The sequence below is a fragment of the Ostrea edulis genome, chromosome 5 (genome assembly GCF_947568905.1).
Source record: "Ostrea edulis chromosome 5, xbOstEdul1.1, whole genome shotgun sequence".
In the NCBI taxonomy this organism is placed as follows: Eukaryota; Metazoa; Mollusca; class Bivalvia; order Ostreida; family Ostreidae; genus Ostrea; species Ostrea edulis.
The window spans coordinates 12,771,357-12,915,535 of NC_079168.1; the positions used below are offsets into that span (position 1 = coordinate 12,771,357).

The 144,179-nt window shown below is 34.8% G+C and overlaps 4 protein-coding genes and 1 long non-coding RNA gene across 9 annotated transcripts in view; 2 read left to right on the plus strand and 3 right to left on the minus strand.

The window, feature by feature from the left end:
• The window catches only part of LOC125652045 (ADAMTS-like protein 4), a 36,442-nt gene extending 28,092 nt beyond the window's left edge, over positions 1–8,350 (plus strand). For 2 of the 4 annotated variants that reach the window (XM_048880944.2, XM_048880942.2), the window contains exons 9-17: positions 1–281; positions 407–539; positions 695–712; positions 2,197–2,404; positions 2,483–2,689; positions 2,882–3,055; positions 3,226–3,411; positions 3,968–4,118; positions 6,912–8,350. The exon at positions 1–281 is cut by the window's left edge and continues 197 nt beyond it. In XM_048880944.2, the coding sequence (XP_048736901.2) occupies positions 1–281; positions 407–539; positions 695–712; positions 2,197–2,404; positions 2,483–2,689; positions 2,882–3,055; positions 3,226–3,411; positions 3,968–4,118; positions 6,912–7,027 (1,474 nt within the window). In that variant the 3' untranslated portion in view covers positions 7,028–8,350. The remainder of the gene's footprint in view (positions 282–406; positions 540–694; positions 713–2,196; positions 2,405–2,482; positions 2,690–2,881; positions 3,056–3,225; positions 3,412–3,967; positions 4,119–6,911) is intronic. The other 2 variants (XM_056166739.1, XM_048880945.2) reach the window with 1 other exon arrangement.
• A 1,654-nt stretch (positions 8,351–10,004) lies between these two features.
• On the minus strand, positions 10,005–60,017 carry LOC125652049 (MAM domain-containing glycosylphosphatidylinositol anchor protein 2-like). Of its 2 annotated transcripts, none has more exons than XM_048880951.2 (6): positions 59,654–60,017; positions 17,774–17,844; positions 17,051–17,243; positions 14,437–14,595; positions 12,594–12,728; positions 10,005–11,010 (listed from the first exon to the last, which is right to left on the minus strand). In XM_048880951.2, the coding sequence occupies exons 1-6, from the start codon at positions 59,715–59,717 to the stop codon at positions 10,628–10,630; spliced, it is 1,005 nt and encodes a 334-aa protein (XP_048736908.2). In that variant the 5' UTR covers positions 59,718–60,017; the 3' UTR covers positions 10,005–10,627. The 2 variants fall into 2 exon arrangements, with proteins under 2 accessions (XP_048736908.2, XP_056022720.1); XM_056166745.1 differs by lacking the exon at positions 59,654–60,017 and adding an exon at positions 27,570–27,723.
• A 4,542-nt stretch (positions 60,018–64,559) lies between these two features.
• Positions 64,560–80,208, minus strand: LOC125652046 (hemicentin-2-like). The gene is made up of 6 exons (XM_048880949.2): positions 79,998–80,208; positions 77,977–78,053; positions 77,552–77,753; positions 77,128–77,280; positions 70,487–70,633; positions 64,560–64,978 (listed from the first exon to the last, which is right to left on the minus strand). The coding sequence occupies exons 1-6, from the start codon at positions 80,071–80,073 to the stop codon at positions 64,593–64,595; spliced, it is 1,041 nt and encodes a 346-aa protein (XP_048736906.2). The 5' UTR covers positions 80,074–80,208; the 3' UTR covers positions 64,560–64,592.
• Positions 80,209–110,630: 30,422 nt separating this feature from the next.
• LOC125651560 (uncharacterized) lies at positions 110,631–124,017 on the minus strand. Its single transcript, XM_056166747.1, has 4 exons — positions 123,726–124,017; positions 123,421–123,491; positions 114,023–114,179; positions 110,631–112,120 (listed from the first exon to the last, which is right to left on the minus strand). The coding sequence occupies exons 1-4, from the start codon at positions 123,781–123,783 to the stop codon at positions 111,753–111,755; spliced, it is 654 nt and encodes a 217-aa protein (XP_056022722.1). The 5' UTR covers positions 123,784–124,017; the 3' UTR covers positions 110,631–111,752.
• A 13,088-nt stretch (positions 124,018–137,105) lies between these two features.
• Positions 137,106–144,179, plus strand: part of LOC130055147 (uncharacterized) — a 7,400-nt gene continuing 326 nt past the window's right edge. The window contains exons 1-2 of the long non-coding RNA XR_008803410.1: positions 137,106–140,711; positions 142,323–144,179. The exon at positions 142,323–144,179 is cut by the window's right edge and continues 326 nt beyond it. This is a non-coding gene — a long non-coding RNA (uncharacterized LOC130055147). The remainder of the gene's footprint in view (positions 140,712–142,322) is intronic.

Here is a 144,179-nt window from a genome sequence, read left to right on the forward strand (position 1 = left end):
GCCGCATCATCGTCATCATCAACGTCATCATGCCCAAACAGACAGTGGATCTCGTGCAATGCCTGGATACACTCAAAGTTTTACTTTCATGGAGAAAAAGAATAGTTCATCACAAACTGGCGCTTTGTCAGAATCGGAGACATTTTATAGATCTCAATCGGACAAACACAGACAGACGATGAAAATAGATCCGTCTGTTGCCAATAACACCATTCCAGGTGCCAATGGTTTACGATGGGAAATTACGGGATATACTCCATGTTCAGCAACCTGTGGTCAAGGTAATCTAATTCAAATAATATAGTTGAATGAAGACTTAGAAAACAGACGTTCAATGAGGAAACCTAGTATTAAGAAAGTTATTACCATTGCTTTACACAAAATTTGATATATTTTGTATTCTAAGGCACAAAAACACCTTTCTTGGAATGCTTTTCCGGAAACACACGTGTAGAGGAAAAGAATTGTTTAATGACAACAAAACCCGTCCTTGGATCGCAACCTTGTGCGTTGAAACCTTGTCCTAAATGGGAAAACCAGTGCGTATATATATGTATAAATCTTTTAGAAACAGATAAAAATACACACAAGAAGTTAAAGTACAGCAAACAATTATTGGTTCCAAGCTGCAGTTCAAACTGGCTGTTTTCGTTGCAAGTCGTTTTTATTTAATTGAATAATACTCAATTTTCAGAATACGTTATGTGACGAGGTTTGTTCAACATAAATCGTATAATGTGGTGCAATATATGCTATCAATATTATGTTATAATCACCGGCATGCCACTAACATATCATCAGTGATTGAACAGGGATTGGTGGGGATACCATTATTAAGTATATTTCATTGAATGTTCTGTACATATACAAAAACATGGAATGTATACTCCAGTCTCAATATAAGAGCTCTTCTATATAGGAGGTGCATTTAGTGAAACTTTGAATGTCTAAGTGGGATAGAGTGGACCTACTGTCAGTGAGGAAGACGATTAAAGATATCAAAAGCGGCTTCTCTTTAAATATGTAACCATAGGATATACAAAATTCTAGCGAAAGAAATATTTACTAAAGGTGAAACATTATATAAATATTGCATGTATTTGAGGGTAACATTGAAAATTTTCACCCCGAGAAAACCATTGTCAACCGAGGCGTAGCCGAGGTTGACAATGGTTTCTCGAGGGGTGAAAATTTCAATGTTACCCTCAAATACATGCAATATTTGTTTTATTATACTGAATGTTATGTAAACTGGAAAGCAGAAAAACTTAGTCTGTTGACATTTGATCAATCACTGTCATGCGATATTTCGTATTTCGATGCGGGTACTCGCGTTTATTACAAACGCTCAAACGACGTCGTCTAGCAATCTACGGCGAACCGTACGCGCATAAATTTGACGCATGTGATAATTTTTTATAATATCACCCGTTGTCAAGTACTGTTACCCGTTGCTAGATACTATCACCCTGGATCGCGTGTTTTCTGTTCTCAGAGGTTAACAATATGTTTTTTCAAATGCTTCTCGACCAATCAGGTTCGAGTATTTTACATGAAAGTATAATAAAAAAATGTCATATTTTCAAGTAATATCCTGTTTTACAAAACAACTTACGACAAAGTCGCAAGTCTTAAATTGTATTACACTGTTATTAGTTTGAATGAAGGAATTAAAATGTTTCTGAAACTTAATTTTCAACATTAATTCTTCACTATTTTACATTGAAGTGAATTATCTTGCAATAAGCGGGATAATCCCAATATGTAATGTTGGTCGTAAGTCGAAAGTTCTTTTGTAAAATGTACCCCTGGATATGATACATATGAGCAACGAATTAACTAACGTGATATCAGAATTCCGTGTACATATTTTATTACTCACTTAATACTTATCATTTACTTAGTTTGTGTATCAGTCGAATTCGGGTGATGAAACTGCGTATGAGAATCTTACTGAGCAGATTCACTAAGTCCCACTCCCGCATGTAACCAAATTGTTTCGTACCTGATTATGTACAAGAGTTTTCCAAAGGGAAATAACTCGGACGTATCTCGAAACCGGGGTACTGGGTTTACACCAAGAATTCGAAATTTTAACCATACTCTGGAAAGGACTGTTTCTGATATTTTATTTCATTTACCCATGTAATTGTGATCACTGAAGAACGACTAACATTTTCTTCTTTTTTTTGATAGTCGATGGCAACCCTCCGATTGGTCAGCATGCAGCGTCACATGTGGTGTGGGACAACAGACTAGAAAACTGATGTGTGTGCACGAGATGTCGCCAAATGTTCTGATATCGGTCGTAGATAACGACTGTTTAGGTTTAGATAGACCAAACACAACTCAACCGTGTAATACCGCGTCATGCTTTAAATGGACTACTGGCAGGTGGACTCAGGTGAGTAACCGTTGAAAAGATTCTGGATTATTTTAAGTGATGATTTGATGAGTTGTAAGTGTATTGTTCTCATTTTAGTGTTCAGTGACATGTGGCCGTGGAAAGCGCATGCGCAGTGTGACGTGTATGTCACAAGATGGTAGACGCGTTCGAAGAGACTTTTGTGATCTTTTAGAAAAACCAAAAGAGAAATCAGTATGTAGTTATGGAGACTGCAGGACAACAACGGTGTCATCTGTTTATGTTAGTATGAAGTCATGGTACACCACGGATTGGAGCAGAGATGTACGTTATCAGCTAGAACTTAAAACAGGATATCATTTTACAGAAAAGTCAAACAAAGCTGCAAGAAAGAGAAATTAAATTACAAATGACTTATTCATAAGTTTTAAAATAAGAACTTCATTTTAAAATCCAAGTTGTGGAGGGTCTTTATACATTGCTTACGCCTAGTAATGGTATAGTTTATATTTCCAGTGTCCAGTTGAATGTGGAGAAGGTAAACAAACAAGAAAGGTTGTGTGCCATGGATCCAATTCAAACACAGACCCCAGAAGAAACTGTCTTCAGCGTGATAAACCAAATACAGAACGTGCGTGTAAATCGAGGCGGACTTGCTACGGCACTTGGTTCTCTGAAGCCTGGGGAAAGGTAAAAAAAGATAATCTTTATACATCTTACCTCTTAACCTTAATCATATCTTGACCCGATTCATGTACTACGTCATACCTGTCCTTAACTATATGCATTGTATGCTGATTGTATATATTATGCCTGTTAGTTTTTACCCGCCTCCACTTGACTGACTTCTTTTCTCGCAGTGTAATGCTACTTGCGGTAACGGCTATCGGAACCGAGATGTTGTTTGCATTAGTAAGACGGGAGGGGGACGATTTACAGTTGTACCCGACTACAGATGTCCAATGCAAGACAAACCTGAAAACACTGAACCGTGCCAGATGGAGAGGATGTGCGGTCCACAGTGGTTTATGTCCACCTGGGGACAGGTAACTACCATATCTATATGAAAATGAGAATATATAAAAGGATAGCTATGTATTTGATTTTGCATTTGATTTATCCAACGAGTTTGGAACTGTGTAAGTATTTGCGAAGATTTGCCCAGCGAATATTATAACATTTCGGCGAATTTGGTAAAACACACACTCACACAATCATAGATGTCGTATTTTTTTCCTAGTGATTACTTTACCATCCTACGTCAGTGATTTAACCTCACACAATGTTACCTCGTGTTTTTACTTGCGCGTTACAATCGGACATACCTTTCAGCCATCAGATGTTGGATAAAGCTATAGTTTATCCAATAGGTGTATACATCACACATAAGAGATATGAATATGTAAATTTGCACTTAACATTCACAGAAACGCTTGAAAATCGCAAACATCTTTTGTGGGGGTTTTTTCTTCTAAATTCAAAGAATGCATAAGGTGACGCTATTCATATTTCAGTTTAAGAGTATCTTTCTTGGCTCGAAAATATGTTCATTATATGTACAAAAAAGGATATCTGATGTTACAATATTTGATTTGTTTCCAGTGTTCTGTAACTTGTGGAAAGGGTAGAAAAACACGTGATGTTCAATGTTTGGATACATTTGGAGTAACTAGCAACAGTTGTAACGTTCGAGAAAAACCATCTGAAGTAGAACTGTGTAAGAAAGGTCCCTGTAGGAGGGAAACAGTCTCAGGTAAGAACTGTGTGAGAAAGGTCCCTGTAGGAGGGAAACAGTCTCAGGTAAGAACTGTGTGAGAAAGGTCCCTGTAGGAGGGAAACAGTCTCAGGTAAGAACTGTGTGAGAAAGGTCCCTGTAGGAGGGAAACAGTCTCAGGTAAGAACTGTGTGAGAAAGGTCCCTGTAGGAGGGAAACAGTCTCAGGTAAGAACTGTGTAAGAAAGGTCCCTGTAGGAGGGAAACAGTCTCAGGTAAGAACTGTGTGAGAAAGGTCCCTGTAGCAGAGAAGCAGTCTCGGGTAAGAACTGATGCAGCGCTGTATAGTAAGTAACCTTCCCTCCAGCCATCTTTACCTAGGAAAACTGGCTATATTGTAGGTCTTCCCTCACGAAAAGCTGATGATTAAAATGGGATTCCCATAAAGTATAACCAGACTGCACTCACAGAAAATATACAATGTGGCCCGGCTAAGTGTATGCAATAATTTGCAATATTTCAGATGACATTGATTATCTCTTAATAAAGTATACACATTCTATTAATCATGAAATCAATCCATTACTGGTTAATTTAGTTCTAGTATACACATGTAACTTTCCGAATATACATTCGTCGATTCAAATGATTGCTGGAAGCTACGCGCACGCGCGCCTTTTGCGATTTCAAACCAGTAGTTTGTATGAATACGTGATGTAAATCTCGGTCTTCATTGTAAGTGTCTTTTTGAACTGCACGCAAAAACGTCACATGTGAACAAATATCCGCTTTGAGCATGCTTTTATCGTGAATTCAGCATTACCACGTGTAGATCGAGTAGCTTAATGGCTTATTATAATAGGTAACGCTATAATGCTTCCAGTGGTAGTTCATTAATAACTAAATAATGAATTGTGCACAAGGTTTGTTAAAGACTATTTTTGAATTTAACGGATTTAGAACGCCCACATGCGAGCGTCATTGCGCATTTTCGTGCATTCTAATTTTACTTTACAGTCGGATTTATCCAGCATTTAAAACAATTTGTTGACAGAAATCTGAAGCAGGAATGGCGTTTTAGTGTATGATTTATGCATAAGTATCTTAATTAAAGACCATTTCAGAGGTGTTTTTTTTTTTAATCAAATACTTCTAAGTAACATTGGATGTGCAGCGGAAATTCAATTTTGCAGGATTCTTACGCGGAATAGCACTTAAGTTTAAATTGAGAATTATTTGGTTGAAAGTAAGAAAATCGTTGTCGGTTAAATTACAATTAAGACAATTAGATCCAATCTAAATTCAGAACACGAGCATGCACGTGTTCGCGTAATTATTTTATGCGTTGTAGTTTTATCTTATACGCAAGTTTAGATTTCTAAGTAATTCGATGAAAAACATTAGAAATTTAGTGTTGTTAAGATAATCGCCGACTATCGAAAAATCGTCGCTGAGGCCGCACACAGAGACAAGAAATTTTTGACATCGATGTCACTGAGTATTCCGTTAATAATTTAGTTAACAGAACCCGTAGAAGGTTTAGTAGTATCAAGGGACGTAACTCCAATTTGTGTAATAAAGATTTGTTAACAACTTTCCATACCCTTGTCCTTGGGCAACCAAGTCGAAAGTTTGGACATTTTTCGAGTCGGGAAAAAGGTGAAGGACCACCGAACAACAGTCGTCAATATTTGCAAATAGTACAAAAAGTCAAATGCGAATTACGGGAAGTTCGAGGTCACATGCCATGAAGTCAATCGCTGAATAAAGTCTTCCCAACAGTATAATACGTTTAACTTTAATTTATGAAGAAAATACTAATCACCAATTTCACATTGAAAAAAAACCCATCATCCTCGTGAAGCTGAAGAGTGTCAATGTATCTGACGGCTAAGAAAACCAAACGCAGATTTCAGTTTGAGCTTTCTGCTGTGGTGAAAAAAATATCAAAGTATCTTCCATACATTATCGGTATCTTGGAATTCCTTTGACTTCTGTCCGTAATGAGTGAATTTTTAATCTGGCTGGAAATATTGTTAAAAGGAGTGAATCAATTAGTGTTGATAAACATTCATCGGGAGTTGGCTATTGTGTATGATTCCGTATTTGTCCAAAGTTTCATTGTAAAACGGTATAAAGGCCTTCAATTTTTATCTATTTATTAGGATATCATTTAATCAGAATGGATATCACGCAGTGTATATGTACTTTATTTAATACAAACGTAAATGGAAGTTCAAACTATCGATTATTTAATCGATTGTATGATACCAATTCAATTCGATAATCGATTGTAACTTTTGTCCGATTTTGCAACACTAATTAAGATACTGTTTAAATACAATTTTATACATTTGTATAATCGTCATTACACACTTACGTTTTTATCCACAGATGTATAGAAATATATGTAACTTGCGATATTCATTGTTAAAAACATCGATTTAAAGCCCGATTGACTTTTCATAAACCTTTATTTCATGTCTAAATCAAAGCTGTGAAGTTGGGGGAGGGGGGGGGGGGTCTTACTATAGGGGAAGTTCTGCAATAATAGCCTTTTCCCCAGGGAAAAACTACAAGATGGCCAGTTTTCCAGGAGAAAAGTTTCTGTGGAGGAAAAGTAAGACTGGGCCGTTGAACAGTGGTTATTATGAGAATTACTTGATAATAAGTAGGTTAGCGAATAATTATTGATCAAGAATATGGATGTTTTTTTAAAAATGGATGGGTTTTTTTTTAAAATAATTCTTTAGATTGTATTGCAAATACAGATGCACTTTTTTATTCAACGTTTCAAATTCTCCAAAGAAAGAATAATGTTTTTCCCTTTCAGATTCCGGGTGTCGGGATCGGTATTCTAAGTGTGATTTGGTGGTGAGAAGAGACTTGTGTGATCACGTGTTTTACATGAACGTTTGTTGTCATTCGTGTTCCCAGTGGAAATCTTGAGCAAGTATTTCACATGTTATCTTTCTGTTGTAATGTCTGTTACATGTACCAAAAATGTCGATTGGGGTATGCTCACTGAATTTAGTATAAATGGAAAAATAGAGCTTGTTAGACCAGTCAATTCATGACACAATGTAAGTGCAATGAGACAGTATTTTTGTGATCAATGGGCTTTTCTCGACAAAATACATATTTTAGAAGGTCCTTGGAAAGCAGATACAGGAAAAGCAAATAGATTTCAGTATCGTATGGAATTTACTTTTCTAAGGGAAGCAACTCTTAAATTTGTACATCGAGAACCAGAAAAGAATCATATGCATATAGATGTAATCATGTTTGTCTCCTAATCGAATACAACCGTATTGTTTGTCCAATTCAAATTCTATTTCATATTTCTTAACATATGAAAATTGTAACTGTTTTCACTAATGATAACCAACGAATATATTTTAGAGAGTTTTATTCTAAAATTGTCCCGGATTTCTTTTTATCCTGTATATTAGATATGTTTTATAATCTGAATGTAAACAAATATAACAAAAGAAGTAAATACTTTCTATTTCATATTTCCCTGCTGGCCATCCCATTTTCAGTTTAAACAAAGACAATTTGGAAAATGAATTGAATATACTCGAACTCATTCATGATACTTTCGTTCAAAGTACATGTAGTTTTAGTAGAATGAAGATTTATACTTTTGTATTCGCGATCGATTATTCATATTTTCTAGATATCAAGGGCATACCTTCACACAAACTTCCTGAGTCACGTCTCTTTATGTTTAAGAATATCTATAGTATGCATCTAAATATAGTGATGATCAACATGTTTTTGAAAATGTTGGCAAATTGTAGTGTTAGGTCGGATTTTAATCTATATGATAAATCTACTGGACTTGTTACACAGTACAATCATATGTTTTGTTCACCACTACCACAAGCACCTGTTGCCGACTTCTAAGTCTCAATAATATCGGTTGCCCACCAAAACCAACGTGTAATTATACGCATACATTTAATTAGTTTTTAAAGTAAGAAAGAGCACGAAGAGAATTGCTTTTCTCTGCGACATAGACATGTAGATATCAGTATTTGATAAACTATATGACTAATAATTCAGCAGCAGTGTTTTAAATACGCATTCAGCTATGTATATTATATGATATATGTTTTCATCTCATTTGATGTTTTGTTTATATTTTTCACATCCCCTGTACATAAACATATGTGATATCATTCTGATCGTTACCCGGACCTTTTTCGGTCAGGGCAACGATGATTTAACATGTTTTATTACTCTGCTATAATAAATTTTGACAACATATTGGGATGTTGATTTTCATGATTTTGTTTTATTACCTTCTTGGAAGAACTTTGTAGGGAAACTGACAAACAAATGCGTGTACTTTCTTTATTGGTTGCCATAATATCGGGGATAACCGGATTTCTCGGAATGTGTTTGCTAATCGGAAATGAGATTCAAGATTAATCGAGAACACTGAGGCTGAGGCTTTTATGACGTAATAAAATGTCTGTATTTTACATGCATTTCCATTTCATAATTATCTTTTAAGATTGAGTATTACTTTCATTTTTGTCCATGACCTCCTCTATTAAGAATTTCATATAATTCACTTACAGTCAATTGTTACTAAATCATTGAATACTCTGATTTCTTCAATTTTCGTGGATTTGCCCTCCCCTATTATACATATTTTTATATATAGTTATGTTCGTGGAGAGATGATGCAAGTTTTTCATCGATGAGTGTAACTTGACGTCTTTGATCATTTCAAAATCTCACAACCTGGTATACTCACAAAAAACCCAACGAAAATTAAGGATCAACGAAAAATTATGAAACCCTATAGTAGACTGATTCATAGATATAGATGTGATGATTTGTCTCCAGAGTATGTTTTCACTTGATGCATATAAAACTATATCAATGTTGGGGCCACTCAAAAGATTGACACCGAGCGTTACATCGCTTATAATATGCTGTTGACAGTTTATTCTGTAAATCAAATCAAGCCAAATCTTGTAGCTTAAGCCAATCCCCTTTTCGTAATGTCAGAATATATTTGAACCACAAGTAATATTTGCATATGGTTTTTAATTCGGTCTCGCAGAAGTAATTTAAGTGCGCTTACCTCTATGATTTGATATGCTATCGTACATGCATTGGATAATATGAGAGATACTGTATAACAGGAAATTTACTCGCGGAGTTAAGTTTCGCTATATTCGCTGAAAATTTCCGCGAATTTAGCATTCAGTAAATTAATCTTTCACACTGATAAGAAATGAATTGAAAGATATTAAGAGTTGTTTTTCCGCGAATTAAACCGTCGCGAGTAGTTGCTAAATGAAAAAATCGCGATTTTTTCCGACCGCGATATTAACCTGCTATACAGTATTGGATCGAAACACAAGAAATGGATTCCAAAACTAGATTTCATTGTCATGGAGCCCCGAGACAAAGTACTAATCTATCATTACCGGTAGTCTGGGTGTACGAACAGAATACCAATCAATATTAGTCAGAATGTACAAACAGAATACCTACATGTATCATCATTAGTCTAGGTGTACAAACAGAATACTTATCATTAGTCTAGGTGTACAAGCAGAATACTTATCATCATTAGTCTAAGTTTACAAACAGATTACCAATCAATATTAGTCTAAGTTTACAAACAGAATACCAATCAATATTAGATGGGTGTACAAACAGATTACCAATCATTATTAGTCTGGGTGTACAAACAGATTACCAATCATTATTAGTCTGGATGTGCAAACCGTTCAGGGGAACTTTCAGAAATTGAGTTCTCATGCGAAATTAATGACGTCATCGTTGTTTTGAAAACATATCAGCGGTCACTTTGATGGTGTTGCTATTGATAACACATATTCTTTGTTACATGATATCCAATAGTTATGAATATAAAATATCAAGCACACAACAACCTGGGTATGGGACATTTTAACAAGTTTATTTCTTTTTCATTCATAAATCTTTTTACTAGTATCGATTTTAGACATCCATCAATTTAGCTATTGCAATAAGATTAAGTTTCTTAACTATGCACTGCATCATCAAATATAAAAATCAATTAATATGTTTTCTGTCATCGATTGGACCCCCGTCAGTATGTGATTTAGTTGGACCTGGAGGAGGACAAAATACTCTTGCCAGTTGTTTGAGATCCCAACATATAACACTAAAGCTCATGCGATATGGCGTCAGTTGAATGACACTGCTCGACGTTGGCATAAAATGATGTTGGGTCGATGTAAATGATTTCTTCTCTTTGGGAGTGAAGGGTTGTCAGACTGTATACTGCAAACTTTCAACGAAAAGTTAGATAGCATAACCCGAAGCTAAAATAACTAAATTAAATTTTATAGTGACTGTGAATATCATGTTTCAAACATTAACTATGTACACTTTTCTTCTATGGAAAAATAATCAACAAATTCACGAATTGCTTTCATTTAGAAGAAAGCCTGCTCGTGAGTTTAACATCTCTGATCTCGAAATTAAAACATTTCTCCATCATCTGAACATCCAGAATGTGCCATCAAACCGAAAGAGTCAAGATTTGGTATTCCTTTTAATAACAATCGTCATTCTGTTTGATCCCATGTCATTCACTGCCTGACAGTGATAGCTGGTGAATGTTTGATCAGTATCCAGCGTGATCACAAGACTGAAGGAGGTTTGTTTTTTACTCTCATCATATTTAGATGTTTCCGTATACACATAGGGATTAGAGACTTCCGATTTCTTAGTTTCATTGGTTACACCAATATACTCGCCTATCAGTGTGTCATGTCTTAACCAAGACACGTTTGCAAGTGGACTTGCATATACATAACATATCAATTCCAACTTTTCTCCGGGTTTCCCTTTTAGGGTTCCGTTATTGGTAATACATCTGTCACGTAGCTTGTTGGTCACACAAATTTCAGGTGAAACTGAAATAAGATATACACATGAAATATTGCTGAAACGAAAGTGTCTATTTTGATATCAAACTTAGATCTCTTGTTACAGGGATACTTGTTCATGAACCCCTTTTGTTCAAGAGTTTGTAACGTGACATTAACAGCAAACTAACAACTCAATTTTATGACAAACGGCATGACTTCAGCTTCTCCACCGTCAACTTCCCATTTTTATGTAGCAATATTCCATTATCACCTTTATTCGGTGTCTCTCAACTGATTCCATACGCGAGAGCACGTTCTACGTGGTACCTAGGAGGAGTAAGCAGCCCCTGTTGACTGGTCATAACAGCCGTGAGCCAGGTAAACGAAGTAATACGTAGTCCAGATCAGAATATAAAGGACGGCATAACAATTGGTGTGAAACACGTCAGACAGCAATCGACCTAACGTCAGATTGTGTTTGTAAATAAAATCATTATAACAAATGAGACTGTTGAAACCCCTGTAACATAAACTTATTTGTCAGTAGCTTGCTTCGATTTAACCTGATCCCATTTCTGGTATGTCCACGAGTGTTAACCCTTCTCTTAACTCTGTATTCTTTCTAAGATTTATGAGATTGATCACTTAACTAAAATTCCAGACGTCTATGTTTGATCCACTGTTAATTTTGTATTTTTGATGGGATGTTTGAGATGATCACTGTTTGGTATCCTCACTTTTCACATACTAGATATATATTACTCTTCATCTAATCTCTGAAGTGATATTTGTACACTGTGATAGAAACCACTTATTAGTGCACTTCTGTTATATTTCAGCAAAATCCGCGAACGTGGTATATGACAGTCTTTTAGTCTTGGGGAAAAATCAAAGGTATCATCTACTTGACCATCATGTAGTTCTAAATGTGTCAGGTTGGTTGGTTGTATATTGTTTACCGTCCTACTCGAGACTTTTTCACTCGTATAGAGACGTTACCATTGCCGGTGAAGGACTGTAACATTTAGGCCTATGATCGGCGCTTTCGGCTTTTGAACAGGGAGGGATCTTTATCGTGCCACACCTCCTGTGACACGGGGCCTCGGTTTTTTGCTGTCTGATCCGAAGGCCCTCCTCATTTAGTCGCCTTTTACGACAAGCAAGTGGTAGTCAGAACCTATTCTAACCCAGATCCCCACGGAATAGATGTGTCATGTAACAGAAATGTTTGTAGGTTATGGTATATGAAATGGCACCAGATTTTCCAGAAAAATAAATGACGGTGTCATAGTCGCCATTTGGGAATTCTGATTTATCCGAGAACGTATTATAACTGACTGTTGTAAATATTACGCTAATGCCCATAAAACTGAAGAGCAACCAAATCCAATAGCAACATATACACCTGATAAGCACCTGATCCAACCTCTGGTATATCCATGAGTCCGTGTTTGCCCAGCTCTTTATTTTGAATTGTTTATGGTAGTTATGAGATTGATCACTGTTCGTTATCTTCGCCTTTCATACAATGTTATAGTGTCGTAAACTTCCACTATGATTTCAAACACATGTTCTCACTTTTCAATCAAAATATTAAGAAATATGTATGATCCTAAAGTTAATCTTACATTTGACGATGAGGGTGATGTTTCTGGTGACCGGTTTGTCCATTCTGTACGAGTTGATTGCCTGGCATTGGAATTTAGTGGCGCACTCACGGGTAACGTTATGTATCCCAAGCATGCTCCCACTTATCCCTAAATCTACAGAAATGTAGTAAAAGTCATCAAACAAATCACGTCAGCAAACACAGGTAGTAAAGGTCATCAAACAAATCACGTCAGCAAACACAGGTAGTAAAAGTCATCAAACAAATCACGTCAGCAAACACAGGTAGTAAAACTCATCAAACAAATAACGTCAGCAAACACAGGTAGTAAAAGTCATCAAACAAATCACGTCAGCAAACACAGGTAGTAAAAGTCATCAAACAAATCACGTCAGCAAACACAGGTAGTAAAGGTCATCAAACAAATCACGTCAGCAAACACAGGTAGTAAAGGTCATCAAACAAATCACGTCAGCAAACACAGGTAGTAAAGGTCATCAAACAAATCACGTCAGTAAACACAGGTAGTAAAAGTCATCAAACAAATAACGTCAGCAAACACAGGTAGTAAAAGTCATCAAACAAATCACGTCAGCAAACACAGGTAGTAAAAGTCATCAAACAAATCACGTCAGCAAACACAGGTAGTAAAGGTCATCAAACAAATCACGTCAGCAAACACAGGTAGTAAAAGTCATCAAACAAATCACGTCAGCAAACACAGGTAGTAAAGGTCATCAAACAAATCACGTCAGCAAACACAGGTAGTAAAGGTCATCAAACAAATAACGTCAGCAAACACAGGTAGTAAAGGTCATCAAACAAATCACGTCAGCAAACACAGGTAGTAAAGGTCATCAAACAAATCACGTCAGCAAACACAGGTAGTAAAAGTCATCAAACAAATCACGTCAGCAAACACAGGTAGTAAAGGTCATCAAACAAATCACGTCAGCAAACACAGGTAGTAAAACTCATCAAACAAATAACGTCAGCAAACACAGGTAGTAAAAGTCATCAAACAAATCACGTCAGCAAACACAGGTAGTAAAAGTCATCAAACAAATCACGTCAGCAAACACAGGTAGTAAAGGTCATCAAACAAATCACGTCAGCAAACACAGGTAGTAAAGGTCATCAAACAAATCACGTCAGCAAACACAGGTAGTAAAGGTCATCAAACAAATCACGTCAGCAAACACAGGTAATAAAGGTCATCAAAAAAATCACGTCAGCAAACACAGGTAGTAAAAGTCATCAAACAAATCACGTCAGCAAACACAGGTAGTAAAGGTCATCAAACAAATCACGTCAGCAAACACAGGTAGTAAAGGTCATCAAACAAATCACGTCAGCAAACACAGGTAGTAAAGGTCATCAAACAAATCACGTCAGCAAACACAGGTAGTAAAGGTCATCAAACAAATCACGTCAGCAAACACAGGTAGTAAAGGTCATCAAACAAATCACGTCAGCAAACACAGGTTTTCTTTTTGTTTTTCTGGTTTAATTGCGTTTACATCAGTTTTTGATCAATATCAATTTTCATTATTTTCTTGATTGTGTCAGAAAAAAATCAAGTGATTAATAAAGCAATATCTTTTTCATAAAAAAGAAAGAGAACGAACTTTTCCACGAAATAGCGTATCTTCAAAACAGTATTGCTTGACAAATCCACGAAATGTAATGTCCATGAAATGAATAAAAAATACAGCAATGCTAAATTATACATACATACATACATACATACATACATACATACATACATACATATATATATATATATATATATATATATATATATATATATATACTTTCTAATATATACTTTCTAATATATACTTTCTAAACTTTGAACGTACATGTCCCTTTCTCTTGCTCTGAACTGGTTCTTTCGAGAGTGTACCAGGATATCTCGGGTTTAGGGTAACCAGTGGCATTACACCACAGCTGAACTGTTTCACCTTCGTTGCTGTGTACCGTGGGTCCACTATACTTACCCTCCCCAATGGTTGCTTCGGCTGTTATGAATTGATAACAGTTTGTGAAAATATATAGTCCTGGTATGAAATTCACATTAACTACAAACCTAATTTTCATTAGAGAATCGGAAGATTGATCACTGTTCGTTATCTTCACCTTTTCTTTTCGCCTGGAAGAATTCGTTCTGCATCAGTGTGTGGCTGATCATACTTACTTCTTGAAACATACTCAATCTCATATATCTCATAAGCAATACAAAATGGAGAGTTGGGCAAACACGGATCCCTGAACACACCAGGGGTGGGATCAGGTGCCTATGAGGAACTTTGCGTGATTGAACTTTGACTCTGACAGAGGTTTTCTCCTTTCGCGAAAACAAAATTATTCACTTTAAATTTTCGCCAGTAAGACTTTGGTTTGGTACTACATGTTGCATGAAAAGTGAAGATAACGAATAGTGATCAATGTCATAAATCCCAAAATTAAGAGTAGGACAAACACGGACCCCTGGATATGCCAGAGGTGGGAACGGGTGCCTAGAAGAAGTAAGCATCCCCTGTCTACTGATTACACCTGCTGTGAGCTCTATCCCTTGATCAGATACACTGAGTAAACCGTAGTCAAAATTATAGTGTCAGGAACGACCAAATCGGTATGAAACACGTCAGACAGCATTTGACCGCTTAGAATCTGCGAAATTCTGACTTCAATTGAAACTGTTCAAAACCCTGTAATATCAACTTATTTGTCAGTAGCTTGATTCTATTTAGAAATTGATCATACGCAGTAGATGTTATTGCGTATCGAATTGGTGATAATGGAATGTTGCTACATAAATATGGGAAGTTGACAATGGAGAACCTGAAGTCATCCCGTTTGGATGAAATATCGTACCTTTAACATTTAAAAGTGCATGGTATTCTCAATGTTCCAGATCATGAATAAGTATAGAGTATTGAATTTTGCATACGTCCTTTGCTATTGCAATTCTTAATAAAATATTTCGAACATGATAATGCTATTGCTAAGATTTTCCTTCCGAACTATAATTAGTTTTGAAATGATATCTATTCTTAATTCCTTCTGCTATTATAGAAGTATAAAAGATTTGTCATTCGGAAACGAAATGCAATCATTAATTGAGCCGTTCCTAGCAAAAACGGCCCTTATCTTACCCTATAATGTTTTTCAATAAACGTCATATTGAAAAAACGTAACGTCAATTTTTGCATACTCGTAAAGAAAAAGGTCATGATTACCAATCACGAGTTGGTTGTCATCTTTGATTGACTGTAATATTTCAACGACAATCAACATTGCTCTAATATTTTGAGGGATGTTCTGTATAGTTCACACTTTAGCACTAATATATTTAAGGCCCCTTTTTGCTAGGAACGGCTTAATTATAAGTAGTTGTTCCTTTCAGCTTGTTGCTAATGTTCAATAATTCTAAACCATGTACTGACAACATAAGACTATTTTCATTCAATCCCGTAGGGATTTGGGTTTGAATAGGTCCTCACTATACCTTGCTTGTCGAAAGAGGCGACTAAATGGGGGCGGTCCTTCGGATGAGACCGTAGCAGGTGTGGCACGATAAAGATCCCTCCCTGCTCAAAGGCCGTAAGCGCCGAGCATAGGCCTAATTTTTGCAGTCCTTCACCGGCAGTGGTGACGTCTCCATATGAGTGAAAAATACGACCAACCAACCAACCGATACATTTGACTATGGAAATTACTTCGATGTCAACGGAAAAGCCACTGGGATTTATGATCAAGTTTAAAAAAAACCTCTTGCAAATCTAAAGTGGGGAAAAAGATATCACATTCTGCTTGTTTGCGAGATCATCAGACGCTATTAGATCTCTTTCAACACATGGCACGCCCGTTCTTAACGGCCAGATTAAAATTTCAAGTGATGTTTGCAAATAGAACACGCTTCATTTTAAATAAAGCTAAGGTCTTTTAAAAGTATAATAGATTTACATGACATTTTTGTTTCCATTTTCTTGTGTGTACCTTATTCTTGGAGATAAAAATTATTTTTTTTAACAAAGTAACTTAATTCACATTGTGTCTTCAATTTGTTGGTTGTATTATGTCCCATATTATCAATTTCCCACTGTATAGAGACGTTACCAGCTGTAGGTGAAAAGCCACAAATTTTAAACCATGCATTGCGCTCCAGATCGTAGCTGTGAGGGTTCTAACGCCTACCGTTCGAGACATGGAAGCTCCGTTTTTAAAAGGTCATACTCAAAAGATCCACAATTCTCACTTCTAAATACCGAGCGTTTGGTAAAGGAACAAATCGCTACCTATCTTGAACGTCTAAGGTTTGACGCGGTGTTATGATCAAGACTTGAACCCAGGGCATCCCCATTACCAAGCAAGTGCGCTAACCACTAGACAAGGTGCTCCAACCAGTTCACATTAAGTTAATGTCATTATCACTATAAAGATAGAAGGCAAAAAGAAATAACAAATTCTCACCTTTCACGTTTAAAGTATAACTTCTAATTTCCTTCCTAGAACCATCGCTGCATGTATACGTTCCATTGTCAGATGACGTCATTTTTGTTATATTCAAGTGATAATCACCTGTACCCTTACAGACAATCGACATGCTGGAGTCAAAACTCTTATTACCAAAGGTTAACATTTCCAGGCCTTTCATCCATCTAGCCTGAAAAATCGTGAAATATAGAGAGAAATAACAAATCATTGACTGGTTAACACGTGTTTATCACTGAGTTTGTTACTCACCTAGTATAGAAATATACTGGGATGTTTTGGTTTTAAACCCAGGTGACATAGTAGGACGGAGTTAGGTGAACTCAGCTATAACTTATGTTACAGGGTCAATATTTCCCTTCATACTACACAAAACTGGGTCGATCTGTGATAGCTTATTATTTGAGGAATATAAGAAAAGGGGAGGGGGCTAGAAAATACGTAAACGCACTCGCAAACAGGCACACGAAACAATTAAGATACATGGGCCATATGATTAAGGATTTAGTCTCAATTGCATCAGAATCATAGATTCAAAATAAAAATGAGCTCATTCTTTTTTAATTGATAATTAAGATGATCATTTTAGGTCACTTCATAAAATGTCGAAAATAGACTATACAGAACAAATGGGAAACATAATTTCAGTCATTTATGTTGAAGATTTTATTTTAAAAAAATATCTTATAGTGGAAGAAATACCTCATTAATATGCTCAACACGACAATACAGCGGACTCCTCAAGTCTGTACCCGCTTCATACTCAATGACCTCTGAAAAGGAAATTGAGTTTGTATCAATCTAAGGTGTGTGAGGATTCAAAGATAAAAACAACGAACAGTGATCATCCTTATAAATCTCACAAAGATTAAAAATTGATGTTACAGGAGTTTCAACAGTATCGTTTAATATTAGCATTTCGGAAACTTATTATTTTCTTATTTGAAAAGACAACCTGTGATTAGGTTGAATGCTGTTGGGTATGTTTCATGCCAATTGTTAGGCCGTTCTTAACATTCTGATATGGACTACGTTTTGTTTCGTTTGTCTGGTCCAGATGGAGGGCTCATGGCGTGTATGGTCTGTTAACAGAGAAAGCTTACTCCTCCTAAGCACCTGATCCTACCTCTGATGTATCCGGGGGTCTATGTTTACCCTACTCCCAACTTTGCATTCTTTGTAGATTTTATGAGATTGATCTCTGTTCATTAACTTCATCCGTTTTCTTGTGATCACTTAAATATTATTGATACCCATATAATATGAAACGAATTGTTTGTCACAATATCCCGAGTGACCCGGGTAGAAGCCAACCAATAACTCAAAATATGAAATGAAAAGGATAAAAAACCCAGATTGATAAGATATAAGATTGATAAGAAACAAATCAATCATTGAGAAAGATATCATAAAATCACCATCTTTAGATATGGAGTTTTTCAAATAACGTTCCATATTAAACCTTTCTTGAGAAATGTTACATGATTCATATATCTTAAAAGCTACATTTGTAATTGATTTATTACTATTGGTTATCTTCACTTTTTCATTATAAAAAAGAACTTTTGCATTATTTCTTAATTCTATCATGGTTATTGCAAAGATCAAAGGAATGCCACGGTCATTATCCTGATATATACTATGATTATGGAAAAAAGATACACATCCCACTTGCACTTTGTGTTTTGATAATACAACAATAAAGTCGATAACTGATTTTGTGATTACAGAAATTAATCAATATATGACAGAAAAATAGATGTCATCAAATAGAGAGGAATCAACTGCATTCCGAGATCGATACACATACACTGTAAACAAACATGACGATACACAAACAATGTAAACAAACATGACGATACACATACACTGTAAACAAACATGTCGATACACATACACTGTAAACAAACATGGCGATGCACATACACTGTAAACAAACATGGCGATACACATACACTGTAAACAAACATGACGATACACAAACAATGTAAACAAACATGACGATACACATACACTGTAAACAAACATGGCGATACACATACACTGTAAACAAACATGGGGATACACATACACTGTAAACAAACATGGCGATACACATACACTGTAAACAAACATGATGATACACATGCAATGTAAACAAACATGGGGATACACATACACTGTAAACAAACATGTTGATACACATACACTGTAAACAAACATGGGGATACACATACAATGTAAACAAATATGGCAATACACATACACTGTAAACAAACATGTCGATACACATACACTGTAAACAAACATGGCGATACACATACACTGTAAACAAACATGGCGATACACATACACTGTAAACAAACATGGCGATACACATACACTGTAAACAAACATGGCAATACAAATACAATGTAAACAAACATGTCGATACACATACACTGTAAACAAACATGGCGATACACATACACTGTAAACAAACATGTCGATACACATACACTGTAAACAAACATGGGGATACACATACAATGTAAACAAACATGGCAATACACATACACTGTAAACAAACATGGCGATACACATACACTGTAAACAAACATGTCAATACACATACACTGTAAACAAACATGGCGATACACATACACTGTAAACAAACATGGCGATACACATACACTGTAAACAAACATGGGGATACACATACAATGTAAACAAACATGGCAATACACATACACTGTAAACAAACATGGCAATACACATACACTGTAAACAAACATGTCAATACACATACACTGTAAACAAACATGGCGATACACATACACTGTAAACAAACATGGCGATACACATACACTGTAAACAAACATGGCAATACACATACAATGTAAACAAACATGGCGATACACATACACTGTAAACAAACATGTCGATACACATACACTGTAAACAAACATGGGGATACACATACACTGTAAACAAACATGGCGATACACATACACTGTAAACAAACATGATGATACACATGCAATGTAAACAAACATGGGGATACACATACACTGTAAACAAACATGTTGATACACATACACTGTAAACAAACATGGCGATACACATACACTGTAAACAAACATGGCGATACACATACACTGTAAACAAACATGGCAATACAAATACAATGTAAACAAACATGTCGATACACATACACTGTAAACAAACATGGCGATACACATACACTGTAAACAAACATGTCGATACACATACACTGTAAACAAACATGGGGATACACATACAATGTAAACAAACATGGCAATACACATACACTGTAAACAAACATGGCGATACACATACACTGTAAACAAACATGTCAATACACATACACTGTAAACAAACATGGCGATACACATACACTGTAAACAAACATGGCGATACACATACACTGTAAACAAACATGGCAATACACATACAATGTAAACAAACATGGCGATACACATACACTGTAAACAAACATGTCGATACACATACACTGTAAACAAACATGGGGATACACATACAATGTAAACAAACATGGCAATACACATACACTGTAAACAAACATGGCGATACACATACACTGTAAACAAACATGGCGATACACATACACTGTAAAGAAACATGTCGATACACATACACTGTAAACAAACATGGCGATACACATGCAATGTAAATAAACATGGCTATGCACAGACAATGTAATATACAAGTTATCTTCCACATATGTGTAGTTTTCTTGACTATGCATTTAAAGCAACTGATATAATTTGCTAACATCAACTTAAGAACTTGAAATATTTTTTTTCCAAAATAGTCCGTGACGGAAACTGTCATGACGTCACGAAATGACCTAATTCGTCGCAATGTAGGTAAATTATCGGCTGAATATTCTGAGCAGTAGTAGACTAGAAATATAGACCTTTTTTGAGTATGATATAAAACAACCTCCTCGGTCTCAAAATGTTGTGTGAAATATAAAAGCCTTGGCTTTTACATCTTCACAAGTCAAGGGTTATTGATTCGTTTCCTTGCACTAACCCTTGACATCAGTGACTTTCAAAAAGTTGGGCTCGTTCTGATTGTTTCCACAAAAGAGTGGGGGCCAATGAGAAGGCGGTTCTATTTATAACAACGCGAAGCGAGATATTCAAATAAAAACAAGTATATTGATAACTACAGTTATGGCTATTTCAATCGTTTAAACAATATTGTTTTAAGCAAAAAGATATCCAAACTTGATCTATTATCAATAAACGTAATTAGTGGTGTAAATATTACAATTGCGCGTGTTTATCAATACAGCAGTACGAGATCGCGTCATTTGTATCGATGTACACCATTACAAGATGCAGTGGTTTCATTGGATGTTTTATTTATAGTGGATTGCGTACATTTGATCTAATGAGCCCAATGGGGAGGGGGAGGGGCAAAGGGGGAGGGCATGGAAGGGGGCTAAATTTAACTTAATTTTTAAAATATTTATTTAAAATAGCGCATTTTACAACATGTTCGACTGAAATTCTTGTTCTTCCCCAGGAAAATTGAAATTCGTGTTCCTCTCCAGGGTAATTTTTAAAAAGATTGATTTAAAATGGGCATTTTATTGCATTTTTGACTGAAATTCTTGTTCCTTCTTCCTTTCTTTTATAGTCACCACATTCTTTATAGGTTTGGATGTGGTAAAAAGAGAAGAGCGGGGAATTTTCCGACCCCCACGCTCCAAACCTCCCTAAATCTACCCCTGCTTCACTTTCTGAAGTGAAACATCTTCTGAAAATATTCTACCTTGAATGTTTTAGTATAGGATTTGGATGGTGGAATGGTAGCTTTCATTCTTAAGTCAGTACATATAATTTAAACCAGTGTGTACATTTTTATCGAAAAACAGGGGGCCGCGAGATAATACGAGACTTGGGGAAGTTGCTAATCTCTTTTATATATGTCTCTGCTTTCAGATATATTATTAATTGTATAATAAAATACATAATTGTATAAGAAGTTAATTCGTTCAAGTTCCTTTATGGGAGTTGCCATTTCCTCCGTTTAGCGCCCTCTACTGGTTACAAAAATAAGATAGGAATTGGTACTAGACTCGCTTGTGCAAAGTTCTGGAGAAAGCGAGACTAGAGGTCAAAAGATTGCCTAGTTTGGTTGGTCGTCTGTTACTTTGTATTCTGGGAAAGAATGGATGTTTATGTTGTGTGAGATGTAATGAGTCTGTGATGTTTATGTTGTGTGAGATGTAATGAGTCTGTGATGTTTATGTTGTGTGAGATGTAATGAGTCTGCCGTGTTTATGTTGTGTGAGATGTAATGAGTCTGTGATGTTTATGTTGTGTGAGATGTAATGAGTCTGTGGTGTTTATGTTGTGTGAGATGTAATGAGTCTGCGGTGTTTATGTTGTGTGAGATGTAATGAGTCTGCGGTGTTTATGTTGTGTGAGATGTAATGAGTCTGTGATGTTTATGTTGTGTGAGATGTAATGAGTCTGTGATGTTTATGTTGTGTAAGATGTAATGAGTCTGTGCTGTTTATCTTGTGTGAGATGAAATGAGTGATCCGTACGTTTATTTTTGTGAGATGGATTGAGAGTAATCATTGTTTATGTTTCGCGAAATGAAATGAGTGATTAGTATATATGTTATGTGAGATAACATTAATGATCATCAGTGTTTTAAGTTTATCAAACCATTATCCTTCATCATTGAAGGCATATAAAACATAAGTAATAGATATAAGGGAAATTAAAATGTCGAAATGGATAGCATCAATATGACAAGGGGGAAAACCCTATAAGTTTGCAGCATTTGAGGATTAAAATTTTCTAAATGTGGTTATTAAATATAAAATTTATGTTACATTCCTCTATTTCTGTATAGGCCTATGTTCCTTCGGACGAAACGAATGTCCTGTGTTTATGTTTCGTCACAGAAAATAAGTAACAAGTGTTTATATATATGTTTCAAAAATAAATATTGCCTTTTTACAGGAAACGCATTTCATTGAAGAAAACGAATCGTTGTATAATTTTTCATGGTATGGAAAAGCTATACACTGCTTTTCTGATTCAACATTTACCAGAGGTGTTTCAATACTGACTAAAAATGGATTAGACATTAATATTCTTAATACTCACAGATCAAAAGACGGACGAAAATTATTAATCAACGTGAAATTACATGACATAGAATTGACTTTAGTTAATATATATGCACCAAATAATGAATCATGTAGAATCCAATTTTTCAAAAGATTAAGAACTTTCATTAATAATTACTCGAACATTTCATCCAATATTATTATATGTGGGGACTTCAACTGTAAAATAGATAATTGTTCAGATAAAAGCTCTAAAGTGTTAAATGACATAATAATTCAGTTAAATCTTGTCGATTTATGGACAAGTAAACATGATAAAACAGATGGTTTCACGTGGTGTGATGCTTCTGACATACCCAAAAGTAGAATCGATTTTGTATTCATTAGTAAAACTTTTCTAAATAAATGCAAATCTCCCATGCTACAGAAAATTCCAGGAACTCATTCTAATAGAACCAGAATGTCTGACCACAAAGCAATTAGATTTAATCTTAATATACACGATAACAAGAGAGGAACAGGTTACTGGAAATTAAATACTTCCTACTTAAAAAGTAGCGAATATAAAAACCAAATTGTAAATATTATACAAAATATAAAAAACTCACAAGGAACAAACACGCAAAAATGGGAAATTTTAAAACATAAAATTAAGTTACTTTCTATACATTTTTCAATCAAATCGCAGAAAAATCTTAAGAATACAATTTCAAACATTGAAAAAGAAATAAATGAAATAGAATCTCTCCCACATCTCCAAATTGATATGAATAAAAAGAGAGACTTGGAGTCGCAATTAAATGACTTGTATGATAAAAAAGCAAAAGGAGCTCAAATTAGGTCAGGCGCTAAGTGGATCGACAAAGGAGAAAAAAACACCAAGTATTTTTTAAGTCTAGAAAAAAAGCATCAATCACAGAATGTTATTAATGAACTACAGAACGAACGAAAAGAAACTTTAACTACTGATGAAGATATTTTGAGTGAAATGTGTAATTTTTATGAAAATCTGTATGATACTAAAAATATAAATTCTTCTGACATTCAGAATTATTTAAATAATAGCAATATTAAATGTTTATCTGAGAGTGCGAGAAATAATTGTGACCAATTTCCAACTTTAGATGAATGTCGAGAAGCTGTTATGAGTATGAAACACAATAAATCGCCAGGTCTAGACGGTTTACCAACTGAATTTTATCAATGCTTTTGGGATCAGTTATCGGAACTTTTTTTTTGGAATGCTTAAAGAAATTTTTTTATCAAATGAAATGTCTTTTTCCCAACGACTTGCTGTCATATCATTAATTCACAAAAAAGGAGAGAAATCCCTATTAAAAAATTACAGACCTATTAGCCTTACAAATACAGACTACAAGATAATTGCATTCATATTTGCTCGTCGTTTACAAAAAGTTGTCGATGATTACATAAGTAACGAACAGACAGCATATATAAAAGGAAGATTTATAGGAAGCAACGCACGATTAATATTAGATATTTTTGATTACTGGGAAAACAATAATCAAGAGGGCTTATTATTATTTCTCGACTTTGAGAAAGCATTCGATTCAGTTGAGTGGAATTTTCTGTTCAAAACTCTAGAAACATTTAATTTTGGAATTAATTTTATTAAATGGATTAAAATACTTTATAAAAATCCTATCTTCTGTTTAAAAAATAATGGCTGGATCTCTAGAACATGCCAGATGCACAGGGGAATTAGGCAAGGCTGTCCAATTTCTGCGATTTTATACCTATTTGTTGCAGAAATTCTATCAGATAAAATCAAATCAAATAATTCGATTCACGGTTTTAAAAATAAAAACTTAGAAAATGAAATTAAAAATATTCAACATGCAGACGACATGACACTGGCTTTAAGTGATACCGATTCTCTAAAACATGCAATAAACACCATTAAAAGTTTCTGTGAATTAGCAGGGTCAAAAATAAATTTCACAAAAACAGAATGTATTTTACTCGGAAACCTGAGAAACCAGCTTGAAACAGTAGAGGGAATAAAGGTAACTAAGAAAGCCGTAAAATGTTTAGGTATTCATATAGGTCAAGATAAGATTGAATGTTACAATAAAAACTGGATGAAAATATATCACGAAATTGAAATGTTATTTGAATCATGGAAGAGAAGAAAACTATCATTATTTGGAAAATGTACAATCATTAACTCATTGGCTTTATCAAAATTGACTTATGTTGCAAGCATTTTAGAATTACCCGATCCTAAGTTTATAAAAGATATCAATAGGTTGATATTTAATTTTTTATGGAATAAAAAAGATAGAATCAAAAGGAACACATTGATAGGGGATATTAAAGATGGAGGGATAGGTGTAGTCGATATAGAGTCTAAACTTAAAGTCCTAAAGGCCATGTGGATTCCACGCCTTATTACAAGTAATCATATCATTAAAAAATATGCAGAAAGTTTCAGCAAAACTTTAAATCTTGACATTGATTATTTAGTTAAGACTTCTGAAACATCAACTAACAATTATGGCATTCTTAAAAATTTTCCAGTGTTTTATAAACAGGTGTTTTCTTGCTTCAACCTTTGTCAAGACAACACAAACCAAACTCTTAACTCCACTGAAAAATTCCTTCTTCAGCCAATATGGTCAAATGCAAATTTTCTCTTCAAAGGTAAATCAATATGTTTTGATGATTGGATAAAAAGCGGAATTTTATATGTTAAAGACATTTTTAATGAGGATGGGCTATTAAAATCAGGTAAACAAATTTATGATTGTCTTACTAAGAAAACGAACTGGCTATGCGAGTATAAGATGATAAGACATATTTTCAAAAAATTTGAACTCGGATATGATTTTTCTAAAATTCCCTACATTAAAACCAAAAATATTGATAAAAATTTATGTTTACAACATAAAACTAAAATTTTCTATTCTACTTTGATAAAGCATAAATTCCAAAAACCCTCGCTTACAAGGTTAAGTAGAGAGTTCCAAATAACAGATAAAAAGGAATGGGAATCAATATTTTTATTGAAAGTTAAATACATTGAAGACAAATCTTTAGCAGAGTTTAATTATAAACTAATACACAACTTATTGAGTAATAATCTCCTTATTAGCAAATGGAACAACACTGTAACAAATAAGTGTAAACTGTGTAGAAATGAAATCGAAAACACAAAACACCTTATTTTTGATTGTATTAATGTACGACATATATGGAAGGTCGCAAGTACCTGTATTAATTTCACAATTACTTGGAAACATATTGCTGTTGGGTTTTATTTGGATAATACTGAGTTGATAAAGATATATAACTATTTTCTTTCTTTTATTGCATTTAGAATTTATAAATGTAAGATGTATTGTAGAGTTGTGCAGGTTGATGAGACGAGTGATTTTGTTATTCGTTCCATCAAGGAATACTTGAGATCGCACTGTCAAGTTCTCAGGTTTTTATATAAAACAAAAGAACAGAAGTTTTTTCAAAATTTTGTATCCAATCTATAGATATTCTTTATATCAAAATTTTTAACATAAAATTTAAACATTTTTACTACTGCTATTATATCTATGCATGCACATGTATGTATACATGTGTATATCTGTGTATTATATATACTTGTGTTAAATCTGAAGCCACTATTCAGAGGGTCAGTCCTCTAATAGAGCTGCCCAATGAGTCGGATATGAACTGTCGTGATATGTGTGGACTCATTGTGGCAGCGGGGCGTTTTTGAAAAACAACAACCAAAAACTTATCTTTATTATACACACACTGCCAAATATGTTTCTTACGCAGTATTATTCCGTCACTTGAAATTATGTTGATGTAAATTAATAACTACAATTGTTTGACATATACTGTATCTATTTTGATTCCATGGTAAAATAATAACCATATCTTATACACATTGTATCTTATACATGTATTTCATTTGTTTTGTATATTTGTATATGTTTTTGTCTTGTTTCATAAATAAAAATCTTGAAACTTGGAAAAAAAAAAAACCAAAAAAAAAACCCAATTGTTTATATTCCAGCTTTGTGGCACCAATTGTTTGTAAATCTTATGCGGGATATACAGCTAACGAAACAGGGAAATTACATAGGCGCCTGGGTCAAGGATATTGCACTATAACAACGTATATGTAAACAATGGAGGAAATTCGAATCACGAATAAATATTTCTCTCTGATCTATGGTGTCTCTTTATAGATTTTTTCATGTTCCAGGAAGCTTAAATACACGTATCATTATCAGAGAACACTAATTTATCCACGTTTTAAAAAATGTCTTATCCCACTGATTCATAATATATAACAAGGCTTGCAACTCAATCTACCCCTTTCCGTACCCCATGAGAGATATTTGTCGATTAAAAGTTATTTACGCTGCTTACCAGCCAGGGCCCCATTCACTCCCAGTAATTCTTCTTTAATAATTAAAATCCTCTAATAACAGCTGTCTATCCGTTGTATATTTTTAATAAATTTTTTCTGTCCAGTGTCATCTCATTCTTCAAATCTCTAATCACGGAAGTGCGTAAACAGTACAAAACTCGAAACGGAATAAGGGATATCCGAATTAATCTCGAGTTCTGAAAGGCTATGTAAACCCCAAAGGATATCGAGAGTATTGGCGCTCTATCTAACAACAGCCTAAACTATCAAGGTTATGAATTCCGGTCACGTGATGGCAGTAGGCTGACGTACTTTTGAGCGCTCCGCTAAAAATTCGATTTTGTTTCTCAAAAACTTTATAAAAGCTTCAAAAGACGCCTAATCAAATAAAAGACCGATTTGTGCATGTTTCTGTGGAATTTCTGTGGTATTCTTTGCGGTTTTGACTTTGTATTCCTTGAAGTTTAAAAATCATCGTGAGCAGAGATCTACTCACTGGAATATCGGAGAACATGGACGGGAAAGAGAAAACAGAGAAAAAGAATGAGAAACAAGTAGATCGCAGCGGAAAATCTCTGGAGAAAAGGTTGGTACAGAGTCAACTGAAGATAGATTCGGTACCATCATCTATAAGAACTTTAAGAAGTACGAATGTCTCGGACAAAAGGCTACAACAACGGACTAGTAGTTCCGACGCAGAACCCACGACACCCATGTCTCCAGGTGCCGACATACCGGGTGAGTTAAAAAGAATTCATGAAAGCCTGACAGAGATCAGGGAATCTATGGTAAAGAAAGACGATATCAAAAGCATAGTTGCAGTGATTATGTCAGAAATGAAGGGAGAAATAAAAAATGAAATCATCTCGGATGTTAAAGAGACACTAACAAAAGAAGTCATTGAAAGCGTGAAAGCTCAGGTGAAAGACGAATTTGAAAGCAGAGTCGACCAAAAAGTAAAAACGTTTGTGTCGAAAACTAAAGAAATTGAAGATGGGGTGAATATGGACTTAATAAACATAAGAGAGAAGTTTCAAGAACACCTTAAAGAATTGAGATCATTACAGAGCACGATGAAAAGATATCGATCCCTGACGGAATCAGCGTTGACCCTCGCTAATCACAACCAGCAGTACTCTCAGAAAAACAATATAAAATTTCTGGGATGGAAGGAGAAACCACAAGAAAACCTTCGAGAAGAACTGTGTGTCATAATGAAGGAAGCAGCGAAAGTGACCATCGACCCCGCTGATATTTTAGCCATTCACAGAATTCCAGGGGCGAAAGGAAAAATCAGACCAGTAATTGCAAAATTCAAAAACTCAGAATCTAAAATTACAGTTATTAGAAACAGGTCTAAGGAAGAAGTCAAAAAACGATTCAAGATGTTCGATCATATAACACAGATGAACTCTCAATTACTAAGAGATCTCAACAACGACGAGAAAATCCAGAGTGCCTGGTACTACAACGGAAAAATTTTCGGGTTGGACCAGAAAGGTGTTCGACACAAGTTCGATATTATGGACACAGCCTGTTACCCTGTAGAAAGCTAAACAAACTTTAAATTTACATGCGGGAGCAACAAATTTGGATCGGGTTTGAAATACCATTATCTGATGAGCGACAGGACCGGGATCGGGATCATCGAACCGATACAAATTGTTTACATGTGTTTGTGTTATTATGTGAGTGTTAGTGTGTGTGAATGTGTAAACGATGGACGGGTAAGTTACTTGCTGAAAATGTCTAGATGTTTAGTTGTTTTACTTATTTTTCTGCGATGTCGTTGTCTGAAAATATTTTAATAGCCACAGTGAACTGTCAGGGGCTGGCAACTCCATCTAAACGTAAAGATGTTATTAATTACTTGAAACAAAAGCGTTTTTCTATTATATGTCTACAAGATACTCATTTTATTTCTGAATGTGAACCATATATTGAATCACAGTGGGGATACAAATGTATTTTTAATTCTTATATGTCAAACTCAAGGGGTGTGTGCATCTTGTTCAATAATAATTTTGAGTTTAAAATTCATGGTGTAAAAAGGGATTGTGAAGGTAATTTACTTGCACTTGATATGACAATTGAAGAAAACAAAGCAACTCTTATTAATATATACGGGCCTAATACTGATAACCCTCAATTTTACGAAAATGTACGAAATATTTTCTTGGAATATGACAATGAATATTTTATTCTATGTGGTGACTTTAACCTCACATTAAACCCTTCACTGGATACTTATAACTATTGTGGAATCAATAATCCCAAAGCACGTGCTAAAGTTCTAGAAATCATGGACGATTTACAACTTTTAGATTACTACAGAGTGCTAAATCCAGATAAAAAAGCTTATACATGGCGGAAAAAAATCCCTTAAAACAAAGTCGCCTTGACTACTTTCTTGTATCTGATAGTTTGTCAAATTTGGTTGAAAACTGTACCATAAAGCCAGGATATAGATCTGATCATTCTGTTGTTATTCTTGAATTAAAATTTAATCCCTTTACAAGAGGGCGTGGCCTTTGGAAATTTAATAACAATTTATTAACAGACAAAAAATATGTTATGAAGGTCAAAGAAACTATTCAATCTGTTACTAGCCAATATTTGGATAACATAGATAATATAAATTTTCAGTGCAAAAACGATATTGATGAAAGTTTATTTCTGGAGGTTTTAATGATGGAAATTAGGGGAATTACTATATCATACTCAGCATTTAAGAAAAGAGAAAAAGACATCAAAGAAAAGAAACTTTTAGATGAAATTGAAATTTTAGAGTCTGATTCTCCTATTGATTTTGATATTCTAGATGAGAAGAGAGCAGCTCTTGAAAACATTAGAAAAGAAAAGCTACAAGGTCACATGATAAGGTCTCGTGCACGTTGGATAGAGGAAGGGGAAAAACCTTCAAAATACTTTTGTAATTTAGAATCCCGAAATTATTTAAATAAAACTATCAAAAAAATTCAGTTGGATACTGGTACAATTTACAATCAGTCAGATATATTAGAAGGCGTCAAGAAATATTATGAAGCCTTATATACTAGTAATGATTTTAACTTAATTAATGTCGACCTGGAAAGCATCATCTCAGATTACAATTCTCCCAAGTTAGATACACATGCAACCAAAAAACTGGAGGATGATATTGAAGAAGCAGAGGTTCTTAAAGTATTAAAAAATATGAAAAACAACAAATCCCCGGGTAGCGATGGTTATACAACTGAATTCTTTAAATTTTTTTGGAATGACATTAAATATTATGTTGTTAGAGCTATTAATTGTATATATCATAAGAGGGAACTTCCTATTTCGCAAAGACTAGGAATCATTTCATGCTTACCTAAAGGGGACAAACCAAGACAGTTTTTAAAAAACTGGCGACCAATTACACTTTTAAATGTATTATACAAAATTATATCTGGTTGTCTCAGCTTTAGAATTAAACAAGTTTTGGATTATATAATATCCGATACACAGTCTGGTTTTTTAAAAGGTAGATATATAGGGGAGAATACTCGATTTATATATGATATTATGTCATACACTGAAAGAAATAATATCCCAGGCCTTCTAGTTCTCATTGATTTCGAAAAGGCCTTCGACTCAATGTCATGGTCATTCATATATAAAGTTTTAAAGTATTTTGGTTTTGGGGAAAACTTTATTCAATGGATAAAAATCTTAAACACAAATTTCAGAGCCTCAGTTTTACAGAGTGGCTTCTTATCTGAACAGTTTGATATACAAAGGGGATGTAGGCAGGGTGATCCCATTGCACCTTATTTATTCATCCTATGTGCAGAAATTCTTGCAATATTAATTAAACAAAACAAAAGTATAAAAGGCATATGTATAGAAAACACAGAACACAAAATATCGCAATATGCAGATGATTCTTCACTAGCCCTTGACGGATCACCTGAATCGCTTTTTGCAGCTCTAGATACGATAGAATTTTTTTCCAGTTTTTCTGGTCTAAGGATTAATTCTTCTAAAACAAAAATTGTTTGGATTGGTTCAAAGAAATTTTCAGATCAAGTTTTTCACCATACAAGATGGAAATTAGATTGGGGATCAACAACTTTTAATTTATTGGGTATTAATTTTTCAGTTGACCTTACAGAAATTGAAGATATAAATTTCGGAATTCAAATACCAAAAATCGTTGCTCTTACTGAACAGTGGAAAAGAAGGATTCTTACTCCCATTGGGCGGGCTACTGTCATTAAAACCTTGCTTATTCCAAAATTGAATCATTTGTTTATATCACTTCCTACTCCAAAGAAAGAAACAATCTCTTATTTATACAAAATTATTTTTGAATTCCTATGGAAATCTAGTGTAGATAAAGTTAAGAGGTCTGTGATAACACAAGACTATCTATCGGGTGGTATCAAGATGGTTGATATAAGCAATTTTATTACATCATTGAAATGCTCTTGGATTAAAAGGCTTACTAGGTCCAACTGTCAGAAACCATGGATGAATATTTTTTTTGCCATGTATGGAAATGATATTTTAAAGAAATTATATGACTTTGGAGATAGTTTTATTGTGGAACAATTATGTGTTAAACGCAATGTTTTTTGGAAGGATGTTTTCAATGCTTGGTTTTTTTATTTGAAGACTAGTCAAAATCTTCCAAATATTAAAAATAATTTTCATAATATTCCAGTGTGGTACAATTCTAATATTAGAATTGCGGGAAAACCTGTGTTTTATGAGAAATGGTATGAAAAGGGGATTAAAGCTGTTCAAGATTTTTTTGATACTGATTGTAACTTCCATACCATAGAAAAATTTCAGTGTTTATACAATCTTCAAGAAGTATGTGTAATGAAATACAATAGCATTATTACTGCAATTTCAAAATATTTAAAACGTCTGTCAATTGATAGACACTCAACCAAACAAAATGTTAATCCATGTATGCCTATATTTTTTGAACCAGTTTTATTACATGAAAGATGTTCTAATATTATTTACAATATTTTAAATGCAAAAGAAGATATCCCAACTTCTATGGGCAAGTGGAAAACTGAACTATCTTCATATGGAGTAGATGATATTTCAGTGCAAGATCTGTTTAAAATTTGTTTCAAAACATCTAGTGATTCTTCTGTTCAGTGGCTACAGTTTAGAATTTTACATAGAATTCTTCCTGTTGGTTATTATTTGAAAAACATTAGTGTTAAAACAGATGATCTCTGTAGATTTTGTACAAAACAGTGCGACATTTAACTCCGGACACGACAAAAGTCCGGAGTTTCGCCAACCCTTTTATTAAGGATACAAATAAACCCTTTACAAAAAAAGATGGGATTTTATGTCCACAAGACATGCACCAACATTTACACTTGTAACTATTGTAGTTTTTAAGATATTTCACCTGAAATCAAAAAATCCCATGGGATTTTGGAGGGATTTTTAATCCCACTTGGGGGATTTTCACTCCCACCAAAAATCCCATGGGAGAAAAAATATAATTTCTCCCATAGGATTTTAACTCCCGTATTTAAATTTAAAATGGGATACAATGTCCCATAGGAGGAAATGTCCCATAATGAACATGAAATGGCAGTGAATATCCTATTTGAGCATGAATGGGAATAAATATCCCAAATAAAACACAGGATGGGGACTTTTATCCCATGAATACAGTAATAAAGCAGAAAATTGTATCTTAAAGAGTGTTGTTTGTCATGATTCTTAAGAATGTACTTGCAAGCTAAGGAATGACATTAACTTTATATCTAGTAATTACACTCCTAAATTATGTAGACCTATACATGTGTTAATGGATAAATGTCTAAACAACATGAGAAATTAAATTATATTAGAGCTCTGCATTACTAAACTCTTTCCCATGCAATTTTAAATGTATACATATAACCCTATCACAAAAATATCAGAATAAAATTGAACGGTATTAAATTATGCAGTTAGAACACTAACTTATTTACATGCAGCTGTTCATATTCACTATTGACAACCCTTTACAGGTCGTCAGGTGTGAATATTCACAGGAACCGGTATTTTTGTCTGTAATAATAATAGTACGCCTTATGGTACCATCCCCAATGAAAAAAATAACCCAAAAGGAATGGCACCATTTCTTACTCAAAACTTCGCTTCAAAATAATTCGAAAATTCTGCTTTTATCGTCACCCACCCCAATTGTCATTCTGATTCAGTAATCCCAGTGCTTTTATTAGGGGTGTGTGGTATATATCCCTACTCTTATCATTATGTACAGGCTAAATTATCGGTTCCTCTGATATGTTGTGGAATTTTGGAATAGCCTAGCTTACAGTTACAATTTGTTTACAATATATTAAAATTAGTGTTAATTAAGTGCTTACGGTGAAATCTGCTACTGCTAGATGATGCTAAGTTGTTTCGTGAACCGAATCAGACATCTCCAACAAGATTCTCGAAGATTTAACAACACAAGAATCATTTTACAAAATGCATGCTTCGGTCCATCATTCTCCCTCTGACAATCACATTCATTCTGAAGTCAAAGTACTTTCTCCTATACCTTAAGCGTCAAAAAGACTTTGACAGGTAAATACGAATAAACGGTTAACAGACATCTCGACCTTAAGAAAGTTCAGTCCTGGATGTTCTAGTCCAAAAAGAAGTATGACCCAATCTTATGCATTAATTTATTAAATTTCCGGTTGAGCAACACCCAAATCCTCTAGAGACATTGTTTACAGTTATATGACATTACCTAAATGTGTGACACAATATTAATCCACACCTGCTCAAAGGGGCATAAGCACCGAGCATAGACCTAAATTTTGCAGCCCTTCACTGGCAATGGTGACGTCTCCATACAAGTGAAAAATTCTCAAGCAGGACGTTTACGTTTTTGTTTTTTCTTTTGAAAATTTTGTTTTCATTTTTTTTTTAATGTTAAACATGAAAAGTATGACTAAATCTGTGTTGACAGCCAAAATTTTAACCTTCTGGATGCAGGAATAAAAGCAATATTTTAGCCTTCATTCTGCGTTATGTAAACAAAGACTGGAGTCTTTTTATGTTTACATTTAAGGTGGCTCACTACACCGGGAAATAGTTTCTCAAATCAGTACAAATTGATTTAATATTTTAAAAAAGATCCAGAAGATATACAATAAGTGTGTATTTCAACACATGAACAAAAGACTGGTGGATTTGAGCTCAAGATCTGTAGTTCACCAGCCCAATGCTCTCTCTCTCTCTCTCTCTCTCTCTCTCTGTCTGTCTGTCTCTTGTCCAATGCTTTATTAATTAACCACTTAGCTACCGTGTTATAGACGAATAAATCGATCGATACAAATACTTTCCCAAAACATTTAAATCGCCATCTTGTAACATAGTGTCATAAAGCTTTAGTGTAGTGAGTACCTTAACAAACCAGTGAAATGTTTAATTTTGTAATTGAATTTTCAAAGCATCTTTACTTTTGCACATGCAATTTTACAAAGATTATTCAATAAAGGGTAAAAAAAAACCCACTTAAAAATACTTGTTTTTGATCCACTGTAGATTTTAGGAAAATATTAGATTCCTGGGTCAGAGAAATCTAGACATCATTAAATGATAATGAAGTATTGTAAAAAAAAAATTCAAGACTCTCCAATATTGTTTGCAACTAGGAGAAATGGTCACAAGCTATTTTACACCCGCATCCCTCTTGGATCGAACCACTATAACTTTTAGGATAACAATAAATCCTCTCCCAACAATGTGCACATCTGCAAATGGCAATGAAGCATTGTACAAAGTTTCAAGTTTATCAGATAATCCATACAGGAGGAGAAGCATTTTAATGCACAATTTAAGACTTTGTGACAGACAGACTTACAGATATGGACAGAAAGTACAAAAACCATATAATTATATGAAATGAATTTGCATGTAAAAAGTACATGAAGTGCACAATTATGATTTAAATGTAATTATCATTTTTATTAGGAATTTTGATGTCTCCTCTTTTTGCAAACAATATACACATCTATATATGAAGATGAGATATATAATGAGGATATAAAACACTTCTAACAAAAATGTAAACAAATATGTGCAATGCGAGTTTGAAAATATGTATGTCTTAAAAAGTGATTGACTAGATATCAGGAAGCAAGCAAGCTCACTCCATGTTACTGTGCTACAACTAACTGAAATTCACTACATTATCCAAAATCCACCCCAAAAGAACCAAAACCTACCAACACTAAATACCAATATATATCCATGTGAGGTCAAGGTTTCAGGAGTGAAACAATGTGTTTTTTAAACTTTAAATCTCATTATGTTTTACTTTTGTAGGATATTCATAATGTTGAAATTGATTTAAAGCAATCAATTTTCAATTGGAGATACAAGGTACATGTATGCACATAAATGTACCACCCTGAATCTCATATCATACATGTACCTTATTTTATAGCTGGCAAAATTATGAAATGAAATTTAATGTCACCACAGAATTTATAATTTCCGTTTCTTTCTCTCAATTCACATGGAGACCTCCTTTTTTAGAGTCTTATTTTCTTTTACTTGAATGTTCTAAATTGAAATCTAAGGAATAATAATCTTGGAAGAAAAATCTACATGAAAATATTTTCTACTTTGAGAAACAAAATGACAAACATAACTGTTTTAAATGTAAGTCAGAAATAGAAAAATAATTCAATTTATTGCACTTACATATGTAATTGAAAGAAAATTCCTTCGAGTACATGATTTTAGAATGAAAATAAGATTGATTAATATTCAAAAAAGTATTTCAATTTCTTCAAAACTTCAATCTTCAGATGATTTTCCATCCATTGACACCCCAAATGTATGATCACACACATTCAGCAGGAACATCTGTTCCTCAAATCTCCTTCACATAACACTTGACTACTTTTGAAATGCAATTTAAGTCTTTTTAGAAATTAACAAAGATGAGTGTACAGATTCATACCCTAGCTGTTGATGATTGCTAAAACTGATCACTACTCAAAACTCTGAAACAAATCTTTCTGGATTTTTTTGTATTTCACACACACACGCACACATACACGTACATGCATACACACATCAAAAATATCAACAAGACACTGACCTTACCAGTCACCTGAGTTATTTAGTTAAAAGTATTACTAACCTCAATATGAATGAAATCTATATAATACAGTAACTTTTCTTGCTCTAGGCATGCATTTATATGCTAAATTCTAATATTCAGTAGAAGTATAATATAAGGTGTAATTCATTCCCCCAAAATCATCTATACTGATGAAACATTTTACAATTATAAACTTGATATACACTTTTAACACTATTTGGATCTGACCTTGAATCAGAACCCTGGAGTTGCAAGTGTCACAATTTTTGTACATCTTTCTGTTTTTCTTGACAATGCATCCATCATTTATAATATTCTAGTGTCAACAAAATTAAAGAAGGATTCTTTTAAATCATAAAGACATGTAATTACTATGACCATTTTGGTTCCATCTATTTTAAAGCTAGTATCAAAACCTTTAGATTCTAACATGTATATATAAACTGCGTTTTTAATTATCAAATACCAAAAAAAAAAAAAAAAAAAAACCCACCCAAAAACCAACCAACTTTTAACTATTGATCTTAATCATAGTGTTTTATTTTGATAATTTAATTTACAGATACATGTATAAGTTGTCATAATGTCATTTAGTTCTATTTTATTGTTGCATTTCCTCTTCTTGCCCTTGTAAAACACCTTAGAGTAATAAACTGTTTTATATAAGGCTGCATGTATATAAATTTTATTATTATTATCACTGATCGAGGTCATGAAATTTACAATTACCTGTTCTACCTAAAAGCATCAATAGCATTAAGGAAGATGTTATCTAAATTTAAATGTTTTACACATAAACACTATATATCAAGTTTGGTTCCTCCTGGAGTCAGAATTTCTACCCTAGGAATCATGATATTTACAAGCTTGATGTTTTGTTTACTGTCACAACAGAAGCTGACCACTAGCAATAGGTCACATGAGAGAATCAATTGACCTAAAAATCTATCAATTAACATGATTGAAATGTTTTAATCTTTATATCCATGATAAGATATTCTTTATATATTTTATATTGAATTCAATTTGGTACTTTGACCTCTTTATTTTCAAAATAATTGGAATTATGTCTATATACATACATGTGAGAGTTGGCCTCCATGTGTCCAATGAAGAAATTATGAATAATGGAATCACAAATTAATGATTGTCTAATGCTTACAGGGATGGATCCAGGAATTTTTGAGAGAGGGGAATTTTACCATTAATTTTGGTTATCAAGGGAGGGGGTCCACCCTCAAAATGTGTTATTTTTACTTTATTTTAGCAAAATTTCCTGAACCAGCACCCCTTCTGGATCCACCACTGGGTTATCATTTACTCCTTCATTCTTGATTACAAACCTAAGGACACTAAATTGTAATTTCACATTTTTTTTTTAATTTGACAATATTTCATTATCACACAACAGCAAAATTATGAAAGCATATACATGTACGTACAATAATAGCAAATTGATTGTTCTGACATATCATTTGATATACATATATATTCATAAGAAAATTTGAACTATCATGCATATTACAGATTATCAGTCATCAAGATTTTTGTTGTGTTTTTTTTTTTTTTTTGGTTCAAAGTAATTTCACATTTTGAATCTTGCTTATTAATTGATATGTTGATATGGAATCAAATGACATGCATGCATGCAGAAGCTATGTGAAAAATGTCAGATCTTGTGTAGCAATTTGTAAACCCAATGATTACAAAGCCTATTAGTATTCTATATCAGTAAAAGAAAATCCTATTTTAATTCATATTTTGCAATAGATATGATAAAAGGAATAAGCATTTAATAATAATTATCAAAATCTATAGTTTAAAATTGAAAAACAATCTCATAAAAAATATAACATATATTTTACACATGCATTTTTGTAAACTTTACAAAAGGAACAGATTTCCCCCCTGAATTTATATAAAAATCAGTATTATGTCCTGTGACATTTTGTTATTATGCTTTAATAAACTTCTAATATTGACTTTGTCCTTGCATGGTCACTTTGTCCATTTTTTTTTTTATATCTGTACCCAGGTTTTGTCTTGTGACTTTTACCCCAACTAATCCCTCTGTGTATAATACACATGGGATGTTCTTTACAGCTCAGCAAGCCCCTGGCTTTGTTTCTCATTGTTCCTTATCTACAATTACTGGGTGAATGACTTTGTGAGGTTGTAATTTGCCATCTAATACTTTTATAAGCATTTCATATCATGATCAACATGTCATGCTATTTCAGTCAATATTATAAATAATTCATTTGACACATAATATGTAATATTGTAGGCTTATATGGTAATATTTGGAAAATAATGGCAAAGCAATTCTCAGCATGAACATTGAAAATTATGTTGCAATATACATGTACATCACCCAATACAAAGGCAAAGGATACATTTTAATTTTTACGTTTAAATTCATATGAAATATTGTGAAATTCATAATCATGTGAATGCATAGCTGCAGAACTGTAGCTCTCTGAGAAAATATTAATTGGTACAGATCTGTCCCAATATTTTCTCAGAGAGCTACAATTCTGCAGCTAGTGAATGTGGTTAACTTATACTACCATTAAGATATGTAATCTCTTTCTAATATTTGTTTAATTTGTACCTTTTTCATATTGTACAACAAAGTATAATTTAATGCACATTAATCCTCGAATTATAATAATTTTTTTAAATTATTTTTTTTTAGGCTTAATTTTTTTTTATTTATTTGTACAAATAGAAATTAAGTGCATCATAATATATACTTTTAAAGGTAAGATGTACAATTGATATATAATCACTCATACCAACCATTCATACCACTCAAACATTTCAAAACTATGGATTATAAATTTTGATTAGTGCAAAATTTGTTAATTTCTATAAGGTCATCTCAAATCTTTTAAAATCATTTTAGTGACTTTTTGGGGGAAAACACCTGAAACACTTTTAAAGCCAATTTAAATGGTCCAGGTCAAGCATATTTTGCTTTTAGGCCAAATCTTTGTAAGATCATTTGTGCACTTTGACAATTATTTCTAAATATTCGGGCTAGTATAATGAAGAAGTATGGATGTTTCAATTTTCATTAACATTTAATACCAAAACCATATCTCCTTTTCTTGACCAAAAAAGCACCCCCCCCCCCCCTCCACACACACACAGTGAGGTCTAGATCCGCCACTGTTTAATCTGTGATTTTGGGGCGAAGTTGGATCAATTTCATTTTATGAACAGGTCCAGTGGTACGATGGATTTTTCATTTTCAAGACAAATTAATAGAAATATAAATTGTTAGCCAGTAAAAAGAAGTAATGATTTAAATCAGATACTTGGAACAGTGTTGATGTTAACAGGGACCTATATACTAGTTAGTATATAGCTATGATGTTAACTTAAGAAATTCTTATATTGTATACAAGATATTATCCAACTAACAGATAGACTTTTGCAATTATATCTTATGCATTATGAACTGTAGCTAAACAATATCACTATTAAAATCTTATGTCCATTTCCATGTAGTTGGGAATCAATTAAGCTTTCCTGGTTCCGATTTTGGTTTAATTTTTATTTTGTGAACATAAATCAATATTTGTCTAATCACAGGAACCGGTAATTTTGTCTGTAATGATAATAATGAGAGTCTATACGATACCCCCCCCCCCCCCCCCCCGTGTTTTTATTAAGAGGTGGTATTGAATACACCCGTAAATATCATTACAGACAAAATGGTAATATATTTACAAGTGCACTCTACGTATTGTTCTCCACGGGCAAGGGGACAGGCACCGGAAGTACGGATACATGTATTTAGAGATTGGCCTTCTACTGGTATATAATAAAATGAATTTTATTGTACCGGTAGAAGGCCAATCTCTATACCGATAGAAGGCCAATCTCTAAAGCTTACAAAAAAGCGTGAAACGATTACATGAATCGAAAGAGGGATGAAATAGACTACGAATTCATACATTTCAGAGAAATTATTCCCACCAAAAATAATATGAAAAAAAAGGTGGGGGGGGGGGAGTAGTAATATCCATATTTAAGGTGCCTGTGCAGGCAAGGGCGCATCCAGGAATTGTTTAAAGGATGAGCGGATTGCGACCCAAGTTTGTGCCTATTCCGCCCCGGCCCCAAAGATGGGTGAATATCTCAAACTGGTAAAATGACAAGTTTTGTTTAAAACTATGGAAGTAAAGTGGAGTGACTACAACCCTCTCGATCCGCCACTGATGAACAAGAACTACATTACGGGGATTAGGAAGCACAGGGTTCATTTAGAATAATTGTAATCTTTAAGGAAATCTTCGTGGAGCACATTATCGCAAATAGTTGCTGAAATTGAACCTTACCATAATTCCGCCGGCGAGGATTGCAGCTATTTTCACTTTCACATCGCAGGAGGTGCGTTTGATGAGCTATCAACTTATACAGACAGTATCTCCTCATATCTACATGTACAGGGGCGGGTCCAGGAATTGTGGTTACGGGGCGCCACTTTATGAGGCAGTGGGTCCATGGCGAAGCCCTGGTTGGGGCCCAGGGGGCGAAGCCCCCGGAAACTCCTGGGTTTTACAAATTTTATGGGGCTTGAAATATTTCTCCTATTTAGTCATTTGTATTACATGTATTTTCTATCATTTTAATAAGGTGAAATTAACAAAATGACCCAAATTTTAAGGGTTTTTTTGGGAAAATATTAAGTTCTCCCAATAAAGTAATTAAAAAAATTAAAAGATTTTGTCATTTATTTCTCCGCCTGCGCCACCTCTAAATCCGCCACTGATGTATATTGCAATAATCTACCAGAATATACTGACACCTTATAGGTGATACTTCATTAGTACAAATGGACACCACCACCACCACCATCCCTCCAAACGGAGGGGGTGAGACTAACAACGAAAGGGGAAAAACACATTCCGCAAATTATAATATACATGTAACAGGCTGTCTTTGCATTTAGTCCGAGTGTTTTCAGTTATCTTTTTAAAAATTCTATATATTGATTGCAACACAAACATCCTATTATAATTACATGGCGATGATAAAGTCTCAGTAAGTTTCCACAAAGCTGAAAATTGGTATACACCATATTGTACAAACTGATACAGAACTAAAATATTGCGGAAACTTATCAAAACTTTGCGGTAGACTATCAATATAGCAATGTGCATACTAAAACAGAACAGTTTCTGCAAACCGAAATTTACGCAAACTTGATCAGCTTTCAGCAAATTTTCGTTGCGGAAACTACTTGAAAACAACGTAGATATGTCAAGTTTCAGCAGGACACACCAAGTTTTTGCAGGGAGAAAGCTTTCAAGATGAAAAATGAGTGCGGAAACTTGACGAAAACCACTTGTACACCTAAGTCTATGTAGTGAAATTTGTATTTTTCATCCATTTGTAAATTCCATGTTTTTAATGAAAAGAACTTACATGTATATAAATTGACATTAGTAAATACTATGTAATATTGCAGGTAAATTTTGTAGGGTATATAAGCGAGTGGGGGGGAGGGGGGGGATTCAGACCAGCTTTTAGTGTTAGGAATTGCATGCTTTAGTCCCAGTTTGTGTTACTCTGAAGTGAAGTCCCAATTGGTTATTAAAATGCACGCACATAGATCTATACATTTCCATACACCTATATTCAGTGCAACCCCCCACCTAAAATTTTCAAATTTAAGGTAAATCGCGGTATCTTGTTTAAAAAAATGTACTAAACGATAAAAGAAGCAATAATTTCTTCCACTCCCGGAGAAATAAATGACAAAATCTTTTGATTTCTTGCATTACTTTATTGGGAGAACTTAATTTTGTTCTAAAACCCATAAAATTTGAGTCATTTTATTAATTTCACAAATGACTAAATAGGAGACATATTTCAAGCCCTGTAAAATCCCGGAGCTTCCAGGGGCTTCGCCCCCCTGAACACCACCAGCACTTTGCTCTGGGTCCACTGTGGGCCTCAAGGCGGCCCCCGGACCCCCTGCCTCATAAAGTGGCGCCCCCTCCCTGTAACCGCATTTCCTGGACCCGCCCCTGATATTACGAAGTTCATACAGCCCGAATCATCGAAGCTTAGACTGGGTATTTTGAATTGAAGATTTTAAGATTTCCAAAACGCAGTTTGACAAAAAAAACGGGTGTGTAATGCTCTAGTATGAAATTATATTGGAAAAGAAGAATCTACACGCGTGCAAATGCGCATGCCTTTCTGCTGTCTGACTGGCTCTATCCTTCCGACTCTCGCGTTATAATCTAGGGGATAATTGAATTATCTCTCAAGATCCGTGCAAATGGCCACATTTAAGTAATAGACAATTGTGTAGTATTACATGAATTTACATTTGTTGATTTTAAGGCAAGATAACCATGAATTATGTATTGTATTCAGAGGCGGGTGCAATATTTCAGTTTGGGGCCCGGAGAAATTGCTGGGTGGGTGGGTCTAAAGACCGCCTTTAGACCTCAGTAAGTCCAGGACAAAGTCCTGGGTGGTTCCAGGGGACAAAGCCTATGAAAGCTCCCGCTTTTTTCTTTCTTCTTTTTATTGCGAAAACTAGCACCAGTACTCTCTAAAGTATTTTGATTGCATATCTTTATTCTTAAAAGCTGTATATTTGGCATGCGCATATTTAATATACATTAATGAAAAAAAAGTCTAAAACTATATCGCATTAAAAGTGTACAAATTAAGTTTACTTAGTTCATTCCCAACATTGGGTGCATGATCTTTAGTTCCTTAGAATGTATTAAGTACTAGAGACACACGTTACATGGATATGAAAACAGACACTCAGATTTGATTGATAGGATATTGTTTAAGTTTCCTCTCGAGAATTTTTCACTCATATGAAGACGTCACCATTGCCGGTGAAGGGCTAAAACATAGGCCTATGCTCGGTGCTTACGGCCTTAGAGCAGGGAGGGAATTTATCGTGCCACAGAAGTTGAGACAATGGGCCTCGGTTTTTTGCGTTCTCATCCGAAGGACTGTCCCATTGGGTCGTCTCTTACGACAGGCAAGGAGTACTGAGGACCTATTCTACCCGGTGTTGTAAAGCATAAAATCCCTCCCCCCCCCCTCCCGCATAGACTTTTCCTCCGAAAAAACGGGCCCGGGATAGACATTCCCCCCGGAAAGATGGGCCTGGAATAGAATTTCCCCTTACGAAGAATTAACCCGGGTCCAACCCCAACCCCCTAAGAAAAACCGTCCCAGTATAGAAATTCCCCCTAAATGACAGTACACCCCCATTCTTACATTTTAGCTATGTATCTGTTTCCATTTCTATTACTAGAATTCTCTTGCTTATTTAGACCCAGTAATTCTTCTGATTATTTTTGTGTGTGTGTATCGTGAACAATCATCATCTTATGATTTTTTATAAAAAGGAAATTGCTCAAATCGTGTAATGGTATATCAAAATTCATTCAGACATCTTAAGTCTTTATCGTTATTTACTAGTATCTAACATTTGAATTAGTAAAGTTGGGAAGAACTTAAATGATTTTTTTAATTTAAATAAACGAGAAAATTGAATTACTTTTATTTATACAGTTCATCTATTTCACTTTTCAGATATTTTAATTATACATCTTATAGTCACGTCGCGCACGGTACTGGTGTTACTTTCATACGTGCATTAGAAAATGTTTCCGCTATGTTTACACAGTTGTATATTTTGTGGATTATTAAAGTCTTATACATCAATGGCAAGGAAAATATATAAATAATAATAATAGCTTATATAAAATATAATTTACACGCATTATATTATCAATAACGGAGTTATATACACGCAGATGTCGTCATTTTTCGTTGTCCCGCGTTACATGAAATACGCATACGCTTTATCCACAGATTAATAAAATGATTGATTTTGTCCCAAATAACGTAAGAATTGGTGTATGATTGTGACGTCCTTATCTAAAAACCATAAACCAATTACTTTAAACATTTAGTTCATAGAATTGATATAGCGACCTTAAAAATGGCAAAGACAGTGCCTGTCAGTGGTGTCCCGTGTTTGTAGATAGACTGCAAATGCAAATCATCATGACCAGTAGCACGCCTAATACAGGGGGAAGTTGACTATCCTTGTTACATTTATAATGTACATGTATCGTGGAGCACAATGTATACCAGTATTATAAAATTCTGAGTATATCCATGAAGTAGATTGATTTTATCGGTGTCCAGTGAAATGTCCTTTTTCTACAAATACCGCGCTTTTTAAACAATTCTACCATTTTATGTCTTATTTCTAAGCATTATTCCAACGCGAATATTTTAATGAATATAACTTACAGAAAGTACATAAAATTTACTATATAGAATATACAACATTTCATTTTATCCCGCGTCCATTTAGGAAAACGAAAAGATACTTAATGTCCAAATAAATGTCCCATGTGATTTTGTCGCGCAATGACGCGACGTCAATGTACACAACCTACGTCTAGCTAAAACGTAAAATGTTGCTTTTATTATTTTTGAATTATCTAAATTAAAATGATTTTTAAAAATAGTATACAAGGTATTTAAGCTATTGCATGTGTATCTCATAGATATGTTTTACTCTAGATCTGGTACATATACTTTAATTGACTTTATCAAATGACAATTGTACAGACTACATTTTGTTGCATGTACTACTGTATGTCATCGTCGCAAACCACGGGTTATTGTTTCATTCTATTTCACATACGTTTGTGAAATAGAATGAAACAATAACCCGTGGTTTGCGACGATGTACTGTATGTATGCATATAAAAATTCAGCATTGAACAGATACACTTACGGTGTGTAAAACGTTGCAATATTATACAAATCTTGATTTATATACGAAACTCTTTAATCATATTCGATAATCTTGTTATTCATATATGACAAAATTTTAATTATATTCGATAATCTTAATATTTATATGCGAAAATTTTGATTTATATTCGATAATCTTGTTATTTATTTACATTTGGTAACCTTGTTATTTATATTCGATAATTATATAAATCTCGATTTATATTCCATAATATTTGATTCGTATTTGATAATGTTGATGTACACATGCTAGATGTACGCATGAATTTAGTCATATTGATTGTAGGTGAAATGCATAATTTCAAAAATTGATAAAAGAATTAGCTTCATTGACCATGACCTGACCTCGGATGTCTTAAATTTAACTAGAGGAGCTACTCTGCTAAAATTAAACTTTAATAAATATACAGCACTACCAGCCGTGAGACATTTGGCCTACTGCCTGAATTGAATAGTTGACCTTGCCCTAATATGCTGAATAAACCCAGTAGCTATGTCGAAGCTTGGGTGGCTGCCCTGTAATCCCCCATAGGCTGCTTACCTAGCTGGATTAACAAGTGTGATACAAATTTGAATATGTATTAATCGTAATCAGAAACAGGGTGCAAATTTACATATATGGCGGAAAGGGTCGCGTGCAATTTTTTGTGGGGAACTGGGGAGGCGGCCAGTTTGACTACCAACGTAGGGGCAACACAGGGGGCCTTATGTGGACATGGGTGCCTGGACCTGAACGGGTGATCATCTAAGGGGGAAGATATCTCTGCGCATCTCAGCTGTCTCCTGCGTGCTACCTGGTTTAAAGAGCAAGTACAGAGCAAACTGTGGACCCTCCTACAGTTTCCAACATGCACCAGCCAGTAGCATTCCCTAGGAGGTGGATGTGAGCACAGGCACCAGAACGGTGGATATATATAGCGTGTTAGATCTTATGTACCCCCCCCCCCCTTCCAATGAATGAAAGATATATACATAAGTCACATATTAAATGAATTGAATGTCAAAATCTTGTTAGAGTATCAGTGACGTGTTGAACAACCTCACTGTTGTATTTAGGACCCAGGTGATCTCTGGCGGGTGTGAGCGATTGCCCCTGGAATATTTCGCCCATATGCGTTGGTACTCCAGAAGAGTAGAGGAAGCCTCTCTCTCTCTCTCTCTCTCTCGTAGAGTAAAATTAAAAAAATTCGCATATGAATATCAAGATTTCTCACATATAAATCAAAATTTCCGTCCGCATATAGATATCAAGATTTCTCACATATAAATCAAAATTTCCGTCCGCATATAGATATCAAGATTTCTCACATATAAATCAAAATTTCCGTCCGCATATAGATATCAAGATTATCGAATACAAATCAAGATTTCCGCATATGAATAACAATATCATTAGATCAAAAGTTCAACATCTGACAAAAAAATCTAAAGTCACACGGTTTTCACGAGACCACCCCTTCAAAACTAAATATGATATATATTGAAACTAACCGATTCGCAAGTAAAACATACGAGTATAAATAACACTCTGTATACCTTTTCTACTGTTTATTCAGAAATGAAAGTGAACATTAAAACGTTAAAATGTAATATTATTTGGAAGTTTTTATCTCTCACTTCAACTCACCGTGGTTATTATTATTATTCATTTATAAAGCGCAAAACTACATATACTTTCTATGCGTTGGTTGTTGTTTTTTTTTCCACTAGAGCGTGATCGATGTAGATCGATGACAGAAACGTACGGGAGTTTTTAACCCCCCCCCCCCCTTCCGTGTTTGGCATTAATAAAAAGTATTAAAGAGAGCAATGATTATTAAACATAGAGACTTGAACAAGTCTATATATATCCTAGAAAAAACCAAAACTGATTTTTTTTACTGTGTTCAAATTTTTCAGAGGTCATATTCATAAGAATTGCAAGCCTTATTTCATGGGATGGTTACCTGTAAAATGCGAAACGAAATCGAAAGGAAACGAAATCTACCGAAGCAAAACGAAACCTACCGAAACGGGTACCCTTATTTCATACGACATGCCTGCTGTTGTAGGCACGGTGAAATAAATACAGTACGTATACTTTGGAGTATTTCTAAGAATTCATAATTTTTATGAATGTACACTATACACGTACAAAGATTTATTTTCAATTTTTAAACATTAAATCATGCATGTGCTTTAGTTATGATATTACAGCTTGGAGATAATGAATTTGTTTAAAATGTGACGTTGCTTTCGTGATTATATTTTGCCACAATTTATGACGTTATAAGTGTAACGTAAAGTGACACCAGTACCGTGCGCTTAGTGAGTCGATTTTTTACGAAAAATCCTACTTATATTGACCATCGTTAAAGTCTTTTGGTAAGCATATTGTATTTACAATAAAAATATTTGTTTGTTTTATGAATATCGTAATATTAATGAGCGCATATCTATTTCCTTAAACTATTATAACAAATGAAATCCGGAAACAGGGGGGGGGGGGGGGGGGGGGGGTTATATATATACCAGGGCGATTTTTCCGCCAAAGGGGAGACTCTATACTGATTTTGTACATAGGGGGAAATTATATCCTGGTGCGCAATTCCGGGCCCGTTTTTCCGGGGGGGGGGGGGGGTCTATGATACAACACCGGATCCCCACGGGATGAAACATATCTGATATACATATTACATGTAAAAGCCCTACATTAACTGGATACTGGATATTGGACTACAAGGGCTTTGCAATTGAGGACTAACCAAATCACGGTTAGGGTGGTTCGGGAGGGGTTGTCCCCCTCCCTTACGGGAGAAAATATTGAAGCATTACAGGTAATGATCAATTGCAAGCACATTAAATTCTTATCTTTGAAATGATGGGGGGGGGGGGGGGTGGGGGGGGGTGGGGTTGGGTTCCATCTCCACACCCCTTAATTCTGCAAGTGAGACTGTTAGTTAACTCTATGATAAAATTTAGAAGATATAAAACAGAAAGAATTTTGATACAAGTAAAAATTTTCATATATTTTTGGAAAATTATCTAGATGTGCAATATTTAGGATTAAGCTCAATAAAAATCCGAAGTACGTAACATTTGATAAGGGTAATTTTCGCATGGGGCGCCTCTATGCCGGCTTGATTAGATCGCGTCGTATACGTACATTTAATGACAGAGTGAAATTTTAGTGTTTTTATTGAAGAAAATATGTGGTTGTCATAGACAAAAAACTCCGCACTTTTATCGTGTCCAGAGTTAAATGTCGCACTTTTAAAGGTATTTTGTTGATTAGGAATATGCATTGATTGATCACTATTTTACGATCAAGTGTTGCATCTATATATTTTGGAAAATGAACTATACGTGATGGCTGGTCGAGGGGTTGGGGAAAGGGTGGGTGCTTTGATCAGTCCGCTACTAAAGTTTTCCTAGTAATGAAGACAGTATTAGTTCTTCATTGTAAAATCTATTTCCAATATCAACCGTAACTATTTCAACTCCAGTAAAGCTTCCACCAAAAAATTACAACAAACAACAAATCATCGATACATAAATGTTCGAGATTATGTCTCTAGGTAGTGTCAAAAATAACAACGAAATCTTTCTTTGGAAGCGGAAGACCATAATGATAACAGAGATAACAATGAGGTCTTCAGTTGGAAGCGGAGGACCTGAATTACAGTAAACAAAAAACCCATTTATACTAGACTAGATAGGTTAGGGTCAATGGCTTATGATCTCGTGTCTGACGAAGCGTAACGTGTAGAATATAATAGGGTAGATTGTTAATTGGGAATACAAAATGACTGACTAGTGGGACCACTATTTTTTTTTTTTTTATTTAAGTAGTGTCAAGAACAACGAAATCTTCCGTTGGAAACGGAAGACCTTAATGATATCTTATTCAGGTTTCCATTTGGGAGCAGAAGACCTTAACTACAAGACTTGTTCGGTTAGGGTCAATGTGTTATGTTGTCGTGTCCGACGAAGCGTAACGACTAGGATTTAAAAGGATAGTTTGTTAATTGGGAATACACAATGACTGACCAGTTGGGCCACTATATTTTTTTTTATATCCGAACTAAACATCGTGTGATTATTTCCTGTACATATATGAAGTATTCAAATTGTACATTGTATAGAATATCAGAGACTAAGTAGAGTGATTGAACAGTATTTTCCGTTCAAGTGCCATTTCTATCTGGTCAAAACGAGCCTTTTGTCAATTTTGGACCATAAATTCTGCAGGAGGAGGGGTGGCTTCTGCTCCTCCGCCGCTAAAGTTTTTTTTTTTTTTTAAATTTCAAAATATTCATAAATAAACACCGCACGATTATCTATTCTAAATATTCAAATTATTCAAAATGTTAACGTTGTCTATTTCAACTTTCAATATAGTTAGGAAGCTAAGTGAATAACGCTGAATTTTACCGCAGATATCCATTGACTTCATTTACCTGATTATTATAGATCAACACAATTATATTTATATGTGTACTTTTAAAAAGTGGCGGATCCAGGGGGTTAAATTGCAATATGAATACTTTACTTTTGAAGAAAGAAAAAATAGAAAACCCAAACAGATAGAAACTCCAAATAAACAATGAAACATACTAGTAAAGATCACAGGAATTTATCACGTACAAAATCAGTATCTAGGTAGTATTAGTGGGTTAGTGTCTGACGAAGCGTAACGGCCAGAACTCAATGGTGAAGTTCGTTAATTGGAATTACACAATGACTGACCAGTGCTTTACGTTCAAGGGTAAAAATGGGCCACTTGTCAATTCTAGAAATTGAACTGTGCGAGGGAGAGGGGGATGTTCGCTCTCGGTCATCCACCACTAAAGTTAATAAACATCATATGATGAATTCCTTAACATGTATATATGTAAAGTATTCAAAATGTTAACATTAAATTTACTTGTATTTTAACTTCCAATAATGTTACAATGATAGATGAGTACCGCTGTTATAGGCATCACCAAAATTATCTAGCTAGTGGCGGATCCAGAGGGGTAAGAAGTAGGCATAAAATCGTGATAACAGTACTTTGCTTTTGGAATAATGATAAATAAACCCTGACAAGACAACCCTGATATATATATATAAATGTCCATGATCATAGAAATGTATCACATAAAAAATCGATGACTAAGTGGAATAACAATTAATTGTCAATGATAACAGGTTTTCATTGCGAAGCAGACCTTAATTACAATAAACAAGTACACCCACAAGATGTTGTCGTGTCTGACGAACCGTAACGAGTAGGATTTAAAAGGGTAGTTTGTTAATTGGGAATACACAATGACTGACCAGTGTCCCCACTACATTTTTTTTAAATTTCCGAACTAAACATCGTGTGACTGTTTATACCATACAAATATGAAATATTCAAATTGTACATTGTAGAATACCAGGGACTAAGTAGAGTTACAATGGGAGTAGTTTTTTTAATTGGAAGTACACAATGACTGACCAATATTTTCCGTTTGAAAGTGCCATTTCTATCTGGTCAAAACGAGCCTTTTGTCAATTTTGGACCATAAATCCTGCAGGAAGAGGGATGGCTTCCGCTCCTCCGCCTCTAAAGTTGTTTTTCTAATTTCAAAATATTAAAAAATAATCCTCGTATGATTATGTATCCTAGATATTTAAAGTATTCGAAATGTTAACGTTGTTTATTTCAACTTTCAATATAGTTAGGAAGCTAATATTAAGTGAATAACGCTAAATATTACCGCAGATATCCATTGACTTCATTTACCTAATTAGTAGATCAACACAATACGTCTACCTAATAACTGGCGGTTCCAGGGGGTTAAACTGCAATATCAATACTTTGCTCTTGAAGAAGAAGAAGAAGGGGGAAAAACCAAACAAATAAAAACTCCAAATAAGCAATGAAACACACGAGTAAAGATCATTAGGAATTTATCACGTACAAAATCAACTCACGACTAGTGTCAGTGGCTGTATTCAATGATGAAGTTTGTTAATTAGAAATACACAATGACTGACCAGTGTTTTACGTTCAAGGGTAATGTCTATTTGGTCAAAATGGGCCGCTTGTCAATATTAGAAATTGATTGTGCGAAGTAGGGGTGGAGTGTCGTTCTCGGTTATCTACACTAAAGTTAATAAACATAACATCATATGATGAAGGCATGCCTTATATATATATATATATATATATATATATATATATATATATATATATATAAGTATTCAAAATGTTTACATTAGATTATATCTACATTTATTTTAACTTTCAATAAGTTAGAATGATAGGTGAGTACACTGTACCTGCTGTTATAGGCATCACCAGAATTAATTTAGCTAGTGGCGTATCCAGGGGGGTATTATAAGAAGTAGGTATAAAATCGTTGAAATGGTACATGTACTTTGATTTTTGAACACTGATACATAAATCAGATAATCCTGATATATAAATGTCCGAAATCATAGAAATGTATCACAATATAAAATCGTTGACTAAGTAGTGTCAATGGATTGATTTAAGGTTTCATGTCCAACGAAGCGTAACGATTATGATTTACGAGGGTAGATTGTTAATTAATTGGGAGTACACAATGACTGAACAGTGCTTTACATTCAATAGTCGTGTATATCTGGTCATTAAGTGGCTGGGGAAATAATTAGTACTATGCGTGAGGGATGGGAATGGGACGGGGGATCCGCCCATTCGCCACTGAAGTTATTATTTGAAAAATAAACATCGTATAGTTAAATTCTTTTGCGTATACAAGGTATTCAAAATATTAACGTCATCTATTTTATCATCCAATGAAATTAAAATGATAAGTGAAGACTGTTGTATCCACACAACTTGTGTAACTAATTAGTGGCGGATCTCGGGGTTAATACATTTGTAAGTAGACCTAAAAATTTGCGATAACATTGCTTTGCTTTATGAGTAAAAAAAGTCTACAATATTAATAAAACATTGATACACAAATGTCGAAAATCATATAAGTTTATCACTATAAAATCGCTCGAGATGTTTAGAACACTTAGAGCCGAACTTCCCTAGAGTCGAGACGTCTGTTAACCGTTTATTCGGACACGCCTGTCAAAGTCTTTTCGACGCTTAATGTAAAGGTAGCAATCGGAGGAAGTACTTTGACTTGAGAATGAATACGATTGTAGAAGGGAGGGAAAGATGGACCGAAGCATGCATTTTGTAAAACGATTCTTGTGTTGTTTAATAATCGAGAATCTTATTTGAGATGTCTGATTCGGTTCACTAAACAACTTAGCATCACCTAGCAGAGTTCATGTTTCACCGTAAGCACTTAACACTAATTTTAGAATATGTAAACAAGTTGTAAGCTAGGCCTATTCCGTAATTCAACAACATATCACAGGAACTGGTAATTTAATCTGTAGTAATAATACTGCTACCCTTTATAAAACCACAAGGATGGTGGGTGACGATAATTTTAAGAACTATTTTGAAACGAAGTTTTGAGTGAAGTATCAGCCCTTGTAGGTCCCCCCCCCCCCCCCCCAATAGCAGCTGATTAGGGGATGGTACGGTATATGGTATATACCCACACTATTATTAATACAGACAAAATTACCGGTTCCTGTGAACATATTTTAGTACCTGACGACATATGAAGGGTTGTGAATAGTGAATGTGAGCAACTGCATGTGAATGCACGGGCAATGGAAGTTGATGTAAATAGATACATGTAGTATGTGCATGTATATATATTTATACATGCACATACTATATATTTACATTAACTTACAGTGCCCGTGTGTGAATGAGTATTTCATAGTGTTCTTGTCTGCTTGTTGCAATAATATAGTCCCGTCCAATTTTATATGGATATTTTTGTGCAAGGGTTATATGTATACAATTAAAATTGCATGGGGAAAAGTTTAGTAATGCAGAGCTCTAATATCTTTTATTATCTCTCATGTTTTTTAGACATTTATTCACAAACACATAGGCCTACACATAAGAGTTTATAATTACTATATATATTTAAAAATTAATGCCATGCCTTGGCTTTTAAGTACATTTTAAGAATCATGACAAACAACACTTTTTAAGATACAATTTTCTGTTTTATTGTTATATTCATGGAATAAAAATCCCATCCTGTGTTTTATTTGGGATATCTATTCCCATTCATGCTCAAATAGGATATTTACTGCCATTTCATGTTCATTATGGGACATTTCCTCCTATGGGACATTGTATCCCATATTAAGTTTAAATATGGGAGTTAAAATCCTATGGGAGAAATTATATTTTTTCTCCCATAGGATTTTTTGTGGGAGTGAAAATCCCCCAAGTGGGATTAAAAATCCCTCCAAAATCCCATGGGATTTTTTGATTTCAGGTGAAATATCTTAAAAACTACAATAGGTGCAAGTGTAAATGTTGGTGCATGTCTTGTGAACATAAAATCCCATCTTTTTTTGTGAAGGGTTTATTTGTATCCTTAATAAAAGGGTTGGCGAAACTCCGGACTTTTGTCGTGTCCAGAGTTAAATGTCGCACTGTTACAAGTAATATTGAAACAATAACACATATTTTTACTTCGTGTAATAAGACCCAAACATTGTGGAGTGAGTTAAGTCTTCATATATATAGAAAAATTTCAGAAAGAATTGGTTTTAATGTGTCAAATATAATATTTGGTGAAATTCCACTGTCTTTAAATAATAAAGCCATAAACTTTATAATTTTATATGCTAAACAATACATATTTATCTGTTTAATGCAGAATAAAGAACCAAATCTTGTTAGATTACTATGTCACTTAAAGTTTAAATATCATGTAGAGAAATATGCTGCAATTCAAGCATTTAAAATACATAACTTTGATAAAATATGGATGAAGTGGGAAAATATTTTTGCAATTGATTAATTATTACTACATGTACTTGTCATTATTTTTAGTACATGTATTATTGTTATTATTATTACTTTCACTATTGTACAGCAAGTAACCTAAACCACAGGGAGATGTATGCATGTATGAAAGGTATGTTTGTGTAAGTGTTTGATGTATTGTATGAAACCAAAAAAATAAATAAATTATAAAAAAAAAAAAAAACTCGAAACGGAATAAGGGATATCCGAATTAATCTCGAGTTCTGAAAGGCTATGTAAACCCCAAAGGATATCGAGAGTATTGGCGCTCTATCTAACAACAGCCTAAACTATCAAGGTTATGAATTCCAAAACAATGCGACATAAAAAGAAATGAGAACAAAATAAAATAGGTACCCAGAAGTGAACGAGGGGTTAAAGGGCCGGTTCCTACCACTTTTCCTCCACTAGGATCTTTTTCTTTCAGCTTAGATTAGTTTCACTTTCTGTCTTACACGTTCCCGCACCTCAATTGTTGTTTAGGTGAGATGATTAAAAAAACACCAGGCACGGCTCCCCCTTTTTATAATGACCATTATTTGTGGTTTGTAATACAATCAAATATATTGTGTGAGACCCCCCCCCCCCTATTTTTCACAGTAGTAGTGAAAGAAGAATCAAGTCCTGAAATAGTAGCAAAACCCTCTACTCACCCCCTCCCCACGGAGTATATAAGAAATTAAAAACTGGGGAATTTCTTTTTTATTTGAGGCATTATAAGACATCTCTTCCCCTGCACAAATTAGGAATTTTGTTGATGTAATTTTTTTCTTTCTTTCTTTTTTTTCTTTTGTTATTGTCTTTGCTTGTGAAGATTTTTATTCTTTCTGCTGCTACCGGTCGCGAGAGTTCAGTGGTTGAGCTTTCGCTTTGTAACCGGGAGGTCGTGAGTTCGAGCTCCGATCGTTTTGCCAAACACTCGGCATTTAGAAGTGAGAATCACGGGTTTTTCAGTTTAACTCACCTACAAATGGTGATGTCTCAATGTGAGTATAACATTCTCGACGGGAAGTAAAACAGAAAAACCAACAATCTTCTGGCTTGCCTCCCCCCCCCCCCCCCCTCCCATTTTTGAAAATCGAGGATACATTACTGAAAGATAATTAATGGTTAATGGAAGTGAGAATATAATTTGTAATTTGTCTGGCACATACCACAATATTGTCAAAGCTGGGGGTAGTTGGAGGAAAAGTGGGAAAATTTGCCCCCCCCCCCCCCCCCAATATATAAAAGTTCTTTAATCTTCACTTTCGTAATCCGTGTGTGGAGATTTTACTGCTATTTCATGGCATTAAAGCATACATCCCTCTCATTAAATTCACTATATACTACTCACTACTACTGTTGAAAATAGGGGGGGGGGGGGGCACTCACGTCTGCATTACCAAATAACAAATAGCGCCAATACTATCGATATCGTCTGGGGTTTACATAGCCATAGCATCTTTCGGAACTCGAGATTAATTCGGATATCCCTTATTCCGTTTCGAGTTTTGTACTGTTTACGCACTTCCGTGATTAGAGATTTGAATGAGATGACTCTGGACAGAAAAAAATTATTAAAAATATACAACGGATAGACAGCTGTTATTAGAGGATTTTAATTATTAAAGAAGAATTACTGGGAGTGAATGGGGCCCTGGCTGGTAAGCAGCGTAAATAACTTTTAATCGACAAATATCTCTCATGGGGTACGGAAAGGGGTAGATTGAGTTGCAAGCCTTGTTATATATTATTGTGCCGTTACCTATTTTCGATAGTATCCTAATTTCGATAGGTTTTTATTTTTAACGATCATTCGGAAATCGTGACGTCATTTTTCGGAACTTTTTCCTCATAATCAGCGTCAGTAGCAACAAGTGTCAGATAGCCGAAAATATCAAGAATTATGCCTTTCAGAGAGGTAAGACTACAATTCTTTATGCATAGGTTCAGAAAACGCCATGTTTCCTTAATGCAAAAAAATTCACATTAAAAACCCAACCATTTTTCGTTGAAAACAACGCCTAATCGAGGTATGCTGTCGTCTGATGATCAACTCAACGTTTTGTTCTAAAAATAGATAAGCCTCACTTTGGGCAAACTCTCGCTTCAAAATAAAAACTATGGAAGCGCGTTATAGTCTTATTACCATACATTTTGAAAAAAGTATCTTTGCTTTAAAACTTGTTTTTATTGATACGTTGTTTATTTGTTTGCAGATATTAATTCATTGTTTATTTTCCGTCCAGAGAGGAACTTATAAGAATTATGGTCCAGAAGCATTAGACAATGCATTCCAGGCGGTTAAAGATGGTATGAGTGTCCATGGTGCAGCCAAACGTTTTCAAGTTCCCTTAACAACTTTAAGAGATAGGGTAGACGGACGTATTAGTATTGAGTGTGTCTCGTCAGGACCTCCACCACTGTTTACACAGGAACAGGAATCCTACATGGTAGAGCATGTGAAGACCATGTCAGAGATAGGATATGGATACACTCGGGCAGAAGTGTTGAATCTAGCATCTGATTATGCTGCAGATCTAGGTATCAGAGAAAAGGGTAAAGACTTGACAATGAAGTGGTACTACAACTTCATGAAAAGGTGGCCTGAACTTCATGCCATGAAACCATCAGGATTATCAGAACTTCGGGCAAAAGCTGCGTCGCCAGAATGCATCAAGAAGTACTTTAAAGAACTAGAAACTATCATTGACAGACATGGACTGAGGGATAAACCCCAACATATATTCAATGTTGACGAAAAAGGAATCAATACTGGTGGATCAAAGCCTCCAAACATTATTTCAGCTAAAGGGATGCCAGCACAAGTCGTGACTTCTGAGAGATCACAAACAATAACTGTACTAGGGTGTGGTAATGCTTTGGGATCCAGTATTCCTCCCTATCTGGTGTTTCCAGGTAAGCGATTGCTACCGGAACTATTAGACGGTGCTACTACTGGCTGTGATGGATCCATGAGTGATACAGGCTATTCTAACACTGACATTTTCAATAGTTATATTAAGAACCACTTCACCAAATATGTCCAGTCTAGGAACCCAGAGCAGCCAATTCTTCTTTTGTATGATGGACACAGAAGCCATACTTCTTTATCTTTAATCCAATGGGCTCGTGAAAATAACATTATTCTTTTTGTATTGCCGCCACACACTAGTCACCTTTTGCAGCCGATGGATGTTGGATGTTTTGGGCCATTTGAGACCTTGTATCAGCAGGAAGCTCACAAATTTATGCGCCAAAGTGTTGGTCGCTCTGTGACAAAATATGATGTGTGCAGGATGGTGTGCAAAGTGTATGATACAGCCCTTAGTCCTCAGAATTTAAGATCAGCCTTCAGGAGAACTGGTATATACCCTCTGAATTCATTAACAATCAGTGAAAACAAGACTCTACCATCTCTTGTATACAAAGGCAAGGCAGACATCATCAATGCTCAAACAACATCTGAAACCACTGATAAGAACATTTCAGCTACAGCCGAAAGTTTTTTTAACAAACGTGGGGGAGAAGTTCTATTTGCTGCTGGGAAGGCCAAGAAACCAAGAAGAAATCTGAGTACCATCATTGCTGGGAAAGCCATCACAGAACAAGAAGTGTTTGAAAAAATTCGGGATTACAATGAAAAGTCAACAGAAAAATCTGTCAAAGGAAAGGGAAAATTAATTGAAGAAAAAAGGCAAAATTCACCATCTAATGAGAAAGCAGGTCCTTCAACAGTTTTCACTTCTACATCTAAATCACATCTTTTGCCTGCATTGTCAGATGAGGAATCTATAGCAGATGAGGAACGGTGTTGTGTTTGTGACAAACTGGAGCCAGAACAGTTGAAGTTTAAGCCTTACATTGAGTTTGTAAGGTGGGGACAGTGCCATTGTGGACATTGGGTCCACCTTTCTTTCTGTGTCAAGGAAAAGGTGATCAGAAGAGACACACAGATAAAATGTCCCCATTGTGTTTAACATTTTTAACTGTAATACATTGCAAGCAAATTAATTTTACACAATCAATTGAGAGAAAAAAACTTGATAAATTTGTTTAATGTTGTTTTAATCGTTAATTATGAATTCAAAATTATTTTGTGTAATCAAATTGATTAAAAAAATAATCGAGAAAAGACTTTATTTCATGTTGTTTTAACACTAACAGCGCGCCATACTTACTATCGAAAATAGGTGACGTCACTCAAAACAACCCTGATCATGGCGGATCTCAAGAAAGTTGAAATACTACCGGGATTTTGATAATTTTACGCAAAAAACAGTATATATGTGTTAAATATGGTCAATTGTTCAGAACAGATATAATTAAGGTGAGAAATAAAACACTGAACATATCAAATTTGTAAAAATTGTATTACACTATCGAAAACCGGTAACGCCAGGATATGAATCAGTGGGATAAGACATTTTTTAAAACGTGGATAAATTAGTGTTCTCTGATAATGATACGTGTATTTAAGCTTCCTGGAACATGAAAAAATCTATAAAGAGACACCATAGATCAGAGAGAAATATTTATTCGTGGTTCGAATTTCCTCCATTGTTTACATATACGTTATAGTGCAATATCCTTGACCCAGGCGCCTATGGGAAATTACAACACAGCGTGCTCTGTGTTGCCTCCAAAAGGACCTCATTTTGTTCACAGATGTGTGTCAGGTCAACATCGCACGGATCGAAACACTTGATAGATACTTGAAAGAAGTGTAGTGTTTTAACATTTTGTTTTTATTGTTCCTTTGCGTAATGAATATATCCTTCCAGACATTGCTCGGTATTTGACATCACCACCATGACACACACGATGCACGGAGGATGAAGTCGACGAGTGTCATTCCAGTTTGAAGATGGCCAAGTTTAAAGCATGAAAAGTTTAGAATGAACGGGCCGAGGGCCATGTAAGGCAAACAAAATCCCCACTGTATTAGCTATAATATGCATTCTGGTCCTCAAATTATATCAGATCAAAACAACAATTCGACGAATCTCGAGTTTTAACAAATAATGTTCATCCTGCAGGTAAAGGATAAGATCGCCTTTTCGTCCATAGACTTATTCACTGGTTTCAGAGCCATTTTTATCGGAGACAAACTTTGCAACAGATAAGTAAACAGAAAGAGCAATGGAATAAATTAAGAGTCTATTTTAGAGATAAAACAAATAAGTTGTCTTTTTTATAAGTAAAACAAATAAGTTGCCTTTTTTATAAGTAAAACAAATAAGTTGACATACCTGGTCCTGCCTCCGCCGAATTTTTAATAATGAGAACAAATAACGTCCACTGATACCAATGCATTGGTCACAAAGTTAATCTGATGATGTTGATGATTATAAAAACTAGAAGCTTGGAATATAAGTTTTATTTAGCTGGTATATGTACCACCATGTTACAAGTTGAAAACTTCCTCGTTTTAACTTAGAAACCAATGCTTGAAATTCTCCCTTTGCTTGATAGATATATGTGTATTTCACATATCAGATCATGGTACGGTAACAAGGCGCTTCCTTTATACTTTATAGTTCCTACTTAATTTGAGAACAATTGTTAGAGACTATTATATTTATATTTTGCATACAACTTCCCCTTTAGTCGTTGAAATCTCTCTCTCTCTCTCTCTCTCTCTCTCTCTCTCTCTCTCTCTATCTATCTATCTCTGTGTGTGTGTGTTCTGTCGACAGTTAATATACAACTGTACATGTTAAAAGAAATGTATATGATTTTATATACAACACATATATTTATGAATAATAGTAGATAAAGAAACTACATTTTTGTACCACGCCATTATAATTTTCATTAATGCCACGTTTTTGAACATTTAACTGTATGTTCCCTGCGTACAACATTTTCGATTCGTTTCCAGTCTCTAGAATGCTTTTTTACTTCAAATAATTATTATGTTCCCTTTTCAGTAACAAATGCACAATATCCAATATTTTATTTTGATTGTCATTTCCACTCGGTACCACGCTCAGTGCACGTGCTATAGAGGAAACAACCCTCGTTGTGTTTGGATTTCCTTGTGTACACTAGTATGGACAACAATACTGATTAGTCAACTTTCTCTGAATTGTGTTTGCCAGTTGACAGAGTCTAACTTACTCTTATTGAGAAGTCTGCAGAAATGCTGAATGGATTTCTGGAATGGTTAATCTATGCATTAAACGGAGCAAAATGAAAATATAAGATTTGTCAATGGATTTCTTATCCAGAGAGTCTTAAGGCTTGACTCAGATGGTCTTTCTCCGCAGAAAGTGTAGATAATGGAGAGCCCTGATCAGTTTGCTCAGCAATGAGTCACTAAATCCCACATCGCGCTAGCTAATCAGAGAACATTATTATAAGCAGTTTGCTCAGCAATGGGTCACTAAATCCCATATCGCGCAAGCTAATCAGAGAACATTATTATAAGCATTTTCTTCCGCATTATAAAACAGAGAAAGAATCACGTGATATTCAATAATCAAGGGCCTCAGAGTCAACTCGTCCAGGATTTCCAACATGGGAGTATATAAACAGCTACATCCTATGAATTTTCATTCTTAATCTTTAATTAAGGAATGCATATATTATCTTCTCGTTGGATGGAGGTATTCCACGAAAAAAAAGACGGAAAACTGCATCATTGCGCGTAGCGCATGATGCAAATTAAAAAGAGGTATTCCACTAAAAAAAAAAGAAAAAGACAGAAAACTGCATCATTGCACGTAGCGCATGGTGCAAAGTTTTCCGTCTTTTTTTTTCTCCGTGGAACACCTCCATCCAACGAATAGATAATATATTCATTCCTTATCATTTAAATATGTAAAGCATTGAGTTTGAATGATAAAACATTATATGATTTGAGTTGAATTAACGAGTTATTCTTGGACTACATTCTGTGTCATTTCGAGATGGGCGTAGTAATTTGTGAATACACAACTAAAAAAAACCCACCTAAATCCGTTAGGCCTAATGGCAATTTCCACGAACTGTTGTTTACTGTTGAGCAAACGGGTTTCTTGTGGACTGAAGAATGCAGTTTTGAAAGGATGAGTTAAAGATAAGTCCTGTTGAGAGAAAATTGCTGGAATTTTGTTGAGTGGAATTGAAATTAAGTGCGATGTCGGTGCTAATGGAAAGCATGGGACATGTGCATAATCATGATGTGGGATACCAGGTAGAGTTCTCTTGAGGGTTGTCACGGCTTCCAGGTGAATAAGTGAGTGTTACAGAGGGTTTTTCGAGTTTTATCAGTAAATTTATAAGGTTGTGATAGCTGTTGTAACGTCGCACGGAAGCTTCGTTTCGGTGCCCACTCATAAACATATTATGCCGGAGTTCGAAACCATTAAACGTTAAGGGCTACGGTATTGCAGTATCTCTGAGGCAGTGTGCGGTGTATCTGGTATTTGGGTTCGTGACATGAAGGAAGTTGTCGCAAGGTGCAAACTGGACTATTGTCATCATTCAACTCTCAGCCCGGAATTGCAGAAACAAACGTGTGTTGTTATATTTGAATTGATTTTGAGTTAAATTTCATTTTGCATAATTAATTATTATTTATATTTGATATTTGTTTGTTTTTGTTTAATAAATTCATATAGATCGATAGAATTGTTAAGTTTTTCTTTTCAGGATTCCCTAATCTATATATATATAAATACGAAGCATCCAGAGGAATCCCCAACATTCCAATAGAAAGTAGTTCCCGCCATTTATTTATTTTTTCCCTTAGAGTACGATATACCAACGGGTTTTCAACCAATGAAAAGGCATGTAAACATGTAAAATTAAATGATAGTATGGTAAAACAAAATTAGCATGCATAAGTATTGTGCTAAACTAGATATATGTAGAATTCGAAGGTCACAAACTAGGAACACGATACATCGGTTTGAGGAATTTACCCATAAAAGCGTTAAAATTTGTGTGAACATAAAGGTCACTATCCATGGTACCCAGCACACCTGCATGAGATTATCACTTATCGGTACATGTCAAATATCAAAAGCCTACCGCAGAATACAAAACAGTAACAGCCCGGACACAATCTGTAGAAGGTATCGATACAAATTATTCTCTTGAAGTCTTTAACTATCTTGATCGTCTCTTCCTTCGTTTTGTTTAAAGACCGAGAAAATAAGCACCGTCTTCAAATTTACCTGGTCTGTGAACCCTTGTCAATCAGGAAAAAATCAAGCTTCAGATTGGATGCTAGAAATTGATGGACATTTAAGTACTAGTCTTTGTGTATACCTTATCTATCTTAACTGGCGATTGAGGCGTCTGTGCAATCTTTTGATGCTTACCGCGTAAACCTGCTCAAGAGGGAAACGGTTCTGGCTTTTTCATGTAGAGATAGTCACAAAATAGTAGTAAATTTTGCATACAATTACATAAATTATTATAGAATATAGTAGGCTATGCATAGAAATGGGTACCATTGATAATAATTATTATGGATTGTTGAATATGATTTACACGCACATCGATTTTATACTAAACAGATTAATCATGAGTAAATACATTGTACGTTAATGAAATCTTGTTTACCTCACTTACATGTACCTGAGGAAAACCGACCGATTGAAAACCTCGGCCTTTAAATGAAGTATTCCCGCAAAAATGTACCACGTGAGTATGTAAATGGAGTTAACTTGTTGGTTGCTTATTTACTTACATAAAGTTAAAATACATGTAGAATTCGTTAATATATTTCAGATATGTTTTCGTCAGAATTCTGTTGGAATATTACATATTTTTGCAGTTCAAGAATCGACATATAATTTATTTTCACGGAAAGTTAAATGCTACAGTGTGCATATCAGGTAGTACGAAGTCTTTAATCATCTATAACCCCCTCCCTTTATTCATGCGCGATTATTTTAGTTTAAACAATATTTATTCGTAAATAAAATCGATAATATTTACAAACAATGTCTTATACATGAAATAGATTGAGAAACAAGCCAAAAGGCTTATATTAATCTCGCTCTAAGATTATTATTTTGATAGACTTCATAAGTCTTTCACCATTATTGTTTGGCTAAAATTTGAATATATCATACATAACTTTATTAACCATGTTAACAAATCTTATACTCAATGAAAGATATGCAGTGTCTGCTTTCACACACGCCGTCTCATCTTCTCCCAAAGGTATTCAGTTGCAGACCAGCGCTATCGGTGCCCGATTCTAAAAAAAATCCCATTCTTTCACAAACAATGTGTGAGTTCCATTGACAACATTAAGGATTTTATGTGCATGACAATGATTTATACAACAAATCAATTAACATACACTGCCAGTCAAACTATATTCCGTTGCGTATGAGGATGGTAGTGAAGAGGGCAATCCCCAGGATGGACCTGGTGCCAAGGAGTAGATCGCTACGCGAGCCGACTTAACGCTTAACAGAAAATAATCGCTGACTTTAGGTTCTCTATATAGCAATTTTTGACTCAAAGACTCAAGTGAGGTTTTCCGATTGAAATTTGTTCTGGGTCTGTTGTCGTTAACCTTTCATTTTCATCTTCTAAAGAATCACGTGACTAACTTTAGTCAAGTGTAGGACAAGTCATCCTTGAGAAAAGGGGATTCATGGGGTTTTTTTTCAAATGAAGGATCATTCCTCCTATATAGGGGGGGATTTTCATTTTTCATGTGTGCGTTCCATATGACAAGGCCTTGTTTTCGTACCAAAGGTTTTGACCATTTAACCCTGAACTATAATTTAGATCTACTTTTAGGAAAAGTTAACCAATGCAATATATCCTGAGCTGTTTAAGGTGGGGTTTTCATACATTGTATATAGATTCCCTTTCGTAAGACCTTACATTTCATACTATGACCTTTGACCTGACGGTTATGCCGTGTCCCGTTTGGGCTATGTTCGGACGACAATATGGAGTTAAAAATTTTCATATGAATAAACATTGGAAAAATTCTTTTAAAAATCACAACAGCAGGGGTTAGGTAACTCGGGTGAATGATGTAACCCATGGGAGGCATGTTTTATGGTCTGTACAGTTTGTTGGCAACCTTTTCAAATTTGTATTCGTGCAACCTGATATATTCATCACATGATGCATATTTTTACAGTACTAGAACCATCTAGTATATTTGTATGCATTTCAGAAAAAATGTAACAGGAATAAAGAGATCAAAATATCTTTCCACAGAAGCAATTACTGTTTTTGTACAACATGTGTAGATTTTTCAACAGAGCCAATTTCGTTCACAACAACACATCTGTAAACAGCAAAGGTATATGGGTCATCCAGTGTAAATTGTAGGGGTAAAGCCAAAAACCTTGGCTCTCTGGAATTCATCTGGATACTGCTCAATTCATAGACATAATTATCTTTGTCATAGTCGTTCCTTTTAGGTTTACTTTCGCTGGCTGAGTATCTCCCTATTTCTATTTGGTCTCGGTACCACGTGACGGTTGTTAAAGGATTAGCCAACACGTCACAAACCAGTTCCAGCCTGTCCGATATTTTACCGGTGATAGTAGATATGAACCGGAAACTGTCGCCATTGACTCTGATTTTTATTTGAACGTCTGGTAGAACTGGAAAAGAAGCAGATCATACAATACTTGGGTCATTCCACTGAATGCCAGCTTTTCATGAAACAATCTAGTACGAGTTAACGTTATTGAAGTCCAGCTGAAAACAAAGATGGCAGACAAGTTTAATACAAACAAATTTGATAAGCTATGTTGGGCGTTTTCTATGGTAGCAGGGGACAGTTTCAACTTTAAAAAAAAAAGGAAATCCCCCATATTTGAAGTGATATTACATGTGTAAAAATGTATACAATAATTTTAGGATGCATGTCAAATGTAGCTGAGCGCTTAATAAAAATGTTGATATACAACATGTAGGTGTCACCACGATTCCTAGCATATAGATGGGTGCAAATACGAAACTAAGACACGTGGTCAGTTGCTGAAGAAATTCCGGTGAAAACATACATGGTTCAGCAAAAGGTCTGTAGCTGAGAGGGAAGGTGGATGACCCCATAAGAAAGGTAGATTTTTGAGAAGGGCAGATAGGGTTCTTGATTGTGCACAGTGTCTAAATTCCCATGTTTGGTACTGTGATGGTGTGGGGGTGGTGCGGATTAGCCCAAATGAGAGAAAATCAAAGCAAAAAAGGGGAACCTGCTCAGAGCATGTTTTGTGGACCAGCACCAGTATTTATAGATTACATATAATTTAGGGTAATAATTTATTAACTACACCAATATAAAATACAAGTATTGACATAAAAGTGAAATATGATTTTTCATTAGTCTACATGTATCATAATCTGACTTTGATGTATACCCCCTATCCACATGTTTCAGAACCAAAGAAACTGTCCCCTGTCACCTGTGTTTTATCGATTAAGTATCAACTGATTCTGAAAATATTTCGACCCTGATTTACAGTTAAGCGCCAGAAAATATTCATAATTTGAAATATTTTATTAGCATTAATCGATGCAATTTGGTGAACGACGAACACGTGCGTACCTGTGATATTGCGCGGCATTGTATTATGGTACTTCAATTTTTGAACATAATGAGAAAATCAATAGATGATGAACGTGAAACAACTGAAACATGTTTAGCTATACACTAAAGAAGGTATTAAGAGCTTGTCTACGAGAAAACCATGCAAATATATAAAAATGAAGGAAATGGTGGTCATCAATATCATTTTTAATCATTTATATCATTGGAGTATATGGTTGGAATAATTATAATTTGAGGTCAATTTATTGATAGGTCGTTTCTATTTTTAGTAACAGCGCATTCTGTATTTACACGTGGATTAGTCTTTGAACACAAGAAAAATCCTTAAATATTAGGGTTTTATTTTTTCAAAAATGCAAATCAATTCTGAAGGCTTATGAAAAGAATGGATTTTTTATGATATTTCCATGTAAACCACTTATGGAGAAATCATGTTTGACATCATAAGTGTTCATATAGAGATTACATGGAGCCTGTAATTTGGCATTGTGCCAAACTTTTTTCATTTTGTGTTATATGGTCAATTTTGAAATAGGTGTTGCTGCAAAAGTAACGCTTAAATTTCTTTAAAAGTGTATAATACTTTGATATCAAATTTTTGTCTGTAAAATATAAAAAATTGTACTTTGGACTTTTGGCCGTTCATTTGCAATTAAAATTTAAAAACTGACAAAAATGAATATTTTTAAGCATTTAAAATTATCTTTTAAAAGATTAAAGATTTAAAATTTGTGATATTAGATGCATAAATTGTTTGGAAATTTAATTTTATTTATAGATTTAACATTTTCTAATAAATAAATCCCAGTAATCTACTATTTTATATGAAAAAGGGGGTCTTTTAATGAAATAGACCTGTTGCTGGAATTACCTCCCCTTTGATGCACTCTTCATACGTAGAAGGTACAAAATGAAAGCAATATTATGGAATGTTATGATTCCAACTTGAAATGGGATTTGAGAATTTGTACATCATGTTTATGTGATATCAGTGAAAGACATAACAGTATCTGTGAATGTAATCCAGAAATTTCTAAATATTGGCAGGGTTTAAAAAGTATCCGGTACTTCGTCCTGTTATACTGCAAACTAGCACCAGTGGTCAGACATTTTGTCATTGAAGAATTGAAAGCGTTCTTTCCTTGATAATTCATGCATTAACCGAGAATGCTTAGATGTTATATGGAGGAAATCAAAGAAAATATGCATCTATAGTCAGTCCAGATGGAGCATGTGAGGATCTAGTGCACCCCCCCCCCTCCCCGAATTTGCAAAATGTATTTACCATCATGATTGATGACAAAAATTTGTTATTAGTTTACAGATATACACTAAGTAATGAGGACAGGACAAAATAAGAAAAGGGTGAAATAAAAATGCATAAAGTGAACTCAAAGAATGTATACTGTAACAGTTTGCTCGGTATCTTTCTTCTTCAGTGCTCAATGTAACAATATGACATACTTGATGCTTAATCATAGGTTACGATTCAACATGCGAAAATTTACACCTTTCTCTATTTTACCAACAACAAATATATAGATATTGTAAACTGATGGTATTACGTATATGTATACATGTATGCTAATGTAGTTTCTTAAAGTCATTGATGTAGGTAGAGTTTGGATCATCACTATACTTTGTTCATCATGAGAAATTGATCGGGAAAAAATTTGGAAAAATCATTTATCTGACAGGGAAACCGAAGATTATTTCGATCAGGTCTCTTTAGCTAAATCAGCCTCCCCCCTCTACTTTTTTATGGCAATCAATCAACAATTGAAATGGAAGCTTGAACTGATGAATTAAATCCTTAAATATGACGTGTTAACTGTCCCGAGGAAAAGATAAAGATTTGGGGTATTATACTGTGGATATTTATTAAGTTCTGTCTTCACACAAGTTTTACCTTTGAACTTAAAGCACGTCAGCCTTTAAATTGGTCTAAATGTTACTATGGCAACAATTTTATTTGTTTTAGAATATCAATATTGTGACTCTCATAGAACCTTTCAAAAGTTACATTGCTGTCTGGCTTAGTATTTGCGATTGAGTTTGATTATTTCAGAATGTTTTCAATAACCAGTCAGATTTTAAAAAAATAGATTTATCCTTATTGTATCCATGGGAAAAGCAAATCTATGAAGAAATATGATCCAATTGCTTGTGGTATATTTAAGTCTCTGTAGGACCACAATGTAAATTAGTCATTTGTACTAATCGTGCTATCCTGTCTAAATAAAGAATTTATTATATATAGCATAATATAAATTGGCATGAAATTTGTTTTTAAAAATTGCATTTTAAAAGTACACAAATATCAATTTTGTTAAATTACAACTATTCATACGATGCATATTATTTTTTTAAAAACGTTATTTTTTCAAATTTTGCAATTTGTCACCATGGCAACCAGGACCCATAACAACAAAAAATGATTGATACGTACTTCTGGTCATCTGATGTGAAATCATAAAATTATATAAGACTTAATAAGATAACAAGGACCATGCATGGCAAACAGGTTTAGGTGGCTACCAGAATAAAAGCTCTACGAGCAGGAAAAAATGCCCAACTTGAAGTATTAATATATTTATTATAATCGAGAGTCCAAAGACAGATTTTTGATATATCGTAAATATACTTCTTCTCTATAAGATGAAAGTAATTTTGAATAAATCAAAGCGTTACTTTTTGATTACTAGTTGATTCAAAAGTTATCATTTTCTGCAATTTATCAAAATCTGGAATTGTGCCAAATTTGTGACCTTTGTGCACTTAAATGGAAGTAAAATTTTAGATTCCCACTAAACAATATGAATATGCATATCCAGTTGTTTTATAACTGTGTCAATTTTTAAAAATCCATTTTCAATAACCTGTTAGAATTTTTAAATAGAAAGGGTAAAATATACATAATTTTACCCTTTTGTCAGAACAAAAGTGCTATTTTTAGTAACATGGCTGCAAATCCCTATCCAATGACTACACCCCCGAAAAAAATATGCCAAAGTATTTGATATTGATGTACTTTATTACACTCAAAATATGTTGTTGATCCGACAACCTTGCTTCCATCAAATTTTGCATGGTTTTCTCGTAGACAAGCTCTTAAACTGATTTTGGTGAATATTGACACTCGTTGGATGTGGAATATTCTCTCACAAGTTCGCGAATTTTTAAACCCAACTTCCACCAATATTCACCAATATAAAGTCAGTTATAATATACGGTGTGTGTTACTCTCTCTTGTGTATTTTGAATATTACGTCAAAAAGACGTTGATGTTTCAACATATGTGGGATTGAGAGTGAAAAAACTTGAATGACGTGAGCTAAATTACACTTACGGATGAAAATTTCTATTTCTACACTGTTGTGACTGTTGTACTCACATTTAACGTTGAGAGTTAACACTGTTGTACTAACATTTAACGTTGAGAGTTGACACTGTTGTGGACTGTTGTACTCACATTTAACGTTGAGAGTTAACACTGTTGTGACTATTGTACTCACATTTAACGTTGAGAGTTAACACTGTTGTGGACTGTTGTACTAACATTTAACGTTGAGAGTTAACACTGTTGTGGACTGTTGTACTAACATTTAACGTTGAGAGTTAACACTGTTGTACTCACATTTAACGTTGAGAGTTAACACTGTTGTACTAACATTTAACGTTGAGAGTTAACACTGTTGTACTAACATTTAACGTTGAGAGTTAACACTGTTGTACTCACATTTAACGTTGAGAGTTAACACAGTTGTGGACTGTTGTACTCACATTTAACGTTGAGAGTTGACACTGTTGTGGACTGTTGTACTCGCATTTAACGTTGAGAGTTAACACTGTTGTGGACTGTTGTACTGACATTTAACGTTGAGAGTTAACACTGTTGTACTCACATTTAACGTTGAGAGTTAACACTGTTGTACTAACATTTAACGTTGAGAGTTAATACTGTTGTGGGCTGTTGTACTAACATTTAACATTGAGAGTTAACACTGTTGTGGGCTGTTGTACTGACATTTAACGTTGAGAGTTAACACTGTTGTACTCACATTTAACGATGAGAGTTGACACTGTTGTGACTAATGTACTCACATTTAACGTTGAGAGTTAACACTGTTGTGAACTGTTGTACTAACATTTAACGTTGAGAGTTATGTTCTGTTGTGGACTGTTGTACTAACATTTAACGTTGAGAGTTAACACTGTTGTGGGCTGTTGTACTAACATTTAACGTTGAGAGTTAACACTGTTGTGGACTGTTGTACTAACATTTAACGTTGAGAGTTAACACTGTTGTGGACTGTTGTACTCGCATTTAACGTTGAGAGTTAACACTGTTGTGGACTGTTGTACTCACATTTAACATTGAGAGTTAACACTGTTGTACTCACATTTAACGTTGAGAGTTAACACTGTTGTACTCACATTTAACGTTGAGAGTTAACACTGTTGTACTCACATTTAACGTTGAGAATTAACACTGTTGTGGACTGTTGTACTCACATTTAACGTTGAGAGTTAACACTGTTGTGACTATTGTACTCACATTTAACGTTGAGAGTTATGTTCTGTGTCACTATACTCCTCCCATCCTTGTAATTGTTGTAATCATTGGATGCTCGACATTGAAATTTAGTGGCACAATAGCGGGACACATTTTGGATTCCAAGCATGTTACCTTGAATTCCAATATCTAAATGTAATATATTGGATTATTAAAAATAACTTCAGATTCATTATTTAGGATTCAATTTCAGACCACCAAATCACTCCGGTGACCCAACACTATCAGTTTTCTTCTGTCGTAGTTTGACGTCCGTCGGTTATAAACCTTTGAACATTTTCATCTTCAGCCTGCAGGCTAAACCAATTTCAATGATTTTTGGTACATGCATCATCTATGGATGAAGTGGAACAAAAATAGTGAATTTCATGGACTGTCTCTCATGGGACTGGGGAGTGTGACCGAAAACCATCAAAATAATGTAATCTTCAAAAATCGCCTTTACCCCTGAACAGTAAGCACTTAAACTATTGGCATGATTACAATACGCAACAAGCCCTTTACTAAAACTGAAATGTGTGACCCCTGGGTTTAGGGTTCAGGACCTAAGGTGGGGCTAAGTTGGTCTTATATTGAAAATGCATTATATCTTTGAAAATTTTCTTCTTTATTCCTGGGCATCAAGCAGACATGATTATAATGAACCATAAACCCGCTTTGAAAACTGTAAGAATTCATTTGATGTCTTAGTACTAAAATAGAAAAGCCCCTTTCGCTGTGATGTCATAAAACTTACTCTTCAATAAAACAATCCTAGATTACAGGTATCAATTTGTACGATAGTTAAACCAATATATTTATCATCTTGTACAAGATAATAAAAATGGAGAAGTACATAGGTACACAATGATTTCTGAGAAACAAAACATAATGTGCATACTTATGTGACTATTAAGGCCCATTGGTCTCTTGGTGATTTTGATTGGGATAGGGGCAAGAAAGTGAGATGCTATCACCTTGTGTTCATCCGAATCTTTCTGTTTCAAAAATTTGTTTACATAGATATTTTCTGTTATCATTTCTAGAATGTTTTATATAAGCTATTGTCATTATTTATATATTTTCCTTGCCATTTAGCATTTCGTAAATTCTATGGTCGTTATAACGATCTAGTTCGTCAATACAACCTATCATTGGGTCAAATGCTGTCTGACGTGTTTCATACCGATTGGTAAGCCGTTCTTGGCACACTGATTTTGACTGCGGATAACTCCGTTTACCTGAACCGAATATAGGGCTCACGGCGGGTGTGACCGGTCGACAGGGGATGTTTACTCCTCCTAGGCACCTGATCCCACCTCTGGTGTGCCTAGGGGTCCGTGTTTGTCCAACTATCTATTTTGTATTGCTTGTAGGAGTTATGAGATTGATCACTGTTCGTTATCTTCACCTTTCATGTATAAGACTTTAATAATTCACAAAATATACATCTGTGTAAACATATCGGAAGCATTTTCTTATGCACGTATGAAAGTAATACCAGTACCGTGCGCGACGTCATAGTATTTGCAAATAAACGATAGGGATTTTTGTTGATATTATGTTACACATACATATATTTTAATTTCACTCTGTCCGTCCGTCCATAGTCGCATTTTCTCCGAAGATTTTCTCGGAGGTACGTGGTTCTCTATCGTGCCAAAACCTGTCGTGAGACCGGACTGCAGTTTTAAGGAAGCATACGAGGCACACGTGTACCCGCGACTTTCTCTTCTAAATACCGAAATTTTGGTGAAGAAGGAGTCAATTTTTTTTATATCTTATGCTTGACGCGACAGAGGTAGGGGGCGGGTCTTGAACCCACAACCTCCTGGTCACGAAAGGAACGTTATAACCACTGAACCGTTACGAACACTGCTGTTAGTGTTGTAGATGTGGATTTCTTGGGATGCTCCGATATTTTACATACATATGTATGTACATCATAATATTCTTAATACAAGAATGAAACTTTTATATAAATGTTGTTGCTTTTCAAAGAAATAAATATCATTTTTGAAAATACATGAGGAATGAACTGTGACGCTTCACGCCATCATACGGTACTTCATGAGGCGCGTTAGTTGTCGGAATTCCCAGCCGTTAAAATAGTCGTGCTATATTTATTAAAATTCATACGCACATTCTTCACATTCATGAAGAAATGGCTATCATTTCAATTGGTAAAGATATCGAGGGCATTAACATTAGAAATGGAAATATATAGAAATCACGGGTACCCCTGTAACAAAGTTTTGTATACTGGAGTATTGCATACATTTTGGAAGATAAACGTTGATTTATAAATATGTACGTCGTTATCTTGTACGATCCCCCGGTTTCTCACCCGTACAATGCTCTCCTGGAGTATCTAGTCGCACTTCTTGGTAAAGCCATCTGGAGCACCTTGTAAATTATGAACTTCTGGAAGCAATCCAAGCAGAAATGAAAGACCATATGATCTGGACAATTTTGAGTGCGCAACATCCCGTGCGGACCGATATTTGGCCGATGCAGTGTGAACACAACAATTTCAGAATTCTTTTTATTGATTGTATATAATTTTACATCTGCTAGTATGGAACGCCGTTTCCGCCTTATAGTGTAAATCAGCCTTATGTCGATACCTCTTTATGTTATGTGGTTACATCATTACGTTATGTGGTTACATCATTATGTTATGTGGTTACATCATTACGTTTTGTCGATATATCTTTATCTTATGTGGTTACATCATTATGTTATGTCGATATATCTTTATGTTATGTGGTTACATCATTATGTTATGTGGTTACATCATTACGTTATGTCGATACTTCTTTACGTTATGTGGTTGCATCATTATGTTATGTTGATGCTTCTTTATGATATGTGGTTACATCATTATGTTATGTGTAAACATCATTATGTTATGATAAACTTTCAAGTGATCGAGATTGATACAGATGCAAAATGGCGAGCTTAAATTCAAACGTTGTGTTTTCAGAATTATCACATTGTCTGGCCTGTGCCCTTTTTGAAATTTGTCGTCTTTTCGTTATTTCGAGGCGAAAAGACGACAAAATGAAAGCGATTGCATCATGTAAATAACATGAAAGAAACGCGAAGAAATTATTTGCAAATTGCATACTGATAGAATGAAATACACAAAGAGCATCGTATACATACAACACATTCAATGCTTGCAAAATACAGTACATACACATAAGTAATGCACATAGCATGCTTACCTAGAAAATGCATACGTGCAGACAGCTATTTACATGTATGTGTACTTTTAAAATGGTAGATGTTCATTCTGGTGATAAATCTACGAAACAAAATCATAAACTCCATTTTTATCTCGACAGTTGTGATTCCATTATACAGATTGCGACAAACTGAACCCACAGGGATCTGAAGTATGGACACTATTACCCCCCCCCCCTTTCTGATTTTTTTTGCGGTGATAATTTCTCCAAAATGTGTGGATTCCCCGTCTATGCCATCCCAATTTCGGTTTATGTAATCGTTTCACGCTTTTTGTAAGCTTTAGAGATTGGCGTTCTACCGGTATGATAAAATAACGGTAGAAACTTGCAAAAAGTGTGAAAAGATTACAAATGGGATAGACAGGGAGTCCACAGATTTCGGAGATATTATCGCTGCAAAGAAAAATCAGAAGTGTGTATGTTGGGGGGAGGGGGGGGTAGGTGAGTAGTAGTGTCCATACTTCAGGTGCCTGTGACTGAACCCGTGCCAATAAGGATGTCTCCAGTTGAATTGGGAAATATCAAAGTCGAATATTTTTCCCGGCCTTGTTCAATGCTTGACCGCTCAAGGTTTTTTGCAGTTTCTGATCATGTATGTGCATGTACACAGTGCATCTATTTGGATAAATTGCATTCACAATTCAATATTTATAGATAATTATATACAAGCAAGATTAATAATCGATAACATGCATTTTGGGGGTGATCACAATCCAAAATAAACATTTGATTACACAAAAATATATACATGTATATAAGAGGGAATGTAGTGCAGCTTTCAAACTTTGTTGTCTCTTCAAGATTGACAATTATTTACCATCACTTTGCATGTACATACGTGAGAGAGAGAGAGAGAGAGAGAGAGAGAGAAATTTCGATGTACAATGTTATTCGACAGGAGGAAAGAACGTTGATCACTAAGTGTTAGCTTACAAGCATTCATGAATTTTAACTATTTAAAAAAAATGTATTTACAATATAGTGGAAACTTACAAGAGTGACATCGGTGTTCATATTTGAATTCAATTAGAATTTTTTTTTTAAATTAATAGTTTGGGTTTGGACATATTGTAAAGTACTAAAAGTCTCTCAAGTTGCACGAAACTCCAAGTTTAATAATTCCTTCTTGATATTGTGATATACCGGCACGTAGCATTGTTTTTTAAAGCAGGGCAAGGGTCAGCCGGAGTTCACTTCGCACTTGCATTAAAATTGTTGACAAGCAATAAAGTACTTCTGTCCAAATCTCATTATCTTATAAATCGTAGGAAGAGGGGGAGGGGCAAAGATTAGTTCACTACACGCATTCTTCAATTCAGCACTTCCCGTGGGGATCCGGGTTAGAATAGGTGCTCAGTAGCCCTTGCTTGTCATAATGGGACAGTCCTTCGGATGACACCGCAAAATCCGAGGTCCCGTGTCACAGCAGGTGTGGCACGAAAAAGATCCCCCTGCTCATAGGCCGTAAGCGCCGAACATTGGCCTAAATTTTGCAGCCCTTCACCAACAATGGTGACGTCTCCATATTCAGTGAAATATTCTCGAGAGGTACGTTAAACAATATATGTAATTCATCAATCAATTCAGCACTTCAAACATCAATAGCCTTTCATTACTACTTTAAAAAATGGGGAGGAGGCAGCAAATCAATCGAACATTGCATGTAGAAAATATGGGATATGTGTGTTAAAATAACGAAAAAGTAAATTGTAAAAGGGGGATAGACCAGGCACCCTGCTCACCCCAACCCCCTGTTTTAACGTGCCTGGTATAACATTCACACACAAAAATTTCTTCAGTAGAATACAATTATCTGAGTACCATAATTTAATTCTAAAAGTTTCCTCCTTTGTATATGTAATTAATGATTATGCACAACAATCAGCAAATTTCATATTGAATTCCTATAAAGTCAGACTGAAAAAATAACGGGGAAACCTGTACATGTATTTTGTTGTCTTTCGGGGTTTTTTTAAGAGGCGAAAAGTCACTAATTATCGTTTTGTCGTCTTTTCACCTCGAAATAACGAAAACACGACAAATTCTAAAATGGTACAAATCAGTCACCATCCCTAACCCAGTTTCATAAATTAAAAGTAATCCTGGAAACACTCTGTTTGAATTTGTGAATTTTAGCGCGCTATTTTGCATCTGTATCAATCTCGATCACTTGAAAGTTTATCATAACATAATGATGTTTGCACATAACATAATGATGTAACCACATAACATAAAGAAGTATCGACATAACGTAATGATGTTACCACATAACGTATTGATGTAACCACATAACATAAAGAGGTATCGACATAACGTAATGATGTAACCACATAACATAAAGAAATGTTGACATAAAGTAATGATGTAACCACATAACGAAATGATGTTTTCACATAACATAATGATGTGACCTCAAAACATAAAGAGGTATCGACATAACGTAATGATGTAACCACATAACGTAATGATGTAACCACATAACATAAAGAAATGTTGACATAACGAAATGATGTAACCACATAACATAAAGCGGTATCGACATAACGTAATGATGTTACCACATAACGTAATGATGTAACCACATAACATAATGATATAACCACATAACATAAAGAAATATCGACATAACATAATGATGTAACCACATAACGTAATGGTGTAACCACATAACATAAAGATGTATCGACATAACGTAAGGTTGAATTACACTATAGGGCAGAAACGGCGTTCCATATGCTTGTATATAATTTTACATGCCATTCTCTCATGTTGAGACATCACCAGCTTTAGGGGAAGTGCCACTTTTGACCTATGCTTAGCGCTCAGTGCGGTGAATGTTCTTTATCGTACTAATTTCTACCGTTACAATGTGCATGAGACCCTTCTACCATTACACGGAACCTATGTTTCTAAGATCACATCCGAAAGACTCGTGACTTGTCATTTTTAATACCGGGCGCCTGGTGAAGGAACAATCTCTACCTGTGATAAAAAGGTGTGACGCGGCGCCGGAATCAGATTGCTGCGAGGCTTAAGGAGATGTAACACATCATTGAAATACAAATGGAAAAAAAAATAAGACAATTCATTCTGAATCTACAACACTGCAGAAACGAGACTTCAACAATGCAGAAACGAGACTTCAGCATTACAGAAATGAGACTTCAACACTGCAAAAGCGAGACTCTCGTCAGAAGCGAAGTCAACTCCAGGTTTCGATACAGGAGAGAATGGCAAACAGAACCACGGGCGATTGCTGTACGACAAAAACAGGCCTGAGAAGCCAGTTCAGATTGTTTTCAATTCTTTAGGGGACGGTACAAGATGTTGACGTATGTGCTCTTATCATGTTATTCATTCCCAGTTAAAATGTTTGCCTCATTGAATAAATACCTTTTAAAACTTCTTCTTGTTTACTTGTGATTTCTAATGCGTACCACGTGACTGTGGGTTCGGGAATACCGGTTGCATTGCACCACAAGCGAGTCGTTCCATGTTCCACAATGTTCACTTTCTCCCCGCTATATTCAGTTATGCTTGTTGCTTCTGTTGAATTAACATAATTATATAAACGAAACTTTGATCTTGCTTCCATAGCATATTCTTGTCTTATAAGGCTAAAAACTGTATATTTGCTTTATCAATCAAGAGAGAGAGCGAGAGTTTTAGTCAAGAATCGATATGTTCCGAAATTTGTAACATTACCTAAACTACTTACTTTTCTTACCTCCGTTTTTCTTGTTCAATGTTGAATAAAACTTAGAAACACGAAACCTAAATCAAGCGATCCTAATTCAACACATTAAACATTACTTACTTTTTAACTTCAGGAGATAGTCTTGAAGAACTGCGTTGTTCTCCCTGTTTTTACATTGGTATCGGCCCCTGTCAGACAATTTCAAATTTCTTATCTTTAAACTTCTGTCCATTGCAGTGTTTTTTCGAATTGAAAAACGCTTATCGTTTATGATGGTTTGATTTCCAAAGGCAATTATGGTTGCATCTTTTTTCCACAGGATCTAAATAGAAACACAACATCATATAGCAAACATTAAAACATGAATGAAAAAGGATAAATCAAATCAAAGTATTTAAGGATGTTTATAAACTTTGTGTTATTTCTCTCTCTCTATCTCTATTTCTCTCTCCTCTTGAAATCACAGGACCGAATTTACTTCACCGTTTTCATTTGATATCGTTAGGGATTTTTCAACATGTATTTTATTACAGTATAGTAGTTACCTCATAGTCTTTTGTTCTTTCACACCACATTGGACTTCTTAAATTCGATCCAGCTTCTTCTATTCTAAGTTCATAATCTATGAAACATATCAGTTTCAAATTAATAAACTCTTCAATATTGTAAAGTTATAAGACCGGCGAACATTAAGTCGTAAGAAATGAAATATACAGCAGTCGTGATGTTCATATTAAACAGCCAAAACATTGGACGTCACAATGTAATGCGCGGATGCTAACGCAGTGTGGATTGAAAAGATCTAAACTTATCGACACGCATGGGTGGGAACATTTTCAGCACGGACTCCCTTGAAAACATTGGATTGAAATTCCAATTTCTAAGTTGATTTTCAATCCACTTACTTTTACTCTTATTGTATTAATGAATTATGATGTTAAACATTTGGTAAAACGTATTGAAAACAAAAGTATGTGATCTATAAGAGATTAAAACTAACATAATAATCAGTTCAATTTTTATAATGCATCTAGCTGATCACAGAACAATTATCGTGTAATAGGCCCGCGAAAACTGCAGTTCCTGATTTCAATCAGCATGTAGCTTCCACTTCAGGCGCTAAAGATTTATGTAAGATCCGTATACTCAAAAAGCATATTTGTTGATATTTCAAGAAAACGGTGTATGTGTATAAGGAAGTCAATTTACGAAAAAAGCTGTGTCCATTTCTCATGCATATTTACGCACTGCATTGTGACGTCAAATGTTTTGGCTGTAACAGATGAACATCACGAATGCTGTATATTTCATTTCTTGCCACTTGAGGTTCGCCGGGTCTTAAATTTGAAATATTAAGTGGTACCCAATAAATATCTACAGCAGCAATCAGGTCATTTGATTTATTGTATTTCGTATTTATGTTACTATTTTATATGCTATTTATATTTTGTGTATATTCAACGTTACAGGAAATGGGGTTTGTATGTTAAAGTTACACGTTATGAAAGTATGTTAGAAGTTACACGATATACGATTGACACGTTTCATGTTATATAAAGATGTAACTTGCATGTTGAATGTTCCATGATGTGTGATTTATATCATTGAAGTTCCATTATACTATTCATTCAAAAACATATTTTATTATGCATATGATGATAGGAATAGGCGGTAGAACATATATAATCCTTCTCTTAAGGCATTCATACATTTATTTGTATGAGAAGTGTCTGTCTATGAATGCGTCAATCATCCTGAAACCCTATCGATACTATCGATGACAAAGCACAGATTCATACCGGGTAGTTTATTTAAGAAATAAAGTTCGCGTTTTCATGAATGTTGCTGGTTCACCTCCGAGGTGGAGAAATGTTGTTTTGAAATATAAAACAGGAGTCCATTTCTATGCTACCTATACGGCTACGAAGTAGGTCACTTCGTGACGTCATGGCAGTTTCCGGAAAAAGACTAGGCCTACAAGTTTTTGACAGAAAATGTGAGATTGTAAGGTATACCAGATTTATTTTGAAAAACATTTAAAGTATCTAGTTTGATGTTGACGGATTATATGTACGTAGAGTTCAAGAAAACTACACATACAGTGGGTGAACTTGTTTGTGCATTGCCATGCTTATTTACATGTGTATCGATCTCTTAGTGCAGACGATTGATTTATATTGAATGACAAATATTCTTCAGTTATTTATTTCAATTTGTTTTGTAACATTTACTGATAATTTTTTATGATCATAAAATTGAATTCTCAGTTATAGACTTTATTGTTGTATCAGCACAACACAACGTGCAAGTGAGATATGTATCAATTTTCTCTTAATCAGTTATTACGTATGAAGGTATACCGCCGAATAATGACCGCGGTATTCCTTTGACCTTTGCAATAACCATGGTAGAATATTCATTAATTGACTTACATAATGCTTCATGTTTTGAAACAGTCATATTTTTTTTCACTCAATGTCGGATTTGAGGACTGGTATGTGCAATTTTTGCTTTTTTTTTAAAAGACGAAGACATCAGACAGAAATACTAGAATAATACTACATACCTCTGGACAATTGAGAGAAACTCCTGTAAAAACTGAGAAGGAGAATCCATATCGAATATACGGTTATGTTTGCCATATATCCTAATCCATAAGAACGCGACTGGTAGTGCGGTGTAAGAATTGTAAACTGTGTTTGTATGTGATATCACGACTTTGGAATTTCACGCGTGGTCATGGTCTTGAGTATTGTGTATCCTGAATATAAGTGTTTGCATATTTGTGTTGGTTTCATACACATAGATGTATTGTCACGTATGTGTCTTGTTTTCTATTAAACAAATTCTTCCCCACTTGTCCAGAGTATTCTTTAATTAGATACTTATTATCAGAACATTTAGTATCCATAGACAAAACTTCAAATAAATAGATGGGTGGTTGGACGGACAGCATGACAGGCAGACAGACAGATAGATGGATGGATAGATAGATAGATAGATAGATACATACATACATACATATGTAGATAGTTAGATAGATAGATACATATGTAGATAGATAGATACATATGTAGATAGATAGATAGATAGATAGATAGATAGATAGATAGATAGATAGATAGATAGATAGATATGTAGATAGATAGATAGATAGATACATATGTAGATAGATAGATAGATACATACATACATACATATGTAGATAGATAGATACATATGTAGATAGATAGATAGATATGTAGATAGACAGATAAATATATAAGATAGATAGATAGGAAGGTTCTACCGACTTTCAAAATGCTGTATAACAAATTAAACAAATAGAAAACCCTAACTTAAAACTTTATTCGCCAAGTTGTTTGTTTGTATTACGTTCCTTAGAGAGTTTATCACTATTATTGAGACGTCACCAGCTGTGGGTGGCTATTTCTGTGTATTACGTTCCTTAGAAAGTTTATCGCTATTATTGAGACGTCACCAGCTGTGGGTGGCTATTTCTGTGTATTACGTTCCTTAGAGAGTTTATCACTATTATTGAGACGTCACCAGCTGTGGATGGCTATTTCTGTGTATTACGTTCCTTAGAGAGTTTATCACTATTATTGAGACGTCACCAGCTGTGGATGGCTATTTCTGTGTATTACGTTTCTTAGAGAGTTTATCACTATTATTGAGACGTCACCAGCTGTGGATGGCTATTTCTGTGTATTACGTTCCTTAGAGAGTTTATCACTATTATTGAGACGTCACCAGCTGTGGATGGCTATTTCTGTGTATTACGTTTCTTAGAGAGTTTATCACTATTATTGAGACGCCACCAGCTGTAGGTGAAGTGCCAAAAGTTTAGACCTATGCATATATTCATTATGCTTAAAGCTATAACAGTAAGGGTTGTTTTGTTTTTTTCGTGTCAATACCTGTCACGACACAGGTTATCGGTTTTAAAGGTCTAATCCGATATACCTGCGATTCAACCTACTGCTAGTTTTGTAACGCTAGATACGACTATTGTTAATAGCAATTAATGATTTGAACAATAAGATACGTATGTATATTTGATTTAATTTCTCAAAAAAGGTTTATTTTTTTTAAATGATAAAGTCATCGTACCGTGGCCCATATCTATGTAGCAATATTCCATTATCACCGGCATATGGTGTTTATATCTCTCAGGTGATTCGATACGCAAGAGCTTGTTCTGCGTATGATCAGTTTTCAAAACAAGACAGGCTACTGACAAACAAGTTGATGGTGCAGGCGTTTCAACATTCTCGTTTAAAGTCAGCATTTCGCAAATTGTATAGTCGTTATAACAATCTAGTTTGACAATACAACCTATCATTGGGTCCAATGCTGTCTGACGTGTTTCATACCGGTTGTTATGCCTTTCTTCACACACTGATTTTGACCACGGATAACTCAGTTTACCTGATCAAGATATAGGGCTCACGGTGGGTGTGACCGGTTGACAGGGGATGCTTACTCTTCCTGGGCACCTGATCCCACTTCTGGTATATCCAGAGGTCCATGGTTGCCCAACTCTCTATTTTCTATTGCTTAAGGAGTTATGAGATTGATCACTGTTCGTTATCATCACCTTTCATTCATACAATATATGATATCCAAAGATTCATCATTTTCTCCGACACCTTAAACTTACCCCCAAAATCGATTTCTTTTTAAAATAACGAACTCTAAACAACACCATTTTAAGGTTTTTTTTAAATTTCAAAATATTCATAAATAAACACCGCACGATTATCTATTCTAAATATTCAAATTATTCAAAATGTTAACGTTGTCTATTTCAACTTTCAATATAGTTAGGAAGCTAAGTGAATAACGCTGAATTTTACCGCAGATATCCATTGACTTCATTTACCTGATTATTATAGATCAACACAATTATATTTATATGTGTACTTTTAAAAAGTGGCGGATCCAGGGGGTTAAATTGCAATATGAATACTTTACTTTTGAAGAAAGAAAAAATAGAAAACCCAAACAGATAGAAACTCCAAATAAACAATGAAACATACTAGTAAAGATCACAGGAATTTATCACGTACAAAATCAGTATCTAGGTAGTATTAGTGGGTTAGTGTCTGACGAAGCGTAACGGCCAGAACTCAATGGTGAAGTTCGTTAATTGGAATTACACAATGACTGACCAGTGCTTTACGTTCAAGGGTAAAAATGGGCCACTTGTCAATTCTAGAAATTGAACTGTGCGAGGGAGAGGGGGATGTTCGCTCTCGGTCATCCACCACTAAAGTTAATAAACATCATATGATGAATTCCTTAACATGTATATATGTAAAGTATTCAAAATGTTAACATTAAATTTACTTGTATTTTAACTTCCAATAATGTTACAATGATAGATGAGTACCGCTGTTATAGGCATCACCAAAATTATCTAGCTAGTGGCGGATCCAGAGGGGTAAGAAGTAGGCATAAAATCGTGATAACAGTACTTTGCTTTTGGAATAATGATAAATAAACCCTGACAAGACAACCCTGATATATATATATAAATGTCCGTGATCATAGAAATGTATCACATAAAAAATCGATGACTAAGTGGAATAACAATTAATTGTCAATGATAACAGGTTTTCATTGCGAAGCAGACCTTAATTACAATAAACAAGTACACCCACAAGATGTTGTCGTGTCTGACGAACCGTAACGAGTAGGATTTAAAAGGGTAGTTTGTTAATTGGGAATACACAATGACTGACCAGTGTCCCCACTACATTTTTTTTAAATTTCCGAACTAAACATCGTGTGACTGTTTATACCATACAAATATGAAATATTCAAATTGTACATTGTAGAATACCAGGGACTAAGTAGAGTTACAATGGGAGTAGTTTTTTTAATTGGAAGTACACAATGACTGACCAATATTTTCCGTTTGAAAGTGCCATTTCTATCTGGTCAAAACGAGCCTTTTGTCAATTTTGGACCATAAATCCTGCAGGAAGAGGGATGGCTTCCGCTCCTCCGCCTCTAAAGTTGTTTTTCTAATTTCAAAATATTAAAAAATAATCCTCGTATGATTATGTATCCTAGATATTTAAAGTATTCGAAATGTTAACGTTGTTTATTTCAACTTTCAATATAGTTAGGAAGCTAATATTAAGTGAATAACGCTAAATATTACCGCAGATATCCATTGACTTCATTTACCTAATTAGTAGATCAACACAATACGTCTACCTAATAACTGGCGGTTCCAGGGGGTTAAACTGCAATATCAATACTTTGCTCTTGAAGAAGAAGAAGAAGGGGAAAAAACCAAACAAATAAAAACTCCAAATAAGCAATGAAACACACGAGTAAAGATCATTAGGAATTTATCACGTACAAAATCAACTCACGACTAGTGTCAGTGGCTGTATTCAATGATGAAGTTTGTTAATTAGAAATACACAATGACTGACCAGTGTTTTACGTTCAAGGGTAATGTCTATCTGGTCAAAATGGGCCGCTTGTCAATATTAGAAATTGAATTGTGCGAAGTAGGGGTGGAGTGTCGTTCTCGGTTATCTACCACTAAAGTTAATAAACATAACATCATATGATGAAGGCATGCCTTTATATATATATATATATATATATATATATATATATATATATATATATATAAAGTATTCAAAATGTTTACATTAGATTATATCTACATTTATTTTAACTTTCAATAAGTTAGAATGATAGGTGAGTACATGTACCGCTGTTATAGGCATCACCAGAATTAATTTAGCTAGTGGCGTATCCAGGGGGGTATTATAAGAAGTAGGTATAAAATCGTTGTAACGGTACATGTACTTTGATTTTTGAACACTGATAAATAAATCAGATAATCCTGATATATAAATGTCCGAAATCATAGAAATGTATCACAATATAAAATCGTTGACTAAGTAGTGTCAATGGATTGATTTAAGGTTTCATGTCCAACGAAGCGTAACGATTATGATTTACGAGGGTAGATTGTTAATTAATTGGGAGTACACAATGACTGAACAGTGCTTTACATTCAATAGTCGTGTATATCTGGTCATTAAGTGGCTGGGGAAATAATTAGTACTATGCGTGAGGGATGGGAATGGGACGGGGGATCCGCCCATTCGCCACTGAAGTTATTATTTGAAAAATAAACATCGTATAGTTAAATTCTTTTGCGTATACAAGGTATTCAAAATATTAACGTCATCTATTTTATCATCCAATGAAATTAAAATGATAAGTGAAGACTGTTGTATCCACACAACTTGTGTAACTAATTAGTGGCGGATCTCGGGGTTAATACATTTGTAAGTAGACCTAAAAATTTGCGATAACATTGCTTTGCTTTATGAGTAAAAAAAGTCTACAATATTAATAAAACATTGATACACAAATGTCGAAAATCATATAAGTTTATCACTATAAAATCGCTCGAGATGTTTAGAACACTTAGAGCCGAACTTCCCTAGAGTCGAGACGTCTGTTAACCGTTTATTCGGACACGCCTGTCAAAGTCTTTTCGACGCTTAATGTAAAGGTAGCAATCGGAGAAAGTACTTTGACTTGAGAATGAATACGACTGTAGAAGGGAGGGAAAGATGGACCGAAGCATGCATTTTGTAAAACGATTCTTGTGTTGTTAAATAATCGAGAATCTTATTTGAGATGTCTGATTCGGTTCACTAAACAACTTAGCATCACCTAGCAGAGTTCATGTTTCACCGTAAGCACTTAACACTAATTTTAGAATATGTAAACAAGTTGTAAGCTAGGCCTATTCCGTAATTCAACAACATATCACAGGAACTGGTAATTTAATCTGTAGTAATAATACTGCTACCCTTTATAAAACCACAAGGATGGTGGGTGACGATAATTTTAAGAACTATTTTGAAACGAAGTTTTGAGTGAAGTATCAGCCCTTGTAGGTCCCCCCCCCCCCCCCAATAGCAGCTGATTAGGGGATGGTACGGTATATGGTATATACCCACACTATTATTAATACAGACAAAATTACCGGTTCCTGTGAACATATTTTAGTACCTGACGACATATGAAGGGTTGTGAATAGTGAATGTGAGCAACTGCATGTGAATGCACGGGCAATGGAAGTTGATGTAAATAGATACATGTAGTATGTGCATGTATATATATTTATACATGCACATACTATATATTTACATTAACTTACAGTGCCCGTGTGTGAATGAGTATTTCATAGTGTTCTTGTCTGCTTGTTGCAATAATATAGTCCCGTCCAATTTTATATGGATATTTTTGTGCAAGGGTTATATGTATACAATTAAAATTGCATGGGGAAAAGTTTAGTAATGCAGAGCTCTAATATCTTTTATTATCTCTCATGTTTTTTAGACATTTATTCACAAACACATAGGCCTACACATAAGAGTTTATAATTACTATATATATTTAAAAATTAATGCCATGCCTTGGCTTTTAAGTACATTTTAAGAATCATGACAAACAACACTTTTTAAGATACAATTTTCTGTTTTATTGTTATATTCATGGAATAAAAATCCCATCCTGTGTTTTATTTGGGATATCTATTCCCATTCATGCTCAAATAGGATATTTACTGCCATTTCATGTTCATTATGGGACATTTCCTCCTATGGGACATTGTATCCCATATTAAGTTTAAATATGGGAGTTAAAATCCTATGGAAGAAATTATATTTTTTCTCCCATAGGATTTTTTGTGGGAGTGAAAATCCCCCAAGTGGGATTAAAAATCCCTCCAAAATCCCATGGGATTTTTTGATTTCAGGTGAAATATCTTAAAAACTACAATAGGTGCAAGTGTAAATGTTGGTGCATGTCTTGTGAACATAAAATCCCATCTTTTTTTGTGAAGGGTTTATTTGTATCCTTAATAAAAGGGTTGCCGAAACTCCGGACTTTTGTCGTGTCCAGAGTTAAATGTCGCACTGTTTATTCTTTTCGCTCTTTCACACAAACATTTTCACTTCATGAATTCCCGTGAGAATCCGGGTTAGAGTAGGTCCCCAGTACCCCTTGCTTGTCGTAAGAGGCGATTAAATGGGAAGGTCCCTCGATGAGGCCAGAAAAACCGAGGTCCCGTGTCACAGTAGGTGTGGCACGATAAAGATCTTTCTCTGCTCAAAGGCCGTTAGCACCGAGCATAAGCCTAAATTTAGTAGCTCTTCACCGGCAATGGTGACGTCTCTATATGAGTGAAAAGGAATCAAGAGGGACGTTAAACAATGTACAATCAATTAATCAATCAATCAATCTCTTCATAAAAATGTTTGTCACCGTCTGCAAAAGTCTCACCAGGATCAGAATCTCAATGTGAGCAGGATATGTACTTTTCATTACTAGACTTACTCGAGTCTCTATGTTGTTTACAAAAAGGTTTGCTTATAAATATAAAGAGGAAAAAATGTTTGCTTGCTGTTCATTGTTATAAATATAAAGAGGAAAAATTTTTTGTTTGTTGTTCATTGTTATAAATATAAAGAGGAAAAAATGTTTGCTTGCTGTTCATTGTTATAAATATAAAGAGGTAAAAAAGGTTTGCTTGCTGTTCATTGTTATAAATATAAAGAGGAAAAACTGTTTGCTTGCTGTTCATTGTTATAAATATAAAGAGGAAAAAATGTTTGCTTGCTGTTCATTGTTATAAATATAAAGAGGAAAAAAGGTTTGCTTGTTGTTCATTGTTATAAATATAAAGAGGTAAAAAAGGTTTGCTTGCTGTTCATTGTTATAAATATAAAGAGGTAAAAAAGGTTTGCTTGCTGTTCATTGCTATAAATATAAAGAGGAAAAAAGGTTTGCTTGCTGTTCATTGTTATAAATATAAAGAGGAAAAAATGTTTGCTTGCTGTTCATTGTTATAAATATAAAGAGGTAAAAAAGGTTTGCTTGCTGTTCATTGTTATAAATATAAAGAGGAAAAAATGTTTGCTTGCTGTTCATTGTTATAAATATAAAGAGGTAAAAAAAGGTTTGCTTGCTGTTCATTGTTATAAATATAAAGAGGAAAAAATGTTTGCTTGCTGTTCATTGTTATAAATATAAAGAGGAAAAAAATTTTGTTTGCTGTTCATTGTTATAAATATAAAGAGGAAAAAATGTTTGCTTGCTGTTCATTGTTATAAATATAAAGAGGAAAATATGTTTGCTTGCTGTTCATTGTTATAAATATAAAGAGGAAAAAAGGTTTGTTTGCTGTTCATTGTTATAAATATAAAGAGGTAAAAAAAAAAAAAAGGTTTGTTTGCTGTTCATTGTTATAAATATAAAGAGGTAAAAAAAAAAAAGGTTTATTTGCCGGTCTTTGTTATAAATATAAAGAGGTAAAAAAAAAAGGTTTGTTTGCTGTTCATTGTTATAAATATAAAGAGGTAAAAAGGTTTGTTTGTTGTTCATTGCTATAAATATAAAGAGGAAAAAAGGTTTGCTTGTTGTTCATTGCTATAAATATAAAGAGGTTAAAAAATGCTTGCTTACTGTTTATTGTTATAAATATAAAGAAGTAAAATAAAAGGTTTGCTTGCTGTTCATTGTTATAAATATAAAGAGGTATGAAAGTGAGCAGGTACATAAAAATAAGATGGAGACTTGAGCAAGTCTATCCCAATGATAATCGTCATCTCATGGAATGATTTGATGACAACTGTACTTCAAACACTGGATAAAGTTGAGTGCAAAGAAACCCTATTAATTGTTTGTGAATGTTGTTTCTCGATTGATATGTGAGCAGACACGGTGACGATGAAATAAATAAGTAGAATCTGAACGCTCATCATATTGAGGGCGCTGTGGATGACTTTGAACATTTTATTTCAGACATATATCTATGGCGATGAATTACATGTAGCATACGGAAATTGTCTTGGTCTTCAGCGGAAAAAATATCAAGGTTTAGAAATATGGACCAGAATCACCACACTGACATCACCCTGTAAAGAATATTCAGTTTTCGACTTTGGAATCAAGACTCTACCAACGACCCCAGATGCACTGCGAATTATTTTCACATAGTCGTATGGATAGTCTATGGAATGTTTAGATCATAGACATGAAGGACATCCATCATTGTTTGTGTCAGTTGTAAGACATCCATCAATGTTTGTGTCAGTGGTAACACATCCATCAATGTTTTTATCAGAGGTAAGACATACATCAATGTTTTTATCAGTGGTAACACATCCATCTATGTTTTTATCAGTGGTAACACATCCATCAATGTCTGTCAGAGAAAAGACATCCGTCAATGTTTTTGTCAGAGTAAGACATCCATCTATGTTTTTATCAGAGGTAAGACATCCATCTATGTTTTTATCAGAGTAAGACATCCATCAATGTTTTTATCAGAGTAAGACATCCATCAATGTTTGTGTCAGTTGTAAGACATCCATCAATGTTTTTATCAGAGGTAACACATCCATCATTGTTTGTGTCAGTGGTAACACATCTATCTATGTTTTTATCAGAGGTAAGACATCTATCAATGTTTTTATCAGAGGTAAGACATCCGTCAATGTTTTTATCAGTGGTAAGACATCCATCTATGTTTTTGTCTGTGGTAAGACATCCATCAATGTTTTTATCAGAGGTAACACATCCATCTATGTTTTTATCAGAGGTAAGTCATCCATCAATGTTTTTCTCACAGGTAAGACATCCCTCAATGTTTGTGTAGTGGTGAGACATCCATCAATGTTTTTGTCAGTGGTAAGTCATCCATCCATGTTTTTGTCAGACGTAAGACATCCACCAATGATTTTGTCAGTGGTAAGACATCCATCAATGTTTGTGTCAGAGATTTTATTGAAACTTTGATATTTGATCAAGCATCCTTGAAAATTAGTAATATTGTCTGTTCTCCTGATATTTCGTTTGTTTAATCCCTGTTACTGGATATTTGTAAATATGTTTCATGTACCACAGGTACCATTCCATGGTTTGAGGTAAATAAACTGAACTAAACAGACAAGGTAAATTAATTACCTGGCAATTATTTGTTTCCTGGGACAAAATCAATAAAGGTAACCGTATCCATGCTGGACGTTTTGACTCGAGGTTTTCGATATTCTTCAACAGATATTCTAATTATACTTAATTAAAACGCTAACTAACCATTATTCATTGCCATCAAATAGGAAAGAAAAATATCCTCAGATACAATTCCACAGTTTCGTTGCAAAGTGCTGGGGGGATTTACACGCTAACGTATCGGAACATCACATGGGAATGGGTTGTATGTCATAACGCAATATTTACTGATACATGTAATGTATGATTAGCGGCCGATCTATTCGTGGATGTGTTAGAAAATGCGCATGGGGAAATGAGAAATAATCTTTTATTGTTTAGGTAAAATTCTAGTAATTACTTATCAATGACATGTATAGAATTTTTGAATAAAAGAATTTAAGAAAAATATTTTAATATAAGACTTAATTGTTATTTTGTTACGTTTCAATTTTAATCATTATCAATCAGATGTTACTGATTTACGATTTAATCATTATCAATTAGATGTTACTGATTTACGATTTAATCATTATCAATCAGATGTTACTGATTTACGATTTAATCATTATCAATCAGATGTTACTGATTTACGATTTTTTACGAAGTTTTTGCGACAAGTACTTCCCCAGAATGACAGTGTGGAAGAGATAAAAGCTGATCGTTCTGAATTTCCGGGTATTATAAAGAGGAAAGTTATTTTGGTTTGAATATGCTACAGTCCCTGAAACGTTCTACTTTACCATTTTTCCGTTCGCTCACCGTTCGTTCACCGTTCGTTCAGCGTGCGTTCACCGTGCGCTCTCCGTTCACAGTTTTGCGTTCAGCGTGCACTCACCGTTCGTTCACCGTTCACAAAGTGTTCAGCGTGCGTTCACCGTTCAGTCTTTTCCTTGTCATTCGGAACACCAAAGTGAAAGGACCAATCTTGATAACAAGGCGAAAATGAAAATTGAACATGTGCGTAAGAGTGGAAGGAGACTATATCAGAAATTTAATTTTGAAGTACAAAATGTCAGGATTATTCACTGTGAATGCCGAAAGGTTCATTTGAGCTTTTGTTAAAAAAAAACCTTCTAAATGAGAGACGAATATACATGTAAGAGCTTGTCGTTATGAATTTAACCCAAGTACAAAAAATAAGGCAGTTTCAGGTAATGAAAACCTCTACCCCTGTGTTCAAGATTTAGCATTTACAAGTTCGGGCAAAATCACAAATTATTATAATTATTTTGCATTGCTTGACAAGAGTTTTAAACAAGTCACCCCCCCCCCCACTTTGAAAAATAAAAACAAACGATGCTACATAATGTACATTGTACCGTATGTACGTGTCAGAATGACAAACTGATGTAGCTATTTTTACGCCTATATTTATGAAAGACATTGTCAATAAACTGATATTTAGTACTCTTGCCAACTTGAAACTTTTGTAACATTTGTCCTTAATGCAAAGATGTAATTGTTTATCTTGTACGTTTCTGCATTAGCCTTTAAACATTCTACGGGTAGTTCAGTACAATAAACAGTTTTATCTACAACAAATATATACAAATATTGCACGATCTGACTGCAATCTATGGTCACATAAATAATAAAAATAGTAAGTTTTGTACTTACATGTGCATAAATTCTAGGATTATTTCCTCAGGTCGATGTAGCTGCGACAAATGAATGACGCAAAATTTAAAATTTAAGTAGGAATATTTAAAGAGACACTACAGCTCATTTTCCACATTTTAATAAAGTGTTTTTAAAACCATGTATTGATAAAATGATAAATTTCATATCGATACTGACAATTTTGAACAATTGGGATGCATCAATTTACTCTCAACTGCGCTTTGAAGATCGTTCGGAATTCAAAGGTTTCTTCATGCTGACTCGGACTTTTGAACGCTTATTTACATCACGTGGTTTTGAATGACAGCAAAGATGTTCTGTAGGAAATTATTTAAATTCCCCTTCAAGGGGGTCCACACTCACCTTTCAAGTATAAGATTATTCCCTGCTCCTTATAATAAGTAATTATAAATCATTATTTCAACAGAAACCTTCCATGTTCCCACTGACCGATGTTTTTACAACTAACACGTGTCGTGTTCAGATAAAAATAGCACCTACTTTTAAACGTGATGTCTTCGCAGCTAGTCTCAATGGCAGATTTAGGGGGCCAGGAGAATTACGGACGTTTCGGGAGCCCGACGTTTCGGGACCCGGATGTTTCGGGACTAGACAACACGTTTCGGGACTTCGATTAACTTGTTTCGGGACTTCAGGTAACACGTTTCGGGACTTCATAATAATTTTGTTAGACAATGACTAGATACTTGTTAAACTTTGTTTTATGTTTATAAATGGAATATTGGACAATTTGCAGTTTAGTAGACAAACAACAGATACCGGTGTGGGTGTACAATAAATTCACAGTACACTACCTAACACGAAAGACCCGTGATTGTTTATAAAAGTCCGTTATAAATATATTTGTATATAAATGCTTCATAGCGCCTTAACATATTTTAAAATTATTTTCAAAATCCTTTCATTTGCATTACTACCCATTTTTGTTGTTGTTGTTGTTGTTGTTGAAAGATTCATTTTTATTTTGAACATCTTTCCACCCCACCCCCACTCCTTTTTTTGGTATACTTTGTAAATTAGCTATTGTAAACTGCTATATATATTAATTATTATATTTTTTCTTATTTTCAGTTATAACAGTTTTAGTGCTTCTTAACAATTCTTGCTGCTGTGGTTTAGATTCAGTGCTTAAATTTTATAGTGAAAGGCATTTGTTTATTTTGTATGTAATTGTTAACTTCTATTTATACAATATGCGTGTATATATGTATATATGTGTTTTTGCATGCTTACCTTTGTGATATTTGTATTCTATTTTGTCTGTGATAGTCGGTTTAAGAGCTCTGTAGAGCTCATAATATTTGTTTTATGCTTGTACACAGTGCCAACTTTAAATAAAACTTCAAAGAAAAAATAATAAAGAGGAAAAAAATCTTGACAATATACGTTTGTAATCTGAGGGTTGTTAACTCATTGTCGGGCGGATAAAACTGCATGAAATTTAGACAGGATGCGATTTTCACTCATTGCATGTTTATGTTTATTGAAAATATATACATATCATCAATAAAAAGATAAATCACATTCAAATTATATGCAATTTTTTTTTATTACAAAATTTGCCCCAACAAATGTTACCATTAATGTTGTATGAAAAGTTCATTTTTGTTGTTTATTCTATCCCCTCGAAAATGGAAATATTGTTTTGCTGCATATAACATTATGTAAAACTTATACGGTACCAATTTTGATGCACCAGATGCGCATTTCGACAAATAATGTCTCTTCAGTGATGTTTGAAATCCGAAATAGCAATGAAGTTTTAGAGCTATTATAGCCAAAAACAGCGTGCCAAAAAAAGTATATGAGAAAAATCACCGATTTCATTTGAACATATTTCAATGTTATGATATTATCAACGAGAATCATTATCAGTTTCTCTCTAATTAAAAGACTATAGTGGAATATTTATTAATCTGTCATATTGACCTTAGCATAGTTCATTAAAGGGACACGGACACAATTTGAGCCAAAAAAAATCAAATTTTATTTTTCCATTTTTTATGTTTAGAATGCTTAGATTAGGTATTTCTAATTGTTAACAAAAATTTGAATATCAGTGGTAAGGCTCACAATTCACAATAAAAATGGAAAAATAAAATTTGAAAATTTTCAGCTCAAATCGTGTCCATGCCGCTTTAATAGAGCATTTGTGATGAGCATCAATAAGTGTAGTGCTTTAATTGCTTACTTTTCTTATCTATGTAGTGCTTTGCTTGCTATGCAAATTCAATATTAGTAAAGTAAAAACCAAATGAAGCATTTTTAAATGTGTTTTATTTAGCAGTACTTATATCAAACAAACATTTACCATCATACAGTTTTCAATCACTCAAATAAATTAATGAATTATACAGTCAAACATTTTCCCCCAACACCGCTGAAGTAACACTTAACACAACAGAACAGAAATTAACATCAGATGTCAACAGGTCCATATAACTACGAGCACTTTCTCAGCAGCTGGGTGGTGCTGATCTGTCTGGCATTGTATTCCTCCCAAAGTTGGAATAGTTTACCGTTGAGTCTGGAGGACTGTTTCCTGTGTAGTCTCTCCATCTTCCCTTCCGTCAGCAGCCTGGCCTGCATGGGGATGGCAGTGACCCCCGTGTACAGTTCTTGTAATAGGAGGTAAAATGGGACTCGTCCTCTTGAGTTCATTCTAGAGTTGATTCAGTTGTGCCAACCTTCTAGATCATTGTTTGTTCTCCCTGAAATAGCATATAAATCAAAATGTGTATAAATACACCGTTTTACACGCCATATACACTACCATTCAAACTTTCATATAATATAAGCGACGAGATCAAAAGTTCAACGTCTGACACAAAAAAATCTAAATTCACGTAGTTTTCATGAGACCACCCCCCCCCCTCAAAAAAATCGAAATGAAACGAAATCTACCGAAGCGAAACGAAACCTATCGAAACGGGTACCCTTATTTCATACGAGATGCCTGCTGTTGTAGGCACGGTGAAATAAATACAGTACGTATACTTTGGAGTATTTCTATAAGAATTCATAATTTTTATGAAAGTACACTATACACGTACAAAGATTTATTTTGAATTTTTAAACGATAAATCATGCATGTGCTTTAATTATGATGTTACAGCTTGGAGATAATGAATTTGTTTAAAATGTGACGTTGTTTTCGTGATTATTTTGCCACAATTTATGACGTTATAAGCGTAACGTAAAGTGACAACAGTACCGTGCGCGACGTCTATACAACTTCCTTGTGTGTGAAATAAACGTAAAACTATCCTACATGTGTACAAAGTATAACATTTATTCATGAATTACAGTTTATTCTAGTAATTCCGAAAGTTAACACTACATCTTTTCATTAATTAGATTAAAGTCAAATGTTCGTTACTATAATTTCTGGTATCTTCTAATCTCTCGATTGTGAATATATTAACGGTTTAAGGAATGAACTTCAAACTGAATATGAATCAAAAAATCAAAATACAAAACACTAAACATTTGAAACACATAGCAAAAAAGAATGTGGCAACAATTTTCGTTATTCAAATGTTTGTTTCATCAATGCGAGAAGTGATTAAAAATCGAATGGCCTTTGTCGGGTTTGATGTTCTATGTGTTCATCGATGAAGTACGTGGTCCCTTAAGCATCCATGGCGCTATTTTTGCAATTTCAGAAACTGTATCCATGCACTCTGTGGTATATGAAAGTTGTATGAAACGTCATTTTCATTAGCCGGGTCATTTGATTGTCAGCACGTCGCCGGGTATACCCAATTCGAGTCGGCCGGATTTTTCAGAATCAAGTATGCTAATTATAATATTAAATTTTGTATAATATTCAAAATCTTACTGTAGATTCATCCTCCTGTTCATCTTCATCATCGGGTTCAGCAACTGATGAACCAAGGGAGGCTATTGACACGTGAAATGTGGCATCAGCTGCAGCTACAGACTGAAAGAATATAATATATTTTTATAGAAGTGTCTAGTAGGGATTCATCTACTGAGTGTTCCTGACATGAAAAATTAATTTATCCATTTTAAAACCTTAATTGTCCTATGTGGAAGCAAATGTCAAGGATATTTCGTTACTAATTTCCAATTATATGTTCTTAATTATTTCAAGATGTTTAATACAAATGTTCTTAATGTTATTGCATTCATGTAAATATAACGTATACCAGTACCTCTTCTGTATCAGTAGGATTTTCCAAGCACCGGGCGCAAACCCACTGGAGGTCTTCTTACAGTTTCCCTATTCGTCTATACTGGTCACGGGTGATTCCTGTCATATTATTAAAATTTGTGTTCTATTACATTGTTCATTTGATGGAATTTTTTAATCATTACTATACAACTGCTTTCCATTCTTATTTTTCATTAAGTAAAAGAATAAAATCATACCAGTATTACATGCTCTGTGTTGCCATAGTTCACATCCTTCACACTGGATGGCCTCTTGTCTGGGGCGAACACTCTTATTGCATGCAATGCATTTGTCTGTGAGAAGAAAAAAAATCAATACACAAATAATTGTAATAATAACTTACATTTTAACTAGCCGATAATTTTATTGTATGCATGTGAAATCCCGACATCTATATCAACTATCCATAGTATTTGATACAATATTATTATTTTTCTATAAAGCTACATTGTAAGTACCTTTTAAAAAGAAAAACGCGTAACATAAGGAAGATGAATTGTTTTATAGCGGTTTTCCAATTCGATACGACGTTGCTCAGAATAAGTACATGTACATTTTCGGAAACAAGATACCGCAATTTACCTTAAATTTGAAAATTTTAGGGGGGGGGGGGCACCGGTTGGGCCCCCTCTAAATCCGCCACTGGGCTATCTAATGATTTTACATTTCGTACTTTGCTATAATAGCTAATAATTTTAATTCACCATCATGAAAACTAAGCAATGTAAATTACAAACAAATTTATAAATGACTGAGGGATATTTGACAACACTCGACCAAAAAAACGAAAACAAACAAACAAAAAACCCACACACAACAACTACGAGATCCATACCCGGGTAAACAAACATGGCGATGTACAGACAAGCTGACCCTCTTGCAAATGTGTAAATTTGTGGGACTGAATATTAAGAGCAGATCAGATAAATCTATCGCATTAATATAATTGGTCAAAAAAGCAGGAACATGGACTTTATGAACTTCATTCATTCATTCATTTTATTCGCTCAAACCACAATTGAAATGGTACATGAGGTACAATACAGAAATTTCATGTATCAATACAAGTAACTTCAGAGGAATGTATATATGTATGCAAATAAACAAAGTTAAATATATACATAAATATGTACAAACGTTTGAAGTTATGTGTTAGGAGAACAGACTAATTCGTATAATTCCGATATGCCACATAGGAGAAATGTTCACAAACTATTTTTCTCTTTCCACCTCTCAGATCCACTATAACTTTCAAGAAAACAATTGGATCCCCCTGTCCCTACAATATGCACATCTGCAAAAGACATTGGAGTATTATACAAAATTTCAAGTCTATCGGATAAGCAATATACTTTGTAGGAGGAAAAGCATTCACCAGCTATTTTAACATCCTCCATCCCTCTTAGATCGAATATAACTTTAAGGAAAATAATTGGATCCTCCTGTCCCGACATTATGCACATCTGCAAATGACAATGAAGCATTGTCCAAAGTTTTGAATCTATTCGACAAGCCATATAGGAGAAGTGTTCACAAGCTATTTTACATCACCCACTCCTCTTAGATCCACGATAACTTTTAGGAAAATAATTGGATTCTCCCGTCCTACCATAGTTGCAATAATGTAGCCCTATCCGATTTTTTTTTTTATTCTGACGTTTTCGGGATAGGCTACAATATTCAATAGGATCTCCGTAATGGTGCAAAATAATTTCATGAATAACCGATAATAAGCTCCGTGTATTAGTCCTAAATCTTGTTTACATCAAAAGGAGTACCAACTTTGTGCTTTGGTATGTCTAATAAAGATGTATTTCATAAAACTAGAGCGAGATTAATATAAGCCTTTTGGCTTGTTTCTCAATCTATTTCATATATAAGACATTGTTTGTAAACATTATCGAATTATTTACGAATAAATATTGTTTAAACTAATACCGGTGAAGTAGCTTTCTCCTCCGTACTTGTCCATTGCTGTAAATATTACCTTATATGGCATTAAGAAATGATACGCTTGATACATGCATCAAACAAAGAATTATAAATTTTATTTGTTATCGTTTAGTTATGTTTTTAAGATAGAAAAAACAAATAGTTTCTCTCATCAAAAATCTTGAATTAAGATTTTTGAAATGGCGCGTAGGAATACATATATGTAAGAATGAAAACAACAACAAAACGGCATGGCTGTGCGTTCAAGTCAGGAACAGTTACTGTGCAAATTTAAATGGATTATACGCCAAATTAAAGGTGCAATGGTTAAAAGCTGAATTAAATATAAAGGAAGATAACAAGTGGTGACTGGATTTATGCTGCATTGTGTTGGAGACGCTGAACACTGGTTGTGTCGTTGGAACGATGGAATGCAACTCGGCTCGTTGACTGAGCCCCATGTAACGCAGTTCAATTTCATTAATATTTACTAGATCAGAAGTCGCCACTTGCTCCGTCATGTTATCGATCTCGTAAAGCAGACGATTCATACCGGGAACTCGTTCTACCAGTAAGTGGTCTACGTCATCAAGTTAACTATTCTGCCATGTCATCACCTATGTATGTTGTTTATTTAAATTAATTTGTATTTTATTCATATCTTTAGTTGTGCTTATTTTTGATAGCAATGAAAAACAAAAATCAAACGAATGCATGTCGTTATATATGATGCTTGTGTGGAAAATCTCGTTCTATAAATAGCGCTAAAATTAGAACGGGGAAGACGCATTCCAGAGAAAAGTAGTCCCTCGTGCTTAGTGCAGATGAATTCCGAACGAAATTTTGACAGAGAAATCAAACGAATTTTTCAACCAATCAGCATCGTTGTTAAGTCATCACTTTAAAAGTTATTAAATGATTATGCAAATAACGAGACAATCGGAAGGTGAAACTTCATTACATCAAACATGGAGCACAATTATATGAATCGAGAAATTGGAATAAATCGAAATTGTTGAAAACGGTAGAATAGAGTCTCACAAATTGTAAGTTGCAGGTTGTAAATTTATATAATGACTAATAAACATAGAATTTCATTTTATTTACGTAAAGGAAGTCAGCAAATTTTAGAATGATCGAAAATGTTGCGGGAGTGTATCACTCCCGCATTTGCACCGTTACGGAGATCCTATGGAGTTGTAGCCCTCCCCTCCCCCAAAAAATCGGAGAGGGCTACAGTATTGCAGATAGTCCCACCAATATGCACATCTACAAATGGCAATAAGGCATTGTACAAAGTTTCAAGTCTATCCGATAAGCCATATAGGAAGAGAAACGTTCACAAGATTTTGTGACCTACAGGCGGACAGAAAATACAAAAATTATATGCCTCCTCCTGAAAGAAGGGAGACATAATTGTCATTATCTAATAGGTCATCGCCCTCATTATCTATAAGATCATCGCCCACAAGTACGTGCGTAGAAAAATTATTGAGCGCAAACGATGTGCTTCTTCGAATGATCACATGTATAACACTGTGTTTGATTTAATTCATTACATCATTGTAATGACATGATATTGTTAGAATCCTGTATCAATTAAACATATTAATGATTTCCCATGGTTTGTGGCTGAATAGGACTATTATCCAACGAGTTATATGTTTTCTATCCCCGAGCCTTGGCGAAGGGATAGAAAACACACAACGAGTTGGATAATAGTTATATCCAGCCACAAAGCACGGGGGATTCTTTTTATCACCTATTTTATCCTAACAGACCTTTCCATAATTCTGTAAAATGTTTACCTCAACCCAAACTGCATCCGTAACGTTAACATTACGCCACTACAAATAGTTCGTTGCGAAATATGAATCATTTAATAACTTTTAAAGTGACGACTTAACAACGATGCTGATTGGATGAAAAATTCGTTTGATTTCTTAGTCAATAAAATTTTCCTGCGGAGTTCATCTGCAGTAAGCACGCGGGACTACTTTTTTCTGGAATGCGTCTTCCCCGTTCTAATTTTAGCCCTATTCATAGAAGGGGGAATTTTCACACAAGCATTGTAAACAAAATGTATTCGTTTGATGCTACCAAAAATAAACACAACCAAAGATATGAATAAAATACAAATTAATTTAACGAAACAACACACATAGGCCTAATGATGACGTGGCAGCTTAGTCAACTTGATGACGTAGGACATTGACTGGTAGAAGTAGACATATTGTAAACAGGAGTTTCCGGTATGTATCGTCTGCTTTTCGAGTTCGATAACATGGCGGTGCAAGCAGCGATCTTTGATCTGGTAAATATTAATGAAATTGAACTGCGTTATATGGGGCTCAGTCAACGAGAGCAATTTAGATGAAGAAGTGTTGAGCTTTTTACTTGATATTGAAATGGAGCCGAGTCGCATTCCACCGTTTCTACGATACAACCAGTGTTCCACGTCTCGAATGCAATGCAGCACACATCCAGTCACCACTTGTTCTCTTCCTTTATATCTATTTCAGCTTTTAACCATTGCAACTTTAAGTTGGCGTATAATCCATTTAATTCTGCACAGTAACTATACCTCACCTAAACGCACATCCAGTTTTGTTATTGTTTTCATTGTTACGTATAGGTATTCCTACGCACCATTTCAAAAACGTTAATTCAAGCTTTTTGATGAGAAAAACTATTTGTTTTTATCTTTTAGATACATAATTAAATGATAAGAAATAAAACTTATTATTCTTTATTTGATGCATGTATCAAACGAAAAAATGGACGGAAAACTTACGCGCATTGATGAAGTTTTCCGTCCAATTTTTCATTTCATACATTTATCAAATAAAGAATTATAAGTTCCATTTCTTGAATAAAAAATAATATTGACTGTCACAATGTTTAATTCATATAAGATCAATTTTGAAATGAGGAATATGTAACGTTTTCATATGAGTGAAATTTTTTCGAGAGGGACGTTAAAGACCGAGTTTTTCGACCGGTCGGTTTACCTCAGGTAAGTTTAGTTGGGGGCGGAGCTAATTTTAAGCAGGTGTGAAGCCCCGAGGGAAGAATGGTAGCTCGTGTATAGCTTCCTGAATACACGGGATGTTACCTGTGTTACCTGTATACGTTTTCGTAAGATAAATCATAAGTGCAATTATTTTTCTTGTGCATGTTATTCAAAATATTGATAAAAAAAAAATTAAAGAATCAAAACATGTTAAAGCACGATAACTTTATTTTGTAATTGAGGACGTTAGCCATTGAAAAATCAGGTTTGGATACCATGCTCGGACTTTACGAATAACACAGTCAGGCATGATGTCTCTCTTGTATCCGTGCGTCTACCAAACATACAGATTCCTACGAGAATCCCTTCGTACTGCGGCGGATTTTCTGGCGATATAACGATCATCGTCCCACACCCCACGATGACTCAACATAGTCCAGAATTTCTTATAAAGTTTTTTTTCTGTTAGATTTATTTTTTCTGGACGGCACACCGGGATTTTCTGGCCACCAAAGTTGTCTGTGCGACTCGTCCATAACGCACGGCCTACACCAACAGTCGGGACATTCAGCTCTTCCGGTATTTCCCTCAATAGCTGGTCCAGGCGAGGAGGGTACTTCCTCAGATATAACTTCTTCTTCCTCGGCATCCCAATCCCAACCATTGTATGCAAAATGGGCCCATACAGCGGATAATTTCTCTTCTGATAGAGTTGCGGTTACTTTTGTTGCCATGTTTCGTCGTAAAATGACGCTGATAAAATTTCAACTGAATATAAACGGAATTTTAATGATGTATTTACTCATAATTAAAATTTTGATAATAATATATAAACACGACATTTCCAATGAGAGTCGGTACAGTCTCTTGAGCATAAATTCCATGTCCATGTAAATTATGTTCTAACCATCCATAATTTTCTATCGCACTTCTTCCTAAACACAACCCATCATAATTTATTATAATTGATGTAATTATATGTAAGATTTTCTACTCAATACATTATATTTTGTGACTATAGATGTAATACAAAGCCATAATTTTCTTATCAAAACTTTCTCTATTGAGCTGGCATACTACGCGGTAAACATCAAAAGATTTCACGGACCTCGATCGAGAGACGAGGTGGACAATGTATACACACGGATTAGTAACTAAATGTCCATCAATTTCTAGCATCCAATCTGAAGCTAAATTTCTCCTGATTGACAGGGGTTTACAGACCAGGTAAAATTGAAGGCGGTGCTTATTTCCTCGGTTTTTAAACAAGATATACAATCAATCAATCAATCATGAATATGTCAGTCAACTGAATCTGTGTCATAGATGGCGCGCGGTCTTTATTTGGATTTGGTGTGAGAATGTTACGTCAATGTTGACGATTAATATTCCACCAGGTGGAATTCTTGTGTTGCCTGTGACGTGGAAGTCGTGGACCTTTCATTGTTAGATCTTGCATCTGTATTGTGATGGAATCGGTTTGTGTGCAGTTGATCATGAATGCACAGGCACCTGAAGAGTGGATAGCTTGTATAGATTGAAAAATAAACTTGATATTTCGCATTTGAGAAGCAGTAGACGATGTTTGACGGTTGATTATAGCCAATGAATGGACTTTATTTCCATTCCACCATGACGATGCGAGAGGTAAGATCTTGACAGGGTTGCTTCTAAATAGTAGGGGTCTAATTATCATATTATATCGAACTTTTCACCAAAATTTTCAAGTGATGCAGCTGGTAAAAAAGAAAACCAAGATGGCGGCGTGATATACCTTATATAATTTATTTGGGTTGAACTAGGTGAATTAGAATAAAAACAATTTCTTTTGTGGAAATGTCAATGATATTTAGGAGCGGGGCTTGAAGTTTTGAAGGGAAGTTAGGTTCGAATGGTATTTATTCTGGCATTCAAACTTTGCACGGTAAAGTTGCTCCAATATATTGTGCTGACTTAGGCATTGAGGTACCCTCGATATCTGATTTACTGGTTGAGTTAAAGTCGCAAACAGAAGAAACTAAGGAATTTGTAAATTCCAAATTTTCTAGTTTAAAATACGAAATTCAAGTTGCAAGTGCTTCTGCGAGCGATTCAGATGACGAAATCAAAATTTACAAAGCTGAAAACCAGGATCTTAAGAAGTGCAAGACAGATAGTCGTCCGGGGACAGGAAACCCTTGGTGATTTGAGTTTATCTCGCAAGTTTAATTCAGGGGGGGGAGTGCCTGTGAGTGTGTTATGCTCAGCTTTATATGGAATTCTTTGGGTGCATTCTGTAATTAAAAATTCTTCTCCGACAGATTCGGAGATAGTAAAAAATGTTTTTGGGCAGGGAAAAAACGTTTATCAGTCCCTGTAACTAAGAAAGAACCTATAAATTCGGGCTTGTTGAGAAAAATGTTTACATAATCAAAGAACGATTTGTGCATGCTTGATTGCATATTCAAGCTTGTTACGTAGGAGTGAGTTACTGAACATCAGAAGTTCAGATGTTTGTTTTGAACAAACTCATATTGCTATATTCATTGAGAAAAGTAAGACTGATATATATATAGGTATGCTTACTCCTCCTAGGCATCTGATCCCACCTCTGGTGTGTCCAGTGGTCCGTGTTTGCCCAACTATCTATTTTGTATTCCTTGTAAGATTAATGAGATTGATCACTGTTCGTTATCTTCACCTTTCATTGAAGCTTTCCAATCACTAGTACCATATATATATATATATATATATATATATATATATATATATAAAATTGGATTACACAGTTTAAGAGCTGGGGCGCCACAGTTTGTTCTAATTCTGGTGTTTCAGACAGATTATTTAAGAGACATGGGAGATGGAGGTCGGAGTCCGCTAAGGATGGTCACATCAATATATGCTTGATACTAGATTACTAGTTTCACTAAAATTAGGTTTATATGTTCCTAATTTTTCATGAAATTTTTTTCTTTCATTCTGCTATGCAATGAACGCAAAAGCAAAAAATAAAATATTATTTTGCTATTGGTGTTTGTTTTTATGAAGTGGAAGTACAAAAGAAGTGAATATTATGTTTACAGAATGACGTTTTTTCTAAAATATTATATAAATGTCTATTTAAAACGCCGAGTGTCTGTGGATTGAACTCATTTTATTGAAAACTTCATTAATATGAATTCCTCATATCCAAGGTGAAGATAACGAACAGTGATCAATCTCATAACTCCTACAAGCAATACAAAATATATAGTTGGGCAAACACGGACCCCTGGACACACCAGAGGTGGGATCAGGTGCCTAGGAGGAGTAAGCATCCCCCATATCTTATTTTACAAGTTCATATAACATTTCTAACGTGAGTACATTTTCTTTTTCACTACTTCTTTACCCCCATGCAAACTCACCATTTTCCGACGACGTGTTCGTGTATATTTGTCACTCGTACCGTCTACACACCTGGACACACCTGTACATGGGACCAGTTTTCTCATCGAATACACTCGACATTGACATTTATCTATCAATACTTTACATATCCCACCTTTGGTGTGTCCAGGGGTCCGTGTTTGCCCAACAATCTATTTTGTATTGCTTATAGGAGTTATGAGATTGATCACTGTTCGTTATCTTCACCTTGCATATATTGTTCTTCAGTTCACCCAAAAGCTTCAAATGCTGATTTTATATCATGGCATACCTTTTTCTTTTGTCCCTTCATTTGGAATATTCTAATTTATACTATAGTTTTGCTCCCGGGCCGAGGACCATGTACACATACTTTCACGCATTGACAGTAGCGGTATGTACCTTTTCGGTTATTGCTGAAAATATTCCTGTTTATTCTATTTCGATCTTTAAATCTCGATTTCTGTCATGGTTTCAGCTTTAATTTTATACTATTTGAGAATGTTAACATATTGTTTCTGGTGTATTTACATGTAAAACCTCAAACCCCATCCTGGTTCAAAGCTGAATGATTGAACAAATCTGTATCTTATTCATATACAGAGGTTCGTGCATATTTTGGATTTTCTGGCCCAGTTGTTGAGAAGTATTTTGTTAAAATCCCCACCCTACTTTCCGTATTTCTAATTCTCTTTCCATGCATGAGTGCATGTTTCTCGTTTGATTAGACTTTTTTAAGACCTAGGCTACTTCGTATGAAGATTTGTTGAAATTGGCAATATGTTCTTGAGATAAATTAGTCCAGACATGACTAATTGATTATATTTACTAATCGATCACTCATCAATCAAACTCCCTAAAGAGTTTGATCGATTACATTTCGATCAATTACCTGTAACATCAAAGAACAATAACACTCTTTCTCAATGAAACTACTGATAATTTACACTTAGTAAGGTAACAATGACAAAACATATCTAAAAGACTCAGATATATAACCTAAATACAATGTCAATGTTGTAAAAGTTTATAAACTTCAGATATACAATTTAAAGTCACATTATAAGTTACATTTACAATGTTTCTAAGTGTTAGTAAGATCATATGAAGAGAAATCTTCGTCACAAAGAATGGGCGGAGCCGAGCAAAGCGAAGCCTATTCTTTGTGACGAAGATTTCTCTTCGTATGATCTTACTGTCTAAGAAGAGAACCCAACCAATGAAATAAATGTTTCAAAATAAACCCCACCCATTAAGTGTGTAACAATAGTGTCATGCCCGAGTTGACGGTTTTGAGTAGGGAGCCACTGTACAAATCGAGCACAATTCCCGTGAAAATCAAACACGCATACTTTAAAATGGACATTCAATGATCAATCAAGTCGGGTTTTGTTGGATGTAAAGGAAATTGATTTTGCCATACTAGGAGACTGGGATGGAGAATATTTTAATCTTGAGTTCGGAAGAAATCACCAAGAAAATGTTAAATGCGGTGCCCATGAAAACAAGGCAAAGTGAAATATGGCTATCAAGTTGTGGAAAACAGAAACTTGCAAATTTCAACCCATCTGGAAAGAGGTAGTATTCCAGCAGACTCGAACATGTATTCAAATTATACTTAATTAAAACGCCAACTAACCATTATTCATTGCCATCAAATAAGAAAGAAAATATGTCCTCAGCTACAATTTCACAGTTCCGTTGCAAAGTGCTGGGGGGATTTACACGCTAACGTATCGGAACGTCACATGGGAATGGGTTGTATGTCATAACGCAGTATTTACTGATACATGTAATGCATGATTAGCGGCCGATCTATTCGTGGATGTGTTAGAAAATGCGGATGGGGAAATGAGAAATAATATTTTATTGTTTAGGTAAAATTCTAATAATTACTTATCAATGAAATATATAGAATTTCTGAATAAAAGAATTGAAGAAAAATATTTGAATATAAGTCTTAATTGTTGCTTTGTTACGTTTCAGTTTTAATCATTATCAATCAGATGTTACTGATTTACGATTTTTTACGAAGTTTTTGCAACAAGTACTTCCCCAGAATGACAGTGTGGAAGAGATGAAAGCTGCTCGTTCTGAGTTTCCGGGTATTATAAAAAGGAAAGTTATTTTGGTTTGAATATGTTACACCTGCAAATATTTAGTTATAGCACGACGTTCATTACAGGCATGCATCGCTTAGACAGTCGCAAATAATCGGTATGATCACGTGACGTAGATTCGGAACATCAGCACGATACAGGTCATGCTTGTTTTCTTACCATTCCATTCTATTTATAAACTAGATGACACATTGGCCACATTTTCTGAAGCATGTTTGATTTCTGCAATAATCTAATGGCATTTGTGTTAGCTTAATTCACCACTTCAACATTTTGTAAAGCACTTCGATATCTTAAAGCTACAGATGCCATATTCTTTATTATCGTAGGAACAAAACACGTGTTTTATATTAAGTTATATTAATTTACACTTTCTTCAATCTAACTCAATCGGATTAAAAAGTAGTCAAGCTATTTCTTATTATATATTCTCCGATTCGGATAAGGAACACCCACTTTTGCAATATTCATGGTCACGTGACGTTGCACATGGAATTTCGAAAGTCAACAATTACATGGCGATGTGAAAGCGTGTACGGCCTGCAGGCTGTTGGCGGGACATATTCAGCGATACAGACAGTCAGATGGAAACAGGGTAGAAAGAACCACTTTGAGCAGTGGAGTGGGAGTTTAATTTCATGTTTAACATGAAATTGCCTTTCAATACGGCTACATACTGTAAATCTACCTTGGTATTTCTCTCGCCCACATCCACCATAAACGACATTCCTTCATATATATGCACAAGGAAACCACCGTTTTCTCCTTACATTGCATAGACCATTCCTCCTTTAATACCCGTATATAATTTGTGGAAATTGTCAAATCGTATTAGTTTACATAGTTCATCATGGAAATTGCCAAAGAAGCACCTCAAATAGATATGAGACTTAAAATAACACATTCAATTCTCCTTATGATGATTTCGCTCTCATTTAATGGGCAGATATGGCATTTCCAAACATCTACATTTATATTCTTTATTTTCTTCAAATAATACGTTTATTATAATGCACTTAAAACTTCCACATAGCATAAATCTATTTACATGTTTGAATGATATTTCATACATTATACAATGATGGACTGTTTAGCAGCTATGGGGACATCACAAATTATCGTGGAAATTGTCAAATCGTATTAGTTTACATAGTTTATCATGGAAATTGCCAAAGAAGCACCTCAAATAGATGTAAAACTTATACGGTACCAATTTTGATGCACCAGATGCGCATTTCGACAAATAATGTCTCTTCAGTGATGCTCAACCGAAATGTTTGAAATCCGAAATAACTATGAAGTTTTAGAGGTAAATATAGTCAAAAACAGCGTGCCAAAAAAAGTGGAGCCAAATTCGTCCAAGGATAAGAGCTATGCATGAGGGAGATAATCCTTAATTTTGAAATGAATTTCTAAATTTTATAACAGCAATTAAATATACATTCGTATTTTCAAGCTAGTAACGAAGTACTTAGCTACTGGGCTGTAGAGACCCTCGGGGACTAACAGTCCACCAGCAGAGGCCTCGACCCAGGGGTCATAATGTAAAACTTATACGGTACCAATTTTGATGCACCAGATGCGCATTTCGACAAATAATATCTCTTCAGTGATGCTCAACCGAAATGTTTGAAATCCGAAATAACTATGAAGTTTTAGAGGTAAATATAGCCAAAAACAGCGTGCCAAGAAAAGTGGAGCCAAATTCGTCCAAGGATAAGAGCTATGCATGAGGGAGATAATCCTTAATTTTGAAATGAATTTCTAAATTTTATAACAGCAATTAAATATACATCCGTATTTTCAAGCTAGTAACGAAGTACTTAGCTACTGGGCTGTAGAGACCCTCGGGACTAACAGTCCACCAGCAGAGGCCTCGACCCAGGGGTCATAATGTAAAACTTATACGGTACCAATTTTGATGCACCAGATGCGCATTTCGACAAATAATGTCTCTTCAGTGATGCTCAACCGAAATGTTTGAAATCCGAAATAACAATGAAGTTTTAAAGTTATTATAGCCAAAAACAGCGTACCAAAAAAGTGGAGTCAAATTCGTCTAAGGATAAGAGCTGTGCATGAGGGAGATAATCCTTAATTTTGAAATGAATTTCTTAAATTTTATAACAGCAATTAAATATACATTCGTATTTTTAAGCTAGTAACGAAGTACTTAGCTACTGGACTGTAGAGACCCTCGGGGACTAACAGTCCACCAGCAGAGGCCTCGACCCAGGGGTCATAATGTAAAACTTATACGGTACCAATTTTGATGCACCAGATGCGCATTTCGACAAATAATGTCTCTTCAGTGATGCTCAACCGAAATATTTGAAATCCGAAATAACTATGAATTTCTAAATTTTAAAGCAGCATGAGACTTAAAATAACACATTCAATTCTCCTTATGATGATTTCGGATTAGATGATATGGCATTTCCAAACATCTACATTTATATTCTTTATTTTCTTCAAATAATACATTTATTATAATGCACTTAAACCTTCCACATAGCATCAGTGTATTTACATGTCTGAATGATATTTCATACATTATACAACGATGGACTGTTTAGCAGCTAGGGGTACATCACAAATTATCAGGATTTAGTAGGATTATCACCCGAGGGCGCCAATGCGCCCGAGGGTGATAACGCTACTCAAACCTGATAATTTGTGATGTCTCCCTGCTAAACAATCCATAATAGTTTTATTATCCTGAAGAATGTGAACGTTAGAAAAACCTACTACACATTTATTGACTTGTACCATGTATCTCTTTTATTTAAAACGTCAACAAATTCGTAATAACTTTCTCTGCAGAAAATTCCGATAACTTTTCAATAGTTTTCGAGGGGTGAAATCAATGTTGCCCTCAACTACATACATTATTTTGTTTTACACTCAATGTCATACATTTATTAGATATATCAGTGGCGGATTTAAGGAGGTCGCAGCCGGCGCCCCCCACCCCCACCCCATTAAAATTTTCAAATTTAAGGTAAATTGTGGTAGCTTCTTTAGAAAAATGTACTAAACAATAAAAGAAGAAATAATTTCTTCCACTCCCTGAAAAATAATTGACAAAATATTTTGATTTCTTGAATTACTTTATTGGGAGAACTTTTAAATTTTTTCAAAAAAAACTCTGAACATTTGCGTCATTTTACTAATTTCACCTTATAAAAAATGATAGAAAATAGTACAAATGACTTAAATAGGAGACATATTTCAAGCCCTATAAAATATGTACATTACAGGAACTTCCGGGGGCCACGCCCTTGGCCCCACTGGGGGTCTCAAGGCGGCCCCGGTAACCGCAATTCCTGGATCCGCCCCTGTATGGCATATATCTTAACAAAAGTAAAACATTGTTGTTTGAGAATGTTAATTTCAATTGTGACGTCACAGTAAAATGACGCATAAACATAACGTCAAACGTAAACATTTCGTAACGCATTTCAAGACGAAATCGTAAATATCAAGTGAGATGCAAAATTGCATTAGAATGGAAATATTTTTCTTCTCGATTGTTATTTATGACCGTTTGACGCTGAAGTTTATGATAAACGATCTCGCATATTTTCAATTATTTTTGATAGAGCTTTCTCACCTGTGCCATTAGAAGTTATCTTCTAAAGGGAGACAACACAGTTGTCACCCTCTGCGTGAGGGAGACATCACGAATTGTCTCCGCCCACGTGACCAGCCCTCGACCAATGAAATTGACTGTATTGTTCTGAAGGATAATAATCATATTTACATTTCCAATGTCTATTTACCAAATATAATGATAGCCATTTCCTCACGAACACTGTGTGTATGAATCTTGATAAATATAGTACGTCGATTTTCACAGCTGGGAATTCCGACAAAGATAAAAGAAGAATGTATTTCAATTCTAAAAATCAACGTGCTTCATGAAATATGCTGGTGTAAGGCGTCCTAGTTCGTACTTCTGTGTATTTTCAAAAACGAAATTCGTGTCTGAAATCATTTTTGTAAAGTAAAGTGTTCTTATATAACTTATAGTATATCTTTTTATATTTAAAGTAAGTATTTGAAATTGTTTCTTCTCTTTCTATTTGAAACAAAAAATGTCATTTTAGCGGCCGATTTTATGCTTTGGATCAAAATTAGCATGTGCTTTCATGTATTTATATTTCTGTAAGAGAAAAGCAATCTTTTGCAATGCAAAACGAGTCATAAAAAATGATACACTGCTGAGTTACCACAGCGACCACATGTTGACTAGTTGTGTAGGAGTCGTCGTTTTTAACCACAAAGTTGACTTCCGTGAGGAGACATTGGCTCAAGATGATGACACACCATTCAATGACTACCTGAACGTAGTAACATTCTGCCCGAGATTTCAACGTTATCGGACTCTTTCTTTTAAAATGACCAAAATTAATATCATTAAGATTATAGGACATATCAACAAGCCATGTCGACACTCGATAATCCAACTCCCCTCCGTTACGTGTAACCTCTAAATCTACATAATACAACAGTAGATTTATCTCTTCAAGATTTTCATTAGGGAAGACAAGTTACATGTGGTAAATAAAACACATCTATAAACAAAGGTAACACAGCTTTAAAATACATGTATATAGAAATACTGCATTTATTATTTCATCAATATCATGTCTATTTTCCCTCATGAGTAAAGCACCTTTGAGCGTACATAGTGTATGAAAAGGGTGCTATATAAATATGGTATTATTATTATTATGAGTCAAATAGCTAATCTTCTCTAGACAATTCCTTCGAGGTACAGTGTAGGTAAAAAAAAAAAAGTTCAACATTTTTTCTCTGCTAAAATCCAACTTTTTTTTAAAAAGCACACTGAAATCATTTCTTAGCATTTTTCATTTTAATGTAATACATAATATATGTCACAAATATAATATACATATACATGTATCTGTTCATTACGATTAACACAGTGATATATACAACAATACGTAGAAAAGATAAGTTAAGATAGATGTAGAGTAAACTCTATATACACATCGTATGTACATTAACAAGACAGTGTTAAATACATACACGTTTGAATAAATTAGAAAACAAAGTCTTAGTTTATACTCATGGTGCATATTTTGATTTTACCGGGTGGCAATACATACAACAATTGCATAACATAACAAGGACATATATATCACTGTAGTAACAGGATTAGAAGTGATGGACAGATGAGAAGATAAAGGTCTTTTATGAAGAACGGTGCTTTATTCCGTATAAGCCTGCAAAACAATATTGCTGATTAATGGAGACTACAATTTAGAGAAGACTTGTTGCTCATTCACTCAAGAATTGGTTTCTAGTTCTTTGAAAATTACGGAATAGAACAATTGATTGAAAAAATTAATTTTTGTTTTCGTAAGCATACATGTATATGCTATAAACATTTCGTTGTAACGATTTCTATCAATCGTATAGGTTAGAAATACATATTCACTATAAAAAAGGTGTTTATGAGCGAGATAAATTCATGGGAATACTGACCAAAATGGTTAAAACTGGGGAAACCTCTTAAAACACAGCGCAAATTAGTTAGAGCTAGGATTGAAACTAACATAGTGTATTAGAGTCAAAACGAGGAAAATCCTTGGAATTAACACGAGATTTCCCGCAAGACCAAAGATGTACATCAGTATTTTGTAACATGTATTTTCACAGCTCCAGTGTCGGGAATATCTTAAGGGGTGCAGTAAACGATTGGGTATATGGGGACTGTCTGGTGGCCCCAGTGGGTCTTAGTGGGGACCCATTGGGCGAAGTACTATGAAAGTAGCTAGTTCTGACAAAATATGGCGTATTTTAGACATAGTCCCATAGAAAGTGGATGTGTGGGTGGGGGGAGGCGTGCTGTTTGATCCGTTACCACAGTCCTTACTAAAGCGCTACATGTTTTCCAATCTAAATCATTTGCATGATTCCTCGAAATACTATAACTTTAATTTCTGATAGTTTCTAGATACTTAAATTATGAGTTTGCGAAAGTTCCTTTCCTCCTCTTTTCGCAATGCACGTATAGTCACCTAACAAAAATGTTTTGGAATTTAGTAGATTTATCGTCAGGGTATACATTTTTTCAGATTCTGAAATGTTCTTCATATAGTATGAAATGTTTTGGTCAATGGAAAAGACTGACCTCTGATCTCTGTGTGACCTAGAGTGAGGCCACTCTGCAATAGTGGTGGTGTGATTGAACTTCCATTCTACATACTCCACAGGTCCTCCGTCTACTTTACAAGTCAGGTTTGTTCTCCGTGCGAGGTCTTCGCCTTCATCCACATGAAATTGGGTTTCAATGATATCCATTTTGATATCACATATCTCTGGAATTTCAAGAACAAAAATTGATATCAGTTAAACATTTAAGCATACATTTAAATAAATTGTTGAATATTGTTTATCAATTATTGATTTGAACTCGTGTTCACTTACATTTATTTATAACTTGGTATTTACAATGTTTTACTGTCATATCTTTACCAATTGAAACGATCTAACGATTTCCTCATGAATGTGAACAATGGCGTATGAATCTCAATAAATATAGTACGATTATTTCAACAGCTGGGGATTCTTACAGATATAAAAGTAAAATGAAAACTACATGAGGGTATGAACTTAAAGGCTTCACGCCAGCTTACTTTACATGTTAACTCTCTTTATGAAGTACGCCGGCGTACAGCTTACTTTACATGTTAACTCTCTGTATGAAGTACGCCGGCGTACAGCTTACTTTACATGTTAACTCTCTTTATGAAGTACGCCGGCGTACAGCTTACTTTACATGTTAACTCTCTTTATGAAGTACGCCGGCGTACAGCTTACTTTACATGTTAACTCTCTTTATGAAGTACGCCGGCGTACAGCTTACTTTACATGTTAACTCTCTTTATGAAGTACGCCGGCGTACAGCTTACTTTACATGTTAACTCTCTTTATGAAGTACGCCGGCGTACAGCTTACTTTACATGTTAACTCTCTTTATGAAGTACGCCGGCGTACAGCTTACTTTACATGTTAACTCTCTTTATGAAGTACGCCGGCGTACAGCTTACTTTACATGTTAACTCTCTTTATGAAGTACGCCGGCGTACAGCTTACTTTACATGTTAACTCTCTTTATGAAGTACGCCGGCGTACAGCTTACTTTACATGTTAACTCTCTTTATGAAGTACGCCGGCGTACAGCTTACTTTACATGTTAACTCTCTGTATGAAGTACGCCGGCGTACAGCTTACTTTACATGTTAACTCTCTGTATGAAGTACGCCGGCGTACAGCTTACTTTACATGTTAACTCTCTGTATGAAGTACGCCGGCGTACAGCGTCGCAGTTCATACCCTCACGTAGTTTTCAAATGTGAAATTTCTTTTTTTTTCTAAATGAAAAAATTTACTAGAACATGGGCGGAATGTAGAGCTCTAGAGTTTCATTTGTTAGCATCTTCACATTTCAAGTAAGGCACGAATAATACAATCAGATACAGGGGCGGATCCAGGAATTGCGGTTACGAGGGGTGCCACTTTATGAGGTAGGGGGTCAAATTCTAATTTGAGGTGAAAGTTATTCATTTGTCATAAAATAATTTCCAACTTCCAGATGAATTAGTATAATCACTATTGTCTCTGTCACAATGTTTGGGAAAAAATCTCACCACAGTTGAAAACATAGTCATAATATTTTTAAAAAACAATTTCTAACAAATTTTTAAAAAAGACTATTTCTAACATATATTTTTTAAAAAAAAACACTATTTCTAACATATCTTTTAAAACAATTTCTCACGCATGTTTGAAAAAAATCAAATCAATTTCTAATTCACATTTTAAAAAAACAAACAATTTCTATCTGTTGCTAATATGAAAATTCGGTTTAAACACCATTATTATATATAACAAGGTATCAAATATGATGTGTACATGTATTTGATGGGGAGAAACTACAAATATTTTTTTTAAAACAATAAAAAAAACCAGGGAAATTAAAGCCACATCTCAATATATTATTAACTTTTATAATCAATGTGTAGGCAAACATTACTCAACAATGTTACAATTTGATACTACATGTAATTTGCAAAACAAAAAAGAATGAAAATCTTAATATGAGTGTCAAACACAGCTCTTACTACACATGCTTTGGTATTCCTCTCGTCATTTAAGCTATGAATTTTGCTTAAAAACAATTTTATTTTTCCCTCCGGCATTTGAAAATTCTGCATTACCTAGAATGTTGACTTGGTATATTTTCAATATCTTCCCATCTAACAACTGACATCTGTAGCAGCCTTCATCTCTGTTAGCCGCAGACAGCAAAACAAACCCTTCTCCACTCGGACTCGATAAATCGAAATCTTCATCCTTGGACCAGTACGTATCACTCTAAATATAGAATATGGAGCCTTGAAATTGGCGGAAGCCAGAATGTTCAATAATTGCAAGAATCGTAATATAATCGATTTATTTTCAATTGATGGTGAGACATTTTTACTCGCAATAATTTGAGATAGCAGAAGTACCACATCTATGCTTTTTTATATTTATTACATTATTTTGAAAGATTTTTTTTAGATGTGGTATGTGTGTCCGTGCGGGATTTTTTAAAAACAGTTTATTACTTGCACGAAAATCCATTTTCTTTGGAAAGGTTTTAATGTCAAGATTATAGATAACATCTTCAAGATTTATGTTGAAACTCAAAATGAGACATGAATGCATTATATGTGGACGGCTAGTGAAACAGACAAAGAAAGAAAAATAGTTTTTAACATTTCAACTTCTTTGAATGAAATGGTAGAGATATTACCAAATAGAAACTATTTGCAGGCCATTCAAGATGAATTTAGTACATAGAATTCTATCATGTATTGAAATATTTTATCGAACCAAGTGCAGTCTCATCTTTGCTAGCCAAGGGTGACGCTCCACGATGTTTCTCGTGAAAAGAGAAACACCGTGTGGCGTTACCCTTGGCTAGCAAAGATGGTGCAGGGAAAAGAGTACCAATTCATTTCCCAAAGACCTCAATGTTAACCTTTGACCCTCTCACTAATTAACTATATCGATTTTAAACAAATGACCGCATACATTTCAAAGTTCATTCCAAGTGTTGATAAAAAATGACAAAAAATATATAGGGTCCCGTGCCTTTTATAGGCCATATTTGTACTTTTTTACAACACATAGCAATCTGCAGTAAATTACACACTTCATTTTAAGCACACTCCTACCATGGTAATTTCCTCAGTCATTTCTCGATTTTGTGCGATAATTTTTCATCCTGACAATTAATTTGAACCTTTATAATATTTCTTTCAATTCCAAATAATTTCACTCTTGATATTAGCCAATCACACAACACCTAGACTGACCCTTCCCCTACTTTAAAAAACAATGCTACGTGCCTGTACATCACAATATCGAGAAGGAATTGTTAAACTTAGAGTTTCGTGCAACTTGAGAGACTTTTGGTACTTTACAATTGAATTTTTTTAATGTCCAAACCCATTCTATTAATTAAAAAGAATCTAATTGAAATTCAAATATGAACACCGATGTCACTCTTGTAAGTTTCCACTATATTGTAAATACAATTTTTTTAAATAGTTGAAATTCATGAATGCTTGTAAGCTAACACTTAGTAATCAATGTTCTTTCCTCCTGTCGAATGACATTGTACATCGAAATAAGACCTGGACCTCTCTCTCTCTCTCTCTCTCTCTCTCTCTCTCTCTCTCTCTCTCGCATGTATGTACATGCAAAGTGACGGTAAATAATTGTCAATCCCGAAGAGACAACAAAGTTTGAAAGCTGCACTACATTCCCTCTTATATACATGTATATATGTTTTGTGTAATCAAATGTCTATTTTGGATTGTGCATGTCATACCCGTATCACCCCCAAAATGTATGTTATCGATGATTAATCTTGCTTGTATATAATTATCTATAAATATTGAATTGTGAATGCAATATATCCAAATAGATGCACTGTGTATATGCGCATACATGATCAGAAACTGCAAAAAACCTTGAGCGGTCAAGCATTGAATAAGGGAAAAATATTCGACTTTGATATTTCCCGATTCAACTGGAGACATCCTTATTGGCACGGGTTCAGTCACAGGCACTTGAAGTATGGACACTACTACTCACCTACCCCCCATCCCCCATCCCCCAACTTCTGATTTTTCTTTGCAGCGATAATATCTCCGAAATCTGTGGACTCCCTGTCTATCCCATCTGTAATCTTTTCCACACTTTTTGCAAGTTTCTACTGTTATTTTATCATACCGGTAGAACGCCAATTTCTAAAGCTTACAAAAAGCGTGAAACGATTACATAAATCGAAATTGGGATGGAATAGACAGGGAATTCACACATTTCGGAGAAATTATCACCGCAAAAAATTCAGAAAGGAGGGGGGTAGTTGTGTCCATACTTCAGATCCATGTGGGTTCAGTGTGTCGCAATCTGTATAATGGAATCACAACTGTCGAGATAAAAATGGAGTTTATGATTTTGTTTCGTAGATTTATCAGCAGAACGAGCATCTAACATTTTAAGAGTACACATTCATGTAAATAGCTGTCTGCATTTATGCGTTTTTTAGGTAAGCATGCTATGTGCATTACTTATGTGTATGTACTGTATTTTGCAAGCATTGAATGTGTTGTATGTATACGATGCTCTTTGTGTATTTCATTCTATCAGTATGCAATTGGCAAATAATTTCTTCGTGTTTATTTCATGTTATTTACATGATACAGTCGCTTTCATTTTGTCGTCTTTTCGCCTCGAAATAACGAAAAGACGACAAATGTTAAAAAGGGCACAGGCCAGACAATGTGGTAATTCATTTTGCATCTGTATCAATCTCGATCACTTGAAAGTTTATCATAACATAATGATGTAACCACACAACATAATGATGTTTGCACATAACATAATGATGTAACCACACAACATAATGATGTTTTCACATAACATAATGATGTGACCACATAACATAAAGAAGCATCAACATTATACAATTATTGCTGTTTTTGAGGTCAATACGATGATTTAGGCACCTGAGAAGTACAATATTCACCGAGCCCGAAGGGCGAGGTGAATATTGTACTTCGAAGGTGGCTAAATCATCGTATCAACCTCAAAAACAGCAATAATTGTTTTATTATATGATTAAATGATTAAAAAACCCTTCACGGTTGTTCTTTGATTGAATTGTAAGTTTCAACGACCTATTTTTGGTCCTATGTGGAAAAAATAATTCCTTATGTTCACCTGGAAGGTCACGTGCAGGTAAACATAACGTAGTATGATTTCTACATTGTTGGATCTCAGTCAATGAGAGAGCTAGGAATTATTCAATCATATAATAAAACGTATTGATGCAACCACATAACGTAAAGAAGTATCGACATAACGTAATTATGTAGCCACATAACATAAAGATATATCGACATAACGTAATGATGTTACCACATGATGTAATGATATAACCACCTAACGTAATGAAGTATTGACATAACGTAATGATGTAACCACATGATGTAATGATGTAACCACATAACGTAATGAAGTATTGACATAACGTAATGATGTTACCACATAACGTAATGATGTAACCACATAACATAAAGAGGTATCGACATAACGTAATGGTGTAACCACATAACATAATGATATAACCACATAACGTAATTGTGTAACCACATAACGAAATGATGTAACCACATAACATAAAGCGGTATCGACATAACGTAATGATGTAACCACATAACATAAAGAGGTATCGACATAACGTAATGATGTAACCACATAACATAATGATATAACCACATAACGTAATTGTGTAACCACATAACGAAATGATGTAACCACATAACATAAAGCGGTATCGACATAACGTAATGATGTTACCACATAACGTAATGATGTAACCACATAACATAATGATATAACCACATAACATAAAGAAATATCGACATAACATAATGATGTAACCACATAACGTAATGGTGTAACCACATAACATAAAGAGGTATCGACATAACGTAAGGCTGATTTACACTATAAGGCAGAAACGGCGTTCCATATCAGCTTCACGATCTTCTTTTACTTTCAAAAGCCAAACAACAAGGTTGGTCTATTAATTAGTATGCATTCTTTTTAATTAAACCCTTTATAACAAATAACCCATCTACCTCTCCCTCACAGGTATTTCTTTATATTTCAGCACTTCCCAGGAACAAAGTCACGTTGTACGTCTGTTGTGGTTCATAATTATGTGTGCAATCGAGAGGCAATGGTGATCACAGACCAGTGTATATTTTATATCTTAACAACATGTAGGCATTGACATTTGCACCTCCTAGGTTCCATGGCAGATACTTGACTGCTGTACCTACCACGGTCAAAATATTGCCTATTCTGAATTTGGTAAATTGAGCGAACTTTGAACTTGTGTGATCTTTGAACTTCTAATAATTTTTGATTTTGCGTTGATTAGGGGGGTCTGCCCTTTGTCATATTTGGTGCCCCATTTCCTGTTTAACAGCCGTCCCCAATTTTTGGCATATACAAACAAATAAACCTCATGAATCTTATATGCGCTTTGTTATGCATTTTTCAAAGATAATGAACACACGGCAACTAAATTTAAATACGAATCCCTCAAATTTAAAAATTTAAAAAGTTTAATGAAAACTTTCGTGTGAGTAAAATTAAATATAACCCGAAATAATTTTTACGTTGTATCATAATCAATGATATGGCTTCGTGGAAAACGCATACATATTATCCCGTCTCCTTTGTTTATACATGTATATACACCATAATACAACTTCATACGATTATCACCCGATATAAGAAGGTCAATAGTTGTTTTCGTATTTGGCCAATTCGTTAAACAGAAACACATCTGACTCAAGTGACAACAAAGAAAAGGGACTTCCCATTTTCTAAATAAGAGTACACGACAGAGGGAAGTCATGTCTGACTGTTGTCTAAATTAAGATGGAAATAAATCCTGTTTCTATATTGAGTTCAACTACGGCGGCAAATTTTTACAAACTGTTGTCAATGATGTGCTCATTAAAGATGAACCGTATGACAAAATAGACGAAGTTTTGGAATCTATAGATGATGAACTAAAAAACAATAACCCTTTTGAATGTTCGTCGATTTCACACAAAAAGATAAATTCTAACAGAAATGCCCCTTTTTCAAATCTGCGAGGTAGATTATTGCTGGGATATCCTGCTATAACATTTTAGGTGATATCATGCTCGAAATCAGCTTTAAAAGTTAGAATACGAACCAGAAGACTATGGGCCATTTTGTTCACCTGAGCAGTGTATGTTTCTTCTTGATGATTAATGTATATATCAAAACTAATTTCAAAATCAAAACTTCGACAATCTATTTGTATTTCACTGGAAACAAACCTGATTCTGTACAATATCGAATGTTTTACACATGAATTTGACAACGAGGACATTAAATCATTTATTCTAATAGGTCCAAAATACAGAGAAACTCGGTATTTCAAAAGGCGACAGAACTTCATCTCTATTATGAATTCTGTCGAAGATTATGCCAGACGATGGGCTAAATATGAAAGAGAACTTGATACATTGTCAGAATGGCTTAACAGTACAAGAGGAATATTAAAATCCCGCATTAGACATATTAAAAGAAAAGACGTACCATCTATCCTTCTGTGTTTAGTAAACCAGAAGTGATAAAAGAATTATTTAGGTTACATGAGGAATATGATTTTGTTCCAGCTGATAAAGCTTATGACAACATTGTCTTTGTTTGTAATGCTCATTATTACAACTGTATTTTAAAACGAACTTGGGATTAATTCCACTTTTGGTATTTATACTTACGAGATCTTCCAACTGCTCTTTCAAAAGATGAAATTCTTTAAAACCATGCTTCAGTTTTAGACACATATTATATCCCAGTCAAAGGGTCGAATGACTATGAGTTACGTACCTATATTGGATTCCTAAACTACATAAAAACCTTTATAAACAAAGATACATTGCTGGATCCAGGAAGTGCTCTACCAAGTCCCTATCTTTGCTCCTCACGAAAATATTAAAAGCTGTGAAGGAGATATTTCAAATTTACTGTGCGACTACATATGCCAGAAGTGATGTAAGTCAAATGTGGATTTAAAAAAATTCTAAAGGACTTTTAGTAACCTTGAAATCGCAAAACTTTTCTCAAATCAACATCAAAACGTATGACCTTTCAACAATTTATACGACCATTCCTCAAGATAAATTAAAGACTATACTTTTTGGTATCATAGAGACATACTTCTTCAATAAAAATGAAAAACTGAAATATTCATATCTAGTGATCAGTCACCCAAAAAATTATTTTGTTAAACACCACTCTGTTTCCAAGCACAAGAACTCTGAAGTTGAAATAAAAAGTATGCTAGTGTTCCTCATTGACAATATCTTCGGAGTCTTTGGTGATCAGGTCACCCAACAGTCTGTTGGAATTCCCATGGGCGCGAATTATGCTTCTTTGTTAACTGGCCTGTTTTTATATTCATATGAAGCAGAATTTATTCAAAAATTTCTATGTGAGAAGAAAAAATCTCTTGCTGTGGCCTTCAATTCGACATTTAGACATATCGACCACGTTTTATCTATTAAAAATAATAACTTTCATTCATAATGTCGATTTGATATATCCCCGTGAACTCGAAATACAAGACAGCACAGAGTCGTCCACTTCTGCTTCATACTTAGATATTTTATTGAAAATAGATAGTAAAGGAAAACTAACAACTCAACTTTATGACAAACGGGATGATTTCAGCTTCTTCGTCGTCAACTTTCCATATTCTTGTAGCAATATTCCATTATCACCTGCATATGGTGTTTATGTCTCTCAACTTATTCGATACGCAAGAGCTTGTTCTGCGTATGGTCAGTTTCTAAATCGAGGCAAGCTACTGACAAACAAGTTCATGGTACAGGGGTTTCAAGAGGCTCGTTTAAAGTTAGCATTTCGCAAATTCTATGGTCGTTATAGCGATCTAGTTTGCCAATACAACCTATGATTGGATAACTCCGTTTACCTGATCAAGAGATATGGCTCACGGTGGGTGAGACCGGTCGACAGGGGATGCTTACTCCTACTAGGCGCCTGATCCCACCTCTGGTGTGTTCAGGGGTCCGTGTTTGCCCAACTATCTATTTTATATTGCTTGTGGAGTTATGAGATCGATCACTGTTCGTTATCTTCACCTTTCACAAAATTGATTTATATCCTTGTTAATACAATATATTACACAGAAATGATTCAAGGACTGTTCCTCTATATTACTAAACAAAATTCTAACCATAGTTGATCCCGATGCATTTCTTATCTAAGTTTGTCTGGGAGGATGAAACTGCACGAGAGAGTTACACAGTACTCGTGGTATTTGTTCAATTTCAATTAGTTCAATGCAATTTTGCCAAAATGTAAACAAATGTGACTTCTATATAGATATCTATCGTTCCACTGATAGCGTGTCACTTCGCTTGATTGAGCACGCAAATTTCACTCACTAGTTGCAATAAAAGTGAGTTTCGATGACCACGTCATGCTATTCTTTTGATGCAATTCGTCACCGAGAACAACGGTAAAATCCGTTTCAACGAAATCTATGATAAGCCATGCCCAAAACGCCAATCGCTTGCTCGATTGAAATCTATGTCAAGCCACACCGCTCGATCAAGTGAAACGATACGCTGTTATTGGAACGTTAGTATTTCCTAAGTATTATTTCTGGTGTTAATGATACAAGACTGTACTGTAACTACCGTTAAAGCATTGCGACAAGGGGCTAAAGGTTAGCATAAGTTTTATGTCTAGTTTAGGTTTTAGATTAGTGTAGGAATATGACAGATTAAGGAGGTAAGCTACATCGTCATAATGGCCGACTTTCTTTTAAAATATGGCTGGAAATATAAACATCAGCAATATTTGTCTATTCCTTATAGATTTAATTGAGTAGATTAGTAGGTTCGCGTGTCGACTGCTGAACTGTAGATCTCGGGTTCGAGTCCAACAGAGGTTTTCAATTTTTTCCCCAGATTACTTTCTACTAAAACTGCATTTTTTGACTAAATAAAGTAAGTCTGAAAGTTTTCAATTTCAAAATAGTGTTGTTTTGTGTTATCACGAAAGATTCGTCTACTACATGTATGTTTAAATAGAAGCTTCATCCTGTGAATCGATTAATAACTGAAAGGATTTGGCATCTCCATTTCTTATGTAATTATTCCCTGAACTAATTTTCAAACAAGTGGTCTACTTTATATTTCGAATAATGAAAGCACGAAGAGTTAAATGCATCTCCTTGACATTATTTACCGTTAATACCCAGCGTGTGTTATTGAAAGGTTAACGACACTAAAGTACATTTCAAATCATTATATTAAGATATTTTGTTTGAATTGCCCTTGGACTTTGGTTAGGCATAATAAAAGTCTAAGTCAAACATGTAAGAACAGCTGCGAGGTCACGAAGGGCGCTAGAATTGGAGCGATCGGAAATCAAAGTCTGAGTATTACGTCACAGTCCATCGTCTTATCACATAGCGATCTCAAGAATGATAAAGCCTCTTAACATTTTAAAAAATAAATTACAACACTTCTGTTTTAGTTGTTGTCCTTTTTTTTTTTTTTTTTTTTTTTTTTTTCTTTTTTTTTTTACAGATATGCGAAGTTTGATCTTGTAGATGAAATTGTTGAACGTTCGGTTTAGGGTACAAACATTACAATCATTTTGAATTTCAGTTAAAAATCAGTGCAAGTTTCCCTTGCTTCCTGACTAATATCAACATCTTATAGAGAGTGGGTGTGGAAAACAAAGGAAACAACTGGATTCAGGTCGTGGGATGAAGACGCCAGGAAAGTTTAAGCCTGTACAATATAAAGATGAAATATCCACGACCCGATTCTCCACATGGAGAGACAGATCTGATGATGATGTTGGTGATGAACTTTGAACTCTTATTTACTTCTGCTGAACATCAATGAATGCTCATATCTTAATATCTAATGACATTTCAATTCAAAGTTAATCAGCTTTATCCCACTTCTATCTCGATTACAAGACGCAATACTTAACCTACTTTCATGTTCATATTTCATGTTATCCACAAACTACGGAGGTATGTTGGTAAGTACAGGTTTTGACCTTGATATATATATATATATATATGTGTGTGTGTGTGTGTGTGTGTGTGTGTGTGTGTGTGTGTGTGTAAAAATCAAGAGATTTTCTTGTCTTCCAACCATTGTTTCATCAAGTGAAATGAAAAATTATTGGATGATGTTTCTCTTGACGCACAGACTAGTCTATTTCGCTGGTGCATCAAAATTGGTACCGTATAAGTTTTGCATGCAATACACAGATTTAAAAAAAATATTGGATGTGATTTTTTTCCCGAATCGTTGTTCGTGATTTGCTCCATTCGCAGGGCTCGGGAATAGAAACACAACTCGCTAAATAAACATGGGTTTATCCTATATAAATGTTTATATGACTGTAAGACTGGCCCTGACGAACATAAGAAATTAAGAGAGGAAAAACATACCTCAGAAGTACATGACAATGTTCTTCTCTCGCCACATTTTAAATCAACTAGTTCTGGTATCACCATGCATTCTGAAAAAAAAAACCAACAGAAAAGGAGAATATGATATGGAAAAGAAGCATGAATATACCTCGTGAACGAAATATCCATTTTTATTTTTTTTTGTAATAGAAATTAGATTAGTTTACTGCTTTATCTTCGTTGTTCTATTAACGAAATGTCAATCACAATTAATGTTATCAATATGAATTAAACAAAAAACACAAAACCTAATTGAATAACATTAATATCAAGTATGAATTTACCTCGCAATGGACCAAGGATACTCAAAATAGCGAGCGTCAATATTGTATACATGACCATTTCGCCGGAGCTCTCATACTACGATTTGTTTTCTGCAATTATGTTTTTATATGCGCGGCTGTGCCACTGCGCCGTAAAACATTAGATTCAATCATTGTAAGCTGCCATTAATCATCGAATTCGTTCAGCCTTATCTAGAGCACACCTAATCAAACTTTTTTAAAAATCCAGTAAAATGGGATTACAACTATCGTAACTCTCCCCTGGATCTTTGTATACATGAGTAACCATACTATTTAATATATTGGAAAATCCCGTATATAAATAGCAACTGGGGTGTTTATATTTGGACAACATCGCTCGCCTGATTATAAGAAAATTGGTTTTGATTTATAAATCCCATTATCGCTCGCCTGATTATAGGAAATTTGTTTTTGATTTATAAATTCCATAATGTATTGAACATTGTCAACTAGATTCTTTCGCTGATGATGGAACATTCTACCACTATTATACAGAGATCAAAGAAATGTCGAGTCCATTATTCTCCAATATACACCGATTAATCAACAGATTATTAGAACAGTAATGCATATTAAACTCACACAAGAAAAAATGAAAATGCAATGATTATTGAGACGACCATCTCGATTTCATTTTTCCCACTTGATTAGCCATTATGTATTGCCTTAAAATAGTTGTTAGATTTATCATTGGCTATCTCAGGGGCGGATCCAGGAATTGTGGTTACGGAGGGTCGCCACTTTATGAGGTATGGCTCCAGGGCGAAGCTTTTTAAATTTGTGGGACTGAATATTAAGAGCAGATCAGACAAATCTATCGCATTAATATAATTGGTCAAAAAAGCAGGAACATGGACTTTATGAACTTCATTCATTCATTCATTTTATTCGCTCAAACCACAATGGAAATGGTACTTGAGGTACAATACAGAAATTTCATGTATCAATACAAGTAACTTCAGAGGAATGTATATATGTATGCAAATAAACAAAGTGAAATATATACATAAATATGTACAAACGTTTGAAGTTATGTGTTAGGAGAACAGACTAATTCGTATAATTCCGATATGCCACATAGGAGAAAAGCTCACAAACTATTTTTCTCTTTCCACCTCTCAGATCCACTATAACTTTCAAGAAAACAATTGGATCCCCCTGTCCCTACAATATGCACATCTGCAAAAGACATTGAAGTATTGTACAAAATGTCAAGTCTATCGGATAAGCAATATAGGAGGGAAAGCATCCACAGGCTATTTTAGCATCCTCCACCCCTCTTAGATCCAATATAACTTTTATGAAAATAATTGGATTCTCCCGTCCCACCATAGTTGCAATAAGGTGGCAGGGGACAGTTTCTTTGGTTTTGAAACATGTGGAAAGGGGGTATACACCAAAGTCAGATTATGATAGACTAATGAAAAATCATATTTCCCTTTTATGTCAATACTTGTATTTCATATTAGTGTAGTTAATAAATTATGACCCTAAATTACATGTAATCTATAAATACTGGTGGTGGTGCACAAAACATGCTCTGAGCAGGTTCCCCTTTTTTGCTTTGATTTTCCCTCATTTGGGCTAATCCGCACCACCCCCACACCATCACAGTACCAAACATGGGGATTTAGACACTGTGAACAATCAAGAACCCTATCTGTCCTTCTCAAAAATCTACCTCTCATATGGGGCCATCCACCTTCCCTCACAGCTACAGACCTTTTGCTAGACCCTGCATGTTTTCACCGGAATTTCTTCAGCAACTGACCACGTGTCTTAGTTTCGTATTTGCACCCATCTATATGCTAGGAATCATGGTGACACCTACATGTTGTATATCAACATTTTTACTAAGCACTCAGCTACATTTGACATGAATCCTAAAATTATTGTATACATTTTTACACATGTAATATCACTTCAAATACGGGGTAATTCCATTTTTTGAAAAAGTTGAACGGGCCTATAGTGCAAAACTGTCCCCTGCTACCTAATGTAGCCCTATCCGATTTTTTTATTCTGACGTTTTCGGGATAGGCTACAATATTCCATAGGATCTCCGTAATGGTGCAAAATAATTTTATGAATAACCGATAATAAGCTCCGTGTATTAGTCCCAAATCCAAAAGGAGTACCTACTTTGTGCTTTAGTATGTCTAATAAAGGTGTTTTTCATAAAACATCATGTACAGCATGCAAAATTCTTCGTCTGCTCCGCCATGCTTGTTATCGCGAGATCTCGTAGGTGGATCTACTAAAAAAAAACCTTAACATTGACAATCTGCGCGAAAATGTAGTTACTCGAGCTGCTCTGCCAAAGAAAGGAAACCCATATGGTTGCAGAAAGAATTTACACTTTGCTGTTCGTTTATTATCTTGATATTAAATCTAGACCTTTTTAATACCGGTGAAATAGCTTTCTCCTCCGTACTTGTCCATTCCTGTAAATATTACCTTATATTGCATTATGCAAATAACGAGACAATCGGAAGGTGAAACTTCAGTACATCAAACATGGCGCACAATTATGAATCGAGAAATTGGAATATATCGAAATCGTTGAAAACGGTAGAATAGAGTCTCACAAATTGTAAGTTGCAGGTTGTAATATATAATGACTAATAAACATAGAATCTCATTTTATTTACGTAAAGAAAGTCAGCAAATGTTTAGAATGATCGAAAATGTTGCGGGAGCACATAGAACTTTCCTTGCTCCTTGTAACTATGAATTAATGCAAATTAGGTGACCTATGACGTCGCAACATTGAATCGGGCCGTATATTGATACGACCCTATCAGGTATGCGCATTTCTATTTTCAGACGGGATTTTCCCTTTGCACATGCGCATTGATCAGAAATTGAGAGAATATAAATAAGCGCTTCGTTGGGAAAAAAATTATAGAAATTGATCAAGAAATTAATTTTTAATGAATTTTTTAAAATTTTCGACTGGTTGTGATTAAAGAGATTGTTATACTCCCAACTCGGTGATTAAACTAATAATTGTTATGAGGATATTTTGATTTGAATCTTCGATTTTTGTAAGTAGCTTGAATTTCCTCTGACGATTAAGTTGCAGTAAGTCCGATTCAGAGTTTTTTCCTCATTTTCTGGGTAAATCATATTTCCTTACAGCAAATTTTGAGAGAAATGCTACTTACGGTTGATTGTTTTCATTATTAAACGTATTTTTTCGTTAGATTTTTAAATTTTTCTCGGCTTTTGAAATGATATTTCAAAGAGAATTTGATTCAAATATGCATTCTTATAGTTTTCAAGTTTAGGGAACACACTTGATTTTAGTTCCCATTTCTATACAAACCTCCATAAAATAAAAGAAAATCATCAGTTATCTTCGTCAAGATTCAATAATGACTTGTTCTGGCAGATGGGACAGTGCCTGTCTGAACTGTATAACTTATTGCCCCTACACCACAGTCAACGATGTTTATTGTCCACTTGCTTTCATTTATATCAAAATTTAAAAATCATCTGATGTGCTAAGCTAAGGGTGTTTTATCCAGCCCTCTCCATACAATATTTTGTACAAAGACTACAAGCTCTTGACTGAAGAGGGGGAAATTCTAATCCTGAAGAGATTATTTTGCCAATGGCATGTATTGAGACATCAGATTCCGTAACAAGGAAATCAAAATTTGCTGTAAGGTCAAAATGATTCTTTCATTCATTTGGCACCTAGCGCCCCCCACTGAGCATGTAACTAGATTACTTCACCGTCTGATAATTCTTCTATTTATAATTTCATATATGAATTTTCTTCTTGAGGTGGATAATTAATTTTTTTCATTTCCAACTCTACTTTGCGCCGTGTACGTAGCCTTACTAGACTCAGTTCAGGGAAGGTAGAAATCGCCAAGACATCGTTTACTGAAAATTTACATACACGTGCTTCCGCTTCTAAAAATACACCGGATGCTGATATTTTCTTACCTATTTACGTATGGCGCATGCCCCAAAACACGCATATTAAGTACATCCGGTAGGAACATGATTAGTTCAAGGAAAGTTCTATGTGGGGAGTGTATCACTCCCGCATTTGCACCGTTACGGAGATCCTATGGAGTTGTAGCCCCCCCCCCCCCCCCCCCCCCAAAAATCGGAGAGGGCTACATTATTGCAGCTAGTCTCACCAATATGCACATCTACAAATGGCAATAATGCATTGTACAAAGTTTCAAGTCTATCCGATAAGTATGGTGTCCGAATAGGGCCATTTGCAAAAGCGTGACTGCGCGTTAGTCACAACACCCCGTCACGCCAACAAGCAACGAGCTTTCGCACTCTCACGTCAACAAGCAACGCGCCTTAGCACAGACAAGCAATGCGCCTTCGCGCTCTCACACCAACAAGCAACACGGCACGAAGGCGCGTTGCTTGTTGGCGTGACGGCGCGAAGGTGTGTTGCTTGTTGGCGTGAGAGCGCGTTGCTTGTTGGCGTGATGGCGCGAAGGCGGGTTGCTTGTTGGCGTGAGAGCGCAAAGGCCCGTTCCTGTTGGCGTGAGAGCGCGAAGGTGCGTTGGTTGTTGGCGTGACGGCGTATTGTGACTAACGCACAGTTACGCTTTTGCAAATGGCCCTATTCGAACGCCATAGATAAGCCATATAGGAGGAGAAGCGTTCACAAGAATTTGTGACAGACAGACGGACAGAAAGTACAAAAATTATATGCCTCCTCCTGTAAGAAGGGAGACATAATTGTCATTATCTAATAAGTCATTGCCCTCATTATCTATAAGATCATCGCCCAAAAGTACGTACGTAGAAAAATTATTGAGCGCAAACGATGTGCTTCTTCTAATGACCACATGTACAACTATATATTTAAATTAATTCATTACATCATTGTAATGACATGATATTGTTAGAATCCTATATCAATTAAACATATGTATAAGATTTCCGATGGTTTGTGGCTGAATAGGACTATTATCCAACGAGTTGTGTATTTTCTATTCCCGAGCCTTGGCGAAGGGATAGAAAACACACAGCGAGTTGGATAATGGTTATATCCAGCCACAAACCACGGGGGATTCTTTTTATCACATATTTTATCCTAACAGACCTTTCCATAATTCTGTAAAATGTTTACCTCAACCCAAAATGCATCACGCCACTACAAATAATTCGTTGGGAAATATGAATAAAAATGAATATTGACTGTCACAATGTTTAATTCATAAAAGACCAATTCTTAAATGAGGAAAAAAATATTTGAAACATTTTACTTTGAAGTTGTGTGATTGTTCATGAATATGTAACGTTTTCATATGAATGAAAATATTTCAAGAGGGACGTTAAACAAAATGTACAATCAATCAATCATGAATATGTCAGTCACCCGAATCTGTGTCATAGATGGCGCGCGGTCTTTATTTGGATTTGGTGTGAGAATGTTACGTCAATGTTGACGATAAATATTCCACCAGGTGGAATTCTTGTGTTGCCTGTGACGTGGAAGTCGTAGACCTTTCATTGTTAGATCTTACATCTGTATTTGTGATGGAATCGGTTTGTGTGCAGTTGATCATGAATGCACAGGCACCTGAAGTGTGGATAGCTTGTATAGATTGAAAAATAAACTTGATTTTTCGCATTTGAGAAGCAGTAGACGATGTTTGACGGTTGATTATAGCCAATGAATGGACTTTATTTCCATTCCACCATGACGATGCGAGAGGTAAGATCTTGACAGAGTTGCTTCTAAACAGTAGGGGTCTAATTATCATATCATATCGAACTTTTCTCAACAATTTTCAACCGATGCAGCTGGTAAAAAAGAAACCCAAGATGGCGACGTGATATACCTTATGAATATTATGTTTACAGGAAGACAATTTTTTTTATTATATACATGTATATTTAAAATGCCGAGTGCCTGTGGATGGAACTCATTTTATTGAAAACTTCATTAATATGATTTCCTCATATCTTATTTTACAAGTTCATATAACATTTCTAACGTGAGTACATTTTCTTTTTCACTGCCTTCTTTACCCCCATATAAACTCACCATTTCCCAAGACTTGTTCGTGTCTGTTTGTCTACACAGCTGGACACGCCTGTACATAGGACCGGTTTTCTCATCAAATACACTCGACATTGACATGTATCTATCAATACGTTACATATATTGTTCTTCAGTTCACTCAATAGCTTCAAATGGTGTTTTTAAATCATGACATACCTTTTTCTTTTGTCCCTTCAATTGGAATATTCTAATTTATACTATATGTTTGCTCCCGAGCCGAGGACCATGTACACAGACTTTCACGCATTGACAGTAGCGGTATGTACCTTTTCGGTTATTGCTGAAAATATTCCTGTTTTTTCTATTTCGATCTTTAAATCTCCATTTCTGTCATGGTTTCAACTTTAATTTCATACTATTTGAGAATGTTAGCATATTGTTACTGGTGTATTTACGTGTAAAACCTCAAACCCCATCCTGGTTCAAAGGTTAATGATTGAACAAATCTATCTGATTCATATACATGTACAGGGGTTCGTGCAAGTTTTGGATTTTCTGGCCCAGTGGTTGAGAAGTACATGTATTTTGTTAAAATCCTCACCCTCCTTTCCGTATTTCTAATTGTCTTTCCATTCATGAGTGCATGTCTTCTCGTTTGATTAGACTTTATTTTTAAACCTAGGCTGCTTCTTATGAAGATAGTTGAAATTGACAATATGTTCTTGAGATAAATTAGTCCAGCCATGACTAATTGATTATATTTACTAATCGATCACTCATCAATCAAACTCCCCAAACAGTTCGATCGATTACATTTCGATCGATTACCTGTAAAATCAAAGAACAATAACACTTTTTCTCAATGAAACTACTGATAATTTACACTTAGTAAGGTAACAATGACAAAACATATCTAAAAGACTCAGATATATAACCTAAATACAATGTCAATGTTGTAAAAGTCTATAAACTCCAGATATACAATCTAAAGTCACACTACATGTGACATTTACAATGTTTCTAATCATATATAATTTATTTCGAATTTCAAAAATCTCGGCTTGAGCATCACTGAAGAGATATTATTTGTCGAAATGCGCACCTGGTGCATCAAAATTGGTGCCATATAAGTTTTACATTATGACCCCTGGGTCGAGACCTCTACTGGTAGACTCTTTTAGTCCCCGAGGGTCTCTACAGCCCATTAGTACTCCGTTACTAGCTTGAAAATACGGATGTATATTTAATTGCTGGGATAAAATTTAGAAATTCATTTCAAAATTAAGGATTATTCCCCTCATGCATAGCTCTGATCCTTGGACGATTTTGGCTCCAGGTTTTGGCACTTTAGTTTTCCTTTTAGCTCTTGCAAATTTATTGTTATTTCGAATTTCCAAAATTTCGGCTTGAGCATCACTGAAGATACATTATTTGTTGAAATGCGCATCTGGTGCATCAAAATTTTACATGTAAAAGATAGGTAATCAACGAGTAATCGATCGAAATGTAATCGATCAAACTCTTAGGGAGTTTGATCGATAAGTAAATGTAATCAATCAATAAGTGTTCGATGACTATCGAGTAGCGATCGATTACTAATCTGATCGATTAGTCATGTCTGGATATATGTATGGTTTACACCAAACAGACAGGCGCCGAACAAAATCTCAACCGATCTAAGGTGAGCTACGTGTACAGCTCTTATCTCTCCAAAAACGTGTTTTCAAAGCCTTTTGACGCATTAACAGAAGTATATCTAAAATCCAGACAAAACCATCAAATGATGAAGCATGACTAACTACAAAAACTATATCCATTTTCACAACGTCTGGGCACTTTCTAGAATATCAATTGAGTAATTTATCAATTTCCTCACCACTTCAGATACATTTTGAAAGTACTATCGTAAAAAGAATCATGGTACCGTTTCAGAATGAAAATAGTGAGTGCGAGTTTTTTTTTTAAAATACACGATTCAGCCTACATGCCAATGACCCTTCCATGGAAGACTGGCAGGCGCATACACTTATGATAAACTTATCAGAGAAGAAAAGAAAAACATTGTTAGAATACACACGTTGATCAGCCATAAGATGCATGTTGAAATGAAACGTGTATATTCATGTAGCAAGAAAAACTCGATGTAGAAAACTCTGTCAATGATTTCCACTGTGACATTTGTACTGAAATGTCCTTACTTTCTCCATCAGTGCCCTCGTCCGAAAATAAAAATTTTCTTGACTAATTGGTAATAAAACACAAAAAGGTTGGTAGGTTGGTTGCGTTCGTTACAAGATCGCTTTTAATGAACAAATCAACGAACTGAAAATCACACAAAAACTGAATTCAAAACTGACAAAGGGTTGGGTGGGAGGGAAGGCTAAGACACAGTAATACACGGACTTCTTTTGTAACTTGTAACGAACTTCGCACTGCCCGAAAACTGACCAGGGCTAGTATATATACTGAGCGCGAAAGCGCTCGTGCATGGGCTAAGAAGCCCGCGAAATGTATTTACGGAAAGTAACGAAAAATGACGAATTGTAAAACGTAAAGAAATAAATTTACTTTAGCGAATAGTGTAAGAGGTATGTTAAAGGTGTATTATTGGGGGAAAACCTTTATTAATTACCGGCTAAACTTCTCCATCAAATTCTCAGATCGGTTAATTAAGTGTAAGAGAATTCAAAGAGTTGTGTAATTTAGGGAAATATTTTCTTGTGTCTTTGATTTACGTAATGATATTCTTACATAACATTCTCTATAATATGCACCATGCCATACAATGGTTTACCTGTACTTTTATTGCATACATGTACAGTACAGCCATCGCGGTTCCCTTATTTCCCGCGTCCCCGCGACGGGAAGTTAATCCTTTCCGCATTACACCGTCGTGGTTTTTCATAGCGGGGCTTCGCGGGACCACGTTTACACCGCGGCGGGTGTGAGTTACAAATGTACCTGTATTTACACTGTTGATAGTTGATGACGCTTACTTCTTATTAATGCATGTAGAATGAATTAAATAGTAGAATTTAAATTGTATATGTTTGTGAATTAATTGTCGCAATTTTTTAGAACATATATGTACGGTAGTTAGCCGAATAATTCACAACTTAATAAAACTTTTTTTCCTGCGAGTTGCGTGTGCTGAAATTTAATAAATCGGGAATCAGCAGTAAGTTAAAAGTTGATATTTGTGGAAACATTTTTTCCATAAGAAATTGATAAAAAAAATGTTTTACCTTTTATTTATGCCAATCATTATTTACAGTGTCGAGTTTTCAAGTAAGCATGCTGCAGGGATCAAACATGCAAGTTCCACGTGTATGGACACCTGTCTTTCCTTTACCTGTACATACATTTCATGAATTTCAAAATTATATAAAATAATTAATTGTATGAGTTCTACGGGGGATAAAATCAAATTAACGATTTCACCAGTAAGAAAAGAATAAAATCCTGATTTAAAAAGAAAAACTCATTTAATCCACCCGTATTTATTTTGATACGTTCATGCTCTACATGTACTTCGTTCTCTGCTTTGTACGACGTACGTTTCTCTGGTAGTTTTAAGCGTTGTTTTGTGATTGCGTAAATACAAAAGTTTGACCATTTGACACAGTTGTCCCTTCGACTCTTTGTAAATTCTGTCCCTGAAACATGGCCAGCACAGATAGGATAATATCTCTCTCCGGATCCAGGAATTGAAAGGGGGGAGTGGGGGTGGACAACTTCATGCGAACCTCCGGATTTTACAGCTGTAAAGTGTGGTAAGGGGGCGGGACGGAGGAGATGACTTTAGTTTACAATTGTCTAAGATTCTTGACAAGCACAAGTAATATTTTAAAATTGTGCAGAGAGTGAGTGCAACTCATAAAACTTAAAAAGAATTTGTCCAAACATTGATTTCGTATTTGTATTAATACATTTTAGTTGTATAATTCATTCTCTCCGTTGACAAACGCACATTTTGGTGGTAAATGTATTTCAAGTCAATGTGAAGATCACCCTTGTTCCTTTATGGTTGCGTAATGCTTCCTATCAAGCCGCGCGCCCGAGTTTTCAAATACACAGACTTGATTCGATAAAGTCAGTAATGTTAAATAGTGTTCTCTCTCTCTCTCTCTCTCTCTCTCTCTCTCTCATTTTATAAAGAGTTTGCTGATGCAAATCTTTAATCCTTTTCCTGCTTTAATATTTGTTTTATACAGCCACCAATATGTGATAGATACTGCCAGGGATAATGAAGTTTTGTTGTTTTACGGGTAAAGCGTGCGCCGATTGATGATAGGTATGGAAAGCCATAGGGGACCCCCAGGTCATGTTCTATATATTTCATTGTAATTCAATCCTGACCGGTCATGATTACAATCCTGGCCAAGTCAGGATTTAAAACCTGACGTGACCATGATTTTCAATCCTGACCATCCAATCTTGACCGGTCAGGTCATGATTATAACATGGCCACCCAAACCTGGTCGGTCATGATTTCAAACATAACCAAGCCAGGATTGTATGGAAAGCCATAGGGGACCCCCAGGTCATGTTCTATATATTTCATTGTAATTCAATCCTGACCGGTCATGATTAAAGCCATAGGGGACCCCCAAGTCATGTTCTATATATCTCATTGTAATTCAATCCTGACCGGTCATGATTACAATCCTGGCCAAGTCAGGATTTCAAACCTGACCTGGCCATGATTTTCAATCCTGACCATCCAATCTTGACCGGTCAGGTCATGATTATAACATGGCCACCCAAACCTGGTCGGTCATGATTTCAAACATAACCAAGCCAGGATTGATAACCTGGCCATCCAATCCTGGTCATGATTATCAATCCTGGCCAAGTCAGGATGACCTGACCATTCAATCCTGGTCGGTCATGATTTCAAACATGGCCAAGTCAGGATTGATAACCTGGTCGGTCATGATTTTCAATCCTGACAAAGTCAGGATTGCATTGCGCCAGGATATATGACTTCCAAACGCAGTCAAGATTTCTCAAGCGTCGCCAAGATTGCCCTGGCCAAGTTGCATGTTCGAATGATTCAAACAAACAAAAAACGCTGTCAAGATTTCCCAAGCGTCGCCAAGATTTATTACCCAAGATTTTCGCTGATGAAGATTTATGAGGCCAAGATTTTCAAGGACTTAGATTACATCATTCTATCTGCACATGCTGCATGCCGCTGAAGACTCAGAAGTTATTGTGATAACAAGGTGGGTGGTTTGTGTTTTTCTTTCAGTTATATAGATCAAGTCATTATGTTTCTACATCGCTTTCGCCTTAAATGTATTTAATTAATCATTACGCTACTCTCTATAATTAATGTATGTGTGCCTATCGAGGAAATTCGAGTCAAAACCAAATTCGCTCATCTCATATTTTATATGTTGACAGTGCTACCGTTTGAGCGAGCGCAGCTTCTTGTATGTACATATTTTGTAATGTTCATCCTTTGATCAGGTTCAATTTAAACAATATCTATTTGCCAAATACTCATGACATGAATTTTCTCTCGGGGTTTTATATAAAAAAATCATTAAAACATGTATGTACATGAATGTGACTGAAATATTTTTATGCTGTATATACATTTTATTTCTACTGCCTTCACTATGACTTGCTTAACCTTTGATGCACGACACTCCTCTGGACTGTATGCTCTCAGCAGTCTACTGCCACTATACGTATTTCTTTTTTTTTTATTCTCAATCTTTTCAAGTTACGAATTGTATGATAAAAATGCCCAAACCTTTCAAGTTTGTAAAATTGGGTTTAAACAGCACTGCCTTTGAATATAAAATGCATTTCAATATAATGATAATTTAACCCCCCCCCCCCCACCACCACCACCACCACCACCATGCGCACCTATCTGATTTTTAAAAAATATGAAATTCATATGATAATCTCCTTGTAGCAATGGTATGTTCCAAAAGAGAAAATTAGAACAATATTAATTTATAATGAAGCAATCTTCTTAGGGTTTTTGTTACTGATCCCTGCTTCACACCAAAGCACGTAGCGGGAAAAACTATACAGAATAAAATTATTTCTAATAATCCTTAAGCGGTAAAGAAATTGATAATTTACAATCATTTATTACATTTAACTTTATAAGCTTTCATCAAAAATAAATAAAAACCTCATACATGTATAGACATATAATTTACCCATCAATGCAGCCACTGATGTGTATTCCAAAGGGACTCAACTTGTCATACTGGTCTAGAAAATAATGAAGGTCCTGAATGCAACAATATTAATATGATACAAAATATTTGTCAGACGAGTCAGATTGCATGCTCAATCTTAATTTTGATACTTGTATATATATTTGATAAATAATTTTTTTTGGTTTCAGTTAAATCCTTATATTCCCTGTCTAACTCTTAATCTCAGAGCAGCCTTTACCTGGTCATAATTTGAAGAAAACTTCTGTATATCACATGGACTAAGACTTCTTGCCCATTGACATGACTGATTTATTTAACCTTTAAACGTATCCCCAGGTCAGGATTTGAATTAGCTTAAATCTACCATTTAAGTCATATACTAGATAAAGATAAAAATTAATACATGTACTTGCATAGTAATATTGAGCGGACAGTATATTCTTATGTCCAGTTTGACCCTTGACCTTTGACCATGTGACGTCAAAATCAATAGGGGTTATCTTCTTCTAAAGATATACCAGTGTACCAAGTTTGATGACTGTCAAGCAAAGGGTTCTCTAGACATTGAGCGGACAGTATATTCCTATGTCCAGAGTAGATTGACCCTTAAACTTTGACCTGAAAAACAATAGGGGTTCTCTTCTATACTCATAACCAACCCACATATTAAATATTATGATCAAGTGAATGGTTCTCAAGATATTAACCGGACAACATGTGGTCTACCAACCAGCCAACAGGTGCAAAGTAATATGCCTCTCTTCTTTGAGGGGGGAGGGGGGGGGCATAAAAATGCACTACCCAAATGGTACCAAATATTTTTTTCTTATTAGAAAATGCATTATATTTGTGAAAAATGAAAACATATATTACCTACGTACAATGTATCCATATATAACTCTTAATCTAAAGAACATGTCTGATATGCTTCTGTCTGGTTTCAGATGCATTTCAAGCTGAAATAAATATATATAAATAAATAGCTATAAATCTAACTGCTTAAAAAATCTGAATTTGAGAAACTTTCATAATCATAAATTATTACAATGCTTTCAAATTATATCTTGATAGACTAGTGCACTTACAGAATTAATCTGAAAACTATGTAAACTGATCTTAATTATCATGATTTAATTTCTACATGCTCTGAGAAATTTCAAAAACAATAAAGAATGATATTTGATAACTCGTACAGTCAGGGTCATTCAATAATACTGGACATTCATTTCTAGTCTGTGACTGGATCTAGCCAAGAAATAGTCAAAATAATTCTTCCATAACATTGAAGGTCCAAAGTTTTTAGCTCACCTGAACCGAAGGTTCAAGTGAGCTATTCTGATCACATTTTGTCCGGCGTCCGTCTGTCTGTCCGTCTGTCTGTAAACTTTTCACATTTTCGACTTCTTCTCCAGAACCACGGGGCCAATTTCAACCTAACTTGGCCAAAAGCATCCTTGGGTGAAGGGCTTTCAAGTTTGTTCAAATGAAGGGCCATGTTCCTTTCAAAGGGGAGATAATCACAAAAATGCAAAAATAGGGTGGGGTCATTTAAAAATCTTCTTCTCAAGAACCACTGGGCCAGAAGAGCCGAAATTTACCTGAAAGCTTCCTGACATATTGCAGATTCAAGTTTGTTCAAATCATGGCCCCCGGTGTTAGAATGGGGCCACAAGGGGGGATCAAAGTTTTACATACAAATATATAGGGAAAAACGTTAAAAATCTTCTTCTCAAGAACCACTAAGCCAGAAAAGCTGAGATTTACATGAAAGCTTCCTGACATAATGCAGATTCAAGTTTGTTCAAATCATGGGCCCCTGGTGTTGGATGGGGCCACAATAGGGGATCAAAGTTTTACATACAAATATATAGGAAAAATCTTTAAAAATCTTCTTCTCAAGAACCACTAAGCCAGAAAAGCTGATTTTTACATGAAAACTTTCTGACATAGTGCAGATTCAAGTTTGTTCAAATCATGGCCCCCGGGGATAAGATGGGATCCCAAGGGGGGGATCAAAGTTTTACACACAAATATATAGGGAAAAACGTTAAAAATCTTCTTCTCAAGAACCACTAAGCCAGAAAAGCTGAGATTTACATGAAAGCTTCCTGACATAATGCAGATTCAAGTTTGTTCAAATCATGGGCCCCTGGTGTTGGATGGGCCCACAATAGGGGATCAAAGTTTTACATACAAATATATAGGAAAAATCTTTAAAAATCTTCTTCTCAAGAACCACTAAGCCAGAAAAGCTGATTTTTACATGAAAACTTTCTGACATAGTGCAGATTCAAGTTTGTTCAAATCATGGCCCCCGGGGATAAGATGGGGCCCCAAGGGGGGGATCAAAGTTTTACACACAAATATATAGGGAAAAACGTTAAAAATCTTCTTCTCAAGAACCACTAAGCCAGAAAAGCTGAGATTTACATGAAAGCTTCCTGACATATTGCAGATTCAAGTTTGTTCAAATCATGGCCCCCGGTGTTAGGATGAGGCCACAAGGGGGGATCAAAGTTTTACATACAAATATATAGGGAAAAACTTTAAAAATCTTCTTCTCAAGAACCACTAAGCCAGAAAAGCTGAGATTTACATGAAAGCTTCCTGACATAATGCAGATTCAAGTTTGTTCAAATCATGGGCCCCTGGTGTTGGATGGGGCCACAATAGGGGATCAAAGTTTTACATACAAATATATAGGAAAAATCTTTAAAAATCTTCTTCTCAAGAACCACTAACCCAGAAAAGCTGATTTTTACATGAAAACTTTCTGACATAGTGCAGATTCAAGTTTGTTCAAATCATGGCCCCCGGGGATAAGATGGGGCCCCAAGGGGGGATCAAAGTTTTACACACAAATATATAGGGAAAAACGTTAAAAATCTTCTTCTCAAGAACCACTAAGCCAGAAAAGCTGAAATTTACATGAAAGCTTCCTGACATAATGCAGATTCAAGTTTGTTCAAATCATGGGCCCCTGGGGTTGGATGGGGCCACAATAGGGGATCAAAGTTTTACACACAAATATATAGGGAAAAACGTTAAAAATCTTCTTCTCAAGAACCACTAAGCCAGAAAAGCTGATTTTTACATGAAAACTTTCTGACATAGTGCAGATTCAAGTTTGTTCAAATCATGGCCCCCGGGGATAAGATGGGGCCCCAAGGGGGGGATCAAAGTTTTACACACAAATATATAGGGAAAAACTTTAAAAATCTTCTTCTCAAGAACCACTAAGCCAGAAAAGCTGAGATTTACATGAAAGCTTCCTGACATAATGCAGATTCAAGTTTGTTCAAATCATGGGCTCCGGGGGTTGGATGGGGCCACAATAGGGGATCAAAGTTTTACATACAAATATATAGGAAAAATCTTTTTCTCAAGAACCACTGAGCCAGAAAAGCTGATTTTTACATGAAAACTTTCTGACATAGTGCAGATTCAAGTTTCTTCAAATCATGGGCTCCGGGGGTAGGATGGGGCCACAAGGGGGATCAAAGTTTTACATACAAATATATAGTTAAAATCTTTTTCTCAATAACCACTGAGTCAGAAAAGCTGATATTTACAAGAAAACTTTCTGACATAGTGCAGATTCAAGTTTGTTCAAATCATGGTCCCCGGGGGGTAGGATGGGGCCACAAGTGGGGGGGGGGGTCAAAGTTTTACATACAAATGTAGAAAAAAGCTTTAAAAGAACCATTGGGCCAAAGAAGTTGACATTTACATGAAAGCTTTCTGACATAGTGTAGATTCAAGTTTGCAAAGGGTAGTTTGGGCCATAATAGGGACCAAGGTTTTACATGCAAATATATATGGAAAGTCTTCAGATATGGGCCAAGGTGACTCAGGTGAGCGATGTGGCCCATGGGCCTCTTGTTGTTAAGGTCACTTAATTGCTATCTGTTTTTGTCTGTCGCTGTGCATATGTGCAGGTGTGTGTCATTTGTAAACTTCTCACATTTTCAATTCATTCTCAAGAACCGCTGATTAAAAGCTGATTTCAATTACACTTGCCACAAAGTATCCTTAGGTGAGGGGAATTCTTTTTTTTTCAAATGAAGGGTAGTGCCCCCTTCCAAGGAGAGATAATCAAGAAAAGGTGATGTCATTAAAAAAATCCCTTCTCAAGAAGAGTTGAATCTTATCTGAAAGCCTCCTGACATAGTGTAAATTCTTTTCTTTTTTAAATCATGGCCCCTGGGGGTAGGGTGGGGCCACAGAAGTGGATCAAAGTTTGACATAGGAATATATAGGAAGAAATCTTATAAGATCTTCTCAAGAAGGCCATGGCTGGCCATATTAAAATTGGGAGCATCCTTAAATTGTTCCGATTCCAGTTTGTTCAAATCAAAACCCCCAGAAGTACGATGGTTGAAATATTACATACGTAAGTTTTTAAAAAAAAAAAATTGGCTATATATCACAATTATTAGCTATATCGAATCTGTTATAACAATGCAAGCATGACTCCTATTATATCATCTGTATAGTTCATTTATTTGAGCATTATAACCTGTGTGATTGATTTTCTATTTTGAGGTATGAAGTTGATGAGTTCAAATTAAAATACAGCATCTGTGGACTGTGGAGCTAAGAGATTTTAATATTTTCCTGCACATTTTCAGACTCTAGTTCAGTATTGTTACATGCAAATTATCAGGACAGAATTGGAGGAAGTGAAATTTGCTTGGAATAACCATCGGATCAGGAAGCAAAAAATGGGAGATGTTGTTCCTGGGATTCCAGAATTCCTTTATCATGTTCCAGAAATGTTAGGTTAGTTTATTTTGGTAATGTGATACGATTAAAGAGTGAAAATTTACCTCTGCTTTTTGGAAAGTTGATTGTAAATAAAACAATCTTTTAAAACAAAAAGAAATCAGTTATTAGATAAGACATAATAACTGTTATTCCATGGTAATACTTATTTCAAAGAAACAGCAATATGTAGCCTGATATGTTATCCCTTTCTATCTAAAGTTCATACAAATTATTATAAACCTTTCCTAATACATGTATGTACAGCACCGATTCCAAAGAAATTGGATAGATTAGTCAAGACTCTGGATAAGACAACTAAGAATTCTTAAACAATTAAATTTACTGATTGCAGAAATGAACTTTAAGTAGACATCAAATTAGGGAAAATGTTAGAATACACAATATTTGGATTTGACATTTTTCACTGATACGTATCTCATGTATTCAAATTGAAAGAATGTAGAATAATTATCTCTAGATTAAAATTGCACACCAGACACTGACATCAGAATATGTAATGGAGACTTTCATTTGTAATGTTTGATTATCTGGCTTTGTGCCAGATAAGGCTCGATGTCTGAAGACAGGAGATAAAATAAACTCTTTTAAAAACAGCAAGGTCACAAATACTTTATCGATTTATTCTTACTTAACCTTCCTCAACTTATGTTGCATTGTAAGCTTTTCCTACATGCATATTTATACCCCCCGAACGAAGTTCTGGGGGGTATATAGGAATCACTCTGTCTGTCTGTCTGTGCAGATTCGTGTCCGGGCCATAACTTCTTTGTTCTTTGACTTAGGCATACCATATTTGGCACACAGGTAGATCACCATGAGACGATGTGTCAAGTATATTTATGACCTTGACCCTTGACCTCAAGGTCAAAATTAAGGTTTTTTACAATGGATTTGTGTCCGGGCCATAACTTCTTTGTTCTTTGACATAGGCATACCATATTTGACACATGAGTGTATCACCATGAGAGGATGTGTCATGTACCTTCATGACCTCCATATGACCTTGAACTCAAGGTCAAAATTAAAGGTTTTTACAATGGATTCGTGTCAGGGCCATGACTTCTTTGTTCTTTGACATAGGCATATCATATTTGACACATGAGTGTATCACCATGAGACGATGTTTCAAGTACCTTCATGACCTCTATATGACCTTGAACTTTGACCTCAAGGTCAAAATTGATTATAGGGTTTTGACATACCATAAGACATGGGTGTATCACCATGAGACTATGTGTCATTTACATTCATGACCTCTTTATGACCTTGACCTTTGATCTCAAGGTCAAAATTATAGATTTATGCCATGGATTTGTGTTCGGACTATATCTTCCATTTTCTTCTACAAATGCATACCATTTTTTTACACCCAGGAAAGAGGTAATTTATACCTATTAACAACACCCTTTGGGAGATTGCGGTAAGCGGAGGGTATTCTTAGTGAGCATTGCTCACAGTACATCTTGTTACATTTAAACTGTCTCTTAAAGTTTTCGTTATTGTGTACCCTGACAGAAGTCTGAATCTCGAGCCACTAAGTTGTAACTTGTTTATATTGAAAAAATCTGTTTTCATTACATCTTATTCTGTTTTACTTCTTTTTAGGTATTCCAATTGTGAATGACGAAAAGTTTAAGTTCCTAAAGGACCAGTGCTGTTTTAAAAATGACTTGGATAAGGACATTCAAGAATCTCTTGATGTTATATGCGACCATCACCGGCCTTCATCAGTATCTGAAGGCAAAGCAATGTACATTTCACTGAAAGATATATTGGAACAGTATATTTATCAGTAATTTATGATGTTTTGGACTTTATGGCAATTCTGACAAGTTCAAGATCACCGACAGAATTTTTCAAAAATAAAATCCAGTTAATGAATCTAGAATGGATAAATATTGGAATTTGATACTTCAAGCAAAGATTAATATGAGCTAAAGATATTTTTTCGTTTTAACTTTGTCTGAAGGTAATTCGGACAAGTTAAGGTCTTAAGGCAAAAAGTGTTAATTTCATGTCAGTCCCATAACTTTGTATAGGGGATACTCTGCAAGTTTATATTGCATATAAGATTACTTATGACCAGAGAGTGTCTCATTATTTATTTTTTTGTAACCAGGGTGATTTTGGCAAGTTTGTGGTCACTTGTAGAAGTTTGTGAGCTCACAGTGCCTTTAGTTTTTTGTATTCTTATTATTGTTATATGACCTCCTGGTCTTTTATGTTTCCACTGTTGGATGGTTATTCTATGCAAATTTCACTTCTTCCCATACTTTTTGCCATACTCTATTTATGTGTCTTAAGTTTTGTAGACAATTTTTGTATTTCTTTTTTGTCAGCTTTTCAATAATTTGACCTTTCATTATGACCATCTATGAAAGAAATTATGTATATTATGGAACAGTCTGTGCGAAAAGGTAAACCCGACGATTGCCTCCAAGTGATCACTGTAATTGAAACTTTGTGTAAAAACAAATTTTCGTATTCTTAAGAGTGATTTTCTTCAGAGAAAGTTTATTTGGAGATTTTAGATTCTTTATGGTGATCCCCCCCTTCCCCCGAGAATTCTATTGTTGATATACTTTAAATTATTAGTAGGAAACCGATGAGTGATAGCCTACCTCATATGACGTATTATGGTATGGCGTCGTCCGTCTGTCTGTCCGGACCTTGTGGGCAGGATACAGACTGAACCATAAGCCCTAGGACTTTACAACTTGGTACATTTGATCACCATGATGAGAGGAAGATGCCTATTGTTTTTCAAGGTCAAAGGTCAAGGTTGTAGTATCACTTATTAGGAAAACCTTGTGGGCAGGATACAAACAGAACCGTAAGCTCCAGGATATTATAACTTGGTATATTTGATCACCATGATGAGAGGAAGATGCCTATTTTTTTCAAGGTCAAGGTAATAGGTTTACTTAGTAGGAAAACCTTGTAGGTATACAGACCGAACCGTTGGGGCTAGGAGTGTCAAATTTAATATGCATATACCTTATTCCAAGTGGAGGAAGCCTATTGTTTCTCAAGGTCAAAGGTCAAGGTGGTTGTAGCAGGATACAAATAAAACTGTTGTGGCTAGGAATGCCAATACTTTTCTTTTTCAAGTTTAAAAGGTCAAGACTGTTAGATGGCATGCTTCACTTGATAATTTGGTGCCAAGTATAGCTTGTAAACTTCCAAGTTATACTTTATTTCTATATAATTTGAGATTCTCCTGCAAAAAAAAATGGTGATCTGCCTCTACAAAAATAGTTATGTTCAATATTTTTGACCATTTCAAACTGAAACTAATTACTGAAATAAACACATGAAATCAAATTGTATTGCATTTCAGTATACTGTACCTGTACTTATACTTTAGCACTAACTGTTTCAAGCAAAGGTGTGTGGTATATTAGCATATTTATGAAGTAGCGCATTCTAAGGCTATCCCTCTTTATATCTTGATATCCATTT

What these genes read in the sequence shown, in the direction of transcription:
- LOC125652049 (XM_048880951.2), bottom strand. Translation starts at nt 59,717, where the DNA reads ATGCATTGGTATCAGTGGACGTTATTTGTTCTCATTATTAAAAATTCG. An exon ending in TTATACTTTAAACGTGAAAG is followed by an intron (nt 14,596 to 17,050) that starts GTGAGAATTTGT and finishes AATTCATAACAG; the next exon opens with CCGAAGCAACCATTGGGGAG. An exon ending in CATCACCCTCATCGTCAAAT is followed by an intron (nt 11,011 to 12,593) that starts GTAAGATTAACT and finishes ATCTTATTTCAG; the next exon opens with TTTCACCTGAAATTTGTGTG.
- LOC125652046 (XM_048880949.2), bottom strand. Translation starts at nt 80,073, where the DNA reads ATGGCAAACATAACCGTATATTCGATATGGATTCTCCTTCTCAGTTTT. An exon ending in CTATCTCCTGAAGTTAAAAA is followed by an intron (nt 77,281 to 77,551) that starts GTAAGTAATGTT and finishes TTAATTCAACAG; the next exon opens with AAGCAACAAGCATAACTGAA. An exon ending in CATAACTCTCAACGTTAAAT is followed by an intron (nt 64,979 to 70,486) that starts GTGAGTACAATA and finishes CTTCTTTTCCAG; the next exon opens with TTCTACCAGACGTTCAAATA.
- LOC125651560 (XM_056166747.1), bottom strand. Translation starts at nt 123,783, where the DNA reads ATGGTCATGTATACAATATTGACGCTCGCTATTTTGAGTATCCTTGGT. An exon ending in CATTGTCATGTACTTCTGAG is followed by an intron (nt 114,180 to 123,420) that starts GTATGTTTTTCC and finishes TTCTATATTTAG; the next exon opens with AGTGATACGTACTGGTCCAA. An exon ending in ATACCAAGTCAACATTCTAG is followed by an intron (nt 112,121 to 114,022) that starts GTAATGCAGAAT and finishes TTGAAATTCCAG; the next exon opens with AGATATGTGATATCAAAATG.